The sequence below is a fragment of the Pseudopipra pipra genome, chromosome 4 (assembly GCF_036250125.1).
Source record: "Pseudopipra pipra isolate bDixPip1 chromosome 4, bDixPip1.hap1, whole genome shotgun sequence".
In the NCBI taxonomy this organism is placed as follows: Eukaryota; Metazoa; Chordata; class Aves; order Passeriformes; family Pipridae; genus Pseudopipra; species Pseudopipra pipra.
This window is the reverse complement of record NC_087552.1, coordinates 61,397,978-61,540,350: the sequence shown is the minus strand read 5'-3', so window position 1 is coordinate 61,540,350 and position 142,373 is coordinate 61,397,978. Positions and strand designations below refer to the sequence as shown.

Genomic DNA, 142,373 nt, shown 5'->3' with positions numbered 1-142,373 from the left:
GGCAATTAAATAAATAGATGTGAAAACTGAATCATAGAGTCATTGAATGGTTTGGGTTGGACGGGAACTGAAAGATCATCTAGTTCCAACCCGTCCTGCCATGGCCAGGGACACCCCACCAACCCGGCCTTGAGCACCTAAGGGGATAGGGCATCCACAACTTCTGTGGAAAACCTATTCCAGTGCCTCACCACCCGCAAAGGAAAGAATTTCTTCCTAATATCTAATCCCAAACTATTCTTCATCTTAAGGCCATTCCCCCTTATTCTATCACTACGTGCTCTTGTATAAAGTCCCTCTCCAACCTTCTCGTAACCCCCTTTAGGTGCTGAAAGGCCCAATAACGTCACTCCAGAGCCTTCTTTTCTGCAGGCTGAACAATCCCAATTCTAGGGATGCCACTGCTTTCTTACATAATCTCAGAACTTTTCTATCCATATAGGCAATCATTAAGAAAACTTGTCATAGCCCAAGCTGAATTTTAGACCGTTTACTTTATCTTGCACCACGTCCCCAGAGAACAGGTTATAATCTCCTCTCTCGCCTTCCCCATATTTGAAAACTTCACTGTGCCTTCAGCCTGTCATCTTTCCCATAGACTAAACAACTACTCTTCTGTCAGTCTTTCCCTGGGTTGTCTTTCCTAAACTTCTGATTATTCTTTTTGCTTTCCTTTGGCCTCTCTCCACTTTCTTGCCATGGTGTGCCAAAAACTGGATACAGTACTTCTGTTGAGGCCTTGGGAATACTGAGTAGAGTGGAAGTATTACTTCATGCGTCTTACATGCGTCTTACAGACTCCTGTTTATATATCCCAGCACGATGTTTGTTTTCTGACAGTATGACATTGCTGATTCATACTGATCCTGATTTACTAAAAAACTTCTGAATCCTCTCCTGTTATTGAAATTTCACCCATGTCGAAGCTTTATTCCTGTTTAACTGTAGTGCTTTCTGCTTTTCCCCATTGAATTTCATCCTATGTTTCAGGCACCATTTGTCAATATAATTTTATTTATAATCTTTTCCTCCAAAGTGCATGCCATACCTTCCAACTTTTTATATCCACAACTTTAAGAACTGTATTACCTATTCAAAAGTCATTAATACTGATATTCAATAGTGCCAAATCTCTGCAAGCCCTATTTGACATATTTTTCCAGTATGACGAGTAACAACAATTCTTTGGACACTATTTACATGACAATTTGAATATAGAGACAGCTAGAACTCTTTAAAGTATAAATGTACTTCAATGGATTTAAAGAATTTTTAGAACAACTTTGTGTAATGCCTGAATAGAAACCATACTTGTTTCAGTCTCTTTCAGGCTTTCTTCTTGAAATGTGTGTCTGAAATTTCCAATATTACAAGTACACTGTTTTACTCAACTTTCAGCAGCATCAAGAAGGTTCCTTATTACTCATGTATTCAAATGTTTGTGGCCAAATGCTTTCCCAATGACATTCTGGGGAAAAGAAAAAAAGAAAAAAAAAAGGGTGAGGGAAGCATAGAAGACTTAAATTTCTGATGGAAGACCAGAGATACTCATCTTTGTCACTCCATACTTAAAATCAAATTAAACATCTTACTCATCAACTATTTTCCACTTCAAATCATCTTTTAGCCTAATTACACTGCAAGTTCTCTCAACTAGGAACTTCAGCAAGATCAGCATCAGGACTCAGCTGAACAGCATTTTTTCAAAGGAAGAACACCAGGGATAAGCATAAAATTTTCCTTTATGATTTGTGACATAATGAACAAATGTACAATTGTCATTAAACATTTAAAAGCTCCACATCTCACACCAGGGCAGACACGTGATTGATATACATTGTTGGTGGAACTGTTCATATCCCTGAGATTCTACCTCAGTCAGAAAAAAACATAAAAGATTAATTCAAAGCTTCATGATGCTTTTGGAGAGAAATAGGGCTTTATTCAAGCCCCAAGACAAAAGGCTAAGGGTGCAAAATCAGGATGATCAGAAAGCAAGGTGCTCCAGGTGTCCAGGCTACATATATTGTCATTTGAAATACAACAAAGAAATGTGTGTTATAATACACATCCCCAAACTTAATTTTCTTCTTAAATTATTTTAATTTTTCCTCCTCAAATCACCCAAGCTCATTAAAAATTAATATCATCACTTAAATCAGTGAAAAATATAGAAATAACTGTTTTATCTTTAATATGGCATTTATGGCCTTAAAGTTGTCTTGAGCCTGTGTGTCTGATAAATTTAACTAAACAGTTATATATTAAAGCATAACTTTGGAAATACAAAGAATACTTGATATGGATACACACTCATGTTTGCTGTTGACTACCAAGACAGATGAACAGAAACTACTCCAGGAGACAGCATAGTAATGAAATCAGACAGCTTAGCCCGCAGAAGACTCATTTCCCAAGTCTACGAATGACAGGGATGTACCAAAATCTTTTTAAAAAAATCAGTGCACAAGATTAAAGCTGCCCGGTGGAGTTAATGCTTTAATTAACAACGAAACTACCAAAGACTGTTGTTTACCATTGTTTCACTTTACTGGTATAACAGGGCAAACAGTCTGACTACAAATCTTTATACATCTTGCTTGCAATGTTCAGCAAGCACATTAATAGGGTGGGGTGGTAATTTTATGTGGAGTGGTACAGATTGTTGCTACGAGCACATTCTGTCTAGGGAGGTTTTCAAATGGAAATGTTTTTGTCATTGCAATCTTTGTTGTTTGCTAAATGTGAGTAGCATTTTATGGATGAAAAGAAGCTAGTTTTGAACTTCTTGATACTTCACAGGTAAAGAAAAGTATTCTTTTTTCCTTGAAGCATGTTGAAAAGCAGTGGAATTAGCAAACAGAACACTGCGGTAAAAGAAAAAAAATAATGGATGGCAGTACACAAATAATTTGAAAATCTTCTGCATTTTTACAATACTAAGAAAAAATCCTTGAGCAGTGCCTTTGAATAGAGCTTTCACTGAAAAATACATGGGTCACCCAATGACACAGAAAATAAATATATATTGTTAAATAAATTTATATTGTTTGTTTGACATTCAGTCTGTATTTTATTATTTGCTCTTTTTTTTATTTTACTTTCTATATACTCTATATTATTTCTTTATGATGAAAATTCACTGCTAATCCACTGGTAACTCAGAATATTGTTAATGACAACTGCGATGACAACAGTTTAAAAATTCCCATATTTCATTTAGACTACAAACTATAAAGTAATTGCATACTCATTCTTTGTCAGGTTTCGGCCTATTACTTTACTTGATCATTTTTTACTGAATTAAATCTACTTCTAAATATGTGAAACCAAATGGTGTAAACAGTTTTCTGTGTCTATACTTGAGAAAAAGGGAGGGAAGAGCTATATGACATTTTTTGAGCTGGCAGTCAGAGAGAGTCTTTTTTTTTGCTGTCATTTTGTTGCAGTTTAACTAGAAAACCATTTTTGGTAATCAGTTTCAGTTTAAAGAAGAAATAGCACAGTTCCAGTTTTGGTTCCTTTGCCCTGTTCTTAAGTCACCCTGACTAAGTAATTGTGGCATACACAGTCAACTGTGTTTGCAAATGCAAACTTTACAAGTGCAAACTAGACCTTTATGAATGTGGAAGGGTTTTTTTTAGAATATAGTATAAGGTTGCATTCCCTACATGCAAGTATCTTCAAAAGCACCAAAAATCATTACCTACATATGATGACATAGGAAATAGACGTGTGCTTCCCGCAGGCTGAGAAAAGGTGGAAATCAGGCTGAATGAGGTGGAATTCTGGACTAACAGAAAAAGGAATAGCATGTGTGAGAGCCTGCAACCTTTTTGCCATCAGGCATCAGGAATGCAGGGTCATTAGATACCAAGTCATCTGTGCTATCGCCTTCAGTGCTTGATGGAAACAACACATTTCTCAGAGCAATTGACAGGAGCTGTGTCCTCTGTTACCAATACAAGCCATTCTTTTAACTGTTATTCTGCTTTTTCTTCCTGTGCTTATACAACAATACACATTCCATTTTGTGTTTCATATCAATTTTTCTATTTCAAGTCTCTGTTGCTAGTATCCATACACGCTTCTCTTCTTCAATTGCTATTACGTCTGTTTGAATGAGGAAGGTGTCCTTTTTGAAAAGAAAAGCAAAATTGTTGCCAGAAAGGTGGAAAGTGCATTTAAAAAAAAAAAAAAAAAAACAAACAACAACATATTTGTATTATTATGTTGATTTTGCCACTCATCTCTGGAGCATAGTAGAAAGCAACTGTTATTTTTAATTGCACTACAGACTTGCAAATAAGATCTAAACTGTTTCTTCTTCAGCAATATCATCTCTAATGTCTTTACCAGATAGTGTTTTCTTCTGCACTGCTTGATGACTGTGCCTTGAGTGAAACTCAGTGATTAATGAGGCTGACTAGACGGAAAAGTGAGTGGAAATGGTAAATAATCACTTGTTTTTATACATGTAAAAACTGGTTCCTACTCAAGTTGGAAATCCTTGCTTTTGGAAGGGCGTTCTTCCATCTTGCTTCCTGCTAGCCTAAGGTCACTTAAGGAGCAACAGTTTTAAATGCTTGTTGATTGCAGCGATGCAAATGTCTCTGGCCCAGACACTGCAGTGAACAACACTTTCCATACAGGAATATGGTTAAGCTGAAGGCCACAACTTTTATAAACTACATTGCCTAATAAAACAGGGAAGAACCACTAGCCAGCTGTTCCCCACAAACTACCCAGTAAAACCAGACCAGTGAGGCTCACCAAGCACAAGACTGTGGAGGCCAAGCTAAATGTTTAAGAGAAAGCTAACCACATCCTCCCTCCAGCAAAAGTGACCAAGGTATGTGGTCCCAAAGAAACTGTCTCCTCCTACATTGTCTGTGGTGGGGAGGGGAGAGAAGAGTAATATGGGTAGTAGTTTTTTAATTTATGTAAGGTGCTACCTTTTTCCCTGTATTGTGGAAAGGGAAATAGCTAACTGACGCCTGGCTGGTATTTAAGACATGAGCACTAATTCTGCCCACAGCTAACATGAAAAAAAATACATTGGAAACCTCCTCTTCAGTTGTGTGAATGGACAAACAAGTTCTCTGGTCTTTCCACTAGCTGAATCTACTAATAAAGCCACACCACATTTCCAGTGTGGTAAAACTCTTTTTCTCACTAAAGCACACTATGAAGCTCAGAGTAGAAAGTCCAGCAACAGCCAGGTTAACAACAACAACAGCTGGAGAAAGAGAAGGGGTCAAAAATATCTTCAGAACAAGAATAAATTTATAAAAGAAGTACATCTAACTTCTAATGATAGGGTCATGCAAATTTGAAACTTCCCTCCTGAACACAGAGGATCATTGGGAACTCCTGTTTCTTGTCTCCAAACCACAATGCTTGTTGTAATAATGGAGAAAGCTGTCCTTCTCAGTCTTAACCTGTTATCAGTTCAATAAAAAGGCATTTTTTTTCCTTTTATAACAACATGGAAAATAATTCTAAATTTTTTTTTTAGCGTGTAGTACTGCAGGTTTGGAAAAACTCACATGAATCAGTGGTATCTTATTGAATACCTGAATGAAAACACCAAGTTCCATCACACAAGCAGGAAAGTTATTTACCGTCACCACTCTTCCTGGAAGCTTTTTCTAGAGCCTGGTGGTTTAACTCCATATGGTGGGTTGACCCCATTTGCTGGTTTGGCTGAGGTAGAATTAATTTTCTTCACAGTGACTAGTATGGGGCTGTGTTTTGGGTTTGTGCTGAACACAGTGATGATAAAAGAGATGCTTTTGTTATTGCTTTGCAGGGCTTACACAGAGCCAAGACCTTTTCTGGTTTTTGTTCTGCCATGCTGGCAAGGAAGTTGGGAGAAGATACAGCCAGGACAGGTAACCCAAACTGACTGTAGGGATATTCCATACCATACAACATCATGCTCAGTATATAAAATGGGGAGAAGAAGGAGGGAAGAGGAGACGTTTGGAGTGATGATGTTTGCCTTCCCAAGTAACTGTTACATATGACGGGGCTCTGCTTTCCCAGAGATGGCTGAACACCTGCCTGCCCATGGGAAGCAGTGAATTAATTCCTTTTTCTGCTTTGCTTGTGTGCGTGGCTTTTACTTTCCCTACTAAGCTGTCTTTATCTCAGTCCACAAGTTTTCCAGCTTTTACCCTTCTGATTCTCTTCCCAGTCCTGCTGGTGGGGCAGTAAGCAAGTGGCTGCATGGGGCTTGGTTGCTGGCTGGGGTGAAATCACAACACTCCACCTGACGGATTGGTTCCCACTCAGGCACTTGCTCACTCTCCCTCAGCAGGATCAAGGAGAGAATCAGAAGGACAAAACCAAGAAACGAAGACTGAAATAATGACAGTTTAATAAGAGAAACAAAGCTGCACACAAAAGCAAAGCAAAAAAAAAAAAAAAAGAGGGAATTAATTCACTACTTTCCATGGGCAGGTAGATGTTTAGACACTTCCTGGAAGACAGAGCATCAGCATGCCTGCTTGGGAAGGCAAATGCAATAACCTCAAATTTTCCTCTTCTTCTTTCCCATCTTTTATTACTGAGCAAACAATTGCATCTGCTTTTTTCACAAATAAATAATGTTTCCAATAGATCTAGTAGCCGTCTCATTCTCCTTTTAAGCTGTTAGATATAATGTTTTATCTTCTTTTAAACATCTGGTTACTAGTTTCCAAGCCTATGACTTTGCGCTTTTTATGGCTGAATCTTACCTCGCATCAAGGGTTTCAGGCCACAGTTAAACGGTACTTTTGGCCCAGTATCTTGAGCCTCTGCTATAGCTTCCAAAAATCCTCTTACCAGTTAATCAGACTCATCCTGGCTTTTGTGGGCAGCTCATTAAGAAATGCATTGTACAATATTGCACCTGAAGCTTATTGTTTAGTTAACCAATCCCCTGCAACCTGATACTTCTTTCAATAACATCCATCATGGTTTTCTCTTTAGCTAGTTCGCCCATCTTCACCTTATCTACTGATTTCCACCTTTCTGACTTAATCTGTAGCTCCTGTCTATGAACAGGATGATATCCACCTGAGGTGGGTTGACCCTCACTGGGCACCAGATACCCACCAAAACCACTCTATCACTCTCTTCCTTAGCTGGACAGCAGCCAGAAAATACAATGAAAGGCTCATGGGTCGAGATAAGGGCAGGAAGAGATCACTCACCAGTTACTGTCATGGGTAAAACTGACTCGACCTGCAAAAATTAGTTTTAATTATTGCCAACTAAATTAGAGTAGGAAAGCGAAAAATAAATCCAAAACTTAAAACACCATCTCCCCACCCTCCCTTCTTCCCAGGCTCATCTTCACTCCTGAATTCTCCACCTTCTTCTCTGCAGCAGTGCAGGAGGACGGGCAATGGGAGCTGCAGTCAGTTGATCACGTATTGTCTCTGCCACTCCTTCCTCTGATGGGGGAGACTCCTCACACTCTTCCCCTCCTTCAGCGTGGGGTTCCCACAGGGTCACAGCCTCCATCAGGGATCCACCCAGTCCAGTGGGGGGTCCACCAGGAGTTGCAGGTGGGTCTCTGCTCCACTGTGGACCTCCACAGGCTGCGGGAGGACAGCCTGACTCACCATGGTCTGCACCACGGGCTGCAGGGGAATAAATCTCTGCTCCAGCACCTGGAGCACCTCCTCCCCTTCCTTCTGTACTGACCTCAGTGTCTACAAGGCTGTTCCTCTCACATATTCTCATTCCTGTCTTCAGATGCAGTTGTGCAGTTTTTTCCCCCCTCTTCTTAATTCTGTTATCCCAGAGGCACAAGCACTGCCACTCTTGAGCTTGGTCTTGGAAAGTGGCAGGTCCATCTTGGAGCTGGTTGCTGTTGGCTTTGTTGGACACGGGGAAGTTCTAGCACCTTCTCACAGAAGCCACCTCTGTAGGTCCCTCCCTACCAAAAACTGGCCACACAAAAGCAATACACTACCATGCCACCCTTGTCTAAAAAATCTTCCAGGAAATCAATTGGCACATTAATCTGACACATGAAGTAAACCTGTGTCATAATGTACCCAATTTTTCACTTGCATAGAGGTCCTTATGAACATTTTTTTCACGCTGAACTGTATGCCAACAGAAATCCCTTGGAACTACATCAGTTAAAACCTTTATATAATCTATCAGTCTGAAGTTATGATCTACTTATAAACAATTCACAAGAAGGTAAACTCAATTTTCTAAAGAAATTGTTTATTGCAAATGATTTCTTAAGACTCCCATGACAGGGAATATATTCCTTACAGCATTTTTATGATCAGCCTCCACAGCAATAATTATTCATTATCGATCTTCATCCAAGGAACTGCACACTTATGAGTTGAATGCATCTTGACGTGGGAAAACCACTGCAATTCCCTTTCTGCCAAGTCTAACTGACCTGTTCAAAGTCATATGTGACGTCAGCCTCAAAGGCAAGAATAGAGCTCAGGGTTTCCTACACTGACCTCTCCAAATATACATTTCTCTCCAACACTTACCTGCACATGTTATAGTCATGACCTGCAGTTCTGTGTTCACTGCAGCACGTACCAACCATGCTTTCAGTGTGCTCAAACCTAATTAGTTCTCCAGACTCTCAGCCTTCATTTTACTAATCTCTGTATAGCACATAAGTGGTTTGTGATTTGAATCCCTGTTCCAGGAGCTTTTTTTCCAGAATGTGATCTCTCTAGACTTGGATATGCATCTGCATAGGTCTTCAAGAAGCTCCCATACTGTATGGGGAAAAACATTACCAGTCTGATTACACAAGGACTCACATGTGAAGAGGTGAGAGCCTCCTCCTCTGCTCCTTCACTGCTCAGCCTCATCTATGAGTACCTTGGCAGCTGGAATGTATTGATGATCCAGTGCAATTGTCTGCCATATTGTATAAAATTATCTCATTGTTCTTTGGTTGTCCCCCATGACTGTGGCAAATTTCTGTTTCTTTGTTTTTCCCTAGATTGCAGTTTGCAATTTTTAAGGATCAAATATTATCTATTGGCTATACCTGTGTACATCAACTGGTGAACTGAGATCCTCATGTCTGACTACAAATTTTAGCTGCTATGAATATTCCAGCAATATAGTTAGGTGTACAGCTCAGTTTGGAATTATTGGATGCACGCTTTCCTGTAAAACTTTCATGGTAGAGGTAGGCTTGCACCGACTGCAGACACACAAGCATGATTTTCTTGAGAAGACAACTATTTGAGTCTAAAATTAATTTGAAATACATGTAAAGTGTCATTTAGTAGCCTCTAACTCAGCTATGTACTACTGTTCGTCTATATAAGATACAGTACTAGAGAGGATGAAGCCTAAGCCTAGCGTTACCTCCACAAGCCATCCAGCCATTCATCAGCTGTGCCATTTCAGTGCCACATGTCAGCAAATTAAGGCAAACACTAACTACCCCAGTGTGCTTTTACGGAAAATGATCCCCATTTTAATAGCTAAATGTAACGTCTTAATCAGCTTTGAAATATCTGTTGTGCCCAACAGGCATTCATATCACTACCTGGTGTGGCAGCGGGCTTCCACTCGTATTCATGGAGCAAACAGCTGCAGCAATTCAGGATGTCACCATCCACACCCCCTCCATGATTTGCTGCCATCACAGCAAGAGATTTGGCAGCAGTGAACATGAGCCCACACCGCACCCACACCACGGCTTTGCCTGAACTCATCTTCGTCAGTGACTTAAGCCATGGCATGAGCAGGGAGCTGGGCACAAGTCCCTTCAGGCTCTTCAGCTGCTGTGACATCCAGCAAACTGGAGAGCCGATGTCCTGGCTGGCAGCTGGGCACCTCAGTCCGTTTCATTAGCTGACCTCTCGTAGCTCTAATAAACATGCTCTCCTAGATATTACATTATTTAACCCAGTAAAGTTCACAGCTCACTGTCAAGGTGTCTCAGCTGGAATGACAAAGAGGTAATATTTCAGATAGCTTTTCTGTCCATCTTTCTTATTGCACATGACAAACTAAAATCAGAACTATCTCCTAATAATCCATAAGTGAATATGACCAGCAGAATTACATGTCTGGGATAACTGATTTCAAAACCCTACTTTGTATTGGTTTTATTCCAATGTAGTATCAAAATTTATGACTCACTCAAAATGCTTTTGCTCAATAGTAGCCTACGTGCTTGTAAACTACTGTCTTCCCAGGAAACTTTACATCTTTGAGGGCAGTTCTTTTACTGATGCCAAAACTGTAAGTGTTCTTTATGGAGATGGAGTAGCTTTATGGCATTATTATCTCAGATCTATGTTGAGCCAAACTATAGAGATGTATTATCAACATGATAAATATAGAAAATACTAAGGAAGAGATACTTTGGAAAAGCACACCAGAAAATACTGAAAGCAACAACAGTGACAGAATTTGCATATCTAATTTTGTACTCAAGTAGACCAAGATGAAAATTTGAATTAAGATTTTCAGAAAAAACAGTTATTACTAGTGAGAAATTAAGGTATTATTTTCAGTTTCCTAAGAATTCCACCACATATCCTTTTAGCATCTAATAGTGGATCATTTTCTGTTGTTTTTACCTTACTTTACTCAGGCAAAATTCTTGCTGGTTAATAACACACTAAAATTTGTATTCGCTTTGACAATATATTTAATGAATTGAGAGCTTACACATCTTATTGTATAGACCTGATGAAATAATTTAAAAAAAATAAATCTAGACTATTATGAGAAATGAGATTTGGACTTACAATTAGATGTGCTGTCTCTTTAATATTTTTCACCATTCAGCACAATTTGAAATGTTTTGAGTCATTTCTATGGTTCCCTGTGATTAGAGTACAGGTTTTTAGAAGAAAATGTGATATTTGAGTTGTTAGTGTTCCTTTTAAATGGACAAATATACATCCACAGACACAGACAGCAGGGAACACATAAAGTAAAGGGGCTGAATTTTAGATCCTCACTGGCAAATACAAACCTGTTGGATGCTGTGCAATTCTGTCACTTCACTTTAGTTCTTCAGTGGCAGCTGTAATCTTCTGAAAAAAAAAATTGGGCTCATAAAAGTCTGAGCTGTTTGGCCAAGATCCTGCAATCCTTTGCCTACGCAAAACTGCCTCTTTCTCAAGCTCTGTTATCCAGTAAAATGTTACCAGAGATCTCTACTGATCTCACTTTGCCATGCAAGAACTTTTCCAAGATATTCCCTGCTAGATTTCAGCTTTAATTGATAGGCATTAGTATGTTTTGACTTGTCCTGAATCAGTCAATGTCTGTCCCAAGAACGAAACAAAGATCCTTGAGCCAGACACTTGCCCTGCACATACAAAGAAAATTTTTTGAGATCAAAGGAGAAAATCTGGCTGGTCTGAAGGGTGATATCACTGCTAATCCTGTTTTATTTTCTGCCTGGTGAGAATGAAGAGCAGAAATCTTTATACAATATACAATGTAAACATAACAGAGGGCATGAGTCTGTCAACCTATCATTGACATGAGACATGCATACCTGGATCCTGACAAGGATATTTTGTGAGCAAAGACAATAATGAGGTTTTCAAAAGCACACAAATTTAAGAGTGATGGATGATTTAGAGCTGTGCTCCCACAAGCTGTGATTTAAAAGGCTGGAGGCTTCAATCTGAGTCACTAAAATTCAAAATGACAGAAACTTACAAAATTTTATTGCTCTGCATTTGGTAAAATTAACATTTACAAGCTGTCATTTTGAAATGCTGAATAACTCATAGTTTAAAACACTGAACACCAGTTTGAATTATGCTTACAGTTCATTGCTTCCTACTCACAATCTTCCTGAGATATTCAGAATAATCCTTCCATCACACACTTTTGCTATCTCTCTTAATTCAGGTTTGGCCCCAAAAATGTACCGACTTTGCAGGAAGGTCAGGGAAAGAAATGTATCTTGTTGCCATAAAAAGGCCTAGGCATAATTAAAAACTCCCTTTCTGCTTGTTTAATGTGCTAATATGAGAACATTAAGGTCAATGTACCATCCACACCTGCTCTGGCTGTCTGGGTTTTTTTGTTAATTTATGGACTCGATTATGTAGACTCTTAAATTCACAGCATTGGTGGGTGGTAAGGTAGATGGTTAATGAAGAAACATAGAGTAAGAAACTTCTTTAATGCCTGCTTTATATGTATCTTGGGTAACATTTTTTGGAGGACAAGGATCAAAGCTTGTAACTTAAAGAAGCTCTCAAGACAGGAATAAATGTACATGGTTTTAAGGCACCCCTAAAAATTATGGAATGGCTAATATCCCCATGATTCTGTGGTCTGTTCTGAAACAAAAATATTAAGCCAAATGTTTGGCTCTGTATAATAAAAACAGATTATCTAATGGTTTCCAGTGGGAAATATGAGAAAAAGTATTCATAAAGACTCTGTAAGAGTTATGAATTATAAAGACTTCCTCATTTTCAGTATAAACTGACCCCAATAGAAACTGCTAGATATTTATTCACATCCCCTCAGAGGGACTGCATGTGGACATTTTTAATTAACATTATTTGCAACACCTTACTCAAGTTATTCATTATTAATTTCACATGTTTTGAAGTCCTGACCAGAAAGTTTTCATCACTTACTCTAATTACACCATTCTTACATTACTTTAATACTTCTAAAGGGATACAGTGGTTTGCAATCTATACTTATTTTAATTAAGAAAGAAAACAATGTTTAAGTAATCAAGGTCATAACATTAAAAAAAAAAGTCAGGAAACATAAAATAAACTATGGGTCATTAACATGCCATTAGGCCTTCTCTGTAAGGAAAAAAAAATAAAGGCACAATTTGACATTTCTGCATTTCCAGAGATGCCTCTGTTGTCACCACTTCACTCTCCTCTTTCTATATCCCCAAAAAGTTTTTGTGTTTATTATTGAGTATAAAACAGGCATATCACCCTTGGTTCACTTCCATCTGTCCTCACTGGCCAGATGTCTGTGCCTGTTGGTTCAAATTATTAAGACAGGGTAAAATTTCTTCATCTTGCCTCATTTGAATGATTTTCCTTAGCTTTTCTCTTTCAGGAAGTTTTAGCTATTGAAGCCAAAACTGGATGGCAAGTCTGCAGAGATTTGTTTGAGGTTACAATGTTGGTAGCAAAGGTAGAAAAAAATCAGAAAACTTCTGACATGACCTTCATGTTTGTGTCTACACAGGGTAAATAAACTCAGCTAGTTTCTTCCTAGAGAACGGTGAACATGGCTAGCAGAAAAGTGCCACTGGAGAGACCTGAGAGATCAACAAAGCCTGAGTTATACCATGATAGACACAGAAAACCTGCTCATCCTTAAGAAGATCCGACAGGCTCAAATATGCTTCAACTTTGCTCTTTAGCTAGAAGCTAAAATGTTGAAATTTGGCGTTTTAAATAAAACGGTTACTTGGCACCTCCCGTTGAGAGCATATGTTAAACTCATGCCTCAGATACACCTTTTCGTTTGCAGATTACACCCTTTCGCTGCAACTGGTTTCGTAAATAATAACTGAAACTGTAGAACACAAGATGGCAGTGTCAGACACCGCGTACCAGCAGGGGACTGTGGGCTGGTCCAGCGGGATCTCTTGGCAGAGGGGACAAAAGCAAGAAGTACTGAGGTTTTCGTGCTTTCCTTGATACCCCTGTGGAACACTTGCTAGGAAGCTAAGAGACCTTTCTGTTCCAACAATACCTAGAAAAAACTCTGCAGAAGGGATAAAAAGACAGTACTCTCTGTAGAACAGATCTTGCTCCACACAATTTCCTGAGATCTCTAGGTTTAAGGTGGTGTTTTAAGGCATAGAATAACATGTATCTTACAAACTTATCAAGGAAATCAAGCAACCTTCTGTCGCTGGAACATTGCTTTTCTTTTCCTATCCTAGCAGAGAATGAACATATACATCCTTTTTTTTTCTCTCTCCCTTTTTTCCCCCCCAAATTAATGTATCACCAGTCTCTGTAGCTGGCAAGATCGATACATGCAGGAAGAGCCTAATTCTTGTCAAAGACATACAGAAAAATTTATTAGTTCTTGAATGCCATGCGGTTTTTTTCCTGGCTTAGGAAGCTCACTATAATCAATGAGGACGAGCATGTGAAAGTCGGAGTGGAGAAGGTGCAAACGTGACCTAAAACGTGGCAAACCCCCCAGACCGAACCTGTCTGAAGTAAAGCTATCTGAGTCCAGACACCTGGCAGAAGGTCTGTGGGAAAATAAACTTTGAAGACCCTTTAATAACACCTATATGTCCACTCTCAGTGAAGCTCATTGGCAATTATTGTTCTGCTGAATTTGGGGGATTCTTACCCGGGTGTCCTTTTTGGCTTTCCTAGTACTACCAAGTGCCTGAGCCCCAGTCCTGCTCCCGCTGAAGAACGCGGGTCTGTCTATTCCTTTGCATGATGCAGTTCGGACTCCCCAGACTTGGAACTATCACCGGCCCCTGCGGTGTGTTTGGCCTGCTCCCCAGGACGGGCCGTTCCAGCCTAAATCGCCTTGCCCCGCTCCCGGCAGTCAGTCAGTACCTGCTGACGGGCAGTGCTCTGATTTTTAGTATGTACTGGGCTGGTGTTTTTTTCCATCGTCTTCACCTCGAAATCGAGGGCTGAGAAAGTATTTTGTTTAATTCTTGGGGAAGCTGCAATAACACCTCAGACATGCCTTGGAAGTTTAACTAGAAATAAACCTCCTCATCAAAATACCTCGCCGGGAGCCGAGAAACCTCAGACAGGCAATCCCTCTAGTCCTTATTTTAAAGTATATTGATGGCTTAATCTTTCCACTTGCTCCATTAAAAAGGCTGTGAGAACCCATTTCCTGCACCCCAGCTGTCCAAAGCAGAGGTCGGTGTGTTTGCCCTTGGCGGGGCCGTTTGGCTGCGGCAGAAGGCGCGCAGGGGCCGGGGCGGGGCGGGGGTCAGGCCGGATTCAGCACTTTCCCGCTGATGACAGTTCCCTCTCGCCGCTCCGAGCCGGGATTCGACGGCAGTGTCCCTGTGGTGCCCCCCGCCCACATCCCTGTCCCCCTGACACGGAGGTCCTCTCGCCCCACCGCCGCCGGCAGCCGCTATCCGAGTGCCCAGCGGAGAAACGAGTTCACGAGTGGGTTTTGTAGAGGCACTCAGGGTTAGCAAATTGGGGACGTATTTCACCAAGGGCACTGAGAAGGCCTGGGTAATGCCTCGACATGCTCGAACGTGTGACCCTCCCGCCGGTAATCATCAGCTCTCGGACAAATCTGTCTGTCCCACTGGAAACATGCGTGTCTGTGTGACTCTCTCTGGGCTTCTATGTTGCTGGCTACTCATTGGGCTGCGTCGGTGAGCATTGCAATGCGAGGGAGAGCAGCACAACCTCAGAATCTGACTTTTTTTGCTCCCTCTCTGCCCTTCTTTGCAACTCTGACTAGAGTATCTACAATCAGTTATTCCTGCCGAAGGAAATGTTTCATGCGGCAGAATTACCCAGGGCTTGAAAAGCAGGCGATGCCTGCGCTCTACAGAAACGCGGAGTTTCTGCCTCGCAGCACTTGCAGGGATGTTGTGCCGTGGACGTTGCGGCGGCACTTCCGTCGTGCCGGAATTAAAGTCAAACGATGCGGTTTCGTTCGTTCATTCATTTATTAAATAAATAAATAAATAAATAAGCCCCAAAGAAATCACCCCTGGTGAATCCTCACCACTTGCTTTTCGCAAAACGTGACCCAGCGCCGGGGCACATCTGTCCGCGGAGCGAGTGGGTGTCCCGACGGCCGGGCTGAGCCGGGTGACCGAGGGGCTGGGGCTGGGGCGGCAGCGCAGAGCTGCTGTTCTGTTTCCATTGGCTGCATTAGGTCCTGCAGAGAGACCTCACATCGGATGCATCGGCTTTCCAGGGGAATTGCGGAGGTAAATACCCCAGGAAAAGTAATGGATGCGACGAAAAGGCACTGCGCCCAGTTCGCAGCTGAAACTCCCCGTCACGCTTTTCTGTCTTTCCCACAGAGGACAGCTCAAGGCCATGGGTCCCTACGTCGAGGAGGATCAGACCACAAACACACGCAGGTTACCCTGGCCGCGATGGTAATAGGGGCGGCGGGAAGGGAATATCCCGCAGGGACGCCCCTGGCTCCCAGATCAAGCCGCTTTCCCATCAGGGGTTCCTCAGGCACTACAAACGACTCGAGGGCGAGCACAGCCCGGCTGCCCCAGGAGGGGCGGGAAGCGGCTGCTCCGCGTAGGACTCGCTCCTGTCTTCCCAGCCGGTCTCAGCACGGCCGCGGAGCTGCCGTCCGGGGGCTTGCGATGGCGAACAGTCCAGCTGGGGCGGCCTGGAGGAGGGCCGGGGGTGTCCGGGGGGTGGGTGGCACCCCAGGTGCCCCGCTCAGAGGAGAGAGGTTTGCTGCAAATGTCATCAGGGCCTCGCCGCCGAGCCCGGCGCGTTTCAGCCACATATGGTGGGTGGATTTAGGTGTCAAAAGCCGGCGAATTAGAAATGGTAATTGTCCGTCATTATGGGTGAAACGCGATCTATCACAACAACTGGAACATGTCTGGGCGCTAGCAAAAATAATTTGAATGATTAGCGATCATTATGGATGTCAAGCCGCGTCCATTAAGTTGTATGAAGAAATTATCTTTGACGTGCGAAATCAAACTACAAATACACAGGCCTGGCATTGAGGAGACCCTCCCTGCCGGGCCGCGGGAGGCCGGGAGCAGCCCGGCGGGGCGCTGGCAGGGTCCAGGAGAGGCGCCGGTGCCGGGCCGCCGGACGCTCTCGCCCCGCTGCCCGCGGCGGCCGGGGACGAAGGCTCTGCCCCGAGCTGGCGTGGTCCTGCTCACGGTGAGGGGACAGGGAACAGGCGCTAGGTTGGTCAGAGAAGGTTTTGTGCGGAGTGGGAGGCAAGAAGCAAAGGGTCGGGTGGCGACGGGCGTTGTCTCGGGCAACCAGCAGGCACCTCCCGAAGGAGAGAGGGCAGGAGAGAAAAGATGGGGAGAGCTTCTGGAAGACGGCCTTGTGAGGGAGATGTCTGCATCCCCCGTAGCTGATGCCGTTCTTGGCATGAGGGGATGTCCGGGGACCCGCTGCCCCGCTCCCGGTGGGGGTGCAGCGGCCCGGGCCACACCGCCCTCCCCAGCCCGGAGCCCCCGCCCCCCTCTCTCTCCCGCCGCGCCCGCCCGGCCGAGGGCTTTGCCACCCCTCTGAAAACGGCATTCTTCTCGAGGCGAGATCAGTTTACAAGTAATTTCCAAGTTGCAAATCTTACATACATACATTTTTTTTTTCTAAGATAAAAGGCCGAGGTTTTTTTTAATTTTAAAGTTCACCCCCCACGCCGAGGGCTTGTGATAGACTTTTTTTTCTTTCACCTTCGTTTCTGTCCCCTTCTTAGTGAAATAATTTGTTCGCAAAAATGAAGTGGTTATTTCGGTGTCTTTTGGAGGTATTTCGGGTAAAACTGCATCACTGTGATCCCGCGGGCCGTGGCCTGACACGGACGTCTAAGCACAACTTCCCAGTGTCCGTGAATCTACAACGCAGAAAAAAACAGAAGCTTTTCCCCTAGAGAGAGGAAATCTGTCCATTTTCCACACTTTTTTTTTTAATAAGGAAAATTAGTAAAATTTCAGACAGTTTAAGGGAACCTTCACAGTCACTTCACAAAATCACAGTCTGCACCCCTTCAGAGTGGGATTTATAACCAGTGAATGAGCGCATGTGCTCTTCTCTTGCTGTGGTCGCTGGGAAGATGTAGTAGGTCCGGGGAAGTTCCCCGTTTGAGATCATTTTTTATTCTTAACTGAATAAAGAGAAGGACGAATCTTCTATTATTATTATTATTATTATTATTATTATTATTATTATTATTAGCCAAGTAAAGACTATTTGTCTTATATGTTCATTATGAAGTGTTGTGCCACCATGCAGAACAGAGCGGCGACGACGCCGCCTCGGTGCATCCGCTCGGGACACGGGGGAAAACGTCCCTGCGGCTTCTCAAAGGGTATCTTTGGGTCTGCGCACCCCACCACCCGCCCTGCCGCCGCCCGGTACCGCAGGTCAGTGCCAAAAGGCAAGTTCCGGACACGACCCGTCCTTCGTTTTCGCCGTGCCGAGCAGGAGATCCTGGCGCAAGCCTCACCACCGAGTCCAAGAGCTGCCGACAGCCGGCAGAACCACCTCCCCTCCCTCCCCTCCCAGCCTACCCAGATTTATTCGTACAGTTTGAAAATCTGGATTATTCTCGAACAAGCCAAAAATAATATTAGTCCTCTCCACGCGCATTTCATCCCTAATTATCACTCGAGTCCTTTGCGACACAAAGAGTTTCCCCGGCCGGTTCAAGTGCAGCGCAGATTCGTGGGCAGAGCGCTTTACCCCTACCCGGGAGACAAGCAGTGGGGGTCTCGTCGTCGGACGTCTTGAACGGGGAACAGATCATCGGTGCCGAGCGGAGTCCTCGGAGCGCCGGAGCCAAAAGGCAGGGTCAGGCTCTGAAGAAGAGGGCACAGGAGACGGTGTTTTTCAGAGCCGTCACCGCCTGCAGGATTTGCTTTCCCCACAGAGCAATTTAGGAAACAACGCCGGAACGAGCGCTCCTTCGAGTAGAGGCTTCTGCCCCGTGGGCTCTCCCTGAGCGCCGGCCCCGGCCAGGCGGCCACCCTTCAATCCCCCCGTCCTCCCCTCTGTTCGGCCGCCGACGCCCCTGCTCGCACGCTGATACCCTCCAGACTCCTGAAGCTGAAAATCAGACCCTTCTTTGCCTTCCCCCCCGTTTTATGGTTTTCTGGTCGTTCTCGCTCGGTGTGGAAGCACTGTTTTGGTTGTCAATCGGCCGTGCATGAAAAGACTGCGTGTGGCCTTTCCAGCTTCCATGCTTCTTTTTTTCCTTTTCTTTTCTTTTTCTTTTTTTTTTTTTTTTTTTTTTTTTTTTAAGAAAGAAAAAAAAAAAGTATTTTAAATACTTAGGAACCCTTTGCCTACATATACTTTTTTTTTTTTTTTTAGTTGCTGTGTCCCTACTCTAGTGGGGAGGACATCGGACATCAGTCCTAGTGGCAACTCGCACTTCTTTCGAGACAGCAGGCAATTCCTGCGAGTTGCCTTCTGCCCATGGGCAGCAGCGGGGAAGTTCCTCTGCGCCCCTTCCTGTCTCTGCCAGCGCCGACCCACTGTCCCGGGAAAGAAGAGGCTTCCCGGGCTCGGATGAGTTTCTGTTTCAGCGGAGGATGTGTTGCTGGCTGCCAGCAGTGTCCTTCGGGACCCCAAGCGCTGGCCTCTTCGCTACCGAGTCAGATTTTAGGCAGGAAGCCATGGGGGCCCCTGAGAGCCCCAAAACGGCTTAACCTGCGGCTCTGCAACCACCACTCTCCACTATAAATTTTTTCAAGGATCACCCTGACAATCAGCAGCATCACTTGGGATCAGCCCAGAGGCTAACATTTCTCCCAGCTCCGTTATGAGTCTGGGGAGACAGCGATAAAAGAGCTGAGGATGGTTCTTTAGCCACTCAAGGGCCCCAGACAGAGGCGTCAAAACCCTCATTCTCTGCCAGGGCTTTCCGCTGGGGGCCGTCGGACAGCAAGGTGCCTACGGCCGCGGGGGTGGGGGGGGAGGGCAGCTCTCGGCCCTGGCCTGCTCCGAGCACCGCAACACCCTCCTCACGTGTCGGCCCGGGAGTGAAGTCGCCCACTCGCTCCGCGCCTTACCTCCAGACTGCGTGCGGATTATCGAAATTCTCTCCCTCCCTTAAAAAACCCCACAAAATCATAAATAAATAAATAAATAACCCACAACAAAACCCCAAACCAAACAAAAAAAAATCACACCACAAATACTGAACATGTTCTAGGAAAAGGACAAGCCCCCCTTGCGGGTAGGAGTCCGCCCGCTCCCGCGGTCCCTCGGTAAGGCACGGGCCCGCCGTGCGGAGCCGCCCCGGTGCGGGTCAGTGCGGCTGCCCGGGCGCGGGGCGCTGCGGGGGTCCCGCAGGTGGCAGCCCCGCGGTGCCGGAGGCCTCCGCGCAGAGCCTCCTTAGCCCACTGGCGTCTCTGTTCGCCCCCGGAGGAGGGAGCACTGCCCGTCCCGGAGGGGTGCGGGTCCCGGCGGGGACCGCCGTGACACTCGACTGGGAAACCGTTCATTTGCTCCCCGGTACACCTTGCTTCCCGGTTAATCATGGTGTTCGCTGCAGCAGCGGACAACGCGAAAGAATCCACTTTCACGCGGCTTTCGGACAGGTGGGGAGCGGTAACATCCCCGATTATGTGGCCGGGGCAGAAAGATTTGCCCCTTATTTTTCCCATCACCTCGGGACAAGCCAGGCTGCTCGATGGAGCCACCATTGGCAATGCCCTGGATCTCCGCAGGCCGCGGGGGTCCGGCTTTCCGGCCGCCCGGGTCAGCCCTGCTCCAGCAGGTCTCCCAGCACTCCCGACTGTCTGCGGACAGGAGCATCCCTGTCCTTGGGCTTCGGAGTTCTCCCAGCGGAGCGGCTTACTCCGGCGGGTTGGTGCTGCAGACCCGAGAGAGCCACTGGGAGGGCGGTCGGGATTCCCCGTGCCCCCGACCTTCGGGGCGCATCGCCGTCCCTCTGACAGCAGAAGCAGAGCGCAAAGAAAGCCTGCCAAAGCCTGCCGGGGAGAGGCCCTTAACCTCGGCCCACCTTTGGCCCCTGCTGCCGGGAGCCCCTGGGAGGCTGGGCAGGTGCTGCGCTTCCAGAGCCTGTGCTTCGGCATCTTCTGCCGCTTCTCCTTCTCCCGGGGAAGTGTCGCTTTCTACCTGGGTAGTAGTGTGTGTGTGTGTGTGTGTGTGTGTGTGTGTGTGTGTGTGCGTGGGGGAGAGAAACTCTACGTGTTTTCCTGTTTTACTACCCCGTGAGCGAGCGGGAGGTATCTAAATATAGGCAGCCTCCCGACTGCAGAGTTGGACTCTGCGCCTATGCGAGTGTTTAATACACAAACACAAGCGCCAGTGGAGACATATGCAAAGATATACACAATTTACATTATATTTCAACAACCGAATTTCTTGTAGCTGTGGTATTTTCTCTCTCTCCCTCTTGCCATTGCGAGTGTTTTCTTTAAGACTAGAACTTGTTCATGGTCGGATGGAAAATGATTCCCACGACTCCCGTACAGATTCGAGGTTTGGGAGAGAGGTCGAAATTGGGACATATCGTTAGGGAGATTATTTCACCTTGCAGCAGTGGATGCGCTGTTGAGATGAATGTGTGTTTAGGGAGTGTGTGGAGAGAGTGTGTGAGAGCCTAGGTTTTGCAGATAAATTAAATGCCGAAAATCCAGAGTAATTCCTTTGGCCTTGGTACAGTTATGTTCACTTTACTGGGGATTTTGTCATTAAGAAAAGATAAAAGGATGCAGAGCGTTTGCTCTATATTTCAAAACTCAAAATTATAAAGAAAAACAGGAATAGAAATGCCCCCAAATTCCGGTAAAAATATCGATTAAATTTTCCCTATATAAAATACTGACATTTCTCAAATATCGGATTTTGTCAATGTCAAACAAAGACACTGTCTATGCGTAAATATTCGATATTAAACACAATCCTAAAATTCAAGGTAACTTCAATCGGACCATCTTTCCCAGCAACTTTTGTCTTGAGTAAAATGCATCTTAGTTTCACGTGATTCAAAGAAAAATATTTTGATGCTTTATTCTGTGTATTACCCAGCATTACAACCTGAGGAAGCTCTAATAACCAATGCTTCCCTTTCATATCAGGAGGTTCCCTAGAGCACTACATCCATCAGCAAGCACGAATCAAAATAATATAACACGTCGATGCACAAAAAAAAAAAAAAAAAAAAAAGAAAGAAAGAAAAGGTTTAGAAATAGTTCTCTCCCTCGAACATGGAGCCCGATAGGAACTATAACCAGCTTCGCTGAAAGCCACCCCCGCCGGGGTCAGAACCTCCGCTAGTGTCTCATCAAATGGGAGTCAGCTCGGTGTCTTGTACGGGGCTACCGGCAGAAAAACGTCCCCAGGGGCCAGAAAAAAAAGCAAATTAAGGGGGAGCAGGGACTCCTCTTCACCTCCCCAATTGCACGGGGGCCCGGATTCTGCCACCCAAAAGTTTCGTTTTCCTAGGAAGGAAAGTAGTGGGACCGGCGGAAGAAATAGTTACCAAAAAAAAAAAAAAAAAAAAAAAGAAGAAAGAAAAAAGGGACAAGAGCTTCAGGATCGGGCCAAATAAATGTCAGTCTTCTCACTTCCGCCAAGGTCTTCGCTGTAGAGCACAGGACCGCTACATCTGGAGCGCTCCTTTCGCCAGCAGGACCGCCGACACGCCCGGCGTAGCAAAACCAAATCCAAAGCATTCCCCCCAGTGGCATGACATTCCCCTCAGTGTCGGCTTTGGGAGCAGTGGGCTCGCCCGAAGCCCATGCTGGGGTGGGGAAGCCCACAGGGAGCCGAGTGCCGCCGGGATGCCAGCCCGGGCGTCTGCAGGATGCCCGAGCCTGGGGAAAGCGAAATGACGACAGGGAAGGGCCGAGGTGAGGGGCTGACGGGGAAACAGCCCGGCTGCCTCTTGGGGCGGATTGCAAGGACGGCGGCTGGGGATCGATGGGGCAGCAGAGGCTTCCTGCGAACCACTCCGTGCTCGGGAGCCCGAGGGAAGCCCATGCGACCCAGCGGGGAAGGAAAGAAGCCGGCGGTGGTGAAGAATCGGCGGCGCCCAGGCAACACGGCGACCTCTGAGCGAGGTCCGGGCAAGGCTCCATCGGCGCAGGGAAACCACCGCAGCCGGTCCCTCCGAGCGCCACTACCCAGCCCCGGTCCCCCGAGGGGAGCTGCCCACCCCACCGGAGGCTGCCCTCCCCTTCGGGCAGCGCTGGCCTTGCCGGGGAGGCCCGAGACCGGCAGCCGGCGGCGGGGATGAGCCGCCAGCACCGCGCCGAGAGCCCGGGCTCGCAGCGGAGGCTTGGAGGGGATTCAATCCAGGGCGGGACGCTGCCCCAAGCGGCTATCGCGGTTGTGTCGGGATACAGACGGCCTCGGCGGTTTCGTCGAGGACTAGGAAGCCCCCTCCTGCAGCCCCATCCTAAACCTCCGGCGCCCACCCGTGGCCCGCGGCCCCGGCCTCCCCGCCAGGCTCCAGCAGGGAGAAAACGATCTGCCGACCCACGCACTTTCCTCAGGAACCGCCAAGGTTTTAAACCGGTACGGCCCGGGGAAGCGAGGCAGCAGCCCGCACGGTAAGGCCACCCTCGACCAGGAAAACCTGTTCGATGTCCCCCGTGGCTCCTCGGACCTCACTGCATCCTCACTGGAACTGGCAGCCGTAAATTCAGCCAGCGATCCCAGCTCCCCGGCAGAAGAGCGATTGCTCCATTCAGGACAGGCGTCACCAAAGAAGTGCTTAAAGCACCCAGCCCGAACCTCTGCGACCCCTCTGCCTCCCAGAGGGAACTGGCACCGACTCTGCACGGTGAAGCTGGGCATGGCCCAAGGGTGCAGTGGGAGAGAACTCTGCCAGGCCCCACGATCCCCACCACTGGAGCTGCCAGTCCCAAACAGAGCCTGCCTCCGTGCGAGTGGGAAAAGGAGGGATGTGATCTGAGATATAGTCTGAAGTCTGCTGTGGGGAAAAATAATCGCTGGGGAAATCCGTGTCTGCTCTCAGAAACGACACAAGCAGCAGACTATGTGTTAAACTAAAGTTTATAAATTAAAAAAGAAACCAAGTACAGCGGGTAGCTTACAGACATTCACAATTCATTTGAAGTAAATAATCTAGTTGAGTGCACAGTGCCATTGAAAGAGAACTGGAGAGGGGAAAAAGAAGAAGGGGAAAAAAAGCAACGAGTTACCTTGAAAAAATAGACTGTAATTATATTGCTGGGCAGATCAGAAATTCCCATCCCTGGAGGAAAGGTCTGCAGAACTATAAAAGGCACTGATGGTATTAAAGTTTCCCATTACATCGATTTCTTAAAAAGCCTGACTAGAAATATTCACATTGAATATAAAAATAATAATAATAATAACAACTTTAATACATCTGGAAAGTGCGAAAAATCCGTAACTCCTCCCTCCCCAAACATGGAAAGATCTCAGGAAAAAAAGGAAAAGAAGAAGTCAGGAGTTTCAATATAAGTCTCACCCTTCTGTGACATATTTATCCTTTGCCAGGGATCATGGAGTACAGGAATAACATGGGCAAGAAGAGCAGGGGGGATCTGAAAGAAGCTTCCTTACATTCAGCACCATACAAGGCACACTCAGTTTGCAACGAGTTGGAAGACCAAGGACTCAGACGACAAAAATAATCTTCCTTACAATCCACGAATGGAGTCCTTGATCTCCTCTTTTGAGCTGCATTTGGTTTTGCAGGTCGTACTTATTTTCCTCTTCTTTTTTTCTCTTTCTCTCTCTTCACACAAATCGAGTCTCTACCAATCCGAAGCGAAATAAAACAAACAAACAAGAAGTCTACACCAAATACACTGACAACATGGATACCATGAACAAGTCGTGCCGAATCATGAGAGTCCTCAGCTGGCGGGGTGGGGATGGGGTGAGGGTCGGGTTGGGGTTGGCTGAGAAGTCCTATGTTGAAAGAAGAGAGGGTGAGGAACCATCCAAAAATATTAATAATAAAAATAACAATAAAATAATAATAAATACTGTCCGAGGCACTGAGAGCTGCAGCTGGGGATCTGGATTTGAGAAGCTGAATGGATGGATTGATGGATGGGGGGGTGGCAGAGGGAAGATGGGTTTCCTGGCTGCCAGTGTGCACGGGAGGGGGGTCGGGGGCAGCGGGATATGTATGTGTGCCCCTCATTGTGTGCCGGCGGCTGCAGCACAGGTGGACAGAGCCCACCCGGGCAGGCAGTAGTAGGGGTAGTAGTAGGACGGCTGGAGGGAGAGCAGCGAGGGCGGCCGCAGCACCTCGCCGGGGTGGTACTGTCTCTGGTCGTCGCGCACCAGCACCTTGACGGCCACCTTCTTGGCGGCGGGGGCGGCTGCCAGGAGGTCGGCGGCCATCTGCCGCCGCTTGGTCTTGTAGCGCCGGTTCTGAAACCAGATCTTCACCTGCGTCTCGGTGAGCTTTAGTGAGGCGGCCAGGTCGGCCCTCTCGGGCCCCGACAAGTAGCGCTGGTGGTTGAAGCGCCGCTCCAGCTCGAAGACCTGCGCGTGGGAAAAGGCTGCGCGGGAGCGCTTCTTCCGCGGCTTCGGCGCTGCCGCCTCCTCCTCCCCCGGCATCAAATTCCCGCACTTGCCCGCTCCGTCCTCCTCGTCCGGGGGGCTGCGATCTGCGGGCAGGGCGAGAGCACGGCGATGAGGGCAAGCAGGCACCGGGACAGCCGCATCCCCGCTCCTCTCGGGGCCCGCACCCGCGGCCAGGCGCGCTCCCTGCGGCCGGTCCGCAGCGACCAGGCGAGTGGGGAGCCCACCGAGCCGCTGCCCTCCCCGACGCCGGAACAGCCCCCGCGGGCAGCCTGGGCTCCTCGGTCTCCTTTAAACGCCGGGAGCCCTGTCTGGCTGCAGGTTCAACCTGGTCAAGGACCCTCCCCGATCCGCCCTCCCTCCCCCCGCGGGACGCGTTTCAGGGGCATTTCCCCCCCCAGTACATCCCGAGCCCGTCGCGCAACCCCCGCGGGGCCGGCGGAAAGCCACGAACACCTCCCTCTCCCGGCCCTCCGGGACCCTCCTGCCCTCCCCACGCGGGTGCGGAGGGGCCGCAACGGGGCCGCCCCTACCTGAGACGGCGGCCGACATCTCGCTGTCGCTGAGGCCGGCGGCGTCCCGCTCCGCCGTCTCCGGGGGCTGCGCCTCCTCCGCCGGCCGCCCCCCGACCGTGGCTTCCGCGGGGCGGGCGCTGCCACCGGCGCCCTCCTCCTCGGAGCGCCGCTCGCCCTCTGGGTCTTCGCTGAGCGCCGAGTCCGAATCCCAGCCCGCCGGCGTCCGCGGGGCCGGGGCGCGGGCGGCGGGCGCTGGGAGCGGCGGGTCCTCGGCGGCGCCGCACAGCCGCCAGCCGCCGGCAGCCCCCGGGGGCGGCGGCCGCCCCGCCGCGTGGCGGGCGCGCTCCTCCTTCTTGTTGAGGATGGCCTGGATGGAGAAAGGCGTCAGGGCGTTGCCGCCGCGAACGGCCATGGCCCGGCGGCGGGGCGGCCCCGCGGGCGAGCAGCGGAGCGCGCCGCGCCTTCAGCTGGGCGACCGCATCGCCGGCCGCCGCCGCCGCGCCGGTGCCGGGCCCTGTTCTGCCGCCGGGAGGGCGGGCGCCAGCGGGGGCAGCCTCTCTGCGCCACTGCCGGCCCGCCCGCCCATAGGGCCGGGGCCGCCGGGGCCACCGCGCTGCGCCGGGCGCCGCCGCGGGTCCCTGGCGGCGCGGGCGCTGCCTCCGCCCCGCTCTGTCCCGCCCCCGCCCGCCCTCCGCTTTTTCTGCCGGCGGCGCCGCCATCCCTCACGGCCGCCTGACAGCGCCGGCCCCGCGCCTCCCCATTGGGCAGCGCCCGCGCGGCCCGCCCGCCCATTGGCTCCCCGCCGCGCGGCGATGCGGCTCCGCGGGGCGCGCGCCGCCCCTTAACCCCTTTGGGCCCGCGGGGCGGCCCGGCCCGGGCGGGCCTCGGCGGGACCGACCCGCTCCCGGGCAAAGAGCGGCGGCCTCCACCTGGAGGAGTGCAACTGTGTGGGAGCACAGTTCGAGCGTATTCCCCTATCGCCGCGCCTCGGCCGAGCCGGGCAGCGAGCGCTAAAGCCCAGCGACGGGGAAGGGTCCGATCCCAGTGGGAAACGTCGCGGGGACGGGACCAACGCCGCGGGCTTGCGGGCATTGCTGCGTCCTGCTGAGGAAGAGCCCCAGGAACCCGCTCTTTTGGGGTCTGTCGGGGGCCACGGCGCCGGGCCGGTGTGGGGCTCTGCGCGCCGCGGGGAGAGCGCCCAAGCCCCGGCCGCTCGCCGTGTCGGGGTGAGCGCAAAACAGCCTCGGCTGGTTTTGGAAAATGGGCTTTTCACCATTGCGTTTATTTAAAAACATGGTCGGGTTTATATTAGGGACGGTCTTCTGTCCATAGGGCTTTTAAAGCCCGTATTAGGAAGACAATTTCTCTCAGAATAAAGACTCCTTTCCCTGAAACGATGTTTTCCCTGAAAGAAAACGGCCCTACACAAGAAGCTTTTCGAAACTATTACACGCATGTGAAATTGAATGTATGCGACTCATTGCCAAAACAACAGTATGCTCCCAAGCATCACGCTTTTCTTTATTTCAAATATTATTGGCATTCTCGGAACTAACAGAAAAATACCGGCAAGGTTATCAAGCAGGTACACGAGAAATTAAACGCCTGCGCTTCGCGAACGTGGGGTTTTGGTGCTGGGAGAACGCAGCCACGTAAGGAGCTAGAGCACATAAAAGAGATTCCCGAAAATTAGGCTTTGCTTCATGAGCCAAATTCCCAGGGTGTCACTGGGCTTCTACACAGGCGTGTGGCCACCGCCACCACCTCCCTACTTAATGCCGCAGAGATGAGCGTCTGTTTACAGCAGACTACGAAGCGACGATAATTGATTATCAACGACTCTGGCACTAATTAAACGTTTTCAATCATAATTCTTACCCAAAAAATAAATTAAAAAATAAATAATCCCTCTTTAATACACGGCACGAAGCCAGAGAGCCCCTTTGCGGGACTGAGCGGGAACAGGCTTTATCCTCCTGAACAAATTCAGACTGTTTTAACAACTTTGTTTGGTCTCACTCATTATCCCGTTTTACCTACGTATTTCCCAAGAAAGCAGTCGCTTTGACACCCAAAATTTCGTGTCATGATACACTCAGAAAATATCCAAAGGGAATTTTTTTAAGAGCTGGAGGAAAATAAGGGGCGTCTAGGGAAGCTGCGAGAAATCCGCTTACGAGAAGATAGGGTTGTAAGAAGGGTGCCCTGTACGGGCATTTTAAGGGGTGCTTAACAGCTAAGAGATGAAATTTGGACTCTCAGAAGAGATGCGTGGCCTCAGACGTGGGGACAGAGGAAGGGCTTCCAAGGGGAGAGGCTGGAGATGCGGGTCGCGGCACCGTGGTTTGGGTTGACGGCTGGAGAGGAGATCGGGGCACGGCAGAGCCGAGGAGCTCCGGGCAGGGCTGGCCGCGACAGCGTCCCGTCGTGCGTGTCTTTTTTCGGGCTGTGTTCAGGTGCGGCAGAGCGCCGAGCAGGAGGCAGAACTGGCGGCTGCGGGGGCCAGGGAGCGGCGGGGAGGAGGACGAGGCGCTCTCCCGGTGCAGCCGAGCTTCGAGCTCCGGCACAGGCAGTTTGCAGCCCGCGAATACCCTGATTTACAAGGCTTCTTGCCCGAGCTGTTGAAAATACCTGCAGTTAGTTTACAACGTCTGAAACTCTTTGCTAATTTATTCAGCTCTTCCCCCACCATCTCCTTTTCTTTTTTTCTTTCTTAATTTTTTTTTCTCCCCCGCCTCCCGGTCGATCTCTGCGCCCTCTTTCCGATCAGAAAACCGCTGTTTGGGGGAGGAAATGCCTGGGGAAGAGGCCGGGATGAGAGGAGAGCGAGCGGCAGCGGGGGTAAGGCGCAGGGGATCGGCGGAGGGAGGTCGGGCAGGGCCGGCGGGCCGGGGCCGCGGCAGCCGGGGACCAGCTGGGTGGTCCCGCCTCCCCCGGCCCCCAGCCCCGAGGAGGAGACGGACAGCGGGAGGGAGGGAGGGAGGGATGGGGGGAGAGTGGCGGCCCGGCGCTGCTCCACGCTGGCCCCCTCGGTGGAGGAGCGCTGGCAGTCGGCTCCGGGCCGCCCTCCGCCGGGGCAGCAACCAGAGGGCAGGGGCTGCCCGGTCACGGCGTGCGGGGGGTACAGGGTCCCCTCCGACCCTGCGCGAGAGAAATCAAACCCTCTTCGCTGAAAAAGGCTCCGAGGGGACGCAAGGAGGCAGCTGTGTAGGCAGCCGAGAGGCAGGGTAGCACCTAACCCGGGGATGTCTGCGGGGGCACGATTCCCATCTTGCTTCCACCCCTAACAGGGGCTCCGCATTTCCCGTTTCTCGCTGCCTGGAAGCGGCCGAAAGCTGAAATATACCGCCTTGGATCCGCCGTTTCACAGTCGTGTGTTATAGTAAGCGGAGAAAGCCCAAACCCCGCCATGCCCCAAAAGTGCCTCTCCCCGCGCCCACCGGAGACCCCCGGCTCTTTGCCCCTCTCTCTCCCGCTTCCCACCGGCGGAGCCGGCCGGGCGCTGCCGGCGGCCGGGCTGCCCCACCTAGAGGCGGTCCCGCCGCACTGCCCGGTCCGGGGCTGCCCTGGGGCTGGAGCTCGGCCCTGCACTGCCGGGGCCGTCCTCGGGGCCGTGGTGACATGGGGTGGTCGCGCCGTGTAGAGACACAGGTGCAGAGGCACAGCCTCGGTGCCCTGTCCCGGTGTCCAATGATAAAGCATGGTGTGAGCTGGACAGCGGGGGCAGAGCCTGCCTGGCTGCAGCGTGAGGTGGCTTCTCTCAGCCATTTGAGCCGTTTGGCTCGCCAGGTGTGAGGGAGCTCACCCACAGAAGCACTGCATCTGGCGTATGGGGTTATGAAACAGGGAAGGATGTGTCCTGCTCATGGCCAGCTCATGAAAGCCTCTTTATCGTATGTAAAAGCGCAAACTTAAAAAAGCCATTCTGAAGAGCATGCACTTTTTACACAATATATAGCGTTGTATAAAAAGACCCAGATGGTCCCCTGGGTGGGAATGGATTGTGCTGGGAAAAGGAAATGTTATAAACTTTCCTTCAGGGTAGGATTTGCCCAGTATGGGAAATTAATTAGTGGTGTAGCCTCCATGTGCCAGCTCTCCAGCAGAGCCAGGCTAGCTTTGCCCTCCAAGCTCTTCTCAGTTCTGAGGCAGGCCAAGAAGTTTCATGACCAGGGGCTACCACACACTGTAGCCCTCTTGGCAGCACTTCCCAAAGCCTGCATGGTGGTAGGTAATACTTTTGCCATACCTCATTAGAGGTGATCTTTATTTTTCCTAGACAGAAGCTGTGTCCCCAGACTTGTTCCTAGTTTGCCTCCTGATATACTCAGAGCAATGCAAATCCTTGCTGAGTTTCCCATGGGTCTTCCAGGGGCTTAGGTGGAAGATGGCAGTGGTGCAAACAGTGCTTCCTTCTACAAGGAATTTTAATCCCCTGTGACTCTGTTGGTGATGGGGAAGATTTCGTTCATGGCTTTTGCCTTGGCTGTGCTGCTCTCTGACTGTGCAGCAAAGGCACATAAATGTGTCCTGGACAACTTGCTGTTTTTTTAGGAAAATCTCAGATAATCTGCTTTTGAATAGATTTAGGCTTTGACTCTATTTCTTAAATAACAACAATTTATCTCCAACCAAATGTAACTGTAACTGCACAGTAGGTGACAGCTGTACATCTCTAAACCACATCCCTACCAGGATTTCTTTGTGTATTTCGGGAGGGAGCTCACATAAGTAACTGCTGTAACACTCAGTCTTCAAACTGCTTTTTGCAGTTGACATCAGGATCCTGTGTTGCTGCTGAATTGTCAGCTGTAAGTAAGATGCTTCTGGATTTCAGTGAGAGAAGGATATACTTTCTACAATTAAGAGAAAAATTGGAATGATATTAAGAATCCAACTGAATATGTGCAAATATAGTGCTGACAACGAGAACTTTAATCTCCCTAGATTGACAACCTTTTAGCGAATTAGCTCAGTAGGTTTTAATAGCTGCTTTATAATCCCCTTTTCTGCTCATACTCCTTATATGGGGAAAAGCTCATGTCCTTTAAGGCTGGGAGGCTCAAACACAAACGCTCCTATAGGAGTTTACAACCAAACTGAAAGGAATGCTTGAATCTTGCTGGTTGCATATATATAGTGACACAATTTTATTGCTCAGAGATGCTGTTCCTGGGAAAGCTAACCCAAATCTCCCTCTTGTTGCTTCATTTTTCCACTAAAACCTGAAGGGTTGGCATGCAGAGTACCAAGTATGAAAACAAACTACCAACATTTCATTTTGCTGCATGGCAGTTTCTTCTGAATTATTCCAACTTACAAACCCTGAAAAGGAAGAGACATACAGACTGTCTCCCAGGAAGGAGTGAAGCTGTATGGTTGTCTGATGCTTAGCGCCAAGAGGCAATGAGCTCTGCGCACACTGAGAGCTCTGTCCCACAGCCACCTTCAGGCACGACCAGCTTTTGAAATAAATCTTCTCTTTGACCCTCTTCTTATTTTTATGCTAGGTTTCCTACTAGTCCAGTAAATGGCTATGTATTCCTCATTTATCTGTAGTTATCTGTAGTATAGCAATACAACCTGGACAAGATTAGCTTGTTTACTAATGAAAAGCAAACCAGCATATCCAAATGACTAGGTGCTTCTTATAGTCATTAATTAAAGCTTTTGTAGCTCCTGTATTTAGCTTTTTATCTTTTTCATGCAATTTTAAAAGGAGGGGGTAGTCTATTTATTTGCAGTCCCTGATAGAAAAATTGAAGTAGAAACAGATCAAATTACTTATGTTAAAGTCATGTATGTGTGAATCTCCCATACAGTATCTGGTACATCTACTGGTTCTGAATTTTCCCTTATTATTTACTAGAACATTTTAATGACTATTCACTATAATACAGTAGATGCATTTGCTTTATGCAAGTCTTTAGGCTTTTAAGAACACTCCTAGCACAGATTAATCATTTGGTGTTTATTTGGTACAACATCATATGAAGTCCAGGTTTCCTTTACCATTGCTCTTCAATCTATATGTAAGTAATGACCTTTCCTATTTTGTTTGAAACAGCTGAGCTCACTTTTCATGTATGATGGACTAACTTGATAATTAAATCAATGACTACATTGGCTTAACATTTAAATATTTTTATTGCTTCTGAAGCTTAGGTAAACCACCTAAGCCTGACAGCCTCTCAGAATACTGGAACTGTTTACATTTCTAGAATGATTTCACATCTTTGTCTTAGAGTCACCTCTTTATTCCCAGCAAGTTGATATAATTTTATATTAATTTTTCTATCTTTTTATTATTCATATCAGGAGCAGACACCCATCAAAGGTAAAATCTGGAAGTGTTTGGGACTTATCAGTTATAAATTTACACAGATCACCAATTACTCAAAAATTTCAGAATTTGAGATTAAGGACTCATTTGTTTCACATCCTCCTCACACTGAATAGGAAGCCTACCCTATAGAGATAGAATGTGGCATTTCTGTGCATGTCTTGGGCAGACTGCTGCCTGCAGAGCTGGTTGTTGGGGTGCTGCTCGGAGAAGCAGATCTGACTCAGGAACTCCAGAACTGACTCAGGTGTCTCAAATGCAACGTGTTGCAGAGATGAGAATTGTGAAACATCCGTCCTGTTTTGGATCCAGGCCTATGTGATTGTGTGCACGTGTCTGAGAGGAAATCAGAGGTGTGAGTGCACCAGGCAGTTGCACAGGGTGATGGGTCTGGTCCCTGGGAGCACCCATCCTGTTGTTGAGCAGAGAAGGAAGCCAGGCTGTTTAGACCAAGTATCTCACTCTGTGGAAGCTCTGTTCTTTGAAGGCATCCCAGCCTCTCTGAGAGCTCTGTTGGAAAACGAGGCCCCCAGCTCTACATGCTGTGTGACAGAGGGTCCATGCCTGCAGCTGCCTTGCAAGCTCACGGTGTTGTTTTGCCACAATCCATGCCTGATAACCTTCGGTGGAGCAGCCAAGCCAAGCAGTCTAAGCATGGAGACCTTGGATCCAGCACTGGGTTTATGAAGTTAGGGCAATTAGCAAGTTCACTGTGTGAGGTGTTTCTACTGGCAATGATTTTGTATGTACAGTGACTGTATGTTTCATCTGAACACGGCTTTTACATTGAATCACTAATTCTTTTGGCTTGCCCAGTCAGAATACAAATACTTACATAAACTTCACAAATAAATTAGTGACTCTGTTTTGTTCAGTACACCTGCAGATTTAATTGACTGCCTGAAAATAAGCAAACATGATGCAAGTTGTCTGCAGGCAATACAGGTATTGTTCATATTTTCTGTGTTCCTTAAAGAAAAGAGACTTTGAGCACGTTGGTTGTGGATGACTGCAAATAAGCACCCTGTCTTGTCCTTAAGATACTCAATTCTATCCTTTCAGAGTTTCTTTCTTCATTAGTGTTGTTTTTGCCTAAATTTGGGCATTCTGAATTATAGGTTGTCTCCTGAGTAGGTTTTCAAGGTATTCCTGTCATAGAAGTAGCTATTTCTTGAATTTATTGTGGGCATATTTTGGAATTTACCTAACAAAAGAAGAAAATTATCAAGGAAGGTGCCAGGTGACAAATAAAAATGTGTAATATGAAAAAAGCAGTTTGCACCTTATCCCATTACATGAAGGATTGTTAATGAGGTGGTTGAAGAAGTTGCCAGTACTAAAGGATTCCTGTGACTTAGTTGAAAACTATTGTGATGTGGGAAGGACCAGAAATACAGGTGGACAAAATATCAGTTATGGATCCCTTGAAAGAACAAAAAAATCCTTTTATTTATCTAGACTTTTTGCAACAAAAGAATGCAGAAATCTGCCTGCAAGTAAAAGAGGGAAGTAGAGAAGTTCTTTATGGAAGGACATTTTGGTAATACTTCCAAGATGGAAAGTTGTGATATCCTGCACTATGGCTGAGGTTATTTTTGGCAGAACAAATGAGAGATTTCTGCTCTCCCTGCTTTGGAAAGTGGTTAGTGTGTGGTGTAGCCTTCTGGTGCTTTATAGTATTGTCTGTATTTTACAAAATCTGATTAACAACCCCATGCTTTTCTCCATGTTCTCCTAGTGTTCCAGCCCTGTACAGGACCATGGCAAACTGCTGCCTGTAGGAAGCATTAAAATACAGACTTCAGTCAAAAATGTTGCTATCAACTGTCCTTTCATATCTCTGGAGGACTTCTAGTGTGACTATATTTCTTTCACACAATGTACACTTTATGCAACACCTCTCTGTCAAAGGCTGTTTTGCACCAGATATGCTCTCTCATGAGGAAATACACCTCAAAAAAATGAAGTGTTCTTCTGCATAGCTCCAAAAAGATGTCTGCAGTACAGTTTTCTGCAAAATAAGCAACAAAGCCCTTGTAGTCCAACATCCTTGTACTGTTGTGATGATAGTCTGGTTGACTGAACATCCCAAACACGGATGGTGTATATACCTATGGATCAGTCATGCCCATATTGATACTCATATCTCTGACTGTGCCCATAGCTATCATGCAGGGGCCAAAAATCTCCCAAAGGCAAAGGACCTTCACATAAAGTAATATTTCATTCACAGGGCTTAATTTAGCTATTTTAGTGTGTCCTCAACAGTTAACTCCAAGAAACCTCTGCTGCCATAAGGTGTGTTGACCCTGAAGCCCTGTGAGCTGTTGGCAGGCTCTGGAAGAGCAGCAGCCTGCTGGAGAGATGAGTTGACACTCTGCAGTCTATGGAGGCTATGGAAGAACTTTCACCTTTCAACTTCAAATGCCTTGCTCCTTGGTCTGCATATGGCCAGGTGCACTACTACAGCTCCTAGGGCTAATTTTGAATACGTGGTGACTTCAGAAGCAGGCCTGGGCATCTTGTGTAACTGCTTTGGTATAAGGTAACAGCTGCTTTCACAGAGAGTATAATAAATGTCAGAACACCTGGATAATGAGATGGAGAGATCCTTTCAGTGAGGAGAAGAGAAGACTGGCAGCTGTGGAACTGAAAAGTAGTTTGTCATCTACAAATCACTGTCATGACAGGGATCTGTGCATTGTTTTGTTCCAATAGCCCTAGCCCTTTGGACATGGTATATGTTACTGGTCCTTTGTGTGAGCATCACAGTGCTCTCCCATTTAATAAACTCCTTTTCAAAAAGTGTTGATTCTGAGACTCATGATAAGGATAACACCAGCCCATGAATATATTGGGATGTTATTGGCTGTAGCTCGCTTAGATATGTATCCTTTATTATGTGCCTTAGAATCTGGGCCCCAGCCAATACAGAGAAATCCCCTTGCATTTTCTCCAAGAGGAAGAGAGTGTTCAATAATTTCCTAAAAGAACAGGCTTTATTTTTCCACCTGCTGGTTCAGCAGGCGTCTGATGTTGAGTCTGTCCCAGTTCTTGTATGCTAGGTCCTGGAAGCCTGAAAGGTAATTCCAGTCATATCAGAGTGATCTGCAAGAAATGAGGAATAAGGATGGCTGATGAAAAGGGGGTTATGATTAGTCTGCTTGATGTTTTCACAACTTCTCTCTTCATCTTTACTCTCAGAGGCTAGTACAATTGAAGTAAAGGCCCCCTAGGCAGAGTCTAACCTGATTTGATGTCAGTACTTTTGTCATTCACAAAAATTCTTGGTCATGGCAAGAAGACTGAGAGGAGGGAAGAATGGAGCTGAAGAAAGGACTTTTTAAGAAATAAAAAGGAGAACAAAGGCAGGAGAGGTCATATATATCTGAGTATGCAGCAAACTGAGGAGGGAAAGGGAAAGGAAAAGGGGAGAGGGAAGGAAGGGAGAGGGACTCTGAGAGAACTGAAGTGCATGGCATGGGAACAAATGTACACTGAGCAGTGAAAGATAGGTCAGATGAGAAGTGAGGATAGAGGTAATTAGACTGGAAAAGTGCTAGGAACAGCGGGCTGGAAAAATGAGAGAAATGAGAAGGATCTGAGCAAGGAAACTGAATGCCACGGAATAGGTGGCTTCTATTAAACCACAGAATCTAACTTGTTACACTTGAGAAAAAATGTTAAATGCACTGTTCCTCAGAAGTTTGGAGTGCCTATGAACATAGACCCATGTTATATGGAATTTAATATTGTATCTGTAAAAATAACACTAGGTTGATTTAGACTTATGAATTATATGTTACACAGCATACTGATGGATATAGTGTTGAAAAAAGGTGTTCCTGCTGAAAGGTGAATCCTGCCTGTGCTGTGCAGTGCAGGAGCTCAGGAGGAGCTGTTGAATGGGCAGCTCAGGATGCCTGGGAGCAGTGGCCCCAGGAACATCACACGCCAGCCCCACCTTGCTCCTCTCTGGAGCCCTTGTGAATCTTGTCTAACCCACCCCAGGCTCTGGGTGTTCCAGGGGCAGGAGAGGGATCCTGCCCGTGCCTGTCTGTGTACACTGTGCCCACTGTGCTACCTGGCAGGCACCCGTTGCCATCTAGTGGCTATTGTAGGACTATCTGTGCCTGGAAAACAGTTTTTTTCCAAGCAAACTGCAACCTAGCAATTGCTTTTCTAGAGAAGATTTGCACAATTTGCCCCCGAGGCCTTGCGAGTGACTTGCGCAGAAGCACAGGGTTTGAGGCAGGGCGTACCTTCTCGTAGCACACAGGGTTTGGCCTTGCTTTGCAATCAGGCAGTTACTTACCTGCCTTCTATGTGTGGATTTTACATGAGAAGGCTAGGAAAGTCTCAAAAACAAAGGAGACCTCAGCCCTGCTGGGCTGGCTCCCTTACAGGCAAAGAGGAGCTCAGCAGCACCAGGATCTTCACCTCTCACTTTTAATGATTCTGGCCAGATTATTGTAATAAGCTGAAAGTTTCTCCCTATTGTATTTTAGTATATTCATCCTTGCCAGATCTCAAACAGACCAAGACAAAATACTCTACTTGGTGGGCAAGGACAGAGCAAATATTGGTCCAATAGATACGTTGCACTGGCTTCAGATGATCCCTCTCCCCTGGTCCATGAGAATTAAAGAGATGGTGCAGATGGACAGTTTAAGATTGATGCTCTTGAGCAAAACCAAAAGTAACTGGATTTGTTTACCCTTTTAGAGACCTGCCAGTCACTTTCCCACTCTTTTTTTTTTTTTCTCAGAAGAAAAGAGTTGATAAAAGCTGAACAAATTTGAGAAAGGTGTAAAAAGAGGGAAAGGAGTGAAGGAGTGAGATCTATGAAGCATTGCCTGTGTTCACGGGTGTCTGAACAATTCTATTATCTCAAGAAAACAAATGGACAAATCTTAAGAGAAGAATTAGGTGAACGTACTTGGAAAACTGAAATACTGCCCCCATCCATACTACTTTTTTAGAAGGGAGAGCACTATGAAACAATAGAAGACTTTTCCTTCTTTGTCTCATGGAATGCCTCAAAACAGAACAGCCCCACATGCATTACTGTGGTAGCATTTACTTGTCTTTGTGTTCACTTGTGATGGATTATTCCATTTTGGATTATTGCCACTGTGGTATATAATGATAGTAGCAAATATTATCCAATTGTACTTTAAGTACTTAGCACTTACACCCTGAGCCTATTGCTGTTTTCTGAAGAAAAGCTTCCCCAATTCTGAAAATACAACAAAACTGTATGAACATTTATTACGAGGTTGTAGTGGTAACTGGACAGTGTTTTGTTCATGCAAGAAAAATGAAGGCCACTATAAGTCTGTAACAGCAAAGTTTTGTGCATGTTTTATATGGCACAGCTGCCTTTCTCCTTTCTTGGATACATTTGAAGAGGCTCCTTGTGTCTGCTAGCTCCAGGCTAAGGCAAACTAATGTATACCTGCAAAACATGACTGCAGGGCAAAAAATCTGAAGCTTTTGTATGAAAAGAAAAAAATCATAGATGTTTTAACAAGGGAACCCCCCCCCTTTTATTTTAATGCAGAATTCTTTCCTTTTTTTATATATTTATTTCAAAACAGAAGAAACCTTTACTTTATGCTTTTTTTCTAAATTGAGGCTTTCATACTGTTCTTTTTTTTTTCCCCCACTGGGGAAGGAGGGAAGGAGAATATAGGAAGCACTGAAAGCTGAGAACAAAAATGGATTTGATTTTTGAAAACAGAAAAGCAACAAAATTTGATCAAGGAAAATGAAAGCCTTCAGGAGGTAGGACCCTGCTGTAAAGAGATACAGTCATAACAGGAAATTAAAGGTACAAGTTGCAACAGAGAATTTCAGGTCAGGAAAATAATTACTTAAACCTAATCAGCAACAAGAGTTAGGTGACATGGGGGCGGTGTGTGTGTATGTGTGTGTTTTGCCATCACTGGAGATGTGTAGGATCTGGTTAGATGTCACATATTTGAAACAACCTGGAACAACCTGCCTGCTGGATCAGTCAGTCTTTACCTCCTCCCGTGCAAGTGGATATTGTGCAGATGACTCACAGAGGTGCTGGTGCCAGACCTTCATAAAGAAATGAACCAATTCATCACAACCTCCAGCCCCCTCTCTGGCAGTCCCACTCCACCTAGTGCTGTAGGAAAGCAGGGTATGGGAAGGGCACAATCTCCAGTGCCTCCCTGGGCTCAGCAGACCTTCATACTTATATCTGGAGGCTCCTCTTTTCCACTTTCATGCCAGTCTTTGTCCCCCAGCTCTCCTCTCATCCAGAAAAGGAGCTGGCATCTCACTGGGAGCGCACGAGTCCCATTTTACTTTGATTAAAGCTTCCCCAAGAGAGTATTTCTTGTGCTCGAGGGCTGCATAGAGTTCTAAGTTCAAAATCAGCTGAAAGAAGTTTTATCATCAGTTTAATTTTTTTTTAAGTGGCCTTATATCGTCTGTTTACTTAGCCTGAAAAATCCTGGATAAATAAAGTTAAATAAGCATTATATTACTGAGCAATTCTTAGCTCTTGTTTATATAAAAAGAGCAGAGTGAACCTATTATTGTCTGAAAGGAAAGTCACATTCCAGATCTCTGCTTGTTTTGGGCACCAAAGCGAGAATGACTATTTAATTTTAACATTTTTTAAGTTTATATACTGGAACTGATGCTGGAGTATCATGAATGTGATCACAGAGCATTTTTCTTTTATGTATTCCTCTTTATTCATTCATCTTATATGTGACTACTTACACAAATCATTGCATACAGTGTGTGACATGTCACAACAAAATCTAGAAGAGGAAAGGACATCATTAGAGGGCTGAGTTGTCCAGTCAAGAGTAGGACTGATAGCTTTGATACTCCTCTGTTATTCTCAGTTACATCCTCAGTACACACACAGAGGCACATCCAGTGCCTGTGTTGTCTGGTTGTGTGATCAGCAAAGGAACTGTCTTTAAAAATATGGCTCAATTTTTGTCTGTTCATGGGGTTCACTCGTGAGGGAGGGTCCAGCTTATTCTGAAATACATTGTAGAGCTTTTTCTTCTTTAGCTGTATTCCCACCAGCTTGTTAAGGCAGGTTAAGAGCTGCCCTTTGTGTATGGCTTAGCTGGAGCCACATATAAACATTGTCCTTCCATGAGGAAAAGCCCTGAACTGGGCTCACCGGGACTGCAGCAGGTACATGATCTCCAAACTGAACTCATGACTGACAGAAAAGTTTACATTTCCCCTGTGGAAATCACAGTTATTTTCAGTGTATTTTGTGACATTAGGGATCAGGACTCTGAGACAGCTTTTCTACATTACACGGTAACTTAGTTGCTGATACGAGATGTTGATGGTGAGGGCAGAGATGCACACCCACAGTACACCTACATCTTACATTCACTGTTAACTCTCAGCAGTTATGCAAAACAATAAATAAAAGCTAAGCTAAGCTAACAGCAACCATGGGCATGACATCATAGCCACCAATCCCAGCAAAGTAATTCTAGTAATTCTTCAGTATTTGCTTTTCATCTCTGCCTTCTAGTCTGTGTCTGCTATGTCCATAGCATCCTGTAAACATAATTGTTTTATGTTGCACTAATAAAGATCTAGATCTCAGTGCTATCAGGGACCAGTAAAGTAGCCCAGTCTGTCCTCCTGCACAGTCTAGGACATTGGTTGTCTCTTTTGTAATTTCTACATCACATTCACACTGAAGTTGCAAATTTCATGAGTGATGGCTGACAGATGTTCAGAAAAATGCTACACCAAAAACCAGTAACACCTCCTCCCATGGCTCCCCCTTTGCCTTTCAAGTGCCAGTATACCTTGTTGTCAACCCTAAACAAATGCACAAAATAAAAAATAAAACCTCATTGTTGGTGATGCTTTTTCTTTTCTATAAAGGTTTCCTTTATAATAACCTTCATTTAAACTGTTTCCCACCTGTTTCCCACCTAGTTGAAGATGTCCCTTCTCATTGTCAACCTTTAAAGGTCCTCCCTTCCAACCCAAACTACAGTTCTCTGATTCTATGAAAACTGAGCTGCCCTGGCCTAGACTGAATCTCTAGAAAGCAGCAAGGGAAGAATTTCCACAATACTGAGGCCACAGAGAAACAAGAGGCCTGTGATTATAAAAGAATTTACATTAATAATAATTAATATTGTGATATCTTTCTTGGAGGTAGATATCCATTGGGTGTCACACCTCATCAGCAGGAATCCTTCATGGTGCATGGGGAAGCAGTGAGGCCAACCAGGTGACTGGTGAAATGTCTGAGCTGGACAAACAAGCCTTCAAAGTCTGCTTAACACCTAACTTGGGGTGGAAGGGGATGGCTTCTCCTGTTCAGAAGCCACAGACATGAAGTCTACCTTGAAATTAAAAGCCTAAACATTCCTTTTTGACAAATATGGAATGAGGTGGTGGTACATGTATGCCCCTAACATCCATTTCCTCAATATGCTATGGAGTGGAAAAGTCATCTGTAATGTGGACAGTGAGACCTGGTCCCTTGCTCCTGCTTCAGCAAGTAGGGCATGGCATGGGATATGAAATATCCTGACAGAAGAGTAAGTAGTACCCACCTTTGGATACTGCACAGCCTCACCTTCCTGAGATATGTGTGTTTAAGTCCCCCCCATGCTCTAACCATAGCATAAAACAAGCCTTCTTTCTTTGTGTCTTTGGAAAAAAGTCTAACAAGGTTCCATCCTTGGTGAAACCTAAGCAGATAGATATCATCCTCCAGCACCACATGCTTGTCCTTGAGGAGCTAATCCTAGATGTTTCCTACAGGTCAGTGCTGTCAACTTCCAGGACAGCTTTGTGGATTCCACCTGAGGAGCCAAGCTTTGGTGCTTCATTTGGATTCCTAACTTCTTCAGGGAGCCAACTGGCTTAAATTCAGATGTTTCAACATTAAACCCATTTTAAACTTAAAGCACAAAATCAACATTTATATCAGTTTTAGAAACGGGGCTCCAGTTTCTAAAGGACCTTGAAAAATCTTATCCCCTATCAGAATTTAAAGCATCCCTCTAGGGATGCTTTAGGGAGGAGCTGTCACACCCTTTCAAGTCATTCCACTGTTAAACCACCTTAACAGCTGAGAAGTGACATAGCATATTATAATTAGTTTAAATTTGTCTGGCTTCAGCTTTCGAAAGCTGCATGATCTCTTCTTGGTACATGGTAGATGGTAAGGATCCCTGAACAGTTGGATAATCCATCCTTCTTGCAAGAAGCCTCCTTGTTTTGTCACTAGAAAAGATAAACCCCACAAATTACCTCACTGTCCATTTATACACCAATAACTTGATAGAGGTACCATAAATGAACAGGAGAGCTAATGGTGCACCTGGATGATCAACATAAGGGCACTCAAATCCATGGTACAAGGGTAGGGTGATTTCACAGCCCCTCTCTGCCACATAGCCATCTTCTTTTTGCAGGCAGCAATATTTGCACAGCTCTATCAGCAGCTGGTTTAGTAAAATTACCACATTAAAAATTAATCTGCAGTTTTGTTTTGTAGAGGTAATGTCAAGACTCCTGGTTCAGCAGTCAACTCAGCATTGGCATGAAGGAAGGCACTGGCCAAGGGGTAGAAGAGGGAAGGTGAAAAGTGCCTTGCAGTCACAGCTTGACCATGAAACCCCACCCTAGGCTAATTAATTGCACAGTCAGTGCCAAAAATCTATTCCTGCCCTACTAAGTTATGGCCATTTCAAACCATATTTTTCTTCCCCAGTTTTTGGCAAGAGAGCTATGTTCCTAGCTTTAAATACAGCTATCTAGGGACTTCCAGAGAGACATTTATTTTTATTATGTTTTTCTTTTGGACTTTATTCACAAAGTCAGCAAGGATGAGAACTAAAAAGCTGAGATTTGAAAGAGGAAGGGGGTTTAAATCAGAAATACCCTTTCAATTTTAGTGAAACATCAGAATCTTGAAACAAAGACTAGAATGTCTACATTTGAGTTTCCTTGGTGTATAAACTTTTGTGTTTTAGTAGAAAAAAAACCCACCCAGTTTGAAACAGGCCCCAGATTTTTGAGAAGCTGATGGAAGTAATGAAGTGTGACGTACATAGCTGGGACAAGGAATATACTGGAAGAAGCGAGCACAGTATCTTTAAGAAGCTGCCAAGACCTGCAGAAGGCTGACATGGGCAATTTCCTCTGAATGAAGCTACAAGCAAATGAAGCAGATGGAAGGCTGTTGAAATTGAAGGTATGAGTCTTCTGAGCTATAGACAAAATGAACAAGCAGGCAGTGTTGAGAATAGCAGAGTTATCAAGAGTTTGGAGTAGGTGTGTACTATCTGAATGTTCACATGTTCAAACTGAAAATTTTAATGGGAAGAGAACAAAAATATACCAGCTACATTCACTCTTTAAACAGGTAGCTTTAAGGAAATAAAATGCTGCTTTGGAAGTCATTCTGCATCCCGGCTTCAGAGCAGCAACTCTCTTCAGAGCAGTGACTCTCAGCATCACAGAGGTACCACTACCTTTTCCAAAAACAAGGGAGTGACAAAAGTCTGTGGTGGCAAATGATCTTTTCCTAATGCAAAACTTGATACAGGTATCAGACTTTGGTCACTTTTAGTGCAGACATCTAAGCTGGTGTTGGACTTGCATCACAGTGGACACCTGTTCATTGTCATTATGACCAGGAGCACTTGCTGCTCTTAGTTGCCAAGTTTTATGGGACAAATTTTTCTGAGTTTCTGGACAGATGGAGGCAGCTCACAAGAGTGAGCAGCCTCTGAGGAATTGGGGCCAGAGGTTGTCCTGTGGTCTCAGAACATAGGTTGAGAGAAAAGAAACAGCAGATTCATGTTTGGGACAGATGTCAGAGATTAACCCCTGCCTCTCCCAACTGAGAACTAGATGTGTTACTAGAGAAGCTGTTGGAATAGAAAACTGAGGCATTCAGACATCTGCCAGCATCAGCAAAAACTTGCCCCAACTGCTGAGCGCCCCTACTGACTTTGGATCAGGTTCTAGAGGGAAATTTCACCAGTTGCAAGAGTTACAAGCTTGCCAGACCCCATCAAAAAACGAAAACTGCAAATGAACTTTCACTGGTGACTCTTTAGCTGGTTTCAAAAAACACCAACATGATGAAAAACAACTGAACAAAATCAATTTCTGTGATTTAAAAAACTATATAGTACATAACCCCATAGTATTTTTAGGTTGATAACAGTTAAGACATGTAAATAGCCTTATTCAAGTAGAATGCACTAGAAATATAAAGAGATACTGAGAGCTAGCCAACAGTCAGCTGGTAACAGGTAAGCAGGACTCAAGTTCCTGTTCTGTAAAACTCAGCAGGGGGGACTTCAACTCTATCTCTCCTGAACCGCTTTCAGGACATTCTGTTTCATCACGGTGCAGGACAGAATTTTTTTCCTGACCTCTCTAAATTTGCATGGGCTAGGAAAGTATCTTTGCTTTACACATGTATCAAGATTCAAGTTGGAGTAGGAGCCTAACTTCCAAACAAGAGGAATGTGCATGACTGTGGGGAAAGACAGTGGAGTCTTTCCACGTATCCTCCTCCCCTCCCCTTCTTGCAATTGTCTTTGATGGGCCATATAATTTGTCCAAAGATAAGAACACCAGGTGGGAATTGCAGGAGGGACTGTCTGGATGCTCACAAAATAAATGCATTCTAGAGACCAGGGAGCTGTGATGATGGTAACTGATCTTTGGTACACCTGTGCTGCAAAAGGGTAGAAAATGCTGCCAGAGATGGGTGTCCTGGTTCCGGCCAGGATAGGGTTAATTTTTTGCAGTAGCCTTCAGGGGACATGGTTACGACCCAGAGGTTATTCTATACCACCTCAAATCCTTGCCAGAGCATGGGGAAAGGGACTCCAGTCTGGGGAGAAGGGGCTCTTGCTGGTCATGGCATACATCAAACCTGAATATAGGGAACAATCCCTTCTGGATGTGTGCCCAGGTAAAAGCACTAAGATCCAGTTACACATGGAATTAAAATCCTAAAGTAGCTCCCATAGGTGCTTTGTCACTTTGCCATTGTGCATTGGGCAAGGACAAAGACTGTAAATGTGAACGTTTCTAGCTGGACCTGCTTACATTATAACATTTTAGACCCGCTGATCTTATACACTGCATTGGCATTATTTATATACTGTCTTAGCAATAAATTTAATCATAATCATCCACATAACCAGCATCGCACTTCTTGTGCCTGATCGAGAGTCTTCTCTCTACTACTCTGTCACAATGTGACTCCTGCTGCATCCAAGGGAAGAACAATTCTCCCCCTCCCTGTTTTCTGCTCGGAAAGGACTTTGGGAGACAGAAGGTATGAAAGACCGGAAAACTGTAAACATTCACTCACAGAATCATTAAGGTTGGAAAAGATCTCCAAGATCATTGAGTCCAACCTTTGACCAACCACCACATGAACTAAATCATCAAGGTATTTCTGGAGTGCTTCCTGCAACGGTGACTCCACCACCTCCCTGGGCAGCCCATTCCAATGTCTAACACTTTCAGAAAAGGAATTCTTTCCGACATCCAGACTGAACCTCCCAAGTTATGCTTAACTACAGTAGACTATCCCTGTAAAGCATAATAGTAATTTAGATGACACTTTGAAAGTACTTGTAATTTGAGACTACTGAACAAACAAAAACTCCAAATAGGGATTGACAGTGATTGTGGCCTGGCAGAAATGTCTATTTTGTTCATAAGGAAGAAGCTGTCAGTGAGTAAAACATGCGTAAGCTGAAAGTTTATGGAACAGGCAGTTTTTACCCTCCCTTTAAGGAAAAGTGGCTCTCCTGCTGAAAGATAATTCCTTTAATGCCTTCATATTACAGAATAATTTAATGAGATACACTGCCTAAACAAGATGTTCCTAAATGTTATCCATCACTAAGGGGAAGGACAGTAGAAGATCTTCCAGGAGCTTAGCTTAAAGACACTGGCATTGATCTTCAGAGCTGTATTTCTCTACTGAAATCATTAGATAACAGCCAGTCAGAAGGATGTGCCACAAAACACACAAGTGCTTTGTCAATCACTATAATCCATCAGATGAGCTGTGCCTGTGAAATAGGCAAACACAAACTGTACCACAGGAGGACAGGTACTACCAGCAGAGAGAATAAATCATAACAACGTACAGTGTGCAACGGGGGCTTCCTGAGGAACCTCCTGAGCAATCTCAGTACTGAATTCAGTGTAAGGAAACAAATGGAACAGATGCAGGGAAGGACTCCAAATCCCATCTACAAGACAGTAGATGCACCCTTTGAAAAACAAGCAGTTCTTGTTGAGCCTCAAAGAACAAAGGCTGAGATGAAATCTACAGCTTTGGTCTATGCAGGGGGTGAAGGGAAAGAAAAACAGGAAAAAAAGAAAATATTCAACTTATCCTACAACTGCACACAAAAAAGAGTATACACATTAGTATCAGTAATATATAGGAATGTATCAAGCAGTATGTTAACAAGGTATGTATTAGTATGGCAGTTAGTAGGAGTTATTTTTCAGAGCAAGGATATTTTCTTTCTAGACTAATTTGCTTAGAAAAATATTATGTGTGCACTTTTACAGTGTGCTAAGCCAGGTAAACATGTTCCCTACCGTTTATATACCTAAAATATAAGCACCTGTAAACATTTTTTAAAGACATTAACCAGGTAAAACTTATAGATATGACTGCAACCACACGCATTTGTAAAAACAAGTTCCACAGCAAAACAATCAAAGGAAAATAAAATATGGCAACTCGGGTTTTTGGCAAACATTTTATAATTTTTATATAAAAATCTCAGTAAGAAACCTAGCAGAATATCTGACGGAAACATCTGCCTTACAACAAGTTCAAAAAAAACTCACAAAAAAAAAGAAATAAAGAAAAAAAAGTAAAATTCCAACCCCCAAAATATTTTTTAATTATAAACCAGAATATCAACAAAACACTTAAAATAATCTCAGATTGTTTGGCAATTCATCACATCATAACAAGAGACACATTTGATCATATGAAAAGTTTAACTTTATATACAACTTCACTTGAACATTTGCTCTTACCAGAGTTAATATACATTAAAAAAAGATTCTGGCAATAATACCAGGTTCTGTTTTTAATACCTGTGTATAAAATGTAACATAAAATGCTGAAGCTCTATAGTTAGGAGAAGTGACATTTGATTTCAATGGGTCCCTCTTTGTTGAAAAAGACAAATACTGAAAGAACAGCTGTTTAGTTGCAAAATAAAACTGTTTCATTTTAGGGTGGTGTTGGCTGTGAATAAATCTAACCTAATACTATTTACTTCTTGAGGTCGGTAGTAAATTTACAAGTGAAAATATAATCTAGTTAGATTACATTTTAAATTTCATACTTTGTCACAAATGTGAACAGAAAGGAACCAAGTCCCCTTCACTATGCTAAACTACTTTAATGCATGCGAGAAAAATACTTTACCAACTGTCTGAGCATATTTTAGAGAACTTCAGACTTTCGACAGTCCTGGGGGAGCAGAGGGGAAGTTTCCTACTGACATCTGCATAGAATGTAAAATATATAATTAAAAAACCCTAAGGTATATACTAAAGTTTACAGACCAATGCTTTCCATATAATAAATAAAATGTCCATCATCGATTAGATTCATACACAGAGTAAAATACAACCTATTTTTACAAGTTTATGTACAAAGTGTATTAGTAGGCACATGTGTGCCTTATGGGCTGGAAGCATTTGCATTAGCATGTCACATTGGGAAACTCCAACTTTCCAAGTCAGTGATAAAATATATAACTACTTTGTTTTTCATTCAGATACAAAGTAAACTTATTTTTCATCTGAAATAAATGTACATAATATTCTGTATAAACAATAGTTTATAAAGCTGTTTAAAATGTAACTTAAAAGTACTGCATTGTTTAACTTAGAGCTCTGAAACAAGCACGTGCAAATCCCTTTGCTTTAAAAAAAATAGAAGCACAGATGTTTTTCTTCCTTTTGACTTTTTCAGGAAGAGTACTAGCTGGTAGATATTATCGTTTTGCTTTCTTTCCTGGTGTTTCCTCTGTTTTCTGCTGGCCTTTTCTCCGTACCACTGTTGGGCTGTCCTCCCTTCTACGCTTTGCAGACTGCGCCTTTAACCTGAAAGGCATTATTAATAATTATTTTAACAATGGTAGGGTCTGTAAAACAAAAGGAGTGGTCAGGCACAATTCTCTTTAGAGGACTAAACTAAATTGTCTACCTCTGATTAATTACAAGGATATATTATTTAAAAATACTACTAACACACTCACATGCTCCCATCACATCTTAACAGGACACCGTGTACTAATAATTCTGTATTTTGAAGAGTGCACCATATGCAGAATTTGGGGCTAGAACTCTCCTTCCTTCTCTTCTTTGTAAAGATTTGTGGGTTATAACAGAAAATAATGGACTACATTACCTTGTACCCTGTCTCACAAAGACGGAACAGCGGCAACAGCAGCTCAAGTCTTGCATACACAAGAGGGAGTAAAGGGCAGAGATCATATACCCTTACCTCTATTTAAGCATACATCTATAAGCACACCATATTTCAGATGCAACTGGCTTAAACTCTTGGCCATTCTAACCATTCAAAGAAATGAACATGAGGTGAACTGTGATGGCCCATCAGTGCACGATACATGTGTCTCGGTTCAGTTTGAAGATACTGCCACATTTCACAGAGGATGACAGATACATTTGGCATATAACACATTAAAAAGTGTACCAGGAAAGGAGGGAAAGGGAGATATACTCAAAATTTGATATGAGGACTCTCAGAGTTTCTCCTCTTTTTATCAGCTAAACTTAGACTTTTTTAAGCATTAGAATCATGTCATTATATTTGGCTTTAACCTGAACTATCGATGTTCTTTCCCTCCACCTGGGAAAGAATCACGGCTGAAGTTAAAATACTGAATAACACCATTTTCAGATTCTCCCAGATTTCAGGCTTCTGAGGATGTAAAGAAAAAAATATAGTCTTCCAAATGTTAAAGAAAGGAAAAAAAAATAAAAACATAAACAGAAGAAAATCCTTTAAAAGCTTTTATATATCACAAGAGAACAGAACAAAACTAGACTGCTGTTCAGATTTTGAAACAGTGTATTACATATAAGGAAAGGATCAATGTAGTGGCTTCCAAAACAAATACTCAAAGTGGATTCAACTTTAATACTTACTGTGTCAATGGAGGAGATTTATTAATTTTTGCATCACTTGGAGATCTTTTTTTAGTTGCTAGTTTCTGTCGTTTTCTAGGAGAAACTGAACTTGGACTGCTGCCTTTAGAAGTTGCACGTGTGGTTGGCTTGCTGGGCTGTTTTCTGTAATACAAAAGAATGATGAATGCATATATAACAAGATACTTTAACAAGTCACTTTCTTCTTGCATTCCAAGTGCAGCAAATTAAGACTACACAGCATTTGCAACTAGTATATAAAAGTTGCCAAAAGAAACAGTGAAAAAACTGTATTTGCTGCTTCAAGACAAACTTCAATGCCAAGCTGTGTATTTTCAAATGGCTACTTTACTGACAATATTTAGCATTTAACTAAATAAAAATACTCGTTCCAAGTCCGCAATAATTTTGGTACATAAGTGTCCATGTTTAAAAAAGCAACTTGTTATGAATTCACTCTTATGAGCTTTGGTATCCACTACTTCAAAACACAAAAAACTTGTTACTGGCCACTAACTTCATAGTTTGGAAAACAGGTTACTTAAGTCAGAGAAACTGTTAATCCAGCAATGCTGAAAATGAAGCATCATTCCCTTCTACAGAATTATTCCCAAATGCTGCTTATAAAATGCAGACTGTACATAGCACCTTCAGGTAGAGATGCTTTGTTACAATTGGAGCTAGAAAGGCAGCACTGGAAAACTGAGACACAACCCCAAATCTATAAAAAGTAGATGTTTCCACAAGCAATCAGAATAAAACCACTAATATCTAAACCTTTATTACAATTTTAGAGTTAACAATTATGTGAGACTAACAGAAGTCCCTCTGCCTTTACCAAAACAAAACTATTGTTTACTAAGTGGTAAACGTTCTGAGTTTTTATTTAAATGAAAATCCCATAACTGCTTTCTGATTCAGCTCTGAAATTATCAGTTCAAGAGCATAATGCGAACTGTGCTTCAAATAAGGCCCAAGGGCTAACATATAACATATAATATCTTTATGACTGAAGTAAATCCGGTCAATTTAAAGAAATCTCACACTAACATAAAAAAAAGCTTGGACTCCAATTCTGTTCTGCATGGCAGCAACATAAATCAGAACTTTCCAAAGCTGCTTTCTTTCACTGTTTCCCCAATAAAATCAAGAGGATAAGCTCTGCTAGAATTCAATTTGCCTACAAAAAGGCAGACCTGTGCTAAGGGAGATGAGAACAGCTTCATAAAAGAGCTCTTGCTACCACACCAGTCTTTTACAGTAAGACTGCTCTCCAATCTTGCAGATAACCACACTAGAAATTAAATCCTTCAGCACTGCAGATTCATCTATTTAAAAACCAGGAACTTACATGGATAATCATATTTTCACATTGTTCCAACTCCAAATACTAAACGGTGAATTGCAGAGTCAAGTCAGAGGTCCCATTTTTACCTATCAGAACTAAGTGTCCTTAGACTCAGCTTCTGAGGCATCACTTAGGATGAAGACTGCCAACAGGAGCAATTCTTACCTTCTTACATACTCAAGTATGCCTTTATGAGATCCTAACAGTTTCCCCCCACCCTTCACCTTTTGTCTCTTCATCCCTAGGAAAGCTGTACTAGAATTAGAATCATAATTATTTGGGAAGCTCTCATCAATTTAAAGCACATAAACAAAAAAAAGACAAAAAAAGGAAGTAACAATCTCTTCCCTGAAACAAACCCCACAACTAAGACCAATGCAGAAAAAAGCTTGCTATTGGTGTCTCTATGCAGTTACCTTTGAGCCTCTAATCTTGTGGCTGATCTAGTTGTGGCCCTGGAATGTGCATCATCATCTTCCTCACCATCTTCTTCCTCAGCTTCCTCTTGCTCTTTTAGTTCATCTTCAGAAGATGTTAATTTCCGACGTTTTTTCTCTGGCTCCAGTGTTTCTGTCCATGTAAAAGTTTACACATGTGTTATAATTTTCCAAAAGCCCTCCAAAATGACATGAACACTTAACTTAGAAAAGGTATTCTAGTCACAAATCCCATTTCCAGTAATTTTCCATTTCCTTCATGCTTCAACATTTTTAGTTCACACTTGTTTGACTTAATCTTGCTAACACATTCACCATAGTTTACTTACACAGCTCATAGCCAGTATTCATAGAAAATTCATGAGGCTTTACAGAAGCATCTGGGATGTAGCAATTCTGACATGAGATTACAGCAATTTACACATATTTACATAATATTTACACTAGCTGTAACTCAATGATTTTTCCTCAAGAAAGGAAAATTGAATAAAGCTTATCTTGTTGCTATTAGTAAACAGAAAGGCACAGTAATATCTTCTAATTCTTATGGAGTAGCACAGTTTCATGCTTTTACCAGTTTCCTCTGACTGAACCAGAGAACGTCTGGACTTTCTTCCCCTTTTACGCACAGCCATTTCTGCTTTCTCAGCTTCATCTTCCTGAAAAAACAAAATGGAAGCAAGTAAGTCAAGAACAATTTACTTTACATAGAAGACAGACATTTTTTGTTACATTCAGCTTATGGATTTACAAATTAAAATGGTTGCACTTACATTTGTTGTTTCTTTCTTATCGGATACATCTGTACCTAAAAAAAAGGAAAGAAAAAAACTTAATCCTGAACTTCAAATCTTTCACCCATCGATTTGAAAGGGTGTTCTTTCATACTCTGTCAACTTCGCATAAACATCACAGAAGATCAGAAAACATTTAAAGTCTCTTTTTAATTTAGAATATGGCTTTCTTGTATTCTGTTATATACAAAGACTGGGACAATGATTAATTTTTTTTAAGTACTAAGGCTTTATATGACTGACAGTATTTATTGCTTTGTTGCATATGCTGTTCTGTTTTCATGGAAAAGCAAAAGTTACTCCCTTTTAATTACTGTCAACTAATGACAGAATCACAGAAAAATTTAGCTTGGAAAGGGCTTCTGGAGGTCATCTAGTCCAACCTCCTGTTCAAAGCATGGCTAAATTAATTGATCTGATCAAGATCTTGTTCAGTCCAATTTTGAAAGTCTCCAAGTACATGGTTCCTCCATGTGTTCTAGGCAATCTGTTCTAGTGCTTAACTGTGCCCATGGTGAGGCACCAAGATGGTTGTAGCTCAAAAAGACACTATTTAGAACCTGTCTAATACCTAGTATGCAGAGTCATTACATGACTCTGCTGAAGTACTTCTTACTTCCAATTCAGTAATTTTTGCTGACTGGCCTGTGCATGTTAAAACACATCTATAACTCTACAACTCATGTCTCAACCCAGCCTGTATCTGTGGTTACCATTTCTACCATGACTAACTCTATATCCCCACATCACCATTGGTGAATCAGAGCTCAAATCAGTCCAGCAGTTTAATTACCTAGGTAGCCTCATCTCCTTAGATGGTAAGATTGATGGGGAGATAGACAACAGGTTAGCAAAGGCATATAGTGCCTTCGGAAAGCTTCATAAAAGAGTTTGGCAAAATAAACACTTGAAGAAAAGTACCAAGATCAGTGTTTACAGAGCCATTGTGCTGTCTGCTCTCTTATACGGATCCGAATCATGGGTCATCTACTGCCAACACCTCCGACTCCTAGAACGCTTCCATCAACGCTGCCTCCGTACATCCTAAACATCCACTGGTCAGATTATGTGACCAATACATCTGTTCTAGAACAAGCAGCAGTTACAAGTATTGAGGCCATGTTGCTGAGAACACAGCTGCGATGGGCAAGACACGTCTCAAGGATGAAGGACCACCGCCTCCCTAAGATCCTGCTCTATGGTGAACTTGCCTCCGGCTGCTGCAAGAGAGGAGCCTCGAAGAGGAGATACAAGGACTCCCTGAAACAACATCTCAGCCTTGGCCATATTGATCACCATAACTGGTCTACTCTGGCCTCAAATCGGGAGGTCTGGAGACACACCATCTATAACGCTGTTGCTTCCTTTGAGAACGCCCGCAGGTTCACTCTTGAGGAGAAAAGACAATGCAGAAAGAACCGTGTCTTGCAGAATATACCACCTAAGGAGTCTTTCTGCTGTGCCTTTTGCAACCGGACGTGTCTTATCTCGTATTGGTCTTTTTAGCCACCAACACACTTGTAACAAACGTGGGCAGAGCCCTCCCCAAATCTTCGTTCGTAAAGCCTGGCCATGATGAATTAGTTTCAAGTTCAGTGTCTGTGCTATGGAAGAATGCTGCCTTCAGAAAACAGATGTCTCAACTTCCTCTGCTGTACCGACCAAAAAGAAACTCTCTGCACCCCACTCCATATGCGAGTCTGTCCCTGCCACGAACACCCAGAAATCACCAGATTGAGTGAACTGCACAGAGGGATTCTACTTTGCTTTCTCTTCACTGCCAGGGGTTTTCAAATCCTTTTGTCACATGACTGCTAACAGAGGATGAAAAGTTTAACAGTGTATTTCATCTACTTTATACACTCTTTTTAACATCACTGTGACATTAACAGCCTTTTACCTGGAAAATGGAATTAAGCTTGAATTACACAGTCAAGTGACTGTCCTTGTCAATAAAAAGGAAACCAGAATGTAGTTTGACTCCTTTGTCACATTCTTGTTTTTTCTCTTTGTGTTGATAAAAGCCAAGTACCACACAACCAGCTAACCCTTCAGAGACAATTTTGAAGCAAATGGATTAAAGCTGACATTTTAACAAATGTGGAAAAAATAGGAAACAGTTCATATGTGCAGTGCAGCCAGATTAATATCTCTGTAGAAACAAACTTTTGGAAACTCTAGAAGATTTGTTTTGAAGATTTGTTTTCCAGGTTTGTTGCATGTTTGTTTATATTTCTTTACAAACCACTTTTTAACCTGCCTTTCAGGTTCATCTGCTTCCTGCCATGGGTTTTAAAGTCTGTTTTATGAATGGTCATAATTAAAATGATATGTTTAAACAACCAGTGCAGTTCAGAGTCTATACACAAGAAAAATTAGGAAAGCAATAGTAAAGTATTTCACTTAATTTGATTTTAGTTTGAAGCACCAAAAGTACATTTCTCAGTCAAGCTACGCAATCATCTTCTAAAGACCTTACAGCAGCTGTGAAAGGGGAAAGAAACATCCCCTCGAGATACCACTAAGCTCTTTAGACACATATCCACAGATAGGTCAATTAACTGAAAAAAATTTAAAATTTTAAGAGTTAATGTAGTGTGGTTAATAGTCACTGTATGAAAGAAAATCAGCAGAAATGGAAAACAGTCACTAAGAACAAGTCTGACGGGGTACCTACCTTCCTCTGAAGCTCTGCCATGTGGCTAGCCACACAAATTAGTTATTAGGTGTATTCTGCTATGCATCAATCAGCACTTAACAGTGCTGCTGCATCTTTGAATTTAGTTCTTATCAAACTGCTCTTTTTCAAAATTAAAAACTTGGTAACAATTAGGGACAAGTCTTCAATTCATCTGTTTACTCAGATGTTTTTGTTCATGAATAACACTGACTGCCAGAGATCATGTTTAGGAAGGACACATGCGATTTTCTTTTTCTTGAAAACCCACCTCTGTTTCTTCTATCTTTTGTTTTATATGGTAAAGCAGATATAACTTTCTTACCTATTTGAGGTGTTTTCCCTCTACTTGCAAAGGTAGAAAACTGCAGCTGAAAATAAAAAAAAAAGTGGGTTTCTTAATTTAAAGAAAACCAGAAAAATCCAGCATTGTACTACATAATCACAGAGACTTGCTTACATGCATTGTAGAGCTTATTTGTCAATCTAGAAGACATGAACACTCTAATGAGCACCACAAAGTTTGTACTGAGTTTAACATAGGATACATTTTTCCATTTCTGATAAAAATCAGAAACAAGCCAAGTCAGCCCATAAACAAATAACAGCAGTTCCAGTAACCTAATTTACACTAGTCATTGCAATAAAAGACACAAAAGGTAAAAGCCCTTTCAGTCAAATACATTTCCGAAGATTTAACTATCAACAATACAAAAAAGTTTAGTACAGTCACTTGATGTAATCGCACAAACAGATTTACAGAATTACAAATCACCAGAATTTTTAATTTACTCATAATGCAACAAAGTTATGTATAATTACACAATCTCTTATGAGTGTCCAAAAAATCATATTCTTTCATCACTGAACAACTCCACTAGGATGCCTATGCTTCCTCTGAAGTAGCACCATGTTCCCAAAGCAGCCCTGAGAAAACTGTCATGCAAAGGTAGTATCTCACCTTACAGAACCCTCATCTCAGATGGGGGCAGGTAACGCTCCTCCCAGAGCCAGCCTGTAACTGACTGACACCACTCACTCATCACTAAGAGGTACAGGACCTTTACAATAGTTGAACCAGAACAAGATGGTTCTGTTCCAGCACTGAGGCTGCCAAGGTACATCTATTTCTGAGTGTGATTTTAAAATTAGTTTTAATTCTTAACTGAACAAAAAAACCCCCAAAAAACAACCAAACAAAATCCAATCCAAAACATCAGAACAGAAACCCCAAATACCAAACCCCACACCAGTTCAAATTATATCTCATTAAATTAATATTGGGGGGAAAAAATTAGGAAACATTAGGAATTTTGAAACAAAACTCCAGTAGACCTGTAGAAGGGACAGGACTCAAAGAGCTGCCTGAAATGCTGTGAGGAAAGAGCAAGCAGGGATAAGAACTCCTGCTATCCATATCCGAGGTGAATTTCCAAGATTTCTGACAGCCATGTCAGCTGGTGCCTCACCAGGCAAGCAGGCAGAAAACACATATTCCAACACACCTTCACTTTTAAAATAATCCCTTTTCTACACAATAACGTTGATTCTGATATACAAGAATTCCCAAGGGAGGAGCCTTCCAGTAGAATAAATCCAACTACTTGTACTCCACAAATATGCCTGATCCGTTACTACCCTGTGTTGTTATCCACTTGGATTGCATAAACAATACCAACAGAACACTCTCTTAGCAGTGAATGTACTTCAAAGGGTTAAGAAATTAAACTACTGCTGAGCTTTAAAAGACATGCTTCATGAGCTCTTAAATTACCAACCAGCATGTCTCAAGCTCTTGAATGAACTGTAATGTTGCAATACAGGTAATACAACTGCTTTACATAATATTTTATTTTACAGCTATTAAGAGATACTATGAGCTATTTTTATGATACATTCATTAGAGGAAAAAAAAGAATTCAAGTTTTTGAAACAAAGTCACCCTCGCTCTTCAGGACAAAATTAACTCTCAGCACAAATTAAAAGACACGTGTGCACACAATCAAAATTTCACCCTGCCCACAAGTATATATTGCCAGCTAGTGTAACAGTTGAGATTTCTACTAAGTGAACTAAGTTTGAAGCTGATAGGTTATTTGCTACATTCTGACTTTTTTCTTAAAAGGTTCAGCTATATTAGGAGATAATATTAATAGTTTTTGTTTGCTTAGAATGAACTCAAATGATCAAGTTTTCCATAAGATGTTTCTGAAATGCTGTTAACTATTAAACAGATAAATGGCTCTTGAATTACCGTGTTTAAATGCACCCAAACAAAATAAAGGCACTTACATTCCCAGTGCTCATATCAGCTTTTGACTCCCCACCTGAGGGAAGAAATATGAGTTCAGAACTTGAATGTCACTATTTTCCTTGTTTTTCCACATAAGTATTATGAACTACTTACCACCAGGTTGTACTGCTTCAAGAGGGTATTTACGAGGCCGTCCCCTTTTCCTTTTCACTATTACAGGCTGATTTTCCTATTAAAAGTAAAGGAAAAACATATTTTAGTTACTGAAAGTGACATTTAGCATTTGAGCAATACAATGCAAAGACTGCTGATAGCCAAATTCATAATGTGATAGCGGCAGAAGTACTGCCTGTCAGTTAAAAAATACAGATGAGGCAGATTTCACAGGAAGAGACACAGCCTTTTATGAAATCAACTAATATAGCTGAAAAGAAACAAGACAGCTCCCAGTTAAGCAAAATTCTCTGTGGCTGAGCTCAGGCACAAAAAATGCAGTGCCTTCTTCTCCCTTCCCCACAATGGTCTCACAGATGCTGCTGCCTTACCCTATACAACAACTCCAACCTTTGTATCTTGTCAGTCCTGTTCCCCAGTGCCACACAGCAAAGGTTACATCCTATAACAGTTGAGCAGGTGCTATCAAACAGTTAATATCCCAGTTATCCCAATACACAGATTGCTGATATTCTCTACATAAACAGGGTCTTTAGCAAAAAAAGGCCTCTTATTTTGAAGTTTGAGCTTTGAAGGACAACTTTAAGTAACAAATATGGTCAGATGTTCAGACTGCAAAATCCCCAATAACAGACTTTCTCCTATTTACGAGGAAAGAAGATTAAATGCCTCATTCAGCATTTACTGAAGTCTAGCAGTATCTCCAGAAGGGTTCTTAGTGACTCAAGTCTTGAGTCAACAAACAAAAACATATTTAAGTTTTCTTCCACTTCCAAATCTGAGGCAAGATGATGAAACCCAATGCCTTTATGAGATCAGCATCAATTTTCACCTCTAGGGTTCAGACATTGGTCTACAACCACCACTGCAGATTACCACAAGTATATGCCTAAGTGATAATGTATAGACTTTTAAAACTGCTAAAAGATAAAAGCCAAGTCATATTTGTTAGTGACTAAACTGTTCACATCAATTACAGGATTTTCAGGGAACATGATCACTATACAATACAACTCTACAGAATTGCTTTTTAGACAATTTGTAAGTACTATTAAGTGTATGAAGGGAGTTACTCCCACTTCAACAATCAGCCACTGATGCTTTATGGTCTGTGAGTTTATACTTTGTGACAAAGCACGACATGAGTCTTTGGTACTTTAGAGTACCAAACAAATTTCCACAACTATTTCTATGTAGGTGAAATCATAGTTTTAATATTGCTGTCAACAAAATTTAAAGTACTTATTTTCAGTGTGAACTTGCACTATCTTAGTTAGTTAATATGAATAAAACCACTCACCTCTGGAGAATTTTCATTTATTTCTACACAGTGCTTTTTATTTTCAGACATTTCTTCTTCGATGCTAAATTCATCTTCACACATGCAAAAAAAAAAAAAAGTTGTATACCTTTGCTTTATTAGGCAAAGAAGGCAAAGAAAAAGGTACAAGCCATAACCTCTGCACTGAAAACATGATTTCATTCTCTAGCCTAAAATTCCCTAAAAAAACCCATCAGATATTAACACTGTGGATACATCTTTTATTATTTATTTTAGTGCAATTCATAAGTCAGCTACAACAGTGCAATTTGCATGCTCTTTCCTAGTTGGTTTCTCTACAGAAACAAACAGGATTGATGATGGTGAATTTTGATGGTGAATACATAATAATTTTTACATGAAAGGACACCTCTTGCTTGTGGTCAAAGCTAGGAGAAATTCTTGTCACATAATCCTAACTGTGCTATTTTTCCAAGTTTATTTATTATCTCAGATTAGTTTTCCTACCCAAGGTACATACTGAAGCAATAACGGAGCAAATGGGTGACAGCACAGCAGAAACATCGAAACTTCTCTCACCATTAAGGAACTAAGATTAATGCATTACTTGATAGCAGTAATAGAACAGACATCAACTAGAGAATATATGCAAGTTTTTACTGGGATCAAGTTCATAATTTTTCTTAAAATCATTCAAATGAAAAGAAATTAGCCTTTAGTATGGGTTCAGAAAATCTACCATAGTGGGCAGTTTCATTACCTTTTTCTTCTGCAGTACCTTTAGGAGGTGTACACATTACATCAATTTCTTTGGACACTTCCGCGGTATCACCTGAAATAACGTCCTACATTATTTTGAAACAAGAAAGAAAAGAGAATCTTACTACAAATTACAGATCAGTCAGTTACTTACGCTAAAAAACAACCACAGTCCAATACATGAGTATTGTACTCATCAAGATTTTGTAATGTCTCTAAAACACTTTGGTGCTGAGAAGCTTCATCAGAAATCAGTGTGTAAGCCAGTCTGAAAAATTTTCCATGTACTCCTAAAAAGAATACCCATTTTGTCCTGAATTCCTGTTTTGACTTAGTAGGAATCAGTGCAAACCCAAAACTCAGGTGAAGTCCAATACCCTTTTGAGGATCTCAGATCAGTATGACCATGTAGGTGCTGAACTGACTGGACAGCTGGGATCCAGAAAAGTTCCACACTACCCTAAGCTCCTAACTATTGTGCAAATCAGCCCACCACACCTTGAAGGGATACAACAGAGACTCCAGTCTTTTTTTTTTGTTTTTTTTTTTAAAATTGTCTCCCCCTTGAAAAAGTAACATTCTCTAGTCAGTTTGTATTCAAGACAATGCAAAAGCAGTTCAGAGTTAACAATGAAAACGTCCCCCAAAATAAACTCCTATAGAAATAAAGACTTAGATTTTAATCTTATTTACATTGTAGTTGCAGAACATTAACAAGAAAGTTCTTGAAAATACCTTCATGTTATCAGGTTTTGTTTTGGAACACTGACTTTGTTCATCTTTTTTTACATCCTGAGCAATCAGCTGGTTGCCTGCAAAACCAAGTATTAATTGAAGTGTTAGAAAAATGTCTTCTGCATTTGTCATATTTTCATGCTGCTTTTATATCAGTTCATCATTACCGAGAAGTCTGAAAAGTAGCATCTTAAAAACATGGGAACAGAAATTATTCTAATCACTCTTCGAAAAAGAAGACAAAACAATTCCAAAAGAGAATTCCATGTTTCTTGTATGTTACAGGTGTGGTTTGCTTTGTTTGTTTGTTTTTAAAGATAAGCTCAAAACTGAAATTTGACAGGTACCACATCAAGAAACAGAATGTCAACTTTAACTTCAATTCACCCAGAGACAGAGAAAGCAGTTAATGCTATGTGGGACACTAACGAATACGTGACTTCTAATTACTCACTTAATCAAATCAAAATTCTTAGAGGAAGAATAAAAACTGTTATAAAAAAAAATACTAATAATTTTACTAACTTTTTTTTTTCCTAAATTGCTCTGATGGTGAAAAGACAAAAAGCAGTTAAGGCCAGAGCTCAAACAGATATTACACAGTCAGTCTCAATTACTATGTCAGCAAAATGCGTAACTTATTTCTAAGTTAACTTCATCTAAATTTAACTTAAAAATGTTTATGCCATTCAACGGACTGAATTCCTTCTCACTTTTTGCTTCTAGACAAATAGAAGGTTACACTAAAACTTAGTTCTTTCCAACCTAAGAGAAGGAAGCATCCAGCCCCAAATTCTACTCAATGTTCAGATTTTCCTCTAATGATCAGCTTCCGTCCCTGTGTTTTATTTTAGAAGGATAAAATCAGTAATTATTTTAAAGACCATACAAAAATTTTTCTTCACTTACAATTGGAAAAGTTATAATATTCTCCTGTGCAGTAATTAAATTTGTTATAATATGTTTTTCAAATATAGTAAGTGTAATATTAAAAAGCTGTTTTGGGAGGATAAATTGCTTTGGACTTTGCAATGCCCTATATTCCATTCTTTCCTCCAAAATACCGTTTTATGGCCTAACGGTAGTAGAACTTTGTTTTAGAGCAGAGAAGCTCTGCACAAATTCGTGTAGTTCTGCATCACTTACATTTTTCTTTACCCGTTGTTTCTGAAGATTTACATTGTATTCCTCTAGATCTATGTTCTTCAGTTATCTGGGTATCCAAGTTTTCCACCTACACATAAAACACAAAAAAAGATTAACTCCTTACCTTCTTTTAACTTTATAAACTTTTATGAAGTTTATAAACACAGACTGGAGAAACTTTTTCCTTCATGCTACTTTCAAGTACAACATGCATTAAAATGGAAAACAGCAGTTTACAAAAGGAATTTATTCCTAGAGCTCAAGTAACATTACTTCTACAGAACGGCACCATGAAAGAATTTCTAACTTGTAGTATTTTCAGAATTTGATCAATATTTTTACAGAAAAAAAAGGCTCAGAATTAATTAAGCGCCCTACTAAGTGTTTTAAAAGCAGTTTATCACGGCAAATCATGCAAAATATTTCTGGATTTAAAAGGACACTCTCCTACATGCAGGAACAATAGAAGTATCTCACTAGCACCAAAAATGTGGCCAATCAGCATTATAATACAGTAATAAATAAATTCACTACTCAAGTTTAAGAAACCACAAACACATTTTCAGCTTCCTAGCTGCGTTAAATGTCTTGTTTCTGCTCCATAAGAAACTTTGCAGCTTTCCCAGTTATCCCTCTTATATTTATGAGTTCCTCTGAAATCACAGCAGACTGCATTAAAACAGCATGTTTCTAGTTGTGATCAAAAGCTCCAAGAATAATCCTTACTTTTTCCCCCCCTCTATTCTCATGGAGGACAAGCAAGCTTATCTTTTCTGCCAGTTAACAGTCTTGAAATAGTCATAGACTGTGGAACAACAATACAAGATTTATTTACTGGCATATTTGAAAGAATAATTAGACATCAACCTACACAGCTGCACAGTCTCAATATACATAGCATATACAAAAATATTATTTTCCTTTAGAGAATATTTAATGTAAATAGAAGTAAATGCAAGTATGAAAAAAGCAGCACAGAGAACAAATTTAAAAAACAAGAACTTACATGAGAAGTTTCTCTTTCTAAAGCAATATTCCTCTGCAGCAAATCTATTAAAAAATAATTACAACACAATCAGAAAAGCTAAGCAAGAGCAAAGCATCACAGTATCCTCTACTTCACCTCTCTGAAAGGATTCCAGAGAACCTGAAACTATATAAAACTTACTTTCAATGTTGGAAATAAGAGACATCCAATCATCTTCTCTTTAACAAATACACAAACAAACCAAAACAAGAGTATGGATTTCTAAAGCACAGGATAACTGAGAATCACTTTATGACTGAAATACAGGCCATCAAGGGGCTTTCGTCTTTGAAATGTATGGTGACTTTGACATTTCAAATATAGTTCTATCATTCGAATGAATCAGAATTTCATCCATCAGAACCTCAGATGCTGGATCATGGGATGAAGTAAAACACGATCGAAACTGTGCTCTAACATGCTTCCAGAGAACTAAAGTTTGCATAATTGTACTCGTGAGACCTGTAGCTGATCGAGTGCACATAAGGAAATTGTCCGATTGCTAGACTATAACTCTGACAAAGTAGAGCCTTAGCCTTCCATATCACAAAAATGGGGAAAATAATTATAAGTGCTGATTAGTGGTTTGGAGTTCTGAAAGAATTTCGTAACTTCCAATACATAAAGAGAATCATAAAGAAGCTGCTCTATCGAGTGTTCTTAAAATCTGATTCATAAAAGCACTGAATTAATATTCTAATTAAAAAAAGCTGCTGAAGTATTCCAAGCAGCTTTCCTTTCAGCTGCAGTAAGAACATAAACCTATAATACAATAAAAAACGCTTTTTTACATACAGTTTTATACAATTTGTAGCTTATTTCTTCAATCTACATCTTTTAGCAACAATTCTTCCACAGCTATACTGCTGAGTTGCACATCCTTCAATTTTTAAAGCAGTGTCAAATGAAGAGCTAGTTCCTACCCACTCAAACAGCAATGATTTGTTTACATTCCAAAGAATCTTGGACTACTAAACTACTGTGTCTGCTGTTCATACTCCTGACAGGACACACATTTGTCTTTTAAACAACTTCCTTTTACGTACGTTGAGCTGTATGTATATATGCATGTATATATACATATAAGAGAGATTACTGTGGAGAAGAAAAAAACTCTCTACCAAGAGCTACAAAGCATTATTCTTCAGTCTGTGTCATATCCAACATGATTTACACAACAAATGGATTTTTGTTAAACATTTTACAAGAAACAAGATTATCACAGCTAGTTCAATCTGCACATTTTAAATCTTAAGTACTGTCTGTCTGGGAGACTGAGCGATGGAAAGTGGCACAGTATTACAGGCACTTCAAGAAACCTCAGAGTACAGAAAAACTGGTTCAAATTTTAGATTGCTGTCCTGAAATCCCCAGTCTTTTAACCCATTCTCAGGTTTACATTTTCTCTCTTGTGAATAGAGCATGTCTCTTATCACCTAGATGAATAGATACCACCATGAAACCAGGTATGTGAATCTGACCTACTCTGAGAGTAAAAAAGGATTCCAGAGTTTTATACCAATGCTCGTATATCATATCCTCACAGGGCCTGTCACAACACCCAAAAAACCAGGATGTTCTAAATTCATAAGGAAGAAAGCCATTCTTTGGGGAAGGTTCTGTATTCTTCCTGGGCAAATGTTTTTCAGTATTTATTGATTTTAAATGGAACGTTAGCAGTCTACTTTTTTAAAATCCTAAATGCTTTCCACCTTTCTTTCACCATATCATTGGAAGAAAAGTATGACCCTCCTTCTCTATCACAAACCAAACTCAAAGCCAGCTGAACTCCTAGAAACATTTCAAGAAGATTCCTGAAGGCTTTCTTCAGTTTCTCTACACATAGTATATAACCAATCTGCAACCCTCCCATCACAACTAATAGTCTTTTCAGCATGAAAAGTAAGTTGCTATCAGTATAAAAATCACCTTTTTCCAATTCTTTAGCAGGAAGATCCACACATCCCTCTTCACTTCTTGCACTTTCAGGCTGTTGTGACTAAATACAAAATCAGAAGAGACAAGTATAGCAGACATTCAGAACAAGCATGTCTCACTCCCCTCCCTCATGTCAGGATGAACATTGTCTTATCGTGATCTAGAGAAGTCTACCAAAGCTTTAGTAAGACATCAGTACAAATATTAATAAGGAACACTGTCAGAGCTAAGTCACATTACTGTTCAACAGTGACCTTAGAGTTAACATTAGTACCAGAGATCAGTTTAAAAAAGCAGATCTCAAGAAAAATCTTAGGAAATCAAGGTGCAATGCAAGTTGCAAATACAAACAATATTCTAGAAATGTTTACATACATAGAAAAAAAAAAAGAATCTGCAATGTATAACGAGGTACAATGAACTCTTTTCAACTCGTGTTTTGGGTGGCTTGGTTTGTTTGCTTTAAAAAAAAATAAAGTTGCAGATCAGCTCTAAGTTATTGCTGCATGGATAATGCTGTATGGAGCTAAATGTATTTAAGTCTGATCTAGACACTGTAAATTCAGCTACGATTCCATATTACTTGGCTGTACTGACTTTAGAACCATGTTATGCTGGTAAACAGTAAGCTGTTTGCAAGTGGAACTGAAGTCTAATCAATAAATCCCATCGGACTGACTTGGATTTTCCTGAAGTGCATCCCAGGCACCAAAACTGTGGTTCAGAAATACTCAGCTGGTCTAACAAGGACCTGCTGCCAGAAGCCCTGTGGAGACTCACCCTTCCATAGATGCTTGGGAGTCTCTGAACCATGTTATGCCTCAAAAAGCATATTTTTAGTCTGGCAAGATATGAATACATGGGTACACTCCTGTATCTGAATGAAGAATTAACCCATGTGGAATCTTGGCTACTATGGATCACAGCCCAGACAAACAAACAGACTCAGCTTTGGTCTTACAGAAGCTGTAGGTGACCATGAGCCCCAGCACCCTGGATTATCAAGGGTGCCCAACTCTTCTGTAACAGCAGATAACGGGGCTGTAGTTATCAGAACAGAACAGCAGCAAGTGTTCCTCAAACACAGAGAATGGCAAGGAATCGATGCAATGAAGTGAAATGAAATAAAATGAACAGCAGTGTGTGTTTACTGTTTCAAAGCACTAAACTAATACCTCCCAGCTGTAAGAGCCAGGGCACTGATGACTGTTTTACAAGCACTATCACAGGCAACATGCAGATGGTACAACCAATTTTTAAAAAAAGCAAACTTGGATGTTGTGGTCACAGAAGGAGCATGGCTGAGGGAGGGAATTAGTTCTAACACAGAAGAACATGGACAGCCCACAGTTTAAATGCCAGCTGCCTAGAAAAGTACAGCTGAATAATCCGAAAAATGGCTCCTTTGAAGTTTTGCAGTTTAAATGCCATTTTTGCTGCACAAAAATCAAACGGTACAGTAAGAAACCATAGGAAGATGTATGATAATACAAGAAACAGTATAGTAAAAATTTTCAAAACAACAAATACCTTGTCAGTTCTCAAGTTACTTTCAAATTCTAGTTCTTCTGCCAACTTTGGTAAAGCTGCATTATTGCCTAATGAAATACAAATATGTTAAAATTATCAGGTTATATTATGCTGTGTTTATCTCATGAATGCTATAGTAGAATGCTATTTCTCAGTACCACCTCATGAATACAGCACATGAATTGAAACCCTTCCTGTAGACAATGGAAACAATACCAAGTCTGTTTGCTGGAAAACAGCTCAATAAAACTCCAAATTGCCATCTGCAAGAACACAAGTACTTCTATGTTTTCCTTAAATACAAAAGGCTTAGAAAATATGGGCTTTCAGGATTTACCATAGCATGCTTGTGAATTCTGTCTTTGGCTTTTTTTTCTTGCTTTTCCTTTAAAAAGAAACTGTTAACAGCTTTTTCAGACCAAATAATAAACAGCAAACTACCTCTGTATTCATGAATGAACAGCTAAGAGTTAAGGATAATATTTTGCTGTAAGTGACAATTAGATCTAAATCCATAAGCTCTAGAACCATAACCACTGAAATCCCCCAATTTCTATAGAAATTGAAAACTCAGTAGCTCCTGTAAGCGTCAATATAATTTCAGAAATATCTTAAACCCCCACCCATTTCATTCCCCAGAGGAACAGCTTTGTGTTTATAACATCTGAAAAACAGGTCATGGCAGACAACATCTTCACATGACTTCTACAGACTTTTTCGAAACCTATTCAGAAGCCTGTTTATACAGCTTTTCCTAAACAAAAAGAAACACTTATAACATGACAATTCATCAATAGCGCATGTGAAGTGATTAAATTGTGGTTGCAATCCACAGAATAAGTACCATTACCCCTGGTACTTACAGAGGCTACATCAGTGGACAACAAGGATTGAGGCAAGCACCGAGACAGAAATACTTTACTGTGTGGCAGTTTACACTTTCATGGCTCATGCTTATCTCTTATGTAAACACTGAACAACATTTTTTAAGTTTATTAGATCAGCCCCTTTCCCCAACAAATTTGTAAGATCCCAAGATCTGCAGAGAGAGCTTTCCAAGCCGAACATAATTAAAACTAGAGAATAAAGCCAATTTTTGAGAAACTGGACCTAAAGTCAAGTTATAAAAAGTTTTTGAAATAATAGCAAAAGACAGTCATGAGAAGGAAAAAGCTTTACAAATAGAACTTGATCAGCACCATTCCATTTCCTGTGGTAGAAATAGATTCTTCTAGTATTTTTCCACAGTTTAATTTCTCTAAAATTTATAATGAAGTCATAATCTTAACTTGACTATAGCATCTACAGAATTTATAAATTTTCATAAACTTGGTGCTTCAGCTACTCTGGAAGGTCAAAGAGGAGAAAGGTTGAAAATAGCAGGATGTTCATTACATGGTATTTTAGGAACTAACAACCATGTAAGTTCATTTCTATTTTCTATAAGTTTTCTATTTAAAATAGACATCTATTATCATTGCTCACTTATAATGCTTGTTTAGGATAACTGTCTGATTCTTTTGTAACCTAAAGGAAGTGTATTCACAAGACAAAATTTAGTATAAGACAATGAATCTGAACATGACCATTAAATAATGATCCAGAGAAAATCTGCAGCTATGTTTACGAATGGTCATTCTTAACCTTCAAAATTGCTACAAAGTTACATTTCTAAAATGAACATACATCTAAACGAAATGCACTCTCTTTCCTACAAAAAACATTTTTGAATTTCACTGTATATGTATGGCCAGTCTTCGCGAACGAAGATTTGGGAAAGGTCTTTACCCTTCGAGCCTGCGCAGTGGATTTTTTAGGTGAGACACAGTGTGCGCTGAACTGAGCCCACCCTTTAATCCTAAGGTTCATCTGCCGGGGCCGAGCGAGCTTGGACGGTGGCAGCGAGGTCCTCAGGACGTAGGTTTGTTTAGAGTGACCTTCTCTTAGATGGATGGCCTTACAGGGCTGACGAGCTCCATCTGCCTGGGGGATTTTCCCTTGACCGGGAATCGAACCCGGGCCGCGGCGGTGAGAGTGCTGCATCCTAACCACTAGACCACCATCTACACATCAGTAACAAACCCATCTGTAGCTCCACAATAATTTCCCTTGCAAACCACTTCATATATTAGCTCACAATTTTAAGTCGATGTATTTTAGTAATTTCTTTGCACTCTTAATAATGTTTTCCAACACAACTCAGATAATTGTGTTCAATGTATACCCCCAGAATCACATGCTTATTTAAATATGTCACCAATTCTTATGTATATTACTAACAGTTATTTTGCAAACAAGAAAGCAACACAAGGTACATTTGAACAGTGCACGTTATTTCTAACTACAATAATGGCAAAATGCACCTACTTTTGACAGTTTTTAAACCAAAGAATGTAAAAGAAAAAAAAAAAAGAAATCCTCACCTGCATTACTTTTTTGAAAAGTAACTTCAATGCCATTATCATCTATTTTGACCAAGTTCGTTTTATCACCACTGCCACATAGCTCTTCTACATGTAACAAAGGGAGGTCACTTCTTTGCCCTAATTCTGCTTCTACTGTTACTTCACCATGGCTGGTGTTTACAGTCACTTCGTTTGCAGAAACTAAAGAAAGAGTCTGTGCCTTAGGCAGGGGAGTCCTTGTTTCAGAAAAGTCACTTTCTAAAAGCAAGTTTGAGTTCAATTTACAGCTTACATTCTTTTGAGTTTCACTCTCTACCACTGCTTCTGAAATCACAGAAGAGGGTTCAGATGTAACATCCCCGTGCAAAACGTCTTCAGCTTGCTCACCATCCTCATGTGCCTCTGAAGAAGGACTCTCAGCAGTCTCTGTACTAATCTCCACGCAAAGGGCTTCATCTACACTCATGAGGTTCACTGAATTTTCATCAGTTTCTGTGATTTCACTGTCTACTGTGGTCTGAGGCACTGCCGACTCTGCACCCACACCACTCTCATGCGTCTCACTCTCCCCACCAACGGCAAGCAAAGAATTCCTGCTGGGAATCCTACAGGCCTCCTCTGGGCCTGTAGTTGATAGGATGCATTCAATCTGGTTAGCAGTATTAAAAATTTCTTCACTTTTGTCTTTTACTTCTGTACTCTCAGCAGCAAGTTGACTTTCTTCTATGACTGTGAAGGTGAAAAGACTATCACATTCTTCCATTGTGCTCAGGGTGATCACTGCCCCCTCCTCCTTATCTCCTTCACTTGAAGCAGTGTGTTGATCTTCATTGTCGGTGGCGACCCTTAGCACAGGAGCTCCACATTCTCCCACAAAAATCACAGAACCTTTGTTTTTCCCATCTGCATCAAAAGCAGCTAGTCCAAACTGTTCATCTACAGCTGCAGAGGTCTCCACAATCTTACATTCCTCTGATGCATTTGGAGAAAGAATGGTATCTTCTTCTCCTTCTGCTACTATGAGCTGACTTTCAGCTTGTGGTGCTGCACTGATCAGGACTATCTCACATTCTTCTGTCATGCTCGTAGTGATCATAGCAGCTTCGTATCCTCCTTCTGTTTCTGAAGCAGCGAGTTTGTTTTCATCTTGCATAGCTACACTTGACATAGGAGCTTCAAAACATTCTGCTGTACTTGTAGAGATGATTACTGTTTCATTTTTTGACTCTGTGTCTGACAGGTGTTGAATTGCCTCTTCTGTGACTTCAGCTGACATTACAATTACCTGTTCTTCCATAACACTTGTGGAAATCATAGCACACTCATCTTTTTCTTCCTTACCACTAGCAGTTGGATGACTTTCATCATCATCATTTCCTCCTGTACTGGATTCACTAGGCATGGGAACCTCATATATTTCCATATCTACAGAAACCATAGCATTCTCATTTATTTCTTCTGTTTTCACAGAGGAGAGCTGACCATCACATTCAACAGCTGCACTTGACATAGGAGCCTCAAATTCCTCCACAATACTGGTGGAAATCATAGTGCACTCATCTTTCTCCTGCTTACTGCTAAAAGTATGCACACATTCTTTAAGCTCTGTAGCTGTACTGGGCATAGGCACCTCTGTGTCTTCAGAGTCTGTTAAGATCATAGAGCTTTCCCCATTTTCATTTGCTCTTGCAATAGCAAGTGGACCTTCTTCAGCATCCACTGCTGAATGTAAGGGAGCATCTTCCACTGTACTAGTAGAGATGATATCACCTTTTACTTTTACTTCTCTGTCACCAGGAATAAGAGAAGTCTCATCTTCCTTTGGAACTACACTACTTATAGAGGCATCAAGTTCTCTGCTGTCAAAGGAAGTCATGGCATTCTCATGTTTGTCTTCAGCACCAAACTGGGCCTTATCTTGCACGGCCATAGCACTCGTCATGGGACCCTCACATTCCTCAGCAACTACAGGAAGCAAGGCACCTTCATGCTTTGCTGTATGTGCTGCCAGGGCACCCTCATTTGCAGCATCTGCACTGGTTACGCTGCTTTCAACAATCCCCTTATCGTTTTTACAGTTCGTGTCAGAATTGGCTTCTTTCTCTGCACTTGTAATGCTGTCAATAGTAAGCTTATTTGTATTTGTGCCAGTCACTCCTGACTCAGCTTCCATTTGTTCAGCAACTATGCAGATAATGGAACTTTCACCTTCTTCGGCATCTATACAAATTAGTGCATTTTCACTTTCCATTCCTGTACAAGTAGAAGCGTGCTCATTTTCTTCATTTCCTCTTCCCGTACTGGTCACAATGTCCTCACCCTCTTCATCCTCTTCTTTTGAGCCTGTACTAGTCACAAATCCCTCATCATCACATAGACCTACACTGACTGTAGCGATATTGGCTTCTTCCTTTTCCCTCATACTGTCCATTAGGCTTTCACATTTTTCAGCTTCTAAACAAACTGCAAATCCCTCATTGCTGTCTTCTAGCCCTGTGCAGACTGCATCATCTTCTGGAGTTATGCCTGTGCTGGTCACTGTGCTTTCACCATTTACAGTATCCTCAGATTTGTCACCACCAGTTCCAGTAGTGGCACTGTTGTTTGTGACCACTGCAGTACATGCACCAGTCACAGTGCTTTCTCCTTGAGTATCTGTACCACTCACAGCGCAGATTATGAAGTTATGACCTCTTTCTTCTGCACCTGTGCAAGTCACAGTACCTTCGTGTTCTTTCACTTGGCCAGCTGTCACACTGCCCCTAAATTCACCTGAACTGTCACCACTGGTTGACCCTTCACCTGTTTCTGTTCCTGCACTAGTTACAGCTCCATCGCTCTCCACTTCACCTAAGCAGGATACAGAACTTTCAAGTTTGCCTGTGTCTACACAAGTTGAGGTCTTTCGGTTTTCTTCAGAGCCTGCGCTAGTCACAGCATCATCTTTTTCTTCTGCTCCAGCACTATTCACAGTGTCTTCAATTTCTACTCCACTTGCATTGACTGAAACCTTATCACTTTCTTCTGCATCAACCATGGTACAGTCACCATTTTCTTCTCCTTCTGTGCTTGTCAGGAAACTTTCACTTTCTGCTAATCCTGCAGTGACAACACTGCTACCACCTTCTTCAGCTGCTGCAACAGTACAGTCACCAGCATCTGCTCCTGTGACGAAACTGCAGCCCTCACTACTTTTTACCCATATGCCTGTTGTAAAACCTTCATCAGCCTCTATGCTTGTGCAGATTGCCGCCACCTCACTTTCCTCTGAGCAAGTGGTCGTAGCATCACTGCCCTTTTCGGAATGCGATGCACACTCAGTTCTTTCCTCTCCTGTACTAGTCGCCATTGCAGTGCTCTCAATGATCTTTTCTGTGCTAGTTCCTATCACAGTGGTTGGAGTTGTTTGTAGGCTGCTAGGTTTACTACTTCCTGCACTGGTACCTACTCCATTGCTTTCATTTTTGTCTTCCACGCCAACCAGTCTATTCCCTTCCTGCCCATTAGCTGTAACAGAGTCTTTGACACTTTCCTCAGGAACTCCTTCAGGCACTAATACAGAGGAAGACTGTATCAGATCATCATTGTCATGCACCTCATTCTTTTCCACATTATTCATCATTACGCTTCTTTCTCCTTTTGTGGAAGGCTCTCTATTCAAGTGCTCTCTTTCTTTTCTTCTAAGGGGAAGTTCTTTTGCTGTTACATCTCCACATTCTTCAGTTACATCAGACATCAAGTTTTCCTCTTTTATTTTCAACTCCCTGTCCTGAAAGCTTTCTGACTTTGCTGCTTCATTATAATCTTCCTGACTAGGTAACCCAGCTGTACTGTCTTCCATTGCCTCTTCATCAGGCTGGGGGACCGTGCTATCTTTTCCTATACTGGTTGTCATGGTGTTGTCACCATCATCTTTCATGACAGAACTCGGCACTGCACTATCTTGCTCCATGTATACAACCTGTGCTTCATCATTTTTCAAAGTGAAAGTGTCTTTCAATGAAGAAGTCTCACCAGAATTATGGCATTCTTTAGACATACTACCTAGGGAATTTGTAAAATCTGAGACATCCATATCCATGGACTTTGCATCAGCAGCATCTTCTCTGGAAGAACTAATTGCTAAAGGAACATCATCTGAATTAGAATTTATCACAGTTTTTGAATTCTTTGGTCTTCTGCTATCTTTTGAAGCTTGATCTTTACTGGGCACATTGCGTAAGATTCTACCACTTGTTTCATACACGACCTTCCTTTTAGAAGCCCCTTTTTTACTGGGTCCTTGATCCATGGAAGTTTGTTTGGACAAAGTTTCTAAGGCACCAACTTGTTTATTAGAAATAGCTTCTTGTTCAATAGTTTTTTCAGCTGCAGGCAGAAATCGCGATTCACGGGTTTCAGGATCTGCCAAGCTGTGTTTTATTCCCTTATTTGAAACAGAGCGAGATGCTTTTTGTTTTGCTGCATTTTTGACATCTGCGGCTTGGATTGAGTTTTGAATGTTTCTTCCTTCAATGTTCGATGTTTCCTGTACTTTTGTTTGTTTCAAATCAAGTTCCATCAGCTCTTCTGCATGACCAGAATCATTATTCATAGTTGCCTTTCGAGGGGCTGGAGCCTGGCTGCTTTCAGTTGTGCTGGCTGATTGCTTTTCCTCCTTAAGTAAATCTTGGTTTGATACACTGCCTTTTCTATTTTCACAGGATACCTTCTTGCTTTGTTTTTTATCCATTGCCACTGTGACATTCAATACCTTTTCATGCCCACTGTCCACTTCTTTAGCATCTTTATCTTCCGATTTGATGCTCTCTTCCTTCTTCTTTATTTCCTTGTTGCTGTGCTTTAAGTTCCTGCTTTTGTGACCTTCAGCAGAGAACCTTCTTTCTAGCTTGGAATTACTTAAATCTTTATCACCTCTATATTTTTCTTTTACGGATCCCTTTTCTCCAGAATGTAACTTAACTCTGTGACTTAAGTCTTTTTGTGATCCCTGAGTTGACTGTGTGCCACTCACAAGCTCAGACTCAGCACCACTCTCCTCAAAACCTTTGTCGTCATTCTTGGATTTGTGTTGTTTATCTAAATCACTGTCTTCCAGGCTCTTATCTTTGTCTTTCTGTCCAATCTCTTGTTTTGTTAAATTTTCCTGTAATTCTGTTTCAGATACTTTGACCTGTTTACTATGACTCTTTGACTTGGACTTTAACAAAACCTTGTCTTCTACAAGGCTCTTAGATCTTCGTCTATCTTTATGAACGCCGTCTTCATGTTTTAAATTACAATCAGAGTTAGTTGATTCTATTTCATGTTTATCTTCTGAGTAGCTTTCACTCCTTCTGTGTGATGCAGAAGCAAGTTGCTTTGAGGCACTTAGGGAATCCTTTTGTGTTTTAGAATCACTCAGGGACCTTTTCGTCTTGCATTCTGCTCTTGATTTTTCTGTTGAGAGATGTCTGTCTTTTTTATTTTCTTTCCGCAGCAATTCTTCAGCTTTTAGGGTTGATTCAGAAGTGGTTTTCCCATCTTTTCCTGTTACTGATATTTTCCGTTCACTTCGGTGTTTACTTTTCCTTTCAGATTTGTCATCTGAGGAAACCTTTACTTGTTGATTATGTTTCTGGCCACCATCCTCTCCTTTCAAACTTCTCTCAGATGAATGGAGTTCAACATCTTCATTTGATTTATGAATACCATCTCCTTTATGTTTGTGCTTTAAAGGAAGTTTATCTTCTAAAGCAGTTCTTTCCTTTTCATTTTTATCTCTGTAAGACTTGGCTTCTTTTTTGGCAGCATTTTTCGTATGTTGAATTTCTGTGTCAGTATCTTTTTTGGGGTGTTTTTCATTTTTAGATATGGATTTCTGCTTCTGTGGTTCTTCAGTATTGACTTCTGCTCTATCCGATTGTCTTTTTGGATCCCTTGCTTCACTGTCCTGCTGGACTCCTTCAGCCTGAAGAGAAGTGGAGGGTTTTCTTCTGTGTTCTTTTTCTGCTTTAGAATCACTTTTGGTTTCCTCAGTTGAATGCCCCCACTCTGAAAGTCTTCTAAGTTGTTTAGGGGTTTCACTTTTCCCATGATTATGCTTCAATTCTTTGGAAGAATTTTTTTCACAAGTCTAAAAAAGAGATTTTTTTATATATATAAGTAAATGTTACACAGTTCCTTCACTATGTGACCGAACAGAACTGCTAAGGACAAATTCTCCATAAAAACAGTACACCAGAGGATACACTTAACAATGTAATAAAAAAAATCACCTAAAATATAGTTAGTAAAAAAATGAAACTTGCCATTTTCATTTCAACTATCTGCCATTGCGTAAAAATCCAAAGGAAGAGAAGTTAACCTTAAGCAGACTTTCTGAACTTTATTATCTTTTCTTTATAAGATGATTTTTCTTTCTAAAATGATTTAAACAGATTTTTGAATGGACAATCACAATTTCAAGTACTCCATAAGATACTTTAAACAGCCATTATGCTGTCTGTTAAAAGAAAACCATAACTAAAAAAATCAAAACTAAACAACACACCAAAACCTACAAAAGCCAAATCTAGACTTCCATTTGAACTTCCAACTGCTACTTTTTCTTTTAAATAATGTTGTTTATAAAAAATTCTTGCCATAAAAATTCTCTTTTAGCATTCAGACCTCAGTCAGTTTTCCTTTAACTTTCCAGTGAGAAGTTTAAACAGATCAAACTCCTCAAGTCTTTGCACATAAGACCTTGCACTTTTTTAAAACCCAACCTCCTTCACAGATTAGGGCTTAAAACTCATCTTGTGTTCTACTACAACATGCATTAGCACTGAATCACAGACCATGTATTTCAGTGGTTACTGGAATTCAGAAAGCGCTACTACAGCAATGTCAGCCCACTAATACAACTGGAAGAACTGTCAGGGAAAAACTAATTAATAAGAATGAATGCAATTATATGCAGTTTAGTGTGGACATATGAAAATGTCTATTAGAATTAAAAACGAAGACCATAAAGTTTATATTTGAGAAACACATACCTCGTTTGTCTTTTGCACTTCTTTAGAATCTTCTTCAGAGGGCTCATATTTCTTTCTGCAGCCATCTTCAGCACGCCTGAAACAGGTATTTGGACAATTTAATAAAGAAAAATTGCTATCAGCCTAACATTACTTTATAAACTTTCTGCTTTCAAAGCTGAGAGAGAAATGCCTACTAAAAATATGGTAACAGAGCTTGATCACCCCAGTTCTGACTAACCAATTTGCTCAGGCTTTTCTCTCTTGTAAAATTATGTGTATCAACTTAAAAAATATTCTCTGGATATCAGTGCTTTATGAGTACGACAATATTACTACTGCAGTTGTCCCTGTAAAATGGGTAACAGCTCTCCTTGCCCCATATATACCTGTACATAGAGAGTTATGTACAGGTACTTATCTACATAAAACATCAGTTTCAAGATGAAGCCAAGTTGACTTACATATCAGATGCACAAGCATGTAAAAGCTCTCTATTCTCATGCCTTTATTACCATTCTGTGTATGAAAAGTCAGTAAAGACTGCTACTGCAGTCTGAGTTGCAATATATTTAAGCAGCTATAATTTGACCTTCTGCCTGAACTTCATGCTTATTTGTAACAAAATTATGTGAATATTCTAATAGAAAACTGTTAAAAGTCAATAAGGCTAAGTACAAAGTTGAAAAGAACCTTTGAAATCTGCAAAAATGAATATTCAAAACTTTAATTCCTTTCGAGAAAATACATAAATACCTTGAATATCTTTTTCTTTTTCTGCTCAAGGCCACTTTTTTTTCTAAAATTTTCTGTTCTTTAAGCACATCCTTAATGCTGGTACCAGTAGCTTTTGACTCCAGACTTTTTGATGGTGGTTCTTCTAAGTGCAAGCCACTTTTTCCTAATATAATACACAAATGGTGAAATACATATGCATGTCATTATATTACTGTTTCAGCTATAAACATGACTGAAAGCAGTACAGACAGTACTAATGTGTCACAGAGAATACCTGTGTCTATGGGTATTCACTGAGTCTAAGCAGTGTAATGATACATGGAAAAGTGGAGATGAAATTTCATACAATTCATAATAATTTGCTTTATACATTTTTCCTTTACATCAGTGTTGAAACACTGGGTTGTTAAGCAAAGGAAATTACTACAGACCTATGACCATTATTAAAAGCTGAAAGTTTTCTTTCTAGAGTGTAAGTTAGAGCAAGGTCATAGGGGCTAATCATACCTTCACTTCTCATACCTTTAGCATTTTGATTTCCAGTTTTTAGGGATTTTGTTTTTTCTGCAGCCTTCTGTTTGCGTTTTTCTTCAAGTCTCTCTCTGTTAATTTGTCTTCTTAGGAGTCTCTCTTCTTTTTCTTTGGCCTAGAGATAAAAACCAAGGAAAACAATAATTATCATTAGGTCAAAGAGTATTCTTTGATTATAAATATATATCTAAAACCCACAGAAACAGAGCATGCTAGCTTGTGATGTGAAATTAGCTGAGTTCCAGAGTTTCACTGCTGCCTAACACCACAGACTGAAGCTATGAGATCTTCTCAAAGAACATATTTTTAATTATATATATAAGTACTAATATATAATATATACATAGTGTATATATACAACTATAAATATATTATATATATAAGTTTTTACCTGGCCAAAGGAGAAAATCTAAAAGAACTGCTGCTCCCTCTTCTGCATATTGGTCCCTTTTCCAAGGAACAGAGTGCACATGCTTAAATCTCTTTCTATTCTCAGTGGCTGCAGACTCGCTACAAACTGATTTCATGGACAGCAAGAACTACATTTTTAAAGACTTAGTGTAATGAAGTCGCCTGCAGTACTCAACACAAGCCTGACCTACTCCACATCCCACTGAAGGCAGAGGACAGGTAGATATGGGCTACTGTGTCCACCCGAACTGTCATTATATACGTTAAATCTACTGAAGACCATTTTTCGTAAGTGCAGCAGTTCTTACTCTCCCCATCAAATCACTCAGTTGAGAAAGAATTCACCCAATGCTGTGATTCTGTGAAGACACTGCATGTAATTAGCAAATCCTCCGTCAACATCAAAAGACTGTTTATTTCGGAGGAGGGGAAAGACACAGAAAAGTGTGTCATTGCTTTCACCACCAGAAGCCTTCAAACTATAACCAGCAGAGTAGAGCACTGTGCTGCAGACCACATAGTGCCATAATGAGACACCTGAAGAAAGGGCAGTTGTAACACAAGTGAAAAAAAAACCAAAGTGAGAAAGAACAGAGGACTCCACAACTCCCCCTCACAAACCACCACCACATCAGAAGTGGAATTTCTGCTCTATAAAGAGCAGTAACAAACCACAACACTTACAATGGACTGACGGAGCTGCTCCACAGTTCGCTCATCATCGGAGTCACTGAAGTATTTGGAGTACAGGAAAGGCTTGTGAACGTACGCGTTGCGAACGGGCTTGGCTTTCCCATCGCTCAGCTCGTGAGCGTGAGGCTTCATCCTACTTTGACTCTTTTTCTCCTCTTCATCTAAAGAAAGGTTAGTGAGCATAGAGATATATTGATAAATTAGGGCAGTGCTTTCAACACGACTTTTGAGGAGGCAAAACTATTCAAAATGTATTAACAATTATTTACTCTAAAAACGTAAACAGTTAAAAAATACTCTTTCACCATCAAAATATCACTAGATTATGAAAAAAATGAAAGGTGCATTCATGTGTTTGTGTACATCATTGAGCCAAAAATTTGCAAGACACAAACCCCAAAATAAACTGGGATAGAACAACTGGGCTTGTAATGCCATTGCCCTTTTATATACAATATTTTGTGGTTAACTACATGTAAGAAGTCAGAATGTAATTTCTGCTACGTGTTAAATTATGCTTCTCCCCACACCAAAAAAACTGTACAGTACTTGAATACCTAAAAACTATATATGCTTACTGAAATACATAAACAAAACACGCTGTTGTTTACACTCATGTAAGTATTAATCAAGTATAAACAAATAAATTTATTTCTGTTTTATCAGGATTATTAGAAATAGTGCAAAATCACTTGTGCTCCATACTGTACAGATTATTTCTATTCCCGAAACATACTTAAGTCTTGCTTTCTTTTCTCAAATGTTCAGTCATAACTGAACAACATCTGTTATATTTTAAGGTAAGAGCAAAGGCAGAGAATATGCAAGTAATTCAATGCCTCTAAATAATATTCTTAGAGCAGAAAAAGTAAGCTGTGAGCATACTAGACAGAACGCATTCAGGTACTAAGGCACTCTGCATTATGAAGTGGGAAGTCTTACTAACTGCAGAAGTCACATCTGCAGAAATCAGAGTCTGAGGTCTGTACTGGACAGGGGGAACACAAAAATGTAACCCAGTCAGTGAAATGATCTGGTGTTTCTGAATTTTTAAGGCTAGATCCATTCCTGTTTCCTCTACTGTAGCCAAGTAGAATTTGGACATTCCTGCAATTCTAAAGCTCTAAAACCAACCTGATCTGCAATGCCAGCTACAACCACTACCTCAAAGTTGCAAAGCACTCTAATGTTACACCAAGTTCATGGCAGCATTGAGGGGAAAAAGACCCAGAGAGACTGACATATTCACCCTTAAATGCTTTTGTCGTCTATAAAATACTGTAGCATAAATCAGATTTACAATATTTAGAATACACCAAACTATTAAAAAATATTCAAAAGGTAAATGCAATACTTGTCTTTTTCAATTGCACACATACTATCCATTCCACAGTCAAATTCTTTCCCACAGGTAATTACAATAAAACATACTGCAAGCCCTAACATTCATGATATGATGCACTCAACAACAGCATTACATACTCCTTGTTGCTGCTTAACAATCGAATTATTTTACCACCTGATGTGATCTCCCCCTCTTCAGTACTGTCAGTAATTACAGGCTCCTCTTCACTCTCTTCTTCAAAGGAAGAAAGGTCACTGGTGTGGACAGAGCTGACCGTGATGTCGCTGAGTACATCCATATCTGAATCTATGAATGAATTTTCTTGCAAAGGAAAAAATTGAAACAAAGAGCTGTAATGCAGCACACCATATTTGTGAAACTTTTTTTACCAAAACAGCAATTTTATCACCAAGAACAAAATTATCTTAATAACTAGGAATAAGAAAACAAAATTATAACACCTTAATGAAATGTTATTAGCCTAACTCTGGTTTACTCAAAACAAAAAACACCCTGAGGTACAACTATAAACTTTAAAATGAAGACTGGAATTGTCCAGACAACTTGCCACATTAAAGCAGATGACCAACCACACACTTGAGGAATCAAAGCTCATCTGATTCCTAATCCGGGTGCCTCAGTTAAGAGATATGGACAAGCCCAAGTGTGCTAGCAAGACAAATTTATCAGAAAACTTACATTCCAAATATACTTCTGATTCAACTTCTGAATACACTTAAAAAACCCACCTCATATTCATATTTTGAAGAAGAGTATTGCCCACACCATACCTTCTTTAGTTTCTTTCGTGCTTTCAGTTGTTTTATGTTTATTGCTATTTTTTTCTGGAACTAACTGTTTCCCTGTTTCTGATTCTTTTGCTTGCTTTTCTTCTTTTGACTTCGCGGTATCATCGCTTTTCTTTGAATGGTCAGACTTCTTGTCAAGCTTTTCTTTCTTTTCTTTTCTTCTTTCACTTTTTTCACTGCTGTCTGATTTCTTGTCACATTTATCCAATAATTTACTCTTTTGATCTTCACTGTCCTGCTGAATATCTTTATTTGTAAAAGTCCAAACATTAGTATCCTTTGCTGAATTTTTTATTTCTTCACTTTGGTAGGGAAGCTCATTTACATCTTCACACTTTGTAAGTGTTTCAGCCCCTTCTCCCGAAAAGTCACAAATTGCTTTCTCTCTGTCTGGCAAGTCCTCCACGTTTTTGTCTTTATCAGTGCTACCATCCACACTCTGCTGAGATGAGAGTTTTTTTGCAACTTTGTCACTGTTCTTGGAATTTGAGGTCTCTGTTGAAGCCCTGGCAGCACTTGCTTCTTGGTTAAGAGACGTAATTGTTTCCAAAATGGACATTGCATCACTAGCTACGTTAGCACTAGGAGTTGTAGCAGAGACACCTTCAAAAGTAAGAAAGAACAGTTTTACTTTACCCTAGTTTATGTAGTTCTGTTCAGATAGGATGTTAAACAAGTGCAAAGAAACAGAACAATTACTGTCTATAAAATGTGCATAATTAACTATTTGACTAATTTTGCATTGAAAGATTTTGGTTAAAAAAAAGACCAACCAGATAAAAACTCCATGAAGCTGCATTCCTGCAGCAATTATCATGTTATTACCAGGGATTCATTCTGCTCTGTGACACACCTCTGTTCCTGAGGTCCGCTAGGGAATGCAGGGATTGCCAACGGGAAGGATGAACACCATCCTTGTTCATCTTTACCAACGTCCCAACTGGGATGATGACTCTGGATATATTTTATATATATATATGCATATAAAGAATTATATATACATTCTCTCTCTATATATAGGTACACACACATTGCAGTAGATAGTCTACGTCTCTAGTATCTCCATAAAGTCACGGAAAATGGACTCAGCATATTGATTATATAACAACGGGACGATCAGATATACCTTTTACCACTTTTCCACCCTCTTAGAACCAACTCTGAAGATGGATGAGAAAGGGTTAAGTGGACTAGAACTAAGAGTTGCAGCTGGCTTGTTAACCCACTTTAAAGGAAGTGGGCCTCACAGGAAAAAGCTTTGGATTTAAATAAAGGGTCTGGTTACAAATAGATGTACTGCTGTGGAATATCTTAGGATGTGAAAGAATGGACAGTTACCTGTAGGAGTGTTTAGAAGTTGACAACAGGCAACATAAATAAAAACTCTAAAGAAAAAGTGTTGTGTTGATAAACAAACCAAAGATTGGTGACCTATAGCACAACTTAAGCTCCTGAGAGGACCCTAGCCATTCAAACTTTAAGGCACACAGCAACTACACAAAGATAGGGAACTGTCTCTCAGGTAATTTTTTTCCGATCTACCAATGGATAGAAAAATTGAATTGTTCTTTTATCTGTGTTTGAGGGCCAAACCCTGAGACCAACTTTTCTCCCTACAGTAAACTGATTCCTCATAATCTCAAGCAGAAGTGACAGTGACATGGTCATAATAGGGTGACACCTCTTCTGCCTTCTACCTTTATACATACAGTAACAGATAAGTGTTATGGTACTGCCTGGTGCTCAGCTTGCTAATTCTGATGCTAACAATGTTATGCCAGAAGCAAACTTAGTCAATGTTTCTGCTCTCTTAAACCCCACTTTTGTTAACAGACTGCTCAGAGAAATGGTAGAATACCTTGTACTGTAACAGAAGCATCTGCTTTTTCCTCACTTGGAGCTGTACTGGGCCCTGCCTCCTCTTTGTGATTCAATGTGGCTAAAAATTCATGGACAGCTTTTTCCACCTGAGGTCTAAATGTGTGGTTGATCTTTGGGTCCACAACCTGAGAAATAATTCTGTCAATTCCAGATTCCAACATTCCAGACCTGGAACAAAGTTACAGGAATTAGTAAGAAAAATTACATTTCAATAACCTATTAATGAAGTATGACCATTTAGATGTGACGTAAACACTCGTAAGAAACTCCACGGAAGCATTAATGTTTTCTGAGCATCACTGCAGCTATGGATTTAGCCTGTGCCCTATCCATAATAAAAAAAGTGCTACAGAAACAAACCAATCCAAGCACATGGAATTAACACAATAAATAGCCTGCTGTTGCATTATTACTGGTTATACCTACAATTGTTATTTAATTGCAAAAGCCACTTGTGGAAAAAATTAAGAAGAAAGCTGATATGATCAATTCCCATAGCATAAAAGAGATGACTTATAGAAGGCATGAGGGACAAACAGCTACTAGACCACTTATTGCCACTCTAAGTTACTTACTGCCCAATAGAGTGCAGCAAGTTCTGCAGCTTAATAAAACACCTTTAATCTTCAGTAAAATAAAATAAATGGCAATAGAAAGCTTTATATCTGTATCAATGTCTTTAGACCCCTGTAATCTTCTGTGGGACATATACTGCCTCTTGTCCTCACTGCTTCTTTAACAACAAACAACATCCACTCTTCTCCCTACAAACCAAATAGCTCCTCAGTACAAGTTATCAATGGTACCACCACAGCATAACTAAGTTTGTTCCTATATCCCTGGTTTGATCCAATTCAATGACCAAGCTCACTGTACTCTGAAGAAATGTCCTAACTTTTCTTATCACTCTTAAGATTTGAGAAGAAAAACTGGAGGAAACTTCATGAAATAATGTAATATCAAGTGTTTGACATCATTTTAACATAACAGCAATTTTTAAAAGCCTCTTCTCTGTCCAGCTAGATTTACATCCAGGTTTTGCTATGTGACTTTCGCCTTGTACTCTGCAGAGCTTAGTTTGTCAAATACTTTTAATTTTCCTTAGCTCTAAACATGATAGGTGCAATTTTAATACCTCCTTTAGAAGAAAAAGTAAAGGTAGATTTTAGCTAGGGGGTTACATCCCAAGTTAAAATCAAGGTTTCCACCTCTGCAGCATACTGGATCAGATAAAAAAATATTAGCAGTCTAATTCTAACTAATGCTGATGGCAAGTTGCTATCTGAAGTAATACCACATTCTAAAGGTTACAAAAAACAAAATAATGAAAGAGCTTCTTCAGAAGTTTCTTTGAAGAAAGCAGATGCTTTACATTGACCCAGAGTCTCCATCACCTAGCACGGTAGAGGAGCACGTTTACAGTAACCCCATGGCTGTCACTTACTTGAGAACCTGCTGCCTAATGTTATTTCTCAGCTGGTTCTTGTTGAGATGAGGACTCCAGGTATGAGTCGCCAAATGATTGGAAACAAAGTTGTCAACGCGTTGTCTCAGATTCTGGTAGGCAGGCTAGAAAGCAACAGCAGAGAGGTTGGACTGGAGGAGTTGGATAAACGGCTGGTTATTCCCCCGGAGGCCGAGCTGGCACGTCGGACCCCCCCGGTCCCCTGAAGGCACCGCCGCTGCCGCTCCCGCTCCCTGGCGGCGATGGCAGCGCGTTAAACGCCGTATCTATCGCCGACACCACGCCGAGCCGGTCGTGTGTGCGCCCTGCGCGCCCCGCCGGACACGCCGCGCTCCCGCCGAGCGCGGCCGCTCCGGCTCTGCCCCGGCCGGGCCCGGCCCTGACCTGCCCGAGCCCGGGGCGCCGGGACCCCCCCGAGACGCTGGTGCCACCCGCCCGAACCTTGGTGTCCACGTCGGCCAGGCAGTCGCGGCGGAACTGGTCGAAGAGCCCCTGGCTCTTGAGGTGGTTCACGATCATGGAGACCAGCTCGGGTTCGGCCGCACCGCCCCCCGCTCCGGCCCCGGCCCCCGGCAGCGGCGGCGGCTGCTGAGGGGGCGGCGGCGGGGGCGGCGGGGGCTGCGGGTTGGTGGCCATGGGGGCGGCGGGGCGGCGGGTGCTGCCGGCGGTGCCGGGCGGGCCCCGGAACGGGGCTGCTCACCGAGCCGCGGCGGCGCTGGCCCCGGAAGCGGAAGGGGACGGCGGGAGGAAGCGGCGCGCGGCGCGGGGGGGGCGGGGGCGCCGCCGCCGGGAGCGGCGCCATCGGCGCGGGGCGACACTGGGGGACCGCGCGCAGCCGCCGCGGGGCCCGCGCGGGGGCGGGAGGGGGGCGGGGCCGCGCGCGGGCCCCGCGCCTGAAGGGCCCCGACCCGCCGGGCCGAGGCTGCGAGCGTTGGGGAGGGGAGAGAGGAGCGGCCGCGGCGGCGCTCGGCCTCTGCCCGCCTCGTCCCCCGCCCCCGGCGCGGCGCGGCCGCCGCTGGGCGCTGCGGGCACGGCGGGGGCGCGGCGCCCGCCCCGGCCGCCCGGCGCCGCTGCTGCGCTCCCGGCGGCGCCCCCGCCGCCCCGCCCCGCGGCCCGCCCCTTCCTGCGCCCGCCGCCATCGCGGTGCGGGCGGCGCCGCGCGCTTCCTCCCGCGGGCGGGGGCGGGGCCGGGGCGGGGCGCGGGAGCCGCGGCTGGTGCGGCCCGAGGGGCGCTGAGGCACTGCCTGGCCTGTCTGCGGGATATGAGACTTAGCGCTCCCTTCTCCGCCCCTGGGCGAGGAGGGCGGGGGAATTCTGTGACATTGGAAATACTTCAGTTTAAACATGCCGCCTTTACGTGTCAGTGCGTTCTCGTGTTTTTTTTTTGATACACATCTCCCGCTTGCTGGCTACTTTTTTCGTGTTTGTTGTTTGTTTTGTTTTGTTTCTGGGGTTTTTGTTTGTTTTGTTTTGCTTCGTGTGTTTGTCAGTGTTATGGTCATAACTGTCCAATGTACTGAGATGGGAGATTTAGATTAGATATTAGAAAAATTTTTTTCACTGTTAGGCATTCGAATGGGTTGCCCAGGGAGGTGGTGAAGTCACCACCATTCCTGGAGGTGTTTAAGGGGTGTCTGGATCTGGCACTTGATGATGTGGCTTTAGTGGTTACAGTGATAGTGCTGGTTGATGGTTGGACTTGATCTCAAAGGTCTCTTCCAACCTTGATGATTCCATGATTCTATGTGCTGCCCTGAGGTCGTCACTCTTGAGTATCTGCTGTTTTCATCATCTTTGAAGTTGAATTCAGTGCAGACTGTGGTCTGGTAATTCCCTTTATTACTAAAACTGGACCCCAGAGGCAGGAAACGAAATATGGAAATAGAGAAATTTCATTATACCTGGAACAGTAGCTGTGGGACAGTGTCCTACTGCTGGTTTGGCTCTCCAGGCTCTTCTTCACTAGATCTTAAATCTTCTCTTGCCTCTTAGATTCTTCTTGCCTCTTAGATTCTTCTTGCCTCTTAGATTCTTCTTGCCTGACCTCCTGTCCTAACCAGGATGGGTAAGGATGAAAGGAAGTTCAAAAATGTACTTAAAAATAGAAAAAGTGGACTTGGCAGTAATAGTATTTTGATTGTACAAATTTTGTGGCATGAATATCTTGTCCAGGTACAAATGTTAAGAATTGCCCTTTTCAGTAATTATTAAAAATCAATTTGAGTGTAAAGGCAAGCGTGCCAGGATTGTCATTGCAGACTTAAATGCATGTTAGAAGTGTAAATCTTGCTACTAGTTTTCCTCCTGTAAACTAAGTACTCCTCAACTGTTTAGAGCTTCACAGAAGGAAACAAATCTGAGAGGTATTTTAAAAGTATTGCGAGATTTTAATCTCTGGATTTAAAAATTTAAAATCAGTGTTTTAAAACAATCTAGCCTCTATTTGTGTAGTTTCATATTTTCTACATGGACATCTAGAAGGAGTAAAGCATGAAAGCTTAAGAAGGGTGGGGAGTCTGCAGCCTGGTGCAACCCCTACTGGTATATATCCTAGTGTGCTATCTACTGACTCAGCTTCATTCTTCTCAATAAAAAAATGTTTCTTCACTGCTGACAAAAAATCGTGTAGCAGTAAACAAGAAAGGGCAGAAGTGAAGAGTGTAATTTTAGTAAATGCATCTGTTAATTTCAGGCTTTACTGAGAAATTCACGTTTTCAGCATTTTGTGTTAGGCAAAGGCATTTTAGTCTCTCTCTCCCAATCAAAGGTGGTGCAGAAGATGTGGAAAAAAAATATTATTCTTTATTTTAACAGCACAAGCAGATCCCTGACTTGCAGAAGGATGTACCATTAACACACAAGGTATCACAGACAACCTGGAATAGCTGTGGCCTTTGACTACGTCAGTGAATGCACTCTGAAGGATACATATGAGAGAGCAGGAATCCATTAATGAGATTTGGGAATTTAAAGGCTATCAGGGATCAGTTATGCTCAGTGGTCTGAAACTATTGCAATGAGTAGTCCATAGTGAAATTGATTCAACAGCTGAATGTAAAAAATAGTTCTGTGCTCTGAATTAGGTCCCATCCTGTGTTCATGCAACTTATGGAGTGTTGCAGGCTTATGGGATATCTTATTTATCAGAGGAAATATCTTCATCCTAAGTGCTGAATGAAAATGGCTTTTTTTTTTTTTTATAACTAGCTGTACCTTGTCCTACAGGAAGCTGTTGCAAAGGAAACTAGAAGGTTCCTGAAAATAAACAAAACAGGAGTTCAAATTAAACAGAAATCAACCCTTTGTTGTTGATTTATTTTAAGGATGCTGAGATATGATTACATGAAGTCTTGTAAATAAAAAAATACATTATTTATTGGTTGCACTATAGTATAGTTATACTAAGAATTATGAATGTATGGCTTACTGTTGTTATTACTGTTATTTGATGTAGTCACTTAGTGATGCCTGATATCCAGTGCTTGTAAAAAATATTTTTATTTGTGGGATAACAGATTGAAAAAGACTCAATAGATAATTAACAGAAATGGTTAGGAGTGAATATAAAGGACTTGAGATTTTTTTCAGTAATTTGTCATTCTGAGTTGAGTACTCTCCTTGCTTACTTTCATAGCCCCAGTTAATTTTCGTAAATTTTCACATGCTTCATAAATTCCCTTATGCTTGGAACAATTTTTTTTCCAGACAGACCCAAGAGTACTTCTCCTTTTGCTTTTTTCATATTCACCTTGTTCGTCAATTTTCAGTTATATAAACAGTTGAATTATTTACAGTTTCTGTTTGGCTTATGTCTCACACTGCAGATTTTCTGGACGTCGAATTAGACTTTTTTAAAAGTAATTTGGAGAATTTCTGGTGTTAAAATCCCTAATCACAGTATGAGAATAGTCATTTTTTACACTGAGTTCTGACTACGATGCATTTTACTTTGGAACTTTTAGTGAAATGTTTTTGTTTTTAAAAAGTCATGTTACTGTTATTTATTCATTTTTTCATATACTGCAACCTGTAGCCCCTGCTATGCATATTTACAAACTGGTGATGACTACAGTTGCTTTTGCATTCTCTTTTAGGAATAGTTTCGTTGTTAAATATTTTGACATATGTTTAATGTGAGAAGTCTCAGCAAGTTTCTTAATATCATCTTACTTAATAAGGTAGATAACAGGTATTTCTGAGTTCCATCTGCAGTTCCTAAATTTCAGGCAACATTTAAATTGCTGAAGAAATACTAAAATATGAGACAGAAAAAGGGAGATTTGTCTGATATTGTGGGAACAAGAATTTTTCATGGCTGCAAGAGGAGACTGGACAAGTACACAGGGAAAGTGCTTGTGGTCCAGAATGTACCTGTACTGTGTGCTCCCAGGGGTTGGGAGGGTATTTTGTTCTCTTCCTAGCTCTAGGCTTGCTTTTGGTCTCCCTGAATCCAACACAGGACTGTAAGGCTGGGCAGACTCATTTCAGCCATTGCTGTCAGGACAGCAGAACCACACAGCTTGTGATTGCAGATTAACATCTTTTTGTCCCAGGTTTTAGTTGAGTAATTGGGGACATAAATGGCATGATTCTGAAGCAGAAAATCTTTTCCTAAATATAATGTATGTAATAAAATATAATGTTGAATTTTAAAATGGTGTTACTGGTAGTAGTGTAAGTCAGCTCATTCTTTTTTATTTAGACAGTGTTGCAGAAATCTTATTCTGTGGATGCCTACTGCAAGCATCAAATTCAGAGTGGCCAACATGCCCAACTGATCCTATGAGTGTTAATAGAATTAAACTCTCTTAAAGCCAGTTCATACCATAGTTGATAAAAGTGGTAACTTGGGGGCTGAACTTGGCAGGTTAGCTAATGTTTTCTAAATTGGCTTTTTCTGTTTGGATTTTCTTTTTGTCTTTTTTTTTTTTCCCTTTTTTAGTTTGGTTTGGTTTGTTTGTTTGTGTGTTTGGGATTTTATTTGGTTGGTTAGGTTTTGGATTTGTTTGTTTGTTTTTTTTCCCCAGTGAAACACTTTGTGCAACTTTTTCCTCAAAAACTTTGCTCATGCCATGTATGCTGATAATGAAACTAAATGTATGAAGTATCTGAAATCCAGGTGGCTAGATTAAGAAAGTAAAAAACTTTGCATAGATGTCAAGTACCAATCTGAACAAGTTTAATTTTGATAGGAGATGGCCTTCCTCTGTGATGAACTCTGTGGCAAAATTCTGTGCTCTCAGAAGGTAAAGTATTGCTGCCAATGTTGAGCTTACAAGGGGGATGTTCCTCTTAAACCACTGTAGTCTTTTACAGAGGAGGATACACAGAAAGGGAAGCTATTTAGGAACAATTTGAGTTTTCTAGGAAAAATAAAGACTTTTTACCAGGACTGACTGAAATGCCTGAGCAGATTCTTGGATAGTAAAAACTCTAACGCTGCCCAGCACCAGCAAGAGATCTGTCCCAGAAGAGTTACTCACTTTTTTCTTTACATGTGTGGTAACATGTCTGTGCGTTGCACCATCTGTGTTGCTGCTGTTGCTCCATTCTCTGAGGTTTATTTTCTTTTAGTGTGTAGCTCATTGGTATGCTGTTTATTATGGCACAACAAACCCCAGAACTGTGGATGATGAATTGATTTGTTGTATAAATGTGCATCACCTGATGCATATTTCACATTTGTTTCTCCCCGTGCATAAATAGGATACTTTTATGATCGTCTCTAGTTAGAGAAAGCCTCAGATTTTCTGATGCTTGCTGTTATGGGATTTTTTCCAAAAAAGGCAAAATTATTATGCCTAGGAGCAGCACTAGTAATCACAGTCCAGTTCACTCTGTTTTGGAACAGCAGAGAAATGGTGCCAGCATTGCTGAGGTTTTATGCTTCATCGATAACAGCATATGTGGCTTCAGCTGAGCTGCGGCATGAAATGCTGTAATTGCAAGACTGAAATGTAGCCAGGACATGGACTATACCTTCAACAGTGATGTGATCAGAGTGATGTCCATATCCTTACATGGGAATAGTCACAGTAGATGAAATGTTCTTGGACTTCCACGAATGGAGGATATGATTTTGTCATCCTTTTTTCTTGTACGTAAATAAGAACATTTTGATAAACTGTTGTTTAATAAAGCATGCCTGAATTGCTCTTTCTGGCTTCACAACCATGTTTCTTTCCAGGTGTTAATCATGTATTTATTTGTTCAAGCACATATACGTGTATATATATTTTTTTAATTTGGCAGTGGCAACTAGGCCCTGTGTAAATGGTGAAGCTTGGTGGCCTAAGTGAATTATCTGTGGAACAGCAAATATATTTAGATTCAATGAGAGGCTGCCTGTCCTAAGTGTTTTCCACAGGCAAGCCTTTGGCAAGTTCAGAAATGAAAACAGTGACTGGACATCATGTATTAAAGTAATGAAAGGAAAGCTATTGTTTAAAGCAGGCTGTCATGACCTTGCGCTGACACCTCTAGAACTTTTCAGTCACTTCTAAAGAAAATGAGCAAAAGTGAGATCCTTTTGCTCCCACTGAAGCTGAGCAGGGTGATTGTTGTCAGTGATGCTTAAGTTCAATAGACACAGCACATGGTGGCTCCCCAAAGTGGCTGGTCAAATAGATAGACTGAGGTGCTCTTTAAAAATATTAAAGTTTTCATGTTCAGCAGCTAATACTACTGGTTGTATTTGCTGGGAAGTTAAAGTTTCTATGCCACATTTCATCAACTCACATTTTCTAATAGTTTTTCATAGATGTGCAGACAAAGGAACTCAACTTTGTTTAGCTTAATATGTAAGTTTAACATGTAAAAGCATTTAAAGTTACACATGGGAGTGTAACTTTATCTGAAGGTTTAGGATTATTTTTTTCCAATTTCAGAACTTCAATGTGACACCAAGTTTGCACATAGTGCTTTTGAAGTACATTATTTCGAAGGTACAGCTATGCCTCTTCTCCCTTTTTTTTATTTTATGTCTCTGTCAAGGCCAAGAAATTGAGTTCCTTGATGCCCAAGTTCTGCAAGAAGATGAGTAGGGCCTATTTAGTGAATGACATTTGAGAGCAAAAAGAGATTACTGTCACAAATAAATTTAATACACAGAGTTACTTGATTTGATTTTGTTTGTTTGTTTAGGGCTTTTTGTTGTTGTTGGTTTATTTTTGGTGTAACCAAAAAGGAATCTTCAAGAGCAGAAGGAGCCTTGACCTGTCAGAGAGAGGAAAGCCCATCTGTGTGGCCATGGCTGCGACTGGTGCGATCCAGTGCTTTGTGCTGTTCCCTCTCATGGTAATGAGAAGGGAGAGGTGCACTACAGCTTTCTTACCTCTTCACAAGCAATCAATGGCTAATTGATGCAATATGGTCGGGATTGTTATTGGCATCTACGGAATTGGGAATCTAATTCCTGCTAACGTGATTGATAATCTCAGCTTTTCTTTTTTTTCTTCTTTTTTTTTCTTTTTTTAAATGTGGGTTCCTCTGTGCTGGAGAAATACAAGTTTATTTCTCCATGCAGATGAAAAATGTTAGAACGACTGACTGTGCTCCCCTTAATAGAGTTTTTACTTTGCTGTTTGTTTTTGACTGAAAAATACATGTTTTTGCTATTTGTGTACAGGCAGATAGAGAAAAACTTAATGGAGGCTTGTTCTCCAGAGAGAGCACAAGAGATCATACACTCTTTCTACACTCTTTCACTTTTGCCCAAATGTAATTTTAATGGTAAGGTAAAATGGTACAGCTTAAACATGAAAGCAGAGCGAGTGGATGCACAAAAGCACGACACCTTTTATATCAGCATTCTTTGCTGACTACAGCAAGGTGAAATCAAGGTGGAGGCATTGGTTAAATGGGATGCATGAAGCTTAAAGTAGAGCTGATGGACTGCATTTTGCTTTAATTTATACCTAGTGTAGTTCCATTGAAGTCAGCAGGGGGATGGATCAAAGCAGGACTTTGCTGCTAAATAATAGGGTGCTCAAAATTGCTCATGCCATCGTTTCTGCAACCTTGGTTGTAATCCTCAAGTAAAAATGGGAATTATTGTATTTAGTGCAAAAATAGTCTTTTCTGTGGAGAATATTTGAGGGTTTGTTTAGGAAAATAACAAAAATTAAAAAAAATTGGGCTTTTGACTTGTTCTTTTGTGTTGAGGGTGTCACAGGTTCAGAGGAAAAGGAATGATGAGGAGAAGGGATGGTGAGTCACTTTTCAACAGCATTCTTTTAGGAGATGTGGGGTGGAGGGATGGGAATGAGATGGGTCATTTTTCTTCTGGTGACCTACTTTCCGTGCTTGGTTCCTGGTACCTCTGGGCAATTAAGAGAACTCTGTCCAATTGGTAAGGCGAGAGCACGCGTAGAAAAGGCTGGTGCAAAGGAGTTGAAGGTGAAAGACCATCCCGCTGGGTCCAGCTGTGAATCAGGGCAGTGGGTCAGGTGTAGTTAAGGATGTTCCCCATTCTCAGCCTGCTGCAGATCCCGGTGGATATCCCAGCAGCATGCCTGGCATCCTTGTCTGTCTCTCCATCAAGGGGGCAGAGATTGTTGCCCACCTGAGGCTGGTCCCACTGTAAATTCAGGTGGTATGCCTGGGAGTCTGGAGATTTACTACCTACCCATAGGAGCACCTCCAAACTATTGCAGTGGAAGCCCTTGGGACTTGTTCTGAAGAATGTGGAGAATGCAGAGAAAAAATCTTCAGTGAAACAGCAGAAATAATAATGATTGCTCAAAATCTTTCCTCCTCACCTATTGATTTGCACAAAGATGATAGGAATTTAATGTCTTTAAGATTTGTGCTTTTCTGCCAGATTTCATTAAAATTGGCCAACCGTTTCAAAAGTTATGGGGCAGGGATTGGAGAAAGACTGACAAATGGTGAAATAACTGTTTCCTGAGGAAAAAAAATAATAGAAGCCTGGATTGACTATGATATATTGTATATGGAGATAACCAGTTCTGAATCTATTCAGAGACCAGCTGCTTTCTGAATAGGAACTGATATAAGAGTCAGACAAGGGAAACAATCCTAGACTCATGCTGGGGAGTGTGACAAATGCAAGGTTTTCTATTTACTTTGTTTAACTGGAGGAAAATGGAAAGTCGGGGAAAAGTGTTAACAGTTAACAATGCTAAGCCCAAACATTCAAGCATCCCAATTTTGATCCTACAGTAGGAAGAGAGCATTTTTAAAATTTATTCTTGTGAATGTGTATGTCAGTAAGAAATCTGAATGTATTGGAGTTTTTAGCTTATCTTTGCTCTTTGCAAGGTTTGAAACCTTCCTGAAATGAAGTGTCATGTTTGCTCCAGCAATGGGATTAGTAAAAACACATTTGTGCTTAGCAGGAAGGAGCTATTGAGGCTGTAAAAAGGGGAAAACAACTGCAAGAGCCTTTTTTTCCTGTTTTAAGGGTATGTTGTCTGGAAGGAGGATGGGTGGCTGAAGCACTGCTGCTGTCACAGAGCTGTTGGATCCAGCCGGTTCAGCTGCAGCCCCTTCTGAGAAGTTAGGGCAGGACTGCTATGTCTGCAGCCTCTTCTGCAGACGTTGCATCAGGTATCCTTTTTATGTTTTACCCCATAGTCTTTGTTGCTATGTGTTAGTGATCATCACCTGACTGGCTTTGTTAATGTCACACAGCTTGTTTTGTAGAAGGAATTCTTAGTGTTACACTTCAGCGGATTTATTTTGTAGTTAGAAATGTCTTAAAGCTGCCTTCTTTTGCCACAGGCTCTTTTATCCAACTGTATGGTACACTTTGCATAAAGACAGGTCTAATTTCTTTCTCATTATACACTGACTTGAAAAGCATATTCTTCACTTTTATCAGTAAGGTGCTGGGAAAGTTTTGGGCAATGCCCCTCTGTCCTGTATGTTGTGCAACAGCGGATCAGTGGAGGGAAACCTGATCATCCAAAGTACCTGCTTGCTCAGGGTTCTTTGAAGTGTCTTACAGTTTAAACTTCAAGAAAAGAAGGGGTAGAAAAACAATGAAAGACTTAGTGAATTAAAATACAAACTGTATGCCAGTAGCCCTCCTCTCTCTCCTTTGCAGCCTAAACTCTACTTCCTCCTCTGTCCTAAGGGCTCCTGAGCAAGAACCCACTCTCTGTCTTTCACAATAGCAGTAACACCAGTGTTTCCAGCTAGTGCCAGTAGATGTTTTGGTAGAGGGAAGGAAATGCTTCTGCATGCTGCAGCGGGACAAGGTGGTTTTTGGCTTGCTGAAAACATGTGTGTCAGGTTTGGAGGCTGGTACTTGAGGTGCCTAGCCTGAGAAAAGAGGACAACTCTCCTTGGACCTCAGACTGCTCTGCTGCCCTCAAGTGACACAAGCAGTGGGATGTTTTGCAATGTTTATCACTGATAACAAACTTTTCCAGTCCTGCCAAGGCTGCTGGCATCAAAGGAAATGACCTAAAGTAGTGATGATTTTCTCAGTCTGAATGTTGAGAATAGATGAAAATTTATTTCTTTGACTCTCCATAAGTCTGAATTCCTTTCCCAGGAATGTTTGATTTCTCTTGTGAGAAAACAGTCTGAAAGTTTCCAGAGTTTTGATTGTATCTACTGCTGTCCATTAATGAAAAAAGCACGAGCTTCCAACCCTTCTTCCACTGAGACAGAATGAGTAATTGCCCACCTTGAACAAGGATACTTTAGTAGTCTTTTCTTGATTTCCAAAGTAAGAAGGAAGGAGACCATGAAGCTGTGCACCATTGAGAGTGCTAAAAAGGAAAGGAGCTTCTCAGGACTGGTGCCTCCAAGTCAGTCTGTTAGATTGTCCCACAGTCTGTCTATTCATATGAACAGCAAAACGCTCTGTATCCTGCTCCATGTGTCTCTCCTGGCATGAGTTTGGAAGGTGTTTTTCTCAACTTCGATTACTGAGTGATTGTTATTATCACTTTTATATAAAAACCAATACAAAGATCTTCCTGGCAAGATTTGGAATTTTTTTCTGTACTTCTGTTTGTCCTTCTGTGCTTGCTTGTTTCAGCCAAATTTGTGATATACTGCCTGTTGAAAAGAGTCTGAAGAGACAAGATTATAAAAAATATGATGTACACACACTCCCCATAAACTAAAATTCTATGCAGCACAACAGAACTTTCTTTATGAGCCTGCAATAAAATACGTCCAGAGAGAAAGGGAGTCAGGAGAAAGATACATGAACTTTCAGAACTCAATAAAGGCTGGTAATAGTGACAGTTTGTGAAATTTACCATTCCTGAAAAACATGTCTAGTACTAGGTTATGCCTTGACTTTTTCTGACACAGTTCCATTAGTTGTAGTGGTAGAGTACTGCATGTAAATTAGAGTGGGATTTTACCTTATATATAGCAGAGGAGGGAAGGACATTTGCCATATGCCAAATTTCTCACTTTGCCCGAGGGATGGATTAAAATAATTTATTAGACAAGTAATCCAAGCCTCTGGGACAGGTGAAAGTATTTCTAGATTCTCCTGGAATGTATATAATAGATTACTTCTCTGATATTAAACGTGTCAGAGTAAATAGGGAAGGGGGGGACCTCCCATATCTGTTTCCTCTTTAGAGCTATTCTCAAATTCTCTTCCTGTCACAAAACAGCAAAGAGAGTCTGCTGTCTAGGAATTCCAATGAACCTTCCTTCCTTCCTTCCTGCCTGCCTTCCTTCCCTCCTTTCCTTCCTTCCCTCTTTTCTTTCTCTCCCTCCACTCCATATCTTTTTAAACTCCAGTTTAACTGCAGTTTGAACTTTCTTCTCACAATTACATTCTGTTGAAATACTGCTTTGTGTACTTGTGACACTATTTGAGATGGCTATTTGGACTAGCATATGAGCAGGCTAGAAAAATGTAAATAGTGCATTGTGCAAGTTGAACAGGGGTTTTGGATAATTTTAAAATATTAATTTTATGCACTTTTGGATCCTTCTGCTCCTGGGCAGACAAAGGAAACTTAAGTTATGGATACTAGAATTATTCCATATACTTATCTAGGCTTATTCTTCTATTGTTCAAACCAGCTCCCCATGGATACATTTGTATAAACAGAAGCATGCTAATTAAAATTGCCAGAGAGACATGATCTCTTTAAAGTCTCAAAGCACAATTTTACTTTTAGCCTTCATATTGTGATAGTGTAAAAGAGCAAAGTTTCTCTTCAAGATTTAAACATAATGAAGTGAAAATTTTTGTTAAGTATGTGCTATTTGGCTGCATGCTGCTCTTATCTCTGCTAACATGCACCTGATTTCCTTTTCTATCTTGCCTTTGTTCGTTTGTAAATCTCCAGTGTCTTTCATGTTTTTTAAAGGACTGCAAAACTCATTAAAACTTTCCAATTGTTTATTTCCTTGTGCTTTCTCATTTAACTCTCTTTTCACAGTTCCTGCAGTTTGACATAAAGTAACAAACTTAAAACAGTTCAGGCATACTAATGTCTATACTGATAGTATTTCCAGGTCTATTTATAGTAAAGTTTATTTCTTCTTCCAACATATAGACTTAGTTCTGTTGATTTGGGTTTTTTTCCAATCTAATATCCTAATTTCCCAAACAAGGACCATATAATTCCATTTCTTCTGGGCTATAACAATGCTCTCTACTTTTTTTTTCCAGGATGACTGTTCTCTTATGGTTTTTCTCCTTGTGTCTTCTCCAAGATGCTGTGTCAAAATCTTCCACTGGAAATACCCGTGTAACTCAATAGCTATGCATATTTGAACTTTGGTCTTCAGTGGAAGAAGCTCTCCAGTGTTTATATAAAGGGGCACATTGCCACCTGTAGCCAGAAAACTTAAATTTGTTGTTGAGGAAAGTATTCCCACATTTGCTGTGACAAGAGACAGGCAGTAATCCACTGAGCTCATCCAACCTTTCTCAGCCCCAAATTCACCTTCACAACAAAGTGCTCTGTTTGTGCAGTGGTGTGTGACTTACACATTTTGGCTAGAGTCTCTGAAGCAGACAGAATTCTTAGGTCCTTATCAAAAACATGTATAATAGCCAGTTTGGGATTTATGTGCTACTTGCTGCAAAATGGCAATTCTGAGACAAACATCAACAGCTTGTTCAGTGGGTGATAAATCTGTTGGCTGGAGGGGCAGGAGGAAGCAAGAGAGTAGCTGAATGAATGGCCAATACATACTTGTACAAAATAAATAACTTGCTTAAAAGCCACGAACACAAGTTGGCAGTGGGAAACCTGCAGGTTCAGTATATATGCTTGTGCCTCTAGCACAGAAAAGTTCTTTTCGCTTTGAGCATTATTGCAGCAACATTTTTTTTCACAATATATTTTCTGACAATTTGGGAACTCCTGGTTTTGCTTAACGTATGGTTTTGATTAGAGTAGACTAGACTAAAATAGAATAGAATATTTCAGTTGGAAGGGACCTACAACAGCCATCTTGTCCAACTGGCTGACCACTGCTGGGCTGAGCAAAAGATAAAGTGTGTTGTTAAAGACATTGTCCTAAGGCTATTTAAACACTGAGATGCTTCAGGCATTGACCACCTCTCTGGGAAGCCTGTTCCAGTGTTTGACCACCCTCTCAGTAAAGAAATGCTTCCTAATGTCCAGTCTGAATCTCCCCTGATGCAGCTTTGAACCACTCTGACATATCCTGTCACTTGATCCCAAGAAGAGATCAGCACCTCCCTCTCTGCTTCCTCTACTCAGAAATCTGCAGAGAACCATGAGGTCACCCCTCAGCCTCTTTTTCTTCAAACTGGACAAGCCCAGAGTCCTCAGCCACTCCTCACAGGTCATTCCTTCCAGCCTTTTCACTGGCTTTGTTTCCCTTCTCTGAACATCCTTCTTAAATCGTGGGGTCCAGCACAGCACACAGCACTCCAGGTGAGGCCACACCAGCACTGAGCACAGCAGGACAGGCACCTGTTTTGACAATCTGGTTGTACTGTGTTTGATGCACCCTCTGGGCTGCCAGGGCTACTGCTGGCTCACACTGAGTCCTTCCTTCAGGGCTGCTCTCCAGTCACTCTTCTCCCCACTTATATTTGTGTTCTGACTTTGGCATCAAAGCTGACTTAAGAAATTTCAGGAGTGCCTACCAGCTGAGATTGCTCATTCCTACATCTGCATCCCTGTTTTACCTGCCATCACGTAACTTTTAGCAGCTCTTTAGTGAAGGCCAAATCACTGAACTGATCCAGGTTAAAAAAGTTACCCCTCTCTGCAGAAAAATGCCTGGGTCAGTTTAATGAATCATTTTACAGTAGAGATCTGTACCAAGCAAGGCTGCGTTGTGCTGCAGTCACAAGAAACATGAGGCTGAGTTGTGGGACAAAGGGAGGGACTCCTTAGGACAGTAGGGAGTTTGGCATACTTCCTGCAGCGTGGTCTACTGGAGAGGTTGGATGCCAATGACAAGCTGCTAGTCCACAAAAGGTCTTTTGGGGCCGTGCAAACATAATTTCTCTCCAGATGCACTCTAACATTTTTTGTGTGGTTTGATTGTGTTCTCGGAGCCAGGCAAACTCATATGGCCCCTGGCCAGTGTCCAGTGGCCTCTTGCAATTACCTTTGAGCACATCAGGCTGGATTTTCAACCTGGAAAAATGTGACATTTTGATTTCAATTCAACTCTGAATGAAAAATTAATTTCCAAAATCTGAAAAAAAAGAAGATAATAAAAAAAATTATATTTTTATGTATATTTTTATATAAGTTTTGTATTTTTACATATCTCTAGTAGTGTGTGCAATGCATGTCTTGTTGTAATAGACTGTTGTATTTCAGAAACAAAACAAAGCAAGCATTTCCTTGAGTATTTATTTTCTCTTGTCATTATGGAAAGGAATTAGCAGCATAACATAATGATGCCTGGTCTCCCTGGTAAAGTAAGAGACACTGCTCTGATATAGTCTGATTTCCTCTAGATTTATAGAAGTGATTAACTTTGGTATTTAAGAGCTCTGGTTTGAAGCTTCTTCTGTGGTTGAGGCATTTATAAGGTCCCCATTCTATGTGGATCCTTTGATAGCTCATGAGGGGTGACAAGCTGCAGTCCCTCTTAGAGCAAAAAGGGGGGGTGTCCCCCTCTCCTCCCTCTTGCCCATTATTCATTCAGAAATGCAGTGCAGTCCAGGATTTGGATTTCCCGGTGCCTATGGCTATTCCAGCTGTGTTTGCAGCCCTCTTTCTGGTGTGATGAGGAGCCTCCACACTTGTACGAGACAGAGCAGCAACATGCCCCTGACTGCAATCCAAGGCTACCTCCTTGTCTCCACCAGCCATCTCATATGGGGCCCTCCTGCCACTGCAGGATCCCACTGATCACATGTTCCCCTTCACTTGATCAACTGGTAGATGAAAAATTGGACATGAGCTGGTAATAGGTGTTTGCAGCCCAGAAAACCAACCTGGGCTGCATCAAAAGCATTGTGGTCAGCACGTCGAGGGAGGTGATTCGGCCCCTCACTCTGCTCTCATGAGACCTCACCTGGACTACTGCATTCAGCTCTGGGGTCTCCAGCACAAGAAAGATATGGACCTGCTGGAGAGGTCCAGAGAAGGGCTGTGCAAATGATCAGAGGGCTGGAGAACCTCCCCTATGCAGACAGGCTGAGAGAGCTGGGGTTCAGCCTGGAGAAGAGAAGGCTCTGGGAAGGCTGTATAGCAGCCCTTCAATACATAAAAGAAATATAAGAAAGACAAAGAAAGACTTTTTACCAAGACCTGTAGTGACAGGACAAAGGGCAGTGTTTTTAAACTGAGAGAGAGTAGGTTTGGATTGGCCATAAGTAGGAAATTCTTTACAGTGAGGTTGGTGAGACACAGGAACAGATGGTGGATATCCCATCCCTGGACATGTACAAAGCCGGGTTGGACGGGGCTTTGAACTACTTGGTCAAGTGAAAAGATGTCCCTGCCCATGGCAAGGGGGTTGGACTTTGTGATCTTTAAAGGTTTGTTCCACCCCCAGCCATTCTATGGTTCTATGACCATATGACTATGACTCTACGATAATAGAAGCTCATCAGCTGAAGCTGATGGGACCAGAGACCTATTGTCCATATAATTTTCCTGTTCTGTCAGCTGTTTTCTTATGAAGATAAAGTAGATGGCTTTGGGTTTGATTTTGTTGTTGTAGGTTTTTTGGGGGTTTTGTTGTTGTTGTTTGTTTGTTTGTTTTGGTTTTGGGGTTTTTTTTTGAGTATACGGCTTGATTTGGCTGGCAAGGCAAATTGAGGGCAAGGGTGGGACGCGGCTCAGCCGAAGTGAGCGTCAGAATTCCGATAATTTCGGCAGTGCCTGGATTTCTTTGCGAGTTCCTGGTGCTGCCCTGCGTTTGGCCAGGAGGTGGCAATCTCTACTTTCCGTCCGAACTTTGGGAAAGTTGTGCCCGCACAGCACCAACTCTGTGTTCAAAGAGCTGCGTCTGTTCTGACTGGCAGCAGGGCGAGATCTCATTCCAAATCTCTCTTAGCATTTAAACGCTTACTTAGTCATCAAAGTATTTTTATAAACAGAACTTATAAAGCCTATTGCTTTATAAGTCATAGTTGTTCCTTTCCCATTCTCTGCTCTCAATTACAGACAGAAACTCCCACAACTCAAAACTCAGCCATATAAATCTGGTTGGGTGCATCATATCTATTACTGTGAACCATAGACATTAATTAATATGCCAGGACTCAGACCTCATAAACTTGCATGTTCAAACATCCAGACTTAATGTCACTTATTAATATTTTAAATTAATCTTGTAAACAGGCAATAGAATGAGAAAAAAATGCAGGTAATTTCCATGCTGTTGTTAAATGCTTGCCTCGCTTATTAGGTCTAGGCAGTCTAATGTTCTTTCCTTGTGGAACAATTGGCCAGTAACTTACCCAAGGTCAGCAAGTCCTTGAGCTCTCTGCCGTGTAAGTGCAGTGTTGCAAACCAGTTCTAAGGTTCTTTCAGTATTGACATCCCCTCTCCCTGCCCCATTCTGAGACTTCTTTTGCATACCAAAATGTACAGCAGTGCATGGTTTCATATAAAAATGAATGAGTACTGATTTTTTTTTGCCTAAGCTTTGTGGGAAATTTGAATTTCTCCTTGAATTTGGGATAGACATATGTATAAGTCTTTTCACTGTCTGAGGCACATAAGCAAGCTAAAATACCATGATTGCTTGTCTATTGACAGTGTCAAAAATAGGTTTTTCATTGTTTAACTGCCATCTGCTCTGGACTATTAATACCTAGAATCTGCTATTTAAATACAGTCTGTATTGTGGCAGCTTGAGGAAATTTGATGAGGATTATTAGGAAATTGAGTCAAGTTACAGTTAAGTTAAACAATTACACTAAGGGCATGCAGTCCACCAGAATAAATAAACCTGCACAGATTCATTCTGTCTGTTGGTCAGAAGCAAAGTATGTAACATTACTTTTGCTCAATTAAAGAAGTACAGTGAGAGTTTTGTGGAGTTTGTGTAGTTACTGCAACAGATAAAGAAAAATGTGTAGGTCATTACATTTTCTAGTGTAATTTCTCAGAGAAAGTTGCTGTTTTTAAGAACCTCCTGTGCTTTGTTTAGGACCTGGATGTATCTCTGTGCTGCTTGTGATGATACCTGAGCATCTGCTGGCAGCTTGAGAACCGTTGCCTGTGTTTACCGCAGGTAGGCAGCTGGAGGTTTCATGCGGGAGCGCAGTCGCCCATGTTTAGAGGGAAATAAGAGTGTGCTGTTAGCCCTTGGCAGCCTGCAAATGCACTGGGTAGTGTGTTGTCCTTGAGTCCTCCTAGCTGTGCTGGGAGCTGCCTTGCAATTTCGGTATTGTTCCTTAGGTGGTTGTTTCAGGTGCTTGGATGCCATGGTGACGACTTCTGTCAAGACAGATAAGTAGGAACGGTTGCTGACTTAAAACCAGTGGGATATTCAGGCTTGGAATAACTGCTGTTCTGAGGCAGCACTTCAACAACAGATGTTTTAAATACACATTTTGGCTGGAGAGGTTCTGCGGTCTCTGTCCTCAGAGGTTTTCAAGACCTGAGTAGCTAAATCCCCGAGCAACCCGGTCTGATCTCACAGCTGACCCAGCTTTGATAAGCTTGGCCTGGAGCCTGCTGGAGGTCCCTTCCAGCCTGAGTCATTGTGGTCATGTACATGGATCTCTGCAATGCCTCAAGCCCTGAACCTGGCCAAGCCCTGTTGTGCCTCTACGAGTCCTGGCCCTAAGAGTTACACCTCTGCAAGAACTATTCATTTCCAAGTTGTGCTTCAAATGACACTTAACCTTCAGTAGTTCTGGGACCTGCTATCTCATATTACTGTTGGGGAAACCATGGAAAAGATGACCTGGCTGAAGCCCCAGGGAGGGCTCCACGAGGGCTGAGATCAGGATTTGGTAATGGGGCTGGGGAAGGAACTCTTCCCTCCCCAAATTCGTTTTCAGTTTTGAACTAGGTTGAAACCAGGACATTTCAAAGAAAAGACAGAGAAAGACCTTTTTTTTCAGAAGAAAGAATAACCATTAACTCATTGAGACGTGCACTGATAGGACATGTAAGAGACTAGGTTACCAACTCTGGACCAATGAGACACACCACAGGTTTTTTGACCTTTAGATATTCTAGGTTTGCCTAGTCTTTTTGTAGAGGTTACTAGAAGCTTTTATAGCTTTTACAAACTTGTTTGGCTTTCTGGGCCCAGCGCCCCCTCTTTCCCCACCCCCAAATCTATATGTAGTCCTATGACATTTTTCCCTTGTTAATCTGGCTTTTTATCAGAATATACCTTTTGTTAAATTCCATAACCTCATCTAGTTGGGAAACACCAGCTCCTAATCGTGAGCTGAAGGCATTAGACAACATAGTCTCTTTCTTTTGGGAATGGCATTGTTTGAACTGAGTGGCTGATGTAGGTGGAAATCACAGTTCACTTGAACTAGCAACTCTGGTTATCAGTGAATGAAATCCAGACTCCAGAGTCTAGCAGAGTTTGCATTTGGTTGAATTAACAATCCTTAAACTCAATTTTACAGACATTTAATGCTGTAATCATTTCCTCTGAGAGTAAAAAGACAAACCACACCTTTTCTTATTGGAGCAATTTGCCTGTAATGGAAAGCAGAACAACCCCCAAACAACTGCCCTTGACTTTTACACCTTTTTTTTCTTATTAGTTTTGTATTTTCCTTTTGAATGTATTCCTTGGTACAAGAAAATTCTTTCCAAAAATCAAATAAAATAATAATAATAATAATAATCCAGTCATCCTTGTTCCCAGCTATTTGTTCATGCACATATTCTGTCTAAGCAGTAGATCAAATTAAAAATCTAAGTAATAGTGACGTTTCACTTTTGAAACAATGTCAGGCTCCACAAAGATGTTTCAGGACATTGTGAGCTCCTAAATGTGCAATAAATGGCCACAGATTTTTCTCTTGTATTCGTACCTAAGAAAGACAAAATGGGGTATGATAAAACAGGCTCATGAAGAACAGATTCTTCTGGACTTCTCTCATGTCACTGTTTGGTAAGATCAAACTTTTGGTTTAGCCCCAAAGTGAAAGTTGCTGGAGTAGAGGCTACCTGAGGGAACTGGAAGGCAGAGAACACAACAGTTATCAGTGCTGGGAAAGGAAGTATCAGAGAGAGAATCAAATATTGTTCATGGGGCTTTTCTTATTCCATACCTTCATTAATACTTTATTTGAAACATAGGGAACCATGCTGGTTGGCTGGAGCTGGGCAAGACTGTGCATGCAGAAAAAGGCTGGGATATAATATGGAAATGAGGACTGGAGTAAGAGGAGTGAGATGAGATTCACTAGTTCAAAATAAAATATTATTTAGTTCTTCTGTACCCAAAGTAGTTACTGTGAGAAATTACCTGAGAGAGATAAAGATCTAGGCATACTACATTAATGGATTATGAATCCAGTTTTCTAATATGATTAATCTGTAAATAAACCCACCTGTTGTGCATGAAAAAAAAGTTCTTCCAGGCTAGACAGGGAATCCTCCAGAAGAATTGAGTCCTGGAAAGGAATATGATTGTTCTCTATATCTTTGTGGTCATAAAAGTTCTGTGACTGGTTTGAAACACTGATGTAGTTTCCCTTTAAAAATTATGCCATTGAGACCTCAAGCCCCATGTTTTTGCAGAAAGCTTAAGGGAGCCAGTTGCCTGTGAAAAGGGGAGAGATTTGCTCCATGACTTACTAACAATTTTTTCTTTGGAGCATATTCAGGGAACTTTGCAAGATGAGTCTTGCAGAGTTCCATGAAAATTTCTGTCCCACAGGAGAAGAGCAGCTTGGCTAAGCATGAGGTTCATTAACTTTTGGGTGACCTTTTCACAGTAGATACATGGCTGTTGCAGAAGCAGGTAATGAAATGCTGATAATTTTGCAGAAAACATTCCATAAACGTGGCTAGAAGCAGCAAAGTGGAATCTAAAGAAATAGGTTTCCTGCTTCTAACTTGGAGTTAAAAAAGAAGCCGAATTCAAAGACAAATCAAATTGTGCAAGATTATGAATATGATTTAAAGAGAACCAGTGTTGTTGGAGGTTTTGTTTTGTTCTTAGCATGGAGACACAGTATTTTCATTAAATGGATGAATAATAAACGGATTAACCTGTCAGGGAGGAAAATGACATACTATGCTCAAATTCTGCTGCTGTTTTGGGGAAGTTGACAAATGTGTGAGTGGAGATTAGGCTGTTTTTCTTTTAACTCTTTCTTTCCCCTCCAGAAAATGCCCTGTAACTGCAAGTCGAAAACACAAGGCAGGTGTGTGCAGAAGGGTGGGGGTAACTGTGGATGTATATATATTTTCTTTTAATGGGGGAACTTCCTTGTAAACAGAAGGTTGCATATCGAGTAACCAGGGATTCCAGGACCAAGGGAAGAGAGCATTTAGTGCTATGGCACATCTGATTGTGTCCTCCTTGGGAAAAGGTACCCAGATTTCACCTTTTGGTGAGCTTTACCAGTTACATGTATCTATCAATGAACCACAATGATTAGTTTCGTCAAAAACTGAAAAATCTAAAGAAATGTCTACTAGTTTGTGTGATCAGCAAATGAGCTCAAATGAATCATTAAAATACATCAAATCTGCTGCCAAGTGTATTTTTTAATGCCATTTGTGTTACTTGTTTTTAAGTAGAGACGTTATTACAAGTTGAAGAAGTGAAACCTCGAGCCTATTTTTTGTTTGCAATGGGATTGGGAAAGGGCTGAGAAATTCCTGTCTGACTCATGAACATTTTTGTATACAGCTTCTTAGGAATTCAAGCAAAGAAATACATTTGTCATCCTGTAGTCCTATAACAAGAAATTTTGAAGAGCTATCCTCCATCAGTGAAATTCCATTAAGGGCCTCATAAGTACATGTGAAGACTTTGTGGGTTTCAGGTTGTACTGTAGAGTTCAGAGATCTGCTCTAACATTCTGTGGAGAGATACACAGGTCCTTGGGGAATGGGTCTTTCTCTGTAAAGTCCAAAGAATTATCATAAAAGAAGCTTGGTATTTCTACTACTGTAAAATGAAATGCCTACAGCCTCATTATAAACAATCAAATTACTATAATCAAAATATTGATATTTCTGCTTTTAAAAGTTAGTCTAAGATATATAGCCAATAATCAGAGGTGGGACTGAGCTCACCCTGGAGAGAATTGGGCTGAAGGTCTGTGGATCAGCCTCCTCAACAGATGTTTTCAAGCATGAAGACAATGCTTTTAAGATGGGAGGGAGAGGAAAAGGGATTATGGAAATCCCAGTGAGCTCTCCTAGCTTTCACATTAGTTATTTGCTTTACTTTTCTGGAGTGTTTCTGTGGGGCATTGCAGGTGTCATCTTTTGTGACCAGACCATTAGATATAACTTGAATTAATTTTAGAATAAGTTATATAGCGATAATTGGTCCTTTATAACATTTTTTCTGACTTGCTGCTCTCCTAGGAACATTTTGGGTTGAATTGATTGCGAGGAGTTAGTAACCTTACAGGGGGTTAGCTTGAAGCTTCCACTATTTCCTTCACAAGTGTTTTTCTTATATTGAAGACTCATAAATTTTATAACCTCCTAATTTGGAGTTCTAAATTGCCATCTGAAAACAAACTGAACCACATCCAGTCCCTGTGTAAATGCACTCAGCCACAATTTAAGTGACTTAAATTTTCTTGGTGAAGTACAGCAAGGGCAAGTCTATATAGATAAATTTAATAAACCTGAGCCTCTCTGCCCTCACAAGTGGGATATATGGCAATGTTAATATCTTGGCCATTGGTTGAAGTACTTTAAGCTTTGTTGAGATGCTCTGTAGATCAGAGCTAGTTCACGTTCACACAATTTAAAGCTTTGCTGCTGAATTTCAGGGACTGGAAGGTAAACAATGGGCCAAGTATTTAGTTTGGGCTAAACCACAGTTTGGGCTCTGAACTTTGGTCCAGCAGCAATGTTGAAGCACTGTTGTTATGTCCTCAGATACAAGTTTCAGGTGGAAGAGAACAGGTACCTACAATATACATTATGCAAATGTAGCTTTTAGTATGCTAGAAAATTAGCTCTATAGTGACTGCATGTTTATAGATTTGCAACTTGTTGTTTGCATTTGTTTCTTTTTCCTTCTTTACAACAGTAAACAATCACAGCAAAGGAGAGTATTTAATGAAACTAAGCTGAATTCTGACTGTATCGAGTTATTTGTCAGATTAGACCTCAGGGCAAGGACCTTGTCTCTACTGCAATGATAGGTAGATGTTCAACTTTTTTCTATTGCTTTTTTTTTTCTATAAAAATAATTCCTAATTACAACATAAAGAATGAGACTTTCGGAATATTCATTGTTAAATGTCTTCCTTAAAAGTTAAGAAAAAGATGTACAGGACATGTTAATATGATGAGTTCTATATGCTTTGAGATGACATATCAAATGTCATTTGTGCATGGTGACAGATACTTCTTCATTTTTAGGATATGGTCACAGCCTCCTTAATGTGCCAGAGTAGGGAAGTGAAATTGAACTGGAAGTATAGATGAGTGAATGGAGAATACAAACTCATCAAATACTGTGTTGTCATACTGGACAGGAAGTGGAGAAGACAGAATAAAGCAGTAGGTGACTAGAAGAAATATAAATCCTAGTTGGAAAAGGGTCAATGGAGCTCTGCCATGTGTAAAGGAGTGTGTGTGTCTTTTACAGTATTTGATTTATAGCGAAGAATGCAGGTAATTTTCTTTTTACCAACCATTACTTGTGTTAGGAACTGAGCAAATTAAGTTCATTTTCCATTTGGAAGTTGCCTTTTCACAGCTGAGAATCCACCTTGTGCCTTCCTCTTTGTTTCTGTTGCCCTCTGATTCTTGTGCTTCAGATTGCAGCCTAGTTGCCTGGCTGAAACTGGAATTAGTTTTCTAACCACAAATAATGTCAGAGAGAATGAGGTTTCACAGCATAGTAAACTTACACAGGCAGTGCCAGATGGCTTTTACAGTCCAGTTTGGCCCATGAGCGTTTGCTCGTGTGACTGGATGTGTGTATTTAAAAAAACAAACCCAAAATCTAGTAGCTGCTGGTAACTGGACCATCTGGTAGCTGTTCCATCCAGTATAATGTAATTTACTTTTTTGCTTTTCAAGCAGGTCTGTTTTTAAATGGCTTATTTTAATCACCAGAAACCACATATGTGCCAGTCAGTCGTCTGGTAGTTCCCAGCACTCTTCCCTCTATGCAGCCTCCTTCTGTCAGCTGGGGTTTTCCCCAAGATGCCACTCACACTGATATCAACTTTGTCTTTTCCCCTAGGCATCTTCCAGTTTTGCATATGCAGTGCATTTTTTTCCAGCAGAAAGCAGTTTCTGTCTCTATAATTTCCTCTTTGTAAGGATGAAATCTATTCTTCCTAAATACTCATATCTTTTAGAAGCCATTGTTTGGTCTCATTCTCTCTTAGGATGAGATCTGGTCTCGCCTAACCCCAATGAATGGTTAAAAAATTTAGACAACAAAACCCAAGTTTCCCATAGCCTTCCCCCTGTGTAGCTGAACTGGTTACAGAGCTGTGCAAGTCCCCAAAGCAGGTGCATGGAAAATCATGCCTAACTGCCTTTATCAGTGGGGAAAAACATTTCAGTAAGCAGATCAGGAGGAAGGCATAAATGGCCGTTGGCTAAATAGCTTGTCCTATATCATCCCTGAGCAAGCTGAGAACCTGAGGCTTCAGTAGGTGCTATTATTTAACTACTTATGCCCTTACCTAATGGATTGAATTGGATCCAGGGTCAGGAAGGCAACAGCTAAACTCAGTGTGCTTTCCTGTTAATCAAACTGTTTTCTTTGGCTTCACACACATGCATTTAGTGTCCATGAGATAGTTTTATGACATACACCTTCTGGTGGAAAAAGATTCCAAAATGGGGATTCTGCTGTGAATGCTTATGTTCACCTTTCCCAAATACATGTAGGGAAAAGGACTCTGAAATAAGCTACCTGCTGTGTGTGCTGTACGCCTTAGCTCTCTCTCGTCTTTTGAAAGCATGGCAGATTTCAGATTCTGCTTATCCTTGAAATAAACTACAGCTGTAGGAAATTTTGTTAATGTGGCATGGGTTAATCTATATTTTCTTTTTCTTTTCTGATTGTAATTTTTATTAGTGAAGTACTGTGAAGGGCTTGTAAACATGGCTGTATCTCTGGTTCACACTCACCCTGCAGCATCCCTGCAGTCACGGCACTGGGCTGCGTGATGCAGAGGTTGTAATGCGCAGTGTTGCTCCTAAGATTTAACAACTCTGCACTACTAGCTCACCCATAGGCATGTGTGAACTATATCTGCCACTCCCATATATCTATCTCAAACTAAAAGTGATTTCTCAAAGTGAGCAAGGTGGATGGTGGGTTGAAGAAGAAAAACAAGAAAATAGAATCCTTCATTTTTAGACAGTCTCTGTAGGATAGCAGGTAATAATAATCTGAATTTGGTACTCTGCCAATATTTTCTCTGTTGTAATTTACGTAGTTTCATTTTAATATGTTAAATGAATTCTTTAGCTTAGTCAAGGGGTGAAGCTATGTGCCATTTTGACATTTGTTCACGTGAAATGCATTTCATAACACGTATTTTTAATTTATTCTTCCTCTGAAAAGCTAGCGTGACTGTGTATTCTGGCATTGCAAGCAAAACTGAAATACATGGTTGCAGTTCTGTGTTTTATTTTAAACTGCATAATATTGTATCTTTTCATGTGAAGACAAAGTTCATGTTGAATGAATGCATGATTAGATAATTATAACTTGAAAAACGTATCCTAGGATGGAGCTGTTTGAAGTCAGTCTTATAAAGAGGATTCTCAGCAACAATCTTCACTGTCATTAAAGAACCATGGCATTACTATGAAATAGAAATGCTTTGTTTTCTTACTACTCACAGAATTGTCCAAGACAGTCAACTGTGATCAAGAAATTGGATTGGCAACATATTGTATCTATTACATTGTACCACTATTGAGGCTGAAAATTGTAGCTGATTGATTGACAGACAGGATTCATATGTACTCTCATTTATGAAATATAGTATATCAGTAACTCCAGCAAAAATACACATGAACTGGTGCATTTAGTGGTACCTGGAAGGCATCTATGTGCACATGTCCATTATTTTGTACAGATGTGAGCTCTTGGCTAGCAACTACATAAGTACATACCTTTCATCTGAAATTGGTCCCAGTTATAGAAGAGAAAGCCAGTGGTGTGAGAAGCCACCAGTTTTAAAATGCATTTCTATAAGTTTAATAATATAATACCACAAATATAATGTATTGTTAATAACAGTTTCAACAGATGAAACCAAACCTTCAACACCCACTTTAATGGGGAGAACTTAAAGAGAAAAACTGAAGTTTTCACTGCCTCTTTTTGCAAAATATACAGGGAAAAAAGCAGAGTAAGCTAAAGGTCTTAAGTACACTCTTAACAGCTTACAGCTCTCAAATGAAATAAAAGATCTCAAAGTAATGATCACATCATTATTTGTTCATCAAATACAACTTTTTCCGGAACTCAGAGAAGAAAACAGTATTTGGCTGATTTATCCGTGCCTCCTTGCTGCTGCTTGTTTCATTTGCATTCAGGAGCCCCAGAATAAATGCAGCACTGTGTAGCAGGATGTTATCTCTGAGAAATAGATAGGAAGTATTATAGTGACACTGTTTGCCAAAGACGGATAAAAACTTGTATATGTTTCAGTTCTCCTTAAGCAAAGTGTGAGCATGTATTGTGTACAGAATTTAACAGCATAAGCTCTGAGGACTATATCTGGAACCTGTCAGTGTTCTCCATGACACTCTTTTACTCACAGAGTCCCTGAAGAATAAATACTTTTTTTTCTGCCTTATTTACTTATATTTGAAACCACTAGATGAGAGGTTAGACAATAGGCACCTGAGTGACAGCCAAACACATGGATTTCAAACAAGTTCTTGCACAGCAGTATGGTGGTATAGAATGCTTTCTCACATCTCCAGCTGTCCTGAGGACCCTCGCTTCATCTCAGAAACATCAACCCATCCCTCCTGACTGTGTTTTCCTGCAGTCAGTGGCACACCTGCATGGAAAGGGTTGGCACTCTGACCATTCAAGCAAGTTGCAGAAAACAACATGAACTCACACAAGCCATATCTTTTCCCCAAACCAACCCGCAGAACTCCAAAGAAAATTCAGTGCTTTGGAGCTCAAGCTTCAGACCCCCAATGGCTGGGGTTCAGTTTACATATAATGCTAGCAAAAACTTTGTGATAAAGGCTGTGCTCAAGGTTTCTATGTCTCTGGCATAACAGAACTTCCTACAGATAAAGGTTTTGTTTGACTGTGTTGCAAATAGAGGTTTCTTGGAAGCCTGTCTAAGATTAGACCAAACACCCATAGGAGATGGGGATAATCCCAAACCTACTATCTTCCTCCTCAAGTGCAAGTCTTTGTACTTGTCTAAGTGGCATAATTAAATTTAGAGATGATGCATAAATTCCTACCAGAACCAAACACTGAACACATATGCATGTATGTATATATGGTATTTCAGGGTATGTGTGATTACCACCTATCATATCATCCAGGACGCTTCTGGTTGGACCTCGTCTAGAACAGCTGGAGCAATACTGGCCTAGCCCAGCTGGAAGCAAGACTAGAGGGACTTAGCAAAGAATATTGTCAGTAATCAAGAGAATAAGAAAAATCCTTGAGGAAGAGAGACTGTAAGGAGTTGGCTGTACTTAAAAAATAAGAAAATACTTTAAGAGAATAATACATGGTCTAGAAAAGAATACAGAACAGGCAAGGCAGAAAACTCACCTCCATTCCCCAGAGAGTTCTTGTTACTTTTCCCACGACAGACCAAGCAATCATTTTGAAAAATACTTATTTATTGTAACAAGGACAGGTCCAGCAGAAGGCTCAGAATACCTCAGTATGACTGGGGTATACAAGGCATAAGTGCTGGTGGGTTAATAAAGACCTCGGTGGAAACTGAAACTGCCTATTTCAGAAATGACACTTGGTACCAAAATTTTGTTTTGTTTTGCAAGCACCTAATCCCCACATTGCAGGTGTCCATTAGTATGACAGTGTGTTGCTGGTAGCAGTATCCCTGCTTTCCCCTGTACTCATAGCAAATTCCTTCTCTTTCATCTCAGACCTACCTCTCAGACACTTCATGCAGGATCCTGTTTTCCTACTGAGCCCCCATGTTTGCTCCATGTTTCCAGACTTGGCTTTCCTCCCCCAGGACCCCCCCACATCTCTCTGCTGCTGTGGTCCTCCCAGCCTGGCTCCCACTCTGTAGCCCCAGTGCTTCTGCTTTCCCTCACCCATGCTCTACAATAGCCCCTCGGCGCCCATTCCCTCTTGTCACTAAGCCAGAGCCTCCCTGCTTTCCCTGTCACCCCTCCTCGGGATTGCATCCCTGTAGATCACACAGAAACCCGGGGCACTGCTTGTGCCGGCAAATACATGGGAAAAACAATAAACTGCTGAAGGAGGAGGTAGGTAGAAAGTAGCACACATTACCTGCTCCCCAGAACTACCCCCATGCAGGCTTTTGGTACACCCCTAGGATAGCGGTGATTTTAAATTATTTTGTATTTCCAGTCAGGTTTCTGTCATAACACAGATGGCTAACCTGTTGTTAGCCTTCTCAGAGAAGAGCTTTCATTTTCAGATGATAAAAAATGCCAGAACAATTTATGATATTTCCATAATGAAGTATCATTCTGTTCCATGTCCTAAGGCAGTTTGAAAGAGGCAGACTATCAGTTATCATCTGGGGAAATCCTGTAGATATTGGTTCAGGGGTTTGTGTAACCATTTTATAGTCTTCTGAGATTTTTTTCCCTGCTGAATCCCTCCTTGCAGCTTCATAAGGATTATGCTTTGCCTAGTTTTCTTCTTTCTGTAGTTTTTGCGTCAACAGAAAGAAATTAAAAAAAAAACAAACTAGCCCAAAAGAAATGTAAAACAAAGCTTCCTTTATCCCTTTGTGTATAAACAATACCATGCTTTAGAAATATCTTAGTTTGAATTATGCAAGAAAGGGTTGATCTACCCCAGCAGTCACATCCCTGTTTCATCCATTCTTTGGATGGTTAGAACAAGGGGAGCTGAAATCAAGCATTTCTTCCTGTGAATTATGAAGAATGTCGGTTCTGAGCCAGCAAGCTATAAAAATGAGCAAAATGATATAAAAACCTATTAGTGGTAGCAAGAGATAATGATGATAATATCCATAATGTACTGTTTCTGCCACTTCATTCTGCATTACAGACTATTGTTGAGAATGATCTGCCTCACCAGGTTCCTGTCTGTCCTGCTTCTCGCCTGGCTGCAAAGACTTGCCCAGCTCAATGTCCTGTTCACTGACCAGACACGATAAATCAGAACCACTCCAGTGAATCCACAGCAGCATGAGCTGTAGGTAGACGGTACAAAACTATATTTTTTCATGCAGCACCTGCCAGACAAATGTTTGAAGAGAAGAACCTGTAGCAGTGTCAGTCCAGGTGCTAGTCCACAGGGCTTAGTTCTGCAAAGAACTATCCCCAGAAGAGAAAATGTTATCTGAAAGTGGTAATGGCAGCAGATACACCTACTTTGTTTATTTTCTTAAGGCCTAGAACCAATTGCCTTCCTATCTCATTGTTTCATAGTCAATATTTTCTAAGGGGCCCACCTCCATTGAAGCTGGGCTATTCTTTTTCTCCTGGGCAAGGCTACAAGTGTATTTGCCATGTAGCATGCACACAATGATTGTGGGTAATAAGAGAGGTTTTACATCTGTTGATGCATTGAGCACAGTAACACTGTGATCCAGGTATGCATGCAGAATGTCCAGTGCAGCAAAGACAGTGGATACAAGCAACAAAGCCAAAAGATGTCAAGCTTTCTATGCAGGCACCGTAGAGTCAATACATGCAGCAGAAATTTGCATTTGTCCAGGATTTCCACATAGCTACAACTACCACTGCTGATTGAATTTGCTGGCACTTTGTCAAAACTATTTTTTAATATATTTTTCCCCAAGGCTAGTGGCAGTTCTATTTATTAACGGCCAGGCATCTCTGGAGGAGACCATATAGCCCAGAGGTGGCAACAGCTCCCAAACACTCAAGTAAAGGGCAGATATAGGGGACAGAGACTCCCACTGCTGCCCAGTTTTCCTCAAAAGGCAAAGTTGGTAGTAACTGAAAAACAGACCTTCAAGTTTGCTCATTCTCTTGTCTAACTTCGTATGAAACGCCTAGAGGTTCTGTTAGGTAAAAGACTGCTAGGACAGTGTTTTGGTGGTACAGACATGGAGGTTATCTGAGATAACAGTTCAGTGACAGCACTGTATCTATAAAATAGCTTGGATGAGGGAGGTGCACAAGTACTTCAGCTCTCTAAGAGGCCATGAAGGTCCTAAATTGCTTTATTAAGATAAATTGGAATTACAGAAGACAGTTCAGGAGAATAACTTTTTATTTGTTTAGAATAGTTGTTTTTCAGCCTATATTTCAATGTTTGTTGTATGTCAGACATCCATCAGTTTTATCTTATATGCTTATGACACAAAGTGCATTAATTAAATTCCTGTTTTGCAACAGCATAGCCATTCCAGTTCCTTTTGTAGCATTTTCTTCAGCAAGCATTTCTAAGTGAAAATAATGATTTTTGGTGGTGCACACCTCCCTCTTCTACTTTATGTTATGCAGGTAGCTCCAAGCCTAAGCTGAGAATAAGTGCACTTGGTTAATACAATAGTCTTTATCTAGTCCACCTAGATACTTAGTAAAGAATATAATATGCAAAATAGCATTCCTTTTGTGCAAGCTCCCCAAAACATTAGGGTAGAATAGTGTTAAAACTTAATTGCGGCAAACAAAGTACTACTAAAGGTATCTCAACACCGTAATGTTAAATACTACCATTATAATGGTATTTATCTGAAGACAGCATGTGCTTACCTTTAGTTCTGACAGATTTTCATGTCGTAGTTATCAAAAGTAACAGCAGTTAAGACCTTATTTTTAGAAGAGAGTAAAACAGAATGGGAAAGAAGCTTCTTTTCATCTCTGATTTGGCCAATTTTAGTTGAGAAAAAAAAGAGAAAAGGTTGGCTAAATATGACCAGCTTTCTTCCTATTTATGTAAAGTTCCCTTTAAGTGAAATGTCAATGAATGTTTCTTTGCAACACAATTATTTCAAATCAAGCCCTATATTTGTACAGAATTTACTGGAACATATTAAATTAAAAAAATATAATCAGCATTAAAATGTATATGACATTAGCACGAGTTCAATCTGAAAGATAGTGATAGTGCATTCAAGTTTCATTTTCATGTTATTTATTTTATAAGGGCCATTAAAAGTATCATTAAGGTATGTATCATTTAACTCTGGATTTATGTCCCCTTATTGTCTACCTAAAAGGGTCCTCCTCACCTAATCTATGAATACAGGCTGTGTTTATATTATGATATGTAGTAATGCAATACACTCCATGTTGATCATCCTCAGATGTCTACTGCAGCTGCAATCTAACTGCATCACAGGGTAAACTCAGTTTTTGCTGTCCCTCTGCATGCCCTGGCTGTTTCTGCAGGAAAACTAGCCCATATGCAGAGGGGAGCCCCATGAGCCCCCAGTATTCCTCTGTGCTGCTGTACAGACGTATCCCCAGTTGCTGAGAAAGACCCCTCTGACCCAAGGTGGGTGTCCAAGACACATGGGATAAATTGCTCCCTGCAAGTGTCTTTCCTTATGTTAACAAGAACCCCTTGAATAGGAGCTAAACTTTCAGGCACCTGAAATTAGAGAAGGTGAAACCCACCCTGACTAACCCACTGTGTTTGTTCAGTGGCCCAGTGAAAGCATGAAAGAGACAAGTGTGAAATATGTGACTCTGCTGAGATTTTGCCATGGATTTTTATTGCCAGTGACTCATCTCTGGGTGTCCTGGGACTGGATGGTCCTGCTCTGAGAAACAGGCTGTGTAACCATCAGGAATTTGAGCACATTTCCCTTGAGAGCCCCTGTGAATGATCCAAAGGGTATGCTGTCTGCTGTGTTTGGGATACATATTGCCAGGATGTGTGGCCTTGTGGGACTAAACCACGGAGACAGACGAGGGACCTTACTGTGTCATTCCTGCTGGGAATTAAGCATGAGCTCACTGCTGAGCTCTTCATTTCTGAGCATAATTTTGCACCTATGTGGTGGGTCTGGCTGAGCCAGAATTTATTTCCCCATAGTAGCTCTGCGTTGGTAGCTAGAGGAGTGTTGATAACACACCCATGTTTTGGCTGCTGATGAGCACAGCACTGCAACATTCAATCGAGGGTGAGATCCTGGGAGGGGGCACAAGTAGGCCAGCTGGCCCACACTGACCAAGGGGATATTCCATACTGTATGGCGTCAACCCAGATATAAAAGCTGAGGCAAGGAGCAGGACAGCAGGCACTCATTGTCTCTGATGGCTGCCTGCTGACAACGTTGCTCGTGCTGGAGCCCTGCTTCTCAGAGAAGTGGCCGACCATCGCTGCTGATGGGAAGTAGAGATTAACTGCTGGCTTCTGCCTTGTGCGTGCGCAGCTGCTTTTGTTTTCTTTTTTTGCATAAATATAAACTGCCTTATTGCAACCCATGATTTGTGTTGTTTTCTTTTCCCACCTTACTGTCTCCCCTGTCCTGCTGGGAAGGGGAGGGATAGAGTGGCTGGGTGGGCACCTGGTGTTCAGCTAAGGTGAACCCACCACAACCTAGAAGCAAAATATTTCATGCCTTGGGGACTTTACTATTTGTTCACAGCTAAAATGCCTCAGGACTAGAAAAAAACTTTGAAAGTCTGTGTTTTGGATGTACACAGTTCTCAGAGGCTGAAGCCCTCAGCTGCTTTTTGGGAAGCTCCTCCAAGACCAGTTATTCTTCATCTCTTACGTTCCTGCTCTGTCCCTATATAGTACCTGACATTACCATCTTCTCCCAGATCAGACCTGTAGAAACTTGCTAGAGTCCTTATAATAACCTCTTTATATCTTTTTGTCACCTGAAAATGAGTACTGACACTGCCTTCACTGCTTGCAATCTGAAGCAATAAATCAAGCGCCCTGCCACACACACAAATTCTCTTGGTTTTGTCACTGTCTGGCTTTTAATTCAGCTCTTTTAATTCAGACTTGATGCTCCTGGTTTTAGATCAAGTACAACAATTAGATGCTTGCCACATTGCTAATATTTGAAGACTTAGGGTAAGGATTGCTTAAGATAAATGTTACCCAGTATGGCCAGTGCATGAGTGACAACCTTTTAGGGTGAAGCTACAAGGTAGAAAATAACATGTTTTATCACAGGAGAGACCAGCCACCAAAGGATGTGCAGACACACATCAGCATCTAAAACTACTGTTGGTTACAGAGGATGACCTGATAAAACATGGATATTAGAAATGCCCTCAGTTGCTGTCCTGCTGGGTAAAGGCATTTCAAAAACCAAATCACTGTGCTTGTGATGAGTCAGGACTTCGGGCATTCTTTTACCCTGTACTATTCTGCTAATGCCTGGGAAAGGTAACAAGATAATGCCACGGTGTCTTCAGCTATTCTGGACCAAATCCTGCAGCAGTGAGAGCTTCCAGTGTGGCACTGTGCCACCGCAGTGTTTCCAACACGTAATATCCTACAGACGGGAGGCAACAACTGAAGAAGAATGCAGCTTACAAATGTGAACTTTCTTTGTCCGATTGAATCACAGCCTTGGATGTGGCAGCGTATCTGGTACAGGCTGGAGGTTTTTTCATGCATTCTTTTCTATCAAACATCTGTGGGACAAGATTAATATATTTAGCTGCTCTTCTATTTTTTTTTTTTTTTGGAAGAAATGAATCCTTTCAACATGATTTCTGATAGAATCGCATTGACTAATTTCCCATGTTTGAAGTGGCCTTTTCCTCTGCTTCTCTCTAAATGAAATTACTGCAAATTCATTATTCATAGCATCAAGACAGAGACCCAGTTGTAGAAAGTCATGAGTTTTCTTTCTTTGAAAGTCTTTTGAAATCCTCAGACTTAGCTTAAATATACCAATATCTCTTGATTTTGTCAGAAAATTTATTCTAGAAGAGTACAGTGTAGGCTAACGGGAAGACTGGGAAGCTAACCCATACAGATATGTATTTGTTACTAAGGTGATAACTTTTTCCTCTGCTATGATGAGTTCTTGATTAAAGTTTCTGGAAGCTGTGCACACTAGATAATCAACAAACATGCAAATCCTTGACCATAAAAAATGCTAGCTTGTTGGTGTGTACACAGTTTTTGCAATGAACCCCCTTTTCTGCTGAAAATAATTCTCTGTATCTGTGAAGAAAATCCAAATAGTGATTTCAGATGATAAATTATCATAGCTTTCATCTAGATATAAATGTATTAATAATTGTTTATTAGTATTCTCAGGGAGTAATATTCTTCAGTTTCAAGCAAATATATTCAAAGCTGCTTGTTTCATACAGCACACTGATGAAGAAAAGGAAATCTCACAAGTTTCAGGATTTAGCTGAGAAGTTTGTTTCACATGAACAGCCACAGTCTTCGGATGAAGAATAGGCAAGCTTCTCTTCTTTTAATTTGTTTTCATCTCTTAGGAAATATTGGACGTGTGAGGGTTTGACTCAGACTAGTGTGATTGTTTCCAGTCTTCTAATAAGATGATGTATGTCCACATATATATAAGTGTGAAGCTTGTGTGAAGCTTTTCTTGGACAATTTTGATGAAAAGCGCAAGAAAGTCCTCCAGATTTTTGTCCAGTGCAGCACACTTTCTTATGTGTCTTTACTCATTTTTGCAATTACAAAGTTAGAACTGTCTCATATGTGATTATTTGTTTAGGCTACATGTTTGGGCTGTCTGAATTATTGAGGTTTTTATTTTTTACAAGCTAAGAGGTTTTTGTTCACTTTCTAAGAAATAAAAAAAGCCAACTTAGATTACCCACACACTGGATGAGCAGTCTAACCCTGAGTTAGTTGAAGAAGGGGCACCATGGCATCAACAGTCACTTTGGAAGTCCAGTACAGTGATTTTTCTGTCTAGCAGGTCTGAATCAGTTTTGTGAATGTTTAACAATAAATGAACCAGTTGTTCATTAATTCAGTACTAGCTTAGTATTTTTACTTAGTTCTGTTACATTTTGGGGATTTCACCCTGGCTGGATGCTGGATGACCATCAAAGCTGCTCTGTCACTGCCCTCCTCAAGTGGACAGGGGAGAGAAAATATAATGAAAGGTTTGTAAGTTGAGATAAAGGCAGGGAGAAATCACTCACCAATTACCATCACAGGGCAAAACAGACTCGACTTGGGGAAATTAATTGCAGTTATTACTAATCAAAATTAAAGTAGGATAATGAGAAATAAAGCAAATCTTAAAAACGCCTTGCCCCCACCCTTCCCTCCTTCTCAGCTCTATCTCCTCCCCCCAGCAGTACAGGGAGATGGGGGATGGGAATTGTGGTCAGTTCATCACAGTTTCTCTCTGCTGCTGCTCAGGGAGAGGAGTCCTTCCCCTTCTCTAGAGTGAGGTCCCTTCCATGTGAGACAGTCCTTTGCAAACTGCTCCAATATGAGTCCTTCCCACAGGCTGCACTTCTTCACAAACTGCTCCAGTGTGGTAGGTCCCCTGCTGGGTCACAAGTCCCACCAGGAAACCTGCTCCAGTGTGGGCTCCTTTCTCCATGGGTCTGCAGGTCCCTGCCAGGACCCTGCTCCAGCATGGACCTCCCACAGGGTCACAGTCTCCTTTCAGTCATACACCTGCTTCAGTGGGGGCCTCCTCCACGGGCTGCAGGTGGATCTCTGCACCTCCATGGATGTCCATGGGCTGCAGGGGGACAGCTGCCTTACCATGGTCTTCACCATGGGCTGTAGGGGAATCTCATCTCCAGCAAGTGGAGCACCTCCTCCCCCTCCTTCTGCACTGACTTTGGTATGTGCAGAGCTGCTTCTCTCACATATTCCTGCTCCTCTCTTCTCTGGCTGCAATTAGTTCTGCACAACAACTTTCTTTTCCTTCTTAAATCTCTTATCCCAGAGGTGCTACCACCATTGCAGATGGGCTTGGCCTTGGCCAATGGTCAGTCCATCTTGGAGCTGGCTGGCATTGGCTCTGTCAGACATGGGGGAATCTTCCAGCAGCTTCTCAGAGATACCACTCCTACAGCCCTCTGGTATCAGAAACCTGCCCCATAAACAGAATTCATAGAAGAGAAGGTAACAGGACCTTTGCAATTTGGAACAAAACCACACAATTTATTTTTTTACTTGTTGCTTAACATGGTTGCTCTATGATAACTATCACTCTTCTTACTTGTAGCATACACAAAGGCAGTAATATTATAATACAAAAAGAATTAAAACTGATTTTGCATGCCAAAGAAGCGACTGCTCATTTTTAATAAGCCATCTGTTTCATTTAGAAATTGGCTGTTTATAAATTTCTTTTAGTCAGCAAAATATTGGCTTCTTCCACTAATATTGAGAAAAACCCACAGGATCCAACTAATAAAATGTATTCTATTTGCAATGTAAAACACCCGCAACAAACCCACTGATTAAAAAAAAGTTACAGTGTGAGGCACAGTTTTAAATATTTGTGACCAGGTGAAGCCATGAGGAGTAGAAGGAGGTGGGTGAGGGAGGGAGGGCAGTACCTGTCCAACCCCATGGGCAAACCCCCCCTGCACCATGCTGGTCAGAAGTATGGTTGGGAAAAGGAAAAGAGGAGGGAATCTAAGTAGTTACAGTGATGTTCTGTATTTCCCAAGATACTTCAAGGGGAGTTCCAGAGCACAAAGTGCTCATAGAATGAGGTTTAAAACAGTACTGAAATTGCTGTGAAAGTTTCTTGTTCTCATGCCATTTTGAAGGGCAGGGGAGACACAGCAGAAGATCATATTTCAGTGGTTAACAGCTGAGTTTCCATGAGAGTTTTACTCGATAAAGTATACTGATGGTGTGTTTGGGAGGCCCCTGCTTTGTGTAGTTTGCAGCACAAGTGAGAGAGCATATGCAAGGCAAGAGAGGAATATGATATAAAGGGCAGGCTGGGAAGAGAGGCTGCAAACATGATCCCTCCTTATCAAAGGGAAAGTTGAGAGATGGCTTGAAGGAAGGGCTTAATGCATAACAAAGACGCTGAATGGTTCTTCAGCAAGGCTCTTGCTGAGGATTTTTCAATCTTGCTGAGAAAGGCACAAGATGGCTGCAAACTGAAGGTAGATAAAATGAACCCTGAAAGAAGATGCAGCTTCTTAGCAGGGAGAAAAGGAATAATTTATCAAGGAATGTGGTAAATTCAGCATCTCTTGATGTGTTTATGGCAAAAGTAAAGCACTTCTTTTAGGAGAATATTTAATCAAGCACTCAGAAGTTATACAACTTGCTTGTGCAATGGGTTATGCTGTGTGCTTGCGATTATTTTTCCTTGGCTCTGGAGCAAGTGAATATATGAAGTTCCCCATTTATTTTCTTTCACAGAAAGAGAATAAAAACCCCTGCATTGTCCCAGCATATTCATTGCCACTGCTGTTCTGCATTAAGAAATGCCTATAACAAAATCTCATTATTTAGAGTTTCTGAGAGTTGCCTGCAGTGGTCAGACTTTATTCCCTTTCAGCACAGATTTGCTTGAAAATATTTTAATTGGGACTGGCTGGGGGTGGCAACTCTTTGGTCTTGCAAGTTAATATCATTCTTTTTGGTTGTTCTGCACATTCTTTCCACATGCTCAGGGTCTCTTTGGTGGTCATTTTTGGGATCAGAACGAAGTTTCTCTCCCACCTGGGTGCCATGGTGCCTCAAATGCCATGCTGCATCAACACTCATGGCTGATCCACTCCCACACGAGCCCCTGAAAGTACCCAGAAGTGTCGCCCTGGCCCACGGTGTGGCACTGTCCTGCTCATTGGTGGCTGCTCACACCAGGAATCTGCAGGTGCTGTGCTGTTTGGTGCTGTGCTCTACTTGTGTTCTCCCATTGTTTGTAACACGCAGGGTGCTGGTATAGCCTGCCTATCCTTTGCCAGTCAACGCACTGCTCTTGCAGGGCTGTGGGAGAACACGACCAGCCTGGGCTGACTGGTAGGGCACAACAGCTGATTTTCTCACTCACTGAGAGACTTGAGGCCAAATGAAGGTACTGGACAAATCAGAATGAGCAAAATGCTTCCAGCTTTGGAAAGCTTAGGAAAGCAAATGAAATTATCTGTTTGTTCTGGCCACAATGAAGTGACAAGATATTCATAACATTTTAGATGTGTGGCGGTCGTATAACAGAATATGTAATTCCCGTCCTCCTATAAAACTACCTAAGATGCAGCAAAACTTGTGGAAAGTAGATTAATCTGTTACCTTTTATAGGTTTTGGAAGTAATTTCAATAAAATCCTTTTGGTTTCATTATTATACTAGACTTTTCCCTGAAGAAATTGATATTTTATTATGATGTTTGTCTTGGACTTTAAAGATTTGCAGTTTAATGTACTCAATTACTTTTGTTATTAGAAAAGTCAGAAAGCAACCTGATTAAGATGATAGAAATTCTGACTTTACTATCCAAACAATTCGATTTGGTTAGCAAAAAAATTTGGATCCAAATTTTGCTGGCAGCCAGAAGACTTGTAACTGGGCTAAAAATAAGCAGGGAATTAGTCTGAGAAAAATAAGAACTAAATAATTTACTCATGTCTCTTTACATTTTGTGCCTTAATATATTCTGATTTGAATTTTTTTCTTTTGTTTTTGTTTTTTTTTTTAAGAGAGGTTTTGATAACAATCATATGGGAGGTTATACCCTTGTTCTTCTGTTGTGGGAAAAGTGGGAAACCAAGTTCAAAATTCCCTTACTGCAATACTTCTTTGGAAAACAAGAAGTCAGGCAATACCAAAAATAAGATTTTGAATGCTACCTTAGTTTAGAGGTATGCTGTAACAGATACATCAATTTAAATACTTTCCATAATTCAATTGATTTCTTTGTTGAATGTGAATCTTAATAAATCACGCTTGCTAGCACAGTCTATTAAATGAAATATATAATGTGGCCAATTTAATGTTCTCCTAGGAACTGGATGGAATCTTGGCCCCATGGAAGTCAATGGGAGTTGTGCCACTGGCTTCAGCAGGTCCAGTTTTTTCACATCAGTTTTGAATATGCATGACTAGTGTGCTTGATTTTGAACTTTAATGTTTGGTTTTACACTTACATTGGAAAAGAACATTTTAAATCCTATCAGGAAGGAAGCCAATGCATGTTCTTAAACCTTTGGTATTATTTCCTTTGGAAGAGCTAGACAGAGAATAAAATATATTTTTTCTTTATCTGATGGCAATATGCTGTACTGAAAGGAAAAGCATTTCAATCTAAATTCAATTTTGTGTTTTCATATGTGTGTGTATTTGAATGTGTGTATCCTACAGACGTTATTTCCTATTGGCTTAAGATACAGTTAAATATGGGGACAGGCACCATAGAACTTTTCTTTGTAAACCTTTGCCCATTAGGAATTGAAGGCTGGTAAGAAAATCAGTTCCTTTTTGGTATCTGGAAATTCACAGCAGATGGCCCTGGTTCTCTCATTTACACCATTCTGGTTTCACTGATTTACGTTGTAGTAAATCCTGATTATCCAGCTATGAAAGTGGAATCAGGACCAGCATTTTGGCAACTGGCTCTGACTATGAAAACAAGCACTCAGTACAAAGGAGCAGTTTGTGGCTTTGATAAAAACCGTTGAATTTTTCCTGCTTACTTCACTGGAATGTGGATGTCACTAAAATGTAGTGGGGTTCTGCTGTAGTAGCCTAAGTTAACTTTCTGGTAATGAGTGAGGGATGGAATATCCCAGAGAAACAAAAAATGAAAAAAGGTATCATTTGCCAGTTATAGAGCAACCTGATGTAATTAGTGTTCGCAACGTTTGCAAAAGCAGATTTTGTTTGTATGATTTTTCACTGCTACTGCAACTTCTGTGAGGGAAGAGCAGTGAAATCTATGCCCAATGTACTGTAGGCAAAGACCTGATTTGACAAAATATAATAGCAGATTTAATTTCCATTTTGTGTGAGAGATATTTAGCATCTCTGCTAAGCTGTAATATGGCACTGTGCTGAAATCCATAAATGCATAACTTTCCTAAACTGCAAATTTAGTTATACTGAATTTGCTAGGTTTCCATAAAATTGCTGTAGAAGCTTTGTGGTGACAAAATTCTACATAAATGCAATTTGCAGGTTTGTCACTTTTTCAGCTATATTTTCCATCCTTCTCATCTTTGTGTTATGGAGAGATACTGACTTTGTGGAATCACTGCAGAAAGTTATAAATGATGTATGAAATGAGAAATCCCTGCTCAGAGCACAGCACTTAATCTATGCTATTTGCTGTGAAAGTCAGCTCAGCTGCAAGCAGAAAAGCCCACCAAATCCAGAAGCTACAGACTAAGAAAACTAAAGCGCATTCTAAGTATTTTTTTTTCCACTTTGTACCTGGGATAAGCTGGGGCATGGTACTAGGGCTGCAGAAGGTCACAGAGAGGACAGGCTTTCACAGATTAGATGTGCTGAGATGTTCTGCACAGGCTGGGGGTTGAGTCTGTCCTTATGAGAGAGAAGCTTCTGTGCCTGCACTTAAAAGGGAAAGGGGGATACAGGGGTAGCGGCTGTGCTGCAGAAGAAGGGGGTGCACTTAATTCCCACGACACTGCATGCCCCAGGACTTTGCAAGTTGAATGCTCAGTGTCTTTGTGCCTGTAATGGTCACAGCTCTTGTGTGGGATTGCTTGTCAGCATGACACAGTTTATCTCACCTTGTTGGATCAGCAGTGACATTGCAGCATGCACAAAATCCTCACCAACTGCTGCCATCCTGCAGAATCCAGCCCCGTGGAGAAGCACGTGCGAAAGAGCAAAAAGTAATCCTGAAAGGATGTGGTGATTTCCCTCTCCTCACCCATCACAGATTTTTTTTTGGACTCCTGCATAAAAGCTGCAATTCTGCACTGGGGTTAGGGAGGCTACTGCTTGTCGGTTGTGTCTTTCTTTAAAGAAGGTGTTTGTTCAGTTGTTGTCTAAAATTCTGTTTTCCATGAAAATTGCTTGGGCAGAAAGGTAAATTAGCCCTGCCTATGAATAGGAACAATCAGCCACTTTGTGGTACAAGCAGCTTGCAAATAACTTTAGTGGTTCCTAAGAAGCAAACATCTCTGCCAGACATTTGTAGAGAGCAACACCATATACAGCTAACAGCAAGCTTTGGCTTATCATACTGTTTATTTCCCTTATTCTCTCTACTCTGCTGTGGACTCCCTGTCCATTGTGGCTGGCTGCTGAGAAGGATTGTGAGGGAAATTTCAGCTTCTGCAATCCCAGAGTTGAACCTGGGCAGGAGGAGAGAGCAGCTACCTCTCTGTCACAGGCAGAAGTGGTCAAATTCTAATCTTCACTTTGGTTATCAACTTTTCTGGGAAACTGCCTCTGCTGATGTCCCCAGTAGCTTACTGCAGAGCTGTGTGTGGCTGCAGACTCCCTCCTGTAGCTGCTGTGCGTCCTGTGGCAGCCTTGAGTTCTGAAGGATGAAGTGTTTAAATGTGTGCAGAGGGTCAACTTGGAAAGACCAGGATTTATTTACAGGACAGTAGGCCTGCAGTCTAGCACACAGAGCTACTGCTTATATCCTACGTAAAATAGATGACTTGGCACTTGGCAAGCGCTACAGGTATTGCTAAAGACATGTTTCTTGGCTCATCCATCTCTTGCAAGGTGCAGAGGAACTCTGGCAGCGATATAGAGAGTCTGGGGGAAAATAGAGGCACATGAGTAATGGAGTAGTAAAACTCAGTTCAGCTCCTTGGCACTGCAGACTCACAGCTAAGCCCTAGGGTCTTAACTTGGGAAAAAAAATTATCTGGAGAAGTCAAAGGGAGTTTTATCTTAGAGAGCCACTCAATTGCTTGCTTGTAGTAGGAGTAGGTGTTCAGCTGTGAAGTTCCCTTTCTTTGGCTATATGGGCTGTGACTGGGGGCAAGTATCTCCTTCTAGTATCACAGATGATAAAAAATTAATCAGAAACACAATTCTAACAGCTAGAAAAATCTGCCATATTATTAGGAACAGCTTCTAAAATGCTGAAGAAAACTATAATCCACTGCTAAAGCACATCTTGGGGAACTGAAGGAGTTTATAAATAATCATTAGAATAAACTGCTTCCTGCCGTGAGGCACATCTCTTATTATGTCTGCTATGTCCCTTTTGGCTTTCTCAGTGCATCATCAAGCATGGATTAAGGTCAAATAAATTTAGGATGAGTGAACACAACAATCTTGACTAAGTTTCCAAAAATGTGAAGGGCATGATCTTGTGAGTGAACAAGTGCAATATATTAAATTCCACTAAAATACTCATATTTCAGCTGGTTCATTAGACTCTTTCTCAAGAAAAATGTATTGACAACATCAATATGTCAATAAATACACACATATTATGTTTAGAATAATTATGATAGAAGTGAATATGCTTCATTCCTACTTTTAAAGTACTTTACTGTTCATATTATGTTCATGTTTGAAATAGTATGAGTTGTGGGGACACTCCAGATTTGAGCAAGCAAGGATTATATTACATAATATTATTCCTATATTTATTGACATTTCTCTTAAAAGAAGTTAGACTCCTAGACCAACTTTTTATTGTCTGTGTGTTTGGTTCCAGCTTGATGTGGTTTGTGCCTCCCTTAAAACCATGACAATAGTGCCAGTTCTAACTTTTAGCTTAAATAGGTCTTCCTGCTGCTTATCCTTAGATGTGTTTCCAGAAAGCAGGAAGCTGCCAGTCACTGGCTTGCTAAGGCCAGGCTTGTTCACCTCCTATTCTAAGAGAGACTCTTTTCCCCTGGTGGGATGATGTGGAGCTGGCAAAGGATGCCTATGCATAGTGCCTTCAGCAGCATCAGAGCTGAAGGAGAGATGGCTGTAGGTCCATCTTAGTTTCATCTCTGCAGTGAAAGAGGATAAAAAACCTCACAGCCATGTGGAAAGAATGCTGACCAACGCTGAAAAATGAAACTTCATCAGAAGATATAAGTAAATTGGGTGCAAGGAGTGCTGGTGGGAGCTTCCATAAACCTAGACAGGGAGAAATAAGGGGAAAAAAAAATGAATGTGAGCAGGGCAAGGTGTCTGCTGCAAGCATAAGAAACACCCTGTTTCAGCATCTGCAGTAAAGAAGAATGCAGTTTCCCCAAAGAGCAAGCCTTCAGACAGCTCTCTGAGCTGCCTTAGCATGGTCAGGGGGACACTTCCCTACAGCAGTCAGCTTTCCATGCAGAGATGAAATCACAGACCCCCCAAGGAAGCCAGTTATTACTTGCAGCCTGTCTCTATTCTTTGGCAGTGTGCCGAATGCATTCTCCATTCTGTGCTGTTTTTCCTCCTCACTTCTGAGCTTTATCTTCCAGATTTTTGTTGACTTCCTATGTATTTTGTGTTATCCTCTGGTTTCTCAGCTACTGTTATTATTGCTGTATCAGTTTGGTTTGTTTTTTTTTTCAGAATAGAGTCTGTGTGTTTTTTATAGTTCTGCACACCAATCTTGCATTTTGTAATTGGTACTGCAATGAGCAATTGTTAGCTGTAGATGCTGTTGTCTATTCGACAATTTGCAATATTTTTTTTTTCAGTTTCTAGGAGCCAGAGTGATTAAGGTGTGTGGCTAAAATTTGTCCCATGCTATAGATAAAGTCCCATAATGTTTTAGGTTTGTTTGGACATTTTTTTGGTTTGTTTTGTTTTTTCACTAGCAAAATCTGCTTTATCATTTTGAGTATAGAAAGGGAACTGATTGCAATAAAAGCAGAACAGGATTTATGGTATGTTCTTATAAATAAAGCCACGCTGCTCTGCCAAATTATGTAAGACATGGCATGTTGCATTGTTCTGTTCTCATAATCTATGGTGCCATATGGACTTAAAAAAATAGGACTATTATATGGGTTTCTGCAGCATAATTGGCATTGACATTTATATTGATTGAATAAATGAAATAACATGCACAGTTCTGTCAATCTTAGCAGATTTGTAAGATTACAGCAGTGATGATTCCATGTCAGCAAAAAAGTCTTTAGGAATTCAAAATGAAGCCACAGCCAGTTCATTAATATACATATGTTTGAAATTGTAGCCCTAACAATTGAGTTCTCTGCACTGAACGCTATAATATATATTGTCATGAGCTATATGCCCTCAGATCGTTTCTGTGAATTACAAGAAAATTACGGAGAGGAGAACATTTTATTATTGTGCTTTTCATCCAGGGATACAGCCTTTCACTGATGAAAATTGAAAACACTGAAAATTAAAATGTAAATGCATTTATCAAAAGAAGAGGAAAAAATTGAATCCTGAACTTTAACTGCTTTTGCATTTTACTTCTTCAAAAAGCAATTTTGATACTTACATCTCAAAAGGACGAGTAGTCAGGCTCTGTAATATCTATTTGGATTCTTACTAATAAGTGACTGGCTGTTTGTTGCTGTGGGTTTGAAGATTTGTTTTAGTAAAACAGCATGGAAAGCTGGTGTGCATTTATTTGTGTGATTGCATACTCTGAGAGATAAACAAAATAATTATACATTTATTTAGTGTTTCTCTCCTTTCTGTTAAACATGTTCTTTTTCGTGTTTCTTACAGGTCAGGGCCGCATTAGATAGGGTATGAGTTACTTGTTTTTTTGTCGGGAAGAAAGACAAGACAGAGAAACAGTGATGCACACTAGAAGATTCTTTAAGTGAAATTTTGCACTTAATAGACAGGAAAAATGCATAATTTAGGATTTGTTGAAGCTGGATTATTTTTCCCATTAGATTAAAAAGTATGTATTTTTTTTGGTTTACATCCTAACTTAACTGATGATATGTTAGGAACCCCTAAGAAGAAGCCCATCCATATGCTGAAGAAGACCATGGGCTCAATTTCCTGCAGAGGAAGAGTATTGGACAAAGCATTGAAGCAGGTAGAGTGTGCAGCAAACTGGGACAATATGTGCCTCTGATGCTGCTGTGTAATGTAAGGCAATAAGAGGTTGATTGTATTATCTGAATGGAGAATGTGCCTGTTTGTGCAGTCCTTACTGTATACACAGCCAGAATAGTTGACTCCCTGCAGCTAAAATCCATTCAAATCCTCTACAAGTGACATAGGTAATGAGTAGGTAAATCCTTTGTATAGCATTTTTGATGCTTTTGTAATTATTTTTCTTTTTGTTAACATTAGAAACATATTTTTTATGGTAGTTATTTTCTGAACTCCTTCATATTGGGTAACAGCACTATTCCCCCTAGCTTTAAGTGACAAACCTGACAGAGTTAAGGGCCTAATGCCAAAACTCCCACCCATGTGTAAAATCAGAAGAGGCATCAGAAGAGTAAATGAGCACTGTTCTTCCTTCCCTGACTTACACACGTCCCTAGTGACTCTGGCCACATAGTGGGATGCTGGTGTGGTCAGACACCATGAGTTTACAAGCTATTCTGTCCTTCTCCCAGCTCTGTGCCCAGGATTTCCAGCCCCAGAAGGAATGGAAGGGGACCATTACCAGGATCATGTCCCTGGATCATGTCCACCTCTGAGTGATACTTTAACACAAATCATACCTCCACATGGATAAACAGATTCCTTGACTGGCTAGTTTTAAAAGAATTGGAGACATTTTGAGCAGTCCCTTATACCAGCTGTTGGTTCCTCCTTCCATTGTTATGGGTAAAGCATCCCTAATCAGGATGGTGAAGAAGGATGAGTGCCAGTTTTGACGGACCCTCCCACCACACTGTGATGGGAAGGGGAAGGCAGCCTTGGATGGGGATTGGTACTGCATTGAAGGAATTTATGTTTCTGCAGTTTTATCCTCACTGTGCCCTTGACTAAGTCATCAAAAGAGGCCCATTATTCTCAGATCCTCTGTCTTTTCTGTGCTTAGCTTGGAAGAATTCAGACTGAACATACCAAATAAAGTAGATGTTTGTCTATTTTAGTGTTCCCCATTGTATTTGGAAGACAATTTTTACCTTTCCTTAATATTTTAAAATAACTTTCAATTTCTAAGGTGGTAAATAAGCATAAGAAACACACACAGTGCCATACATAGCACGATGACTATAATGGAATAATTGGCACCAAGCAAAAGTTACTGCCTTTTAGGATCTCAGATACTGAAATGATTGAGAATTTTGTGGGTTCATATTTCAAAGAAAATAACTTGTCAAGTAAAGAGATTTAAAAATTAGTGTCTACTTATGCTAAAAATGTTCATAGCATTTTTTTTAATAAAAGAAAGTAATTATCTTTATTTAAAATAAATTACTTAAAATTGTTCTATTTTTTTTGGTAGGAAAATCCTTTATTTTTAGTTCTATTAAAGTATCTGATACTTCTTTTTACTTTGAAAGGAAAATTACTTCAATGTTTCAGATGCTTCAGACAGTAGAGTATCTTGGGCTATCAAAACAGAATACAACAGTCATGATCAGAAACATTTTACTTTAGCATGTAAGCCATTATTTGTATAAAATCACTGATATTCTTAGGATTTAACAGGCATGTTTGGTGAATTTATTTGCATCTTTCCAATGTTTTATGCATTTCTTGTTCCAGTTTCATCTCTGTTATTTCTGTTCCCCTGTCTTTCTTGAATTTATGATTAATGTTTCTTTAGGCAACAAAACAATACATTCCAGACCAAGAGTTATGCAAAGACATAGCAATTTTTTAGAAATAAAACAAGTCAATAAAATACCAGTATATAACAAGTTTCCTCTCCACACAAGAGATCTTTTAGGCAAAAGTTATGCTTAGACCAAAATAACAACTGTCCTAAAAGGAAACAAAAATGGAACAGCAAGAGATGTCTGTGGAAAATTCCAGTCACTACCTGGATCTGGATACAATTGCTAAAGAGGACAAAAGAACTAATGGCATGGATTTAATGGATCAAGTTTCTCTTCTGCAGTTCGTCTCTTTATTAATGGCCCATGAAAAGTGAAGACCAAGAGATTTGCACCAAAGAGCTGCCAGAGACTAAACCAACCATTACCTCTTGAAAGATCGCATCGTTGATGCTTTAAATTAAAACTTTATTGCCATTGTAAAATGTCCGTGAGTTATGAAATATATGGTTTTCAGAGAGTGGTCATTATTTTTTCAGCTAAAGAAGGAGTGTCCTTTCCCCTTGGGAGCAGTGTGAAATGGAGCCCTCTGTAGGTCTTCCTTAGCTGAGATTCCTGGCCAAAGACTATTCAACTTTTGCCATCCACATCTGGTTCTTTCTTTGTTCTATTTGAAAGCAATGAACCAAGCTTTGGGTCACATCTGCAGGCCCTACTCTAACAGTGAAATAAAAAGAACCATATTTATTTATGGAAGAAAGATAATAATTTTCCAACTGATCTAAGACAAAGATGGGGTTTGTTTAGCCCGAAGTAAAGAAGACTCAGCGAGGACCTTATCGCTCTGTACAGCTACCTGAACGAATGTTATAGGTGGGTGTTGGTCTTTTCTGCCATGTAACAAGCAATAGGACAAGAGGAAATGGCATCAAGCTGTGTCAGTTGAGGTTTAAATTGGATATTAGGAAACATTTCTTCACTTAAAGGGTGGTCAAGCACTGGAACAGGCTGCCCAGGGAAGTGATGGAATCAATGTCCTCAGAAGTGTTCAAAAAACATGTGAATGTGGTGCTTAGGGACAGAGTTTAGTGGTGCAGTGCTGGCTTAATGGTTAGATTGGGTGATCTCAGAGGTCTTTTCCAACCTTAATGATTCTATGATTCTATGATACTATGGTTTAGTGGTGAATATGGCAGTAATAGGTTAGTGGTTGGACTTGATGGTCTTAAAGATCTTTCCAACCCAAACAATTCTGTGATTCTCTGATTCTATGGTACAGCCTCCTCCTGCATCTAGCACAGGAATGCCTTGGGAAAAAACCTCCCCTGCCTCAGGCTGCTCTGCACCCACCTGATTTACACCTGAAGGGCAAATACTTTGAGACCTATATACCAGCATGGCCCACAGGGATTTGGATCAGCTGGTTTTGGGGTACAATTCACTAACAGGACTGTTAGTGGCTTAGTGACCACAGCTGGATGGAGAAGCCAGACAGATACCTGTGGAGAGCATTGACTGCCTGTTCAACAACCAAATGTTCTTTGTGTGAAGGAGAAGGTAATATTGTAATGAAGATTCAGAGGTTTGGAGCTCCGTACTGTGACTCAGGAGCATTCAGGCTGTCATGGGTTAAGATTGGCCCCCCCTGAGAGTCGGGGGGCTCAGAGGGGATTGGGTGCCAGGACAGTGTTCCCTGGAGAGCCAATTACCACTCGTCTTGTTCGCTTCTGCTAAAAATCACATATACACAGCTCCGGAAGCTGTTGGCAGTGTTTCTGTTGGTGTCTGCTGCGTGTAGGTGTAGAAGGCCAGGGGGTGGCTGGGCTCCTTCTCCCCCCCTCCGAGGGGGAAGGGGAGCCCTGCAGCCCCCCAACTCTGCCTAGGCCAGAGTTAGAGACAGCATTGGAGTGAGTGAGTGTTTGTGAGGGACGCGACTCACAAACAACTGGTAAGCAAGAGAGAGAGAGAGGCCAGGCCCTCTTCTTCTTTCCCCCCCTTTTTGCAGCCAGGCTGCAGAAGGGGCTGTTTTTCCCTTTCACTGTTTAGTGGGAGTGGTGCAAGGCTCAGCATTGAAGCAGAGCCAAATGGACAGGCTGATAATGGAGCAGCTCGGCGCTAGGGAAAAGAATCCCAGGCAAAATTGGAGACAGGCCAAAGGGCTCGGGAGTTGCCCTACAGAGATTTGACCGGGGGCAGCCGAAAACTGACTTGGAGGAATGAAGATTCCAAACGCCTACTGTGATAAGCTACACTACAGCAGCAGTGAACCGAGGTATGAGACTGAGAGGGAGAGATCACACAGCAGAAATGACACAGGACCAAGGAGAAAGGACTCAGAGCTACCTTCTTAGACTTGGTGAGGAAGGAAGGACTTCCACAAACAGCTGGAGCTTGGTGAGGGGGGAGCGTTCGGGTCCCTGAACACTCCCACGAGAGAGAGACTGGTTACTTATCAGCCTGAAAATGCTTTTCCTGGACTAAAGTTAAAAGGAGAAGCTTTGAAGGGACTGATAGAAGTCTAATATATATATATATAGTTGCTTTTAGTTTGTACAATATATTTATTTACGTAAATAAATGTAAATACTTCCCCTTTCCCCTATAGAAGCCTCTGGCCTGAAAGTTTTCTCTTCGGTGTTAGGATAAATTGTGGGAAGGGGTGGGGAAGCTTGGTAATTGGATTTTGGATTTCTAATGTGGCTCAAACTGCCACACAGGCCTAGCTTCAAAATATCGCTGTGTGAGGGAAATACCTTAATAATTGCTGTGTGCAGAGGCAAAGCTTAGCTCCAAAGAACTACTTTATGCTAGACAAAATTGCTCTCACAGACGCTCAATCACAAGACCTCTTGTTTCTGAATAACAGAAATATTCTCAGCTGAGAAATTTGGTCACTGATAGTATTGAGGCAGCTTGAGAAACAGCCACTTCTCTGTCAGTGGTGGGGAATGTAGCATTTGTAGTTCTTCTGCTCAGGAATTAATGGGACTGCTTTCCAGGACACAGTATAAGGATCTCCTGCAAAAATGATGTAGGTGCCTAAAACAGGCAAAACTAAAGTGCATATACTGAGAACTGTAATTTTGAAATAGTTTTCTTGGATCTCGCTTACATATGGAGGAATCTAAACTCCACAGCTGCCTGATATTATATGATTGTACATTTTAATTTTTTTTTTTAATTTTTTATTTTACAGTGAAAATTGGGTCACTTATGAAGAGTCTTAGAGACTCCGTCTCACCTTCCTGTCCTGCTGGAGATGGTTCAAACACAAATCTCTCACCTTTCCTCCATATGAGAGGCTCAGCCACTGTGATGCTGGTACAGGAGCTGGAGTGTGGTGTGAGTGGCCAGAAAGTGTCTGTTGTCTCTCTAACTGAAGCTGTTCCACTGAACAGAAAAACCTTCTCAAATAAACAGATCAACAAGACCTTGTATCTTCTAGCAGTTTTTACAGTCACCTAGCAGAAATCTGCATACCACCCCTTCACCAACATGCATTTGCATGCCTTTATATGGAAAAATCATTGGAAAATATATTAAAAAATCTGACCCTGTGATCTTTGTTTCCACTTTTTATTAATTGGATTGTGCAAAAGTGCTCTGTGTAGGAGGAACATTTATCAGAAGTATGAAGCTTTTCTTGCTGAATGGAAAGAAGAAAACATGCTCAATAAGCTGGTGTATGTGTCTCATAAGCTAAACTTCAAGTTGATCTTATGATCCCACAAAGCAAAGGGCTGCTTATAAAATATGTCTTAGTTTCAAAGTATAGAATCAAACCCAGTTGTTGGTGGTGATACCTTCTGTGCATTCCTGCTACTATCCACAGAGAAAGAAAGTGCAGGCAGCCCGAGACACTCCCTGGTAGTCTATGCACTCCCTGGTAGTCTATGCACAGAAAAAAACTCAGACAGAAATTTATAATGTTCTTTCTCCCTGTCTCTGTCTTGTTCTCTGTCCAGCTGAGGCCTGACTGCACAGGCATCCTGGCTTATACAGCTGAGAAAGTCAGGTCTCAGTGCCTTCCTGGTTTTATGCAAAGATTTTATTTAGACTCTGCTCTGTTTCCTAAATTCGAGCCTTCTGTGCTTTACTGATGTGCATTTACGGCTGGACAATTCCCATTACTGAGCAGCAGTATGCAGAGCTTTTCGTGGGGCTAGAAAATGAACCTGAAACTAAACAAACCATTGTTTATCTCATTATATGCATCTTCAGAGAGCCAAGAGCAACCCACACAGTGCCACTGTTCTGTGGATTAATTCACAGCTGATGAAAGCAGATTGTTCTTTAAAGCTCTATCTTTGGAATGTGCCCTTATGAGCCTCACTGCCCTGCATTACCCAGTGCCTGTAGGAGTCACAAGACCTTCGAAGATGTACCTGCCAGTGTAGCCTCAGTAAGCACGGTATGCTTTATGCCTGGATAACAAATTTACTTAAATGAGTGTTCACTTGTTGGCTGGCACTGTTTTCCCCCCGTTTTGTCAGATGGATGAATGTCATCGCAGCTAAGGACAGATGAAGGTTTGAAATATTACAAACAGAAGCCTTTCACTAAGATAATATAAACCCAATTTTTGCAAGCATATCTCTGAGGAGGAAATAGGCTAGAGATTATAATGAGGATATTTTCTAACTGTAAAATTTTGTTGAGATGCAAGCAAAAAAGGAAACAATCCACCCAGTAAACCTATCAAACTTAGCTTAATACTGAAACTCCAGTCTTTCTTAAGACAATACTGTTTGAAATTGCCACATCATTCAATTTTAAGTGATTTGCATACCAAATGCAAAAAAATTATTATCTGGAAACTTTCCCCCTCTACCCTCTGAGACATATGGTGAGACAGCAACAGAAATGATGGATGTAGTGGATGATTGCTTGCTGAACCAGTGTGTGAGAAACTATGCTAGGAATAATTCATGTCAAGACATGGTCTTAACTAAAAGACATATTAAAAACAACATCTTGACAGGTTTAATATCTTACAAGATACACATAATCCGTGACTTCTAAGGCATGTGATTATCTCAAAACATGATATTTTGGTATAACTTCAATTTTATGAAAAGATCTCAAGAGATGCTTGATCTAATGTTAAATCAACCTTTCACAAAATAAAGGAAACTTCAAGTCATTCTGATGTATGGTACAGCCTCATCTTTATCTAATACTGTTTCAAATCAGTAGTAATTCCTCAGGGAAAATGGAGTAACAATGGGAGGAAACAGGAGAAAGTGACCCAGTAAACAGGATAATGAGACATTTTGGATGAAAATGTGTTTCATATAAACAAAGGATTTAATGCTTTTTCATGCTGAGAACCCACTGATGCCAAAAAATATGCTATGTCTGTTAATACAGCAGACATGTATTTCACGTGTATTTCTGTCACCTGCATTTTATCAAACAGGAAATTTTACAATAATTGAAGTGACAAAAGATTAAGTTGGATGTTTAGCAAATAGGAAAATCAGATGATGTTAACAAGTAAAACTGGCATTTTTTACCACTGTGATTAATTCATGGTTGTGACAGATCAGTAACAGTGACACCATGAGCAAAGATCCTGGGCGAGGGGACAGAGGACTGAGATGGGACATAGGGACAGGCTGAGCTAGCACTACTTGTGGCCTAGCATGGAATCCTGGGCATGTCAGTTTTCCCATGTCATCTCTTATTTGTCTCACAAGTTGAGGAAGCTGTCCTTGACCAAAGAAATTTTTAAGTATTTTGCACAGTCATTGGCCAGTGAAATCAGCTAATAATGAGTAAAGGTTATAAATATCTTCTACTCTGTAGTGGTTTTATTAAAGGACAGCATCCCCAAGAACTGAAATAAAGAGAGCTGAGATCAGCATGCTGAAGGGCCAAAGAAATAATCAGTACAGGCATCTCTGAGGCTGGGTACAAAGAAGATTGTCTCTTTTACACTCATCTCTCTAAAATGTGTATCTGCCTGATTTTTGAAATTAAATTGGGTCAAATTTAGCAAATGCTAGAGGAAAAAATTCTTACACATCCTGTAGTGACACAGAGTTTAACAGATGCTGACCAGATGGAAACAGACATTTTTTTTTTAAAAATGATCTAGTATTGTCAATTGAAAAGTATACGGTTTTGTGGATTTATTGTGTTCCTCTCTGAAAAAAACTTGCTGATTCTAACCAGTGGTGTTTTTATCTTTCCATAAATTAGGCAAAGGCTGAGATTTCCCTCATCATGAAAGTATAACATACATTCCGGCAAACTAAGAAAGTCATAACATATACCCTGCAGTAATATTCAAAATACCCAGTTGTCTCTTATTGCTATTGTTTATCAGTTTACAAGTCTTGAAATAATAGAATCCAGATCATAAAATGATAAATAAAAATTATTTCCTATCCATAATACGTCTTTCTATCTGGCAAGTAAAATCCCGGCTTCCTATATCTTACATGTGAAACAGTGATTTTTTTCTGCCAATGGTTGTATTGTCAGCAGCTTCTTATTAATACCTGCAATCCTTTTCTTTGATGCCTTCTGACATCTCATAACTTAAGGAGCGTATATTTCTGTGCATAAACAGTTAGACATAGCAATAGAAGGGAACAGAGTTTTAGTGGCTCTGAGGAAGACAGTTTGATGGCCAACAGCCACAGCTTTTGAAGAGTCTGCCTTATCTGACTTTACCTGTAAATCAACCTTTAAACTTAACTAATTGGTGGAAAAATATGCGAGACCCCCAAAGATTAATAGGCAAGGGATAATGGAAAAACAACAGACAGAAAAAAAAGTAAATCAATCTTTGAAGTGAAATAGTATCAGAATAACTATAGATTTCTAAAGAAATCCAGACTTTTATTGAGGAGTCTCTAACTTGCTCACTGTCGTATGAAGGAATAGTTAAATATTTGGTGTTACAAATTTTGCTAAAATGACCTCTCTGCACACATGCAAGAGACAAAAATTATTTCCATTCAATTCTCAGAGGGAACTTAGACATTCAGAAATTAAATCTTGGAATCTGCCTTTCTAAGGAAAAATCAATATATTGTAACATTGGAGAGGCTAATTCAGTCAAACCACCTTTATGATGTTTCCCTTGGAACTTTGTGCACTGGAATCCTGACATGGTATGGGAGCCCAGTGCTTGAGAAAAAGAAACATACAGAGTTCTCTGTTTTCAGCTGGTAGGTGTGTGGCATTGTCTTGGTTTCTTCCAAGTCCACAGAAAAAGTCACTTTACATTACCAAAGTGTCTGACCCTAATTAGCCACTTGGGGAGACGATCAGGCTGTGGGCAAAGGCGAGCACAGAAAAAGGCAAAAGAACCATGGAGGATAAGGAAGAAAATTTTTGTTAGTTGAAAGTACAGAGGAACCTCAGTGACAAACACGCCTAATTTCATGGGCTGGGGCAATATGTAAAGCAAGGATTAGGTAAAAGTTTGCTTCATCTTTGAATTTCACCTTTAAAATTATTCAGATCATTATTTCTTCCATATTAAATAATTTGAGGGGTATCTAGATCAGTAACTTTTCTATTCCAATGTGCAAATTTTTATAATTTTTATTTTATTTTACTTTATTTTATTTTATTTTATTTTATTTTATTTTATTTTATTTTATTTTATTTTATTTTATTTTATTTTATTTTATTTTATTTTATTTTATTTTATTTTATTTTATTTCATCCTCCTCCTGAACTGTGCAAAATGACATGCAGCATGGTGAGATAATTAGATCCCACTGGTGAATTTTAATTCTTTTTAGGTTACCACATGAGCAAACTGCAGCACTTCTTATAAACAAAAGGCTAATAACCCAAAACAAAAAAGGAGACTCCATTGTCCCAGCTGGAACAGCAATGTTGATACCTTTTTGTTTAGGGTCTTAGTAAGCTGAGATGGCCCATTCTTTCAGAAGCACTTCTCTGTGTGTCAGACTGATTCAACGTATCAGTGAATTTATAGGTGAGGTGAGTCCAAGCTGAAATAAAACAGGAAATAGAAGTTCTGACAGCAAACATCTAAGCAGTGAGAAAGTACTTTCCTATTTTGTTTCTATTTCGTGTGAGTTTAGAAGACAAGAACAAACAGCAAAAGGTGAAGTAAAAAAAATGGTACTAGAGTAATGAGTTCCCTGTTTAATGCACTCAGCAATAGCTTACAGACAGATTTCCTTGAGTGCAGTGGATGTATTTGTCTGAAATTAGAAAGGTATAAAACCAACCCATTGGTTTAGTCCCACAGGATGGGGTACAAAACTGAGGCACATCAATAAAAATTGAATTAGATTTACAGCTCTGCCCTATTACCTAATTATAGCATGGTTAGAGATATATGGTAATTTATCAATAAAGAGAGACCTATTGAACATGTTAGTCATAGGCTTCACGCTGGAGACTATTTTCATTAATCAAGCAGCTAGATAGTTACCCTCATCACCTTACTTTTAAAGAAAGGCGAGTTAAGTTTCTCTCGTAGAGTTGGTTCTGTCTCAGTGTCCAGCCAGAATATACACGAGTCAAGAAAAAACATTCTTTGTTTACATGGAGACCATGTTTGCAGCTTGTGTTAGTCTAGTGGCTCCAGCGAGTTTACAGTAGACTGGAAGTTAGCTCTGCATTTTGTCATCATCATGACTGGGCTTTGCGAACGAAGATTTGGGAAGGTCTCTATCCACGTTTGTTACAAGCGCGCTGGTGGCTAAAAAGGCCAATACGAGACAGGCACGTCCGGTTGCAAAAGGCACAGCAGAAAGACTCCTTAGGTGGTATATTCTGCAAGGCATGATTCTTTCTGCATTGTCTTTTCTCCTCAAGGGTGATCCTGCGGGCGTTCTCAAAAGCATCAACAGCGTTATAGATGATGTGTCTCCAGACCTCTCGATTGGAGGCCAGAGTAGACCAGTTATGTTGGTCAATATGGCCAAGGCTGAGGTGTTGTTTCAGGGAGTCCTTGTATCTTCTCTTCGGGGCTCCTCTCTTGCAGCAGCCGGTGGCAAGTTCACCACAGAGCAAGATCTTAGGGAGGTGGTGGTCCTTCATCCTTGAGATGTGTCTTGCCCAACGCAGCTTTGTTCTCAGCAACATGGCCTCAATACTTGTAACTGCTGCTTGTTCAAGAACAGATGTATTGGTCACATAATCTGACCAGTGAATGTTTAGGATTGTACAGAGGCAGCGTTGATGGAAGCGTTCTAGGAGACGCAGGTGGTGGCGGTAGATGACTCATGATTTGGAACCGTATAAAAGAGTAGACAGCACAATGGCTTTGTAAACACTGATCTTGGTACTTTTCTTCAAGTGTTTATTTCACCAGACTCTTTTATGAAGCTTTCCGAAGGTACTATATGCCTTTGCTAACCTGTTGTCTATCTCCCCATCAATGTTACCATCTGAGGAGATAAGGCTACCTAAGTAATTAAACTGCTGGACTGATTCGAGCTCTGATTGGCCAATGGTGATATGAAGATGATGGAAGACATCCTGAGGTGCAGGTCGGTAGAGAACTTCTGTCTTCTTTAAGCTGATTTCCAGCCCAAAGAGCTCAGCAGCGTCTGCAAAGCAGGATGTTAAACGCTGCAGAGCCGCTTCTGTGTGGGTGACAAGTGCGGCGTCATCAGCATAGAGCAGCTCCCGGACAAGATGGTTTAAGGTCTTAGTATGGGCCTTCAATCGCCTTAGGTCTGCACGTTGTATCTTTTACCTATTTACAATGTGAGCAGCACCAACTCTACCTATAAAAAGCATTCCATAGGTTGCAAATAAACCTACCAGATTCTTAAGGATGGAGGAGTATAGATTGCCCAGGCATCTTTGTTTTTATCCCTTTGTTTGTGTTTCATGATATAGTCTATAATTATGTGACTATATATAAAAAAGCACTGTGTGGCGAAGAGCACGTGACCACATATTTATATACATCGACAGGCAAGACGACGTTTTTTGGGTCAAACTTATTTGTGACTTTCTAAGTGCCTAATATTTCCATCAGTTTTCTGCTCAAATGCTATTGTATTCTCTTGAAGACTTTTTTTCTGTGAACTGAGGACATGAGAGTACAGTTCAGCCAGATACACTGTGGCTGCGTATCCTCTCTCTGCAATATGGAATGTGGGCTGCATCTGCTCATGGGCAGGTGCTCCTTGCCCCTATTTATTTTCCCCAGAAAATCCTCCAGTGGGCAGCTTTCCTTGTCAGCATGCTGTAGGCTGGCTAGTACATACCTGGACATTACCTCTGGTCCTTCTGCCACAATGTTCCTCCAAAACCATCATTTTACTTTGACAGTGGCAATCTCAGAGCTTGTGGTCTGTGCCAGAGATACAGAATAAGAGACCTATGCCAGCACTGGGAAGTGGTAGTGCAGCTGCTGCAAAAAGTGAGTGTAGGGATGATAGTGAAGAGAGTAAATTGTTTGGGACACAAAATTTGCAATTGTAATGAGGATTTGTCTGTTGACTGTTGTTGTATCATCCATCAGCTATTTCTGGCCTTAGGCAACACCCATGCTGTTAGCTGTTAACAACTTCAGTCTGCTTCGGTCTACTTTAGTTCACTGCTTTGTATTTGCTTCACTAAGTTTCAGCACCTAAAAAAGTGAAGTTAAAAATGGATGCAAAGATTTTATTTGTGGGTGCTTCATACATGGGGATTCACCCAGAAAAGTGTAAAATGTCAACTGCTTATTTTTTTTCTTCTTGATGTGTAAGACTTGGTTGCATTAATGAAGGATTTTTTTCCCTCTTTGGAGTATCATTTTTTTTAAGCCTGAAAAAGCACTGTCTTCTCAACTACCTACTCTAAGAGGTATTACACACCACGTTCCTCAGATCCAGACTAGTCAGTTGCCTCCAGAGCTCAAAATCTTGAGATCATCTTGGTTTTTTGAATTTTCTTTCTGACTTATCTGTCTCCCATGAATGCAAGCTTACTTAACACTGACTCTGCAATTGCTCATGGTCACAGCATGGTCTTTTTTGAAAGCCAACACACTTATTTCATTGGCAGTTGCTGTGTATGCCCCAGGATGGCCCTCAGCATTCACTCAGTGCTCAGAAGACTCCTGATGAGATGACCCAGCACCCTGTCTCCTGTGCCAAGCCAGAGAGACCAAACCCCTGCTACTGTTTTGGATTTGGAGAGGAGTGGGGAGAGGTGATAATTTCTTGTGCTGGAGATGAAGAAACCTTTCTTCACCCTTATCTTTGAAGAGATAGAAGTTAATTAAACATTTAATTAGGTCAGAAGTAGAAGAGCTGCACCACCATGCACCACCATGGTCAGAGGTGCTCACACAGAGTCATGAAATGGTTCGGGTTGGAAGGGACCTTAATGATCATCTAGTTCCACAACCCCTTGCCATTGGCAGAGACACCTTTCACTAGATCAGGTTGCTCAAAGCTCCATCCAGCCTGGCCTTGAACAATTCCAGGGATGAGGCATCCTGGCAACCTCTCTTGGCAACCTGTTCCAGTGCCTCACCACCCTCACTGTAAAAAACTTCTTCCTTTAATCTACCCCTGCTCTCTTTTAGTTTAAAGCCTATATCCCTTCTCCTGTCACAACAACCCCCTGTAAAAAGTCCCTCTCTGCCTTTCTTGTAGGCCCCCTTTTGGTAGTGAAAGGCTGCTATAAGGTTTCCCCCAAACCTTCTCTTCTCCAGATTAATAACCCCAACTCTCTCAGCCTGTCTTCATAGGAGAGAAACTCCATCCTTCTCTGATCATCTTAGTGACCCCTCTCTGTACTCGCCACAACAGGTCCATGTCCTTCTTATGTTGGGAGTCCTGGAGCTGGACGCCATATTCCAGGTGGTGTCGCATAAGAGCAGAGTAGAGGGGCAGGATCACCTCCCTCCACACTTCTTCAAGCAGGATATATTTGACTTTCTTGTCTCTGGGCACACATTGCCAGGTCATGTCAAGCTTCTCATCCACCAACACCCCCAAGTCCTTCTCCCCAGGGCTGCTCTCAGTGCATTCTCCACCCAGCCTGTACTAGTGCTTGGGATTGCCCCAGACCAGGTGCAGGACCTTGCACTTGGCCTTGTTGAATTTTATGAGGCTCACATGGGCCCACCTCTCCAGCCTGTCAGGGTCTCTCTGGATGGCATCCCTTCCCTCCAGCATGTTGGCCGCACCACACAGCTTGGTATCATGGGCAAGCCTGCTGAGGGTGCAGTCGATCCCACTGTCCATGTCGCCAAGAAAGATGTTAAACAGTGCCAGTCCCAATATCAGCCCTGAAGAATGTCACTGGTCTCCAAGAGAAAGGAAGCCTTTACACATGTTCCTCTTTCAAAGGCTTTTAAAAATACATTTCATCTGAAACAGCAGGTAGAGCAAGTCCACAGTCAGTCTGGCAGCTAGGGCTGAAGTGAAAAAACACTTAATTTTGCTTTGTTCTCTTATTTTGCAGTAGGAACTCTTCAAGGTGGGCACCTGGATAATGTTTTGACTGCAACTTGATAGATTTTTATTCTTTCATCATCATCCACTAGAGGAAAATGGTTGGGCAACTGAGTGTAAATTTCTCTTGAAGGTGGCATTTGTTGGGGCTAAGCCTATAGCATTATGAGGCATGACTCTGTAGTTGCATAGAGAATTTTACATTCGTTAGTTCCTGTTCTTTTCCTTCAACATTTATAGCTGAAATAACTTTTCCAATAGCTCTAAGAAATCATTCTGCTTCTCCACTATCTATAATGCTATTATTCTTCAATGAGAAAACCCTGCTGTCTCAGTCTGAGGAGACTGGAATGTTTGCTAAAGAGGATGAGTTATAAGATAGACCAAACTCCTCTCTCTCAGCAATTGTAAATTCAAAATTAAGGGGCTTTAATTGAGGAAGTGTGGAAAAAACAGAAGAAATAACAACCCTTTCTTAAAAGATATATGTATGTTGGCAAAACCAGTAACAGAACACACAAAAAAACCCTAGACAGTAGTCCTAGAAAAAAAAAAGGTCTGGATGAATACTTCTCTGTCCTTTAGTGCAGTCCTAATCGTGGCCTGCAGGGGGCGCTGTTGGGCTCTGGCGGTCACCACGTGGGGAGAGGGGTCTGGGGGGGAAGGGAGGGCGGTCCCGGAACGCGGGAGAAGCCGAGAAAGAAATGGGGGACCCTTCCCTCAGTGGGAGGAAAAAGGGAAGGGAAGCAGTTCACTCCCACAGGACCCACCGCTGTCCCAGGTGACGGCATCTCAAAACTCCTCCCTTCTCTCCCGCGGGCACGCAAACTCTCCAATGAAACACAGCAGATCCGGGCCGGAGACAAGAGACAGTTCCCAGGCAAGTCGAAGCCAGCAGTCCGAGCTGATCAGGATGAGAAGCCAAAAAGCCTGATCCCCATCCCCTCTCCCCAAATGCCTGCACACAGACCCCCGTCTCCGTCCGAGCAGAACTCCAAACTCCACAGTCCGCTCTGTCCTCAGTCTGGGCGGCGGCCAGCTCCCCCCAGCCTCTGATGGGCCATTAGCTAGGAATGTAGCTCAGCTGGCTACACCCCTTGTAAAACTAATGACCTCCCCTTCCCCCCTCCCATTCCAACTCCGTTTTTCTTACAGTGAAGCAGGGAAAGGAAAAATTCACCTCTCAGATTTCTAACCTGCATATTTTGCAAGTTCTTAAATTCTTACCTGTGGAAAGTTGGGTTGTTATCCATTTGCAGTGCTCTTGAATTCTAGAGTTAGAAAGTATCTTATCCAGAGATGTGACAATGGTGCTGGCTATTTTCTACCATTTAATTTCCACCTGGAGAACTGTAAACACTCATCAGTAATGACTAAAGCAGAATGATAGAGATCCTAAAGATTGAAATCTTCCACAGACTCCACAAGACTAAAACTAATAAGAATTAAATGAAAATTCTTCAAACTGCTTCTCCATTTAGAATGTTTAATGAATCCTAGTTTTGATACTCTAAGACCTTTAGGTTAAGTCTTGTTTCCATTTTTTTTAACATATTAAGCACATTTTTTCCTAATAGACAGTAACTGTAATTGAAAACACTAATGAAATTTTTTGTGCATGTACATTGCCATCTATCCATGGTCTGTAGTTTCATTTTTAAGAATGGATGCACAAATGAATGTCAGCTACAGCCCCTCAGCAGAACTAGCCCATGTCTTTGGGAGACTATGAAAGAAGAGTCTTAAATCTGGGCATTCTTGTTTTAAAAAACCTAAGACTAGTTTTAATTTTGGTCTTAGCTTGTAAAAATTTTTATTGGAGTTTTACAGTTTGTTCTCCTTTCCAATAATTTACAAACATTGATTAAAGGAAATCCAGTCCCATATAAACAAAAATGTTGTTAATTTTTGTCTCACTCCAAGAGTCTTTGTATTGCTTATTGCTGGGTTTATGAACTAAAACTGATTGATGGAGAGCATTGGGTGTAAGATGTTTCCTGATGTAATCCTTTTACTTTGGAAAGTACTTTGTCATTCTGCTCTGGCAAGCTAATTGAGAAGGGAGCATTCTGGTCTT

At 41.6% G+C, this 142,373-nt stretch overlaps 2 protein-coding genes and 1 long non-coding RNA gene across 6 annotated transcripts; 1 reads left to right on the top strand and 2 right to left on the bottom strand.

Annotated features, from left to right (window-relative positions):
- Nucleotides 1–23,678: 23,678 nt before the first annotated feature.
- On the bottom strand, nucleotides 23,679–26,369 carry NKX3-2 (NK3 homeobox 2). Its single transcript, XM_064653222.1, has 2 exons — nucleotides 25,742–26,369; nucleotides 23,679–25,294 (listed from the first exon to the last, which is right to left on the bottom strand). Exons 1-2 carry the CDS (start codon nucleotides 26,133–26,135, stop codon nucleotides 24,819–24,821), a joined length of 870 nt encoding a protein of 289 aa, XP_064509292.1. The 5' UTR covers nucleotides 26,136–26,369; the 3' UTR covers nucleotides 23,679–24,818.
- A 19,620-nt stretch (nucleotides 26,370–45,989) lies between these two features.
- On the bottom strand, nucleotides 45,990–82,474 carry BOD1L1 (biorientation of chromosomes in cell division 1 like 1). Of its 3 annotated transcripts, XM_064653219.1 has the most exons (25): nucleotides 82,127–82,468; nucleotides 81,665–81,789; nucleotides 80,198–80,388; nucleotides 78,322–78,942; nucleotides 77,705–77,851; nucleotides 76,177–76,346; nucleotides 75,073–75,196; nucleotides 74,569–74,713; nucleotides 73,834–73,909; nucleotides 66,833–72,929; nucleotides 64,410–64,477; nucleotides 62,871–62,940; nucleotides 60,921–60,964; nucleotides 59,915–60,002; nucleotides 58,769–58,845; nucleotides 58,035–58,119; nucleotides 57,293–57,366; nucleotides 55,972–56,047; nucleotides 55,857–55,891; nucleotides 53,890–53,935; nucleotides 50,867–50,901; nucleotides 50,668–50,752; nucleotides 50,073–50,226; nucleotides 48,309–48,452; nucleotides 45,990–47,237 (listed from the first exon to the last, which is right to left on the bottom strand). In XM_064653219.1, exons 1-25 carry the CDS (start codon nucleotides 82,319–82,321, stop codon nucleotides 47,129–47,131), a joined length of 9,081 nt encoding a protein of 3,026 aa, XP_064509289.1. In that variant the 5' UTR covers nucleotides 82,322–82,468; the 3' UTR covers nucleotides 45,990–47,128. The 3 variants fall into 3 exon arrangements, 2 of the variants coding, with proteins under 2 accessions (XP_064509289.1, XP_064509290.1); XR_010430248.1 differs by lacking the exon at nucleotides 55,857–55,891 and having other exon boundaries at nucleotides 82,127–82,474; XM_064653220.1 differs by lacking the exons at nucleotides 62,871–62,940; nucleotides 64,410–64,477 and having other exon boundaries at nucleotides 82,127–82,469.
- Nucleotides 82,475–127,630: 45,156 nt separating this feature from the next.
- On the top strand, nucleotides 127,631–131,322 carry LOC135413460 (uncharacterized). Of its 2 annotated transcripts, XR_010430247.1 has the most exons (3): nucleotides 129,553–129,840; nucleotides 129,939–130,248; nucleotides 131,089–131,322. It is a non-coding gene; the product is annotated as an uncharacterized LOC135413460 (long non-coding RNA). The 2 variants fall into 2 exon arrangements; XR_010430246.1 differs by having other exon boundaries at nucleotides 127,631–130,248.
- Nucleotides 131,323–142,373: the final 11,051 nt, after the last annotated feature.

Bases quoted from the DNA above. Each gene is read 5' to 3' on its own strand.
- NKX3-2 (XM_064653222.1), bottom strand. From the start codon at position 26,135: ATGGCCGTTCGCGGCGGCAACGCCCTGACGCCTTTCTCCATCCAGGCC. The intron at 25,295-25,741 runs GTAGGGGCGGCC...CCCTGCCCGCAG, and splicing joins GATGTCGGCCGCCGTCTCAG to ATCGCAGCCCCCCGGACGAG.
- BOD1L1 (XM_064653219.1), bottom strand. From the start codon at position 82,321: ATGGCCACCAACCCGCAGCCCCCGCCGCCCCCGCCGCCGCCCCCTCAG. The intron at 75,197-76,176 runs GTAAGTGTTGTG...TTTTATCTCTAG, and splicing joins AGCAGCTCCGTCAGTCCATT to GCCAAAGAAAAAGAAGAGAG. The intron at 47,238-48,308 runs GTAAGTATTAAA...AATGCCTTTCAG, and splicing joins AAATCTCCTCCATTGACACA to GTTAAAGGCGCAGTCTGCAA.